This window comes from Vulpes lagopus, chromosome 12, assembly GCF_018345385.1.
Source record: "Vulpes lagopus strain Blue_001 chromosome 12, ASM1834538v1, whole genome shotgun sequence".
In the NCBI taxonomy this organism is placed as follows: Eukaryota; Metazoa; Chordata; class Mammalia; order Carnivora; family Canidae; genus Vulpes; species Vulpes lagopus.
In genome coordinates this window covers 58,759,634-58,874,452 of record NC_054835.1, presented here as the reverse complement: position 1 = coordinate 58,874,452, position 114,819 = coordinate 58,759,634, and the positions used below count along the sequence as shown (strand labels likewise).

The 114,819-nt window shown below is 56.1% G+C and overlaps 2 protein-coding genes across 6 annotated transcripts; both read right to left on the bottom strand.

The window, feature by feature from the left end:
* Positions 1-729: 729 nt before the first annotated feature.
* ENDOV (endonuclease V) lies at positions 730-12,539 on the bottom strand. Its single transcript, XM_041726625.1, has 9 exons — positions 12,459-12,539; positions 11,224-11,395; positions 6,487-6,621; positions 6,194-6,233; positions 5,264-5,376; positions 4,049-4,117; positions 3,665-3,793; positions 1,945-2,018; positions 730-1,237 (listed from the first exon to the last, which is right to left on the bottom strand). The coding sequence occupies exons 1-9, from the start codon at positions 12,512-12,514 to the stop codon at positions 1,147-1,149; spliced, it is 879 nt and encodes a 292-aa protein (XP_041582559.1). The 5' UTR covers positions 12,515-12,539; the 3' UTR covers positions 730-1,146.
* Positions 12,540-14,987: 2,448 nt separating this feature from the next.
* Positions 14,988-114,312, bottom strand: RNF213 (ring finger protein 213). 5 transcript variants are annotated; one of them, XM_041727186.1, is made up of 67 exons: positions 114,067-114,312; positions 113,060-113,178; positions 104,823-105,067; positions 94,924-95,418; positions 93,657-93,785; positions 92,843-93,018; positions 92,125-92,283; positions 91,555-91,757; positions 88,585-88,868; positions 87,521-87,777; positions 86,659-86,856; positions 82,750-82,972; positions 82,170-82,225; positions 80,544-80,697; positions 77,899-78,072; positions 76,783-76,872; positions 75,756-75,878; positions 73,695-73,872; positions 71,659-71,832; positions 71,207-71,356; positions 68,245-68,834; positions 67,207-67,372; positions 65,987-66,204; positions 64,646-64,786; positions 64,362-64,526; positions 62,516-63,671; positions 61,266-61,459; positions 60,915-61,070; positions 56,279-59,890; positions 54,548-54,684; positions 54,075-54,170; positions 52,894-53,012; positions 51,780-51,899; positions 51,257-51,411; positions 50,789-51,120; positions 48,956-49,147; positions 47,763-47,908; positions 46,748-46,905; positions 44,717-44,935; positions 44,205-44,386; positions 43,554-43,674; positions 39,969-40,069; positions 39,666-39,848; positions 38,841-39,010; positions 38,646-38,745; positions 35,638-35,749; positions 34,476-34,686; positions 34,041-34,231; positions 33,232-33,354; positions 32,375-32,485; positions 31,312-31,554; positions 30,956-31,037; positions 29,246-29,280; positions 27,880-27,974; positions 26,612-26,771; positions 25,467-25,647; positions 24,636-24,727; positions 23,770-24,021; positions 22,862-22,994; positions 22,470-22,553; positions 21,958-22,138; positions 21,641-21,842; positions 20,596-20,673; positions 19,853-20,047; positions 19,397-19,486; positions 19,115-19,293; positions 14,988-16,549 (listed from the first exon to the last, which is right to left on the bottom strand). In XM_041727186.1, the coding sequence occupies exons 2-67, from the start codon at positions 113,151-113,153 to the stop codon at positions 16,396-16,398; spliced, it is 15,675 nt and encodes a 5,224-aa protein (XP_041583120.1). In that variant the 5' UTR covers positions 113,154-113,178; positions 114,067-114,312; the 3' UTR covers positions 14,988-16,395. The 5 variants fall into 5 exon arrangements, with proteins under 5 accessions (XP_041583120.1, XP_041583117.1, XP_041583118.1 ...); XM_041727183.1 differs by having other exon boundaries at positions 92,125-92,286; positions 114,067-114,311; XM_041727184.1 differs by having other exon boundaries at positions 46,748-46,902; positions 92,125-92,286; positions 114,067-114,311.
* Positions 114,313-114,819: the final 507 nt, after the last annotated feature.

Below are 114,819 nucleotides of genomic sequence, written 5' to 3'. Positions count from 1 at the left end.
CCACCCCCCCTGCTCCCGGGGGTCTGGGTCCCCAGAGAGGAGCTCACTTCCGAAGGGAGGTGCTGGGGCAGGGAGCGTGGAGACCCAGGCCGTCCCAGCCGGGACCAGCAGCTCTGACAAACAGCATGAGTGGCAAGAAATCATACTTCCCAGCGAATGCCAGCGTGGGGAGGGAGCCTGGGGGCTGCAGCTGAGCCTACCCCCCACCCACAGCCTCTCAACAGTGAGACACGCAACCCGGACTGGGTGGGGGGCTTGTCGCGTCCCCACAGTGGAGGCGGGGCCTGTGCTGAGAAGGGGGGCACAGCGAGGGGACGCTGATGGCAGTTCAGCCCAGGGTGGACGTGCCTCACCGGCTTCCCAGACGGGGCTGCCCACCCTCACAGCCCCTGCTTGGAGCAGAGGGCCCAAGCCCCACCCCTCGGATACCAGCGCGGGTCCTCTGGCACCCAGGCCGCCCCATGTGTCCCTGTGCCCTAGCGAACCAGCAGCAGGAGAGCTGGCAGACGGGCAGGGCAGCTAGGGACCGTGCCCCGCCACCCCAGTGGGTGCTCTCCTGGGTCAGGGCGGAGGGGACTCAGTGTGGCCGACCGGTCAGGGGTGGAGACCAGGGAAAGAGCTGACTTAAAATGAGCCCTGGAAAATAAAAAAGCAAAAGCCAAGGAAGCGGTGGTGTGTGCGCCGAGGGGGAGACGGACGGGCGGCCAGGGACGGACACGCAGTCTGGCAGTCTTAAGCCCACCTGGGCACTTTTAGAAAAAAACAGAAAACACCAAAAAATCCCCCTGAACACTGAACGCCCCTCTCCTGCTCTTGGGAAAGCAACGTGACACTCCCTCCAGGTCTGACGCTCTGTGGCGAGCGGGCAGTCTCCTGCGGGCGGTCTCTGGCCGAGCTCTTGGCCGCCTCGTGACGATACCTCGGAGCAGGACGGGCAGTCCCCGGGCCCACCCAAGCTGGGGCAGGCCTGCTGCCACCCCGTGCGTGGTGCGGCCAGCGTCCGCTGGGGCCTGGGTGCTCCACCCGCCATGGGGGGCCGTCCCCCAGTCACGACTCCGAGCAGGAGCCGGACGTCAGGCAGCTGGGAGTCTCATGTGACCGCTGCACCCCCTACTGCTGCCGGGCTTTCCGGTGTGTCTTCGGGCCTCAGCTGTGGGCCTCGGGGGGGCTGCCCTCACCTGCGGGCTCTTCCGAACCTTCCTTGGGGCACAACTTTGGCTTCTGTAGCTTCTGGCTCCTGGTAACGACATCGAGGAGGGGCAGCATCAAACGCAGAGGCGGCCCGCAGTCCCCCTTGCTCCCCGGGGGGCCTGGAAGCTGCTGCTGATGCAAGAAGGCACAGACCCCGTGTGCGCTCCTGGGGCCAGGCCCTGCGCCTGCGTGAGCTTAGCTGGGCCTAGGACGGCCCCGGACTGTGCGGAGAAAGGAGCTGTAGGTAAAGCTGACGGTGACCATTCTGGGGCTCACTCGTCAATGCCAGGCCTGGTCTGCGTGGAGCGTGGACAGTGGGCCACAGCACCTGTCTCGTGGCAAGCCGTGGCCAGGGACAGATAACCATCCCCACCGGCCATGACCATCCGGGCCAGGCTCTCCCACCAGATCTTGCCAGCCCACGAACGACTACGTCTGGCACACGGATAAGAAAACCAAGGCCCAGAGAGCGTCACCACCGCAGCAGCCAGGACGAGGCCCGGGGCCACCTGACTCCCCCGGCCTCCCCGTGGAGACCACGACCCAGCGGTGCGCAGGCAGTGGACAAGGCCGGTGGGGGCAGCCCTGGTGGGCTTCAGGAATTCCCGCTGGACTGGAGTCTGCCCAGGCGCCACACCTGCTGCCTCAGTTCTGCCAACCCCCAGGGACTCTGCGTCTCCCGATCGGCCCCACGGGTCGGCGGCCCCACCATGATCGCCCCACACCGTGCCACCGAGTGCCCCTAGAACTCACCTCTCTTGCTCTGGTGTGGGGGGCCTGGGGCTTCCCAGGGTCCTGCGGATATAGTCTCGAGAGCGGATGTCAGCCTGGGGAGAGGGTGGCTCTGTGAGAGGTGGTGGGCCCTGGACAGCCTGGCGGAAACGCTCTTGTTCCCCAGAGAGCCCACAGAGGTAACACCAGCCAGCCATTGCGGCCCAGCCTTTGGGACAAGGACCAGAGGCCCGGGGGTGACACAATGGCAGGTCCCTGAAGACCTGAGTGGACAGGCTCAGGAGGAGGCCCCGGGTCACCCCCCAGGATCCAGTGGAGCCGCTGGGCTCTCACTGGGTCTGTGGCCTGCGCTTCCGTGGGCTGTGCTTGTGCCCCAGCCCTGATCTCCCAGGGTCCTCCTAGCCCAGCTGGCCTGTCCCTCTGGCTCTGGTCTGCACCAGTGCCCCCTGCCCCCCAGGGAAGTGTCGATGGAAGGTTCTTCCAAGTCACTGGAATGGACAGCATCGAGGCAGACCTGAGGGAGGGGGGCTCAAGCCTGAGCAGAGACCCCCAGGCACCGCCCCAGAGGCCTGGCCTTCCAGCCCCTGGAGAGCCTCAGGGCCCCAGGGCCCCGAGCCAGAGCCAGAGCCACGCGCGGGCTGCTGCTGCCACCTGCAGGCCACCCTGCACACCAGCAGCGGGGGAAGGTCCCGGCCCCCAGAGGCAGTGGCGGCTGTGAGCAGCAGGGGCAGGGGTGGGGGTGCATCACCCCCGTGCTGAGCCCTGTTGCACCCGCTCTCTCCAGGCAGTGGGCCCCGGGGCCCAGCAACGTCGAGCTGACCCAGCACAGGCTGTGGGGACACGGGGGAGGCAGCAGGTACCGGGGCACCGTAGGGGGAGGATTCCAGGCCCTTGGCCCTCTTGACCTACCGCAGCACCAGCAGGAACCTGGGCTCCAGGCCTGGGCGGCACAAACCAGCACCTCCTCTAGATGGGCTCCCCTGGCTCCTCTGAGCCACCCACAGAACCTCTGCTTGTGACTCACACCCAGGTCCCTGTGGGGAAGCCTTGCTTGTGGGCTTGCACTACCCCGGCCTAGCTCCGGCCACACTTTCCTGAGTTTCCTGCTGAGATTCATTCCCACCCTAGGGCCTTTGCAAATGCAGGTCCTTGGGCCACCTTTGCCCCTCCTCGGACTGGTCTCTTGCTGAGGAGGGCTCCTCACGGGTGCTCATTCCATGGCTTCTCTGGGACACATACCCACCCGTGACTGCTGATGCCCGGTCCCCACCCAGGCCACCGACGCAGGCCCATGGGCAGCTTGTGCTCACCTCTATCTCCTACAGGCTGAGGTTTTTCTCAGCCGAGCCAACCTGTTCCCCAAAGTTCTGCTCCTGCCCACCCCCGCCGCCAATTTAGGTGCTGGGGGCCCGGCACGGCCACCTCCTGCCACTTCCTGAGGACTGTGCCAACACAAGCCTTCCTCAGCACTGCCTGCAGCCCTGCAGGGGGCTCCCTCCCAGGCTGCTGGGCAGGTCGGGCCCTGAAGGGCTAGCTGGGGGCTGGCAGGGATGAGCTGCCACCAGCTGAGGCTCCTGATGACCCCAGAATGGGTGCAGGAGGCTGAAGTGGCATGTAGGAGCACAGTGGACCACGGAGCCCGGGCAGGGCAGGGCCCCAGGATGAACTCTGGTCACCCTCTAGGGCGTCCCACAGGTGCTCATGCTGAGGGGGGAGCAGATGGTGCACGTGGCCCACCCACCTGGCGCACGGGCTCCGGGCTCCGGAACCTGCAGCAGCTTTGGGTCAGGCGTACAGCGGACTCCAGGGTTATCCTGTGGCCCACGGAGACGTAGAGGGGCTTGCTGCTGTGGCTGTGGCTCTTCAGGGCCTAGGACAAGGAAGGCAAAATCAGAGCACAGTAGAGACAAGCCCTGGGAGCTCCAGGACAGATGACACATCGGCAAGTGTAGCCCAGAGGTCCCCTCAGCACAGCTGAGGGTGGTGGCGCGGGGGTTGAAGGCACTGGGCACACCCTGTGTGGGTCGGAGTGGCAGGGGGAGGTGGACAGGGTCTGGTGCACACGAACAAGTGCCTGCATGTTTGTGGGTGCGCCTCCTTGGGGTGCGGGCCGCTGGCCACTCACCATGCCCAGGACAGTCCCAGAGCCTCCTATCAGAGGAAAGGTGTCTCCTTCAGCCTGTAGAAGTCGTATCTAGAAAGCAGGAAGAGAAAGCATGGAAAAAGTCTTTTTTCGGTGAAGGGCAGGCCTGTGTTTTTGGAGTCGGACGCTAGGCAAGGAGGGGAAGAGCTTAGGTCTGCACATGGGCTGCAGCCGCTGCTTGCAAAGCCACGCAGCCTAATGGCTGTCCTGCGAGCGGACTCGGCGTCCAGGAGGCCATCCCGGCGCCACCTGACCCTGACCAGGCCCTCGGAACCCAGTTCTCCCCTCCTTGTTCTGTGGCTGAGGAATCGCAGGGCCTGGAGAAGGGGCGGCAGGCAGCCCACCCAGGCCACAGTGCTAAGGGTGGAGGTGCCAGGCGGGGACGGAGGCCTGGCCAGCGCCCACCCTGCCTGGCTGGTGGACACACAGGTGCTCCCCTCGGGCCAGGACCACTTCCTGCCGCTTTGTCTCCTGCGAGGAATTGGAGTATGTTTGATTCGACCCAACAAGTCTTTTAGGGGCGAGCATTAGTCCACTGAGTGACTCAGAAGCCTCCTAAGTTTGCTCTGGGCTCCCCGTCAACTCCACCAACAACTGTTCTGTGCAGACACAGCATTGCCTGGAGGAATGAGACAGATGTGATCGTTGTTCTCCGAGCCTGCCACCCAGCGGTAGAGCCGGATGTGTCCCCGGGTCTCTCTAGAGTGGGGTGTCCCATTCCCAGTGCCAGTCTTGAGGCCAAACGAGGGAGATGCTGGGAGAAGGTGGGGCAAGGAAGCTCCGAGGCAGGCTGGGCAGCAGCGTCCTGCAGGCCCTGCGCTGGGGGCGGGGAAAAGCACAGAGGGCCACGCGGGCTCCCAGACGCCCTGTGCCTAGTAACTGGAGGCCCTTCCCCTACAGGAGGTGCCACAGCAGCACAAAGGCAGTGGCGATGGGGAGGCGAGCACATGCCCTGGAGGCTGGGGGAGCTCGGCGGCTACTCCTCCACGCTGGCAGTCTGCGGTCGTGCCCCACGACCCACGGGAGACACAGAGCACGCACAGAGAGGTAGGGAGCCAGGATGGTGAGGAGCACGCCAGCAGGCCAGGGCTGGACCAGAGGTGTGTACGGGGCAGGTCACTGGGGCCGTCCGAGCTGCGTGCCCCCCAGGCCCTGTTCTTGCCCTCCCCACGGGCAGGCCGTCGCCCCATCCCTCACCTTCTCCTTGTGCTGGGCGTTGTTCTCCAGCCCGTCCACCTGCAGGAGTTTCTTGGCCACCCCAATGCAGGGCAAGTCCGTGAGGACGCCAAGGTGGCAGGCCACCCCGAAGCCTACAGGGGCAGAGGGTGAGGCTGGGCTGGAGGGGCAGCGAGCATAGCAGGCTAGAGACTGTGGAGACGGAGGGCAAATCAGAACCCGCCGAGTCTCCCCAGGTAAACAGAGGCCTGTGGGCAGACTGAGGGCCGGGACAGGCCTGGGAGAGCGAGCTCGACAGTGGACGCGGCCCCCTGTCCCAACCTCACGATTGTCGGGCTGGGGTGGAAGACGCTCCTTCCTCCTGGCGAGGTCAGGAGCCCGATTAGCTCATGATACTTCACCCCAGTTCTCCTCCCACTTTCTGGCACTTTCTATCCTCCTGTTTCTTTGGCAGCTGCCATCAGGCCTCTGTGTCACCCTCCTGACACACACTTGGGGCTCCCGCCAGGCAGTGCGCATGTGGGCGCCCAGCGGTCCCGGGACCAGCCTGCCCAGCTCCCCCTGTGGCCCCACGCCCAGGCCCGTGACGGAGGGTGAGAGCTCCCCTCTCCCTCGGTCACTCTCCGGAGCCGGCGTCCCAGTGCCCAGCTGGGTGCAAGCTTCTCGGTGTCAGCGGGGAACGGTTTTGGTAGAAGGCCTGTCACCACTCAGTGGGCAGCCCGTCGGACAGGCCAGCGAGGCGGTGGTCAGGGTGCCGGCTGGGCAGGCAGGAAGGAGGCGGGCTGACAGGAAGCGGGACTCTGCTGGCCGGGAGCCCGACAACGAAGTCAAGGCCAGAAAGTGCGGCCGGGGCTCGGCTGGCAGCAGAGGGGCCTGGGCGGGTGCGCACACTCTGGGAGGACGGGTCAGAACCGGCCCCTCCTGGGCCCTGTCTGTTGGGAGCAGGATTACCTCGGTGGTGGAGAACCCCATTTCCATCCACAAAGAGGACCTGGAAGAGCCACAGGGGAAAGTCAGTCAGCCAAATGGCCCTCGCCCGTCAGGCCAGGGAATCCTGCAGCAAACAGTCTGGGATGGCCACTCCCGGGACAGGCGGCTTTTGAGAAATTCTGCTCCCTCCCCTCCAGGTCAAAGTACATCTTCCCAGGGAGGTCAGAGGTCTCCCCGTGCAGTGGGGGATGCAGCCGCGGAGGTCGTCCCTCCTGGGCGGAACCGAGGGCCCTTCTTGCAGTCGGGGTACCTGCCTGGGGCACCATGTGGGGCTCCTTCTCCCGCAGCCGCTGCACCGCGTCCACCAGGAAGGGCACCTCTCGGAAGGCCAGGAAGCCCGACATGTAGGGAGCCGTCAGGTTAACCATGCTGCAGTCCTCATACACCACCTGTGGCCGGGCATCCAGGTCACGGGTGGGCTCAGCCTCGGCCCTTTGTCCCTCAGGCCTGCTGCTGCGGCCATCCCCCTCCCCAGCCCCCAGGCCCACCACCTCCATCCTCGCCTATCTGGTGGCAAGGTGATCCACCGGGGATTCAGCCTGCAGCCTCCCGAGGTGCCCGCACACCCGCTGCACCAGGCCCTCCTCCTGGGGCGCCCTCTGTCCACCGCGTACCTGCCTATCGGGGGGCTCAGGGAAGACAAAGGGCAAGAGGCACGTGTGGGCCACCAGAGCAAGGGCTTGGATGTCACTGTTGCCCATGAGCGGGGACTCGGGGGAGGAGAGGCCGGGTCTTCACAGGGCCTACAACCGCACGAAAGGCAACCCCGGCTCTACGAAGGGAGATTTCAAAGAATCCAGAAAAGGACAAGCGGCTTTCAGAGCTAGACAGTGTGAAAGAGAAAGGGTCCCGAGGGACAGGCGAGTGTCAAAGAGGCAGTGAGGCCGCCGGAGCCAGCCGGGTGCCAAAACCACCACCTGAAGCTCCCTCGTTGCGGCCGAGCACGGGGGCGGGGGCTGGGGCAGCCTGGGCGCCTCGCAGGGCCCCAGAGCGTGTGGGGCCTCGGCCGACCGCGGCCCAGGGAGAAGAGCCCGGCAGCTGGCGGTGGCGCCCACGGCAGGGTAACCCCATGGGGACGCACTCCGGTGTGGCCTCTCACATCGTCGCGGCCGCTCACGTCTGACCTGCCCGCAGAGATTCTAGAAACCCGAGGTGCCAGAGCCCCGCAGACACCCGGCCCGGGGCACACAGAGCTGCGTGGCCTCCCTGCGGGGCACGGGACAGCCAGGGTGCGGCAGCTGCAGGTCCAGGCCGGGCGAGGACAGGCGGGGACCATGGCAGGCAAGGACGGCACCGGCGGGGGTGCCACCCGGGCCGGCCTCCACATGCCTGCGTGAACATGACTCCCTGCGTGTCCTTGGACGGCGGCGGCCCACGCTCACAGCTCCACAAACACATGCTGCCCACGGGCGGCGCGGCGGGGTAGACGGCCCAAGCTAAACGTCGGGGGGAGCGCGGGCAAACCCCAAACACCAGGGACGGACACGAACAAAAACACGGACAGACGGATGGCCGGAGCGCGTGACTGAAGGGGAAACCAGGGCAGCGGGGCCGAGCGCGTGGAGAGTGTGTAGGAGCCTCCATCCGAGCAACGTTCCAGAGAAAAGGAAAGGTGACTCCACATGGTCAGAGGCAGCCGTGAGCTTGGGAGAAAGGGCCCTGGGCCCTCGACCGTCAGCTCAGGGTGAGTGAGAGAAGAGGAGGAAAGGAAGCGGGTGCCACGCTGGGCACCCCCTGCCCCAAGCCCACGTGACCCCACAGCAGCAGGGGACATGCACTGACCCCCTCCCACGACCTTACTCCCCAGAGAGCAGGACCAGCTCGAGGCGACCGGGGAGACGGGACACGGGCAGGGTTCTGGAGGTGCTGCAGGTCGCGAGGTCTGCTGTTATGTAGGTGCCTCAGGACAGGCCTGTCGGGGGGCCCCCAGGTGAGCTGTCAGCACCTGGGGAGACACCTGCGGATCCCTCAGCGTGCACACACAGGCACAAAATACGACATCCATCGGCAACAGCTGGATCTAAGCAGAGTGTACGGTGTTCAACGTGTCATTCTTCCAATGTATCCATATCTTTCAATGTATTTTGAAGTTAAACATCGGGAAAAAGCGAAAAACCTCAATTGCGTGATGGGTGTGTGGGCACGATCCGGATGGTCAGTAATCTCCGAGAAGATCTGCAGGTCTCACCCTAAGTCGGTGACGTGGCCCCGAAATACCCCGTCTCTTCGGTGCACTGCGGCCCAACGAACTCAGGTGCGGCTCAGTTCAATGCCGGCGCCTGCTGCAAAGACGGACCTGCTGACTGCGGGCACGCCAGAGGCCCAGCAGCACATGGGCGAGCCTCTGAGGACACAGCGGACCACACAGACGAAGCACAGAGCGGTGTCCAGATGATGGAAGGGTGGACGTTCAGGAAGGCGGGTCTGCACTCCGCTGCCCGAGGCACAATCGACAGGTCACAAACATTTCAGCTTCCCGCGGAGGACACACCAACCAGGTGTCCGACCATGGGATGGGCTGTTGTGTGGCCCCCATTCATGAGGGGTGCTGAGGACGGGATTCCTGGCCACACAGAAGGCGCACCAGGGCCTCCCACCCCGGCTCTACTCTGATCACAGGGACGCTTGCTGAAGAGATTTCCAGGTTGTACGCTTGGAGATTTTTTTTTTTTTTTTGGAAATGAGTTGGGGCTCTGGAATCTATATATACATACTTTAAACTTTATTGAGGTACAATTTACTGCTATAGAGCTCACCTGAAGTGTATAATTCAACGTTTTTATTTACGGAGCCGTACAACCATCTGATGCCCCACAGCACCAATAAACCTTGCCTCCGCTAGCAGGCACACCCCATCCACCCCTCTCCCCAGCCCTCAGCAACCAGGCATTTACTTTCTGTCTCTGGGTCTACCTATGGGGTTTGCATCTCTAACACAACTCAGGAGACTGATGGGGGCAGACCTGTGATCAGGCTTTTAGGAGCCTCCGCACCACACTCCGTCCAAGCTCCTTGCCCAGTCTAAGCTCCCACAGCACAGGACGACGAACGCTGACCCCATCCCAGGGGCAGGCACTCTGCTCTGTGCCGGGGTCACAAGAGGAATACAGGATCACCCCACCCTTGAGAACCCAGTCAGTGCGGTAACTGTTAATACAACGGAAGAAGCACCGCATGAGACGGAGACCACGGACAGGGAGGAGAGGTGGCTAATCCTGCAGCCAGGACAACAGACGCGGGAGTACGTGAACTGTCTTGAGAAGGGAGAAGGTGTCCTCAGAACAGCTAACATCTATTTTTTGAGGACTTACAATGTGCCAACTGCTTTCCATGGGTGATGCCATTCATCCCTCACAGTGGAGCTATCAACAGTACCACCATCCTCGAGTTAGAAGAGGAAGTGGAAGGCCTGGGAGTGGGGGTGAAGTGGGAGGGGCAGACGGGTGGTAGGGACGCAGGCAGTCTGGCTCCCGAGGCTGTGGCTTATCCCCGAGGCCATCGTACACACTGGGCAGGGACTCTGGATCCACTAAGACCCTATATCCAGCCCTTAGCACGCAGCGGGCGCTCGGTATGTTTTTGCTGAGTTTGACTAATGGGGTCTTCCAAGTAAAGTGGAGAGACACCAGCAGGAACACGCTGCCTTTGGGAGCAAACAGGACAGGGAGGGTGAAACTCTGAGCAGCAGAGCAAAGGTTTCCTCGTCAACTTCTTTAGTCCAGGCTTCCCGGACTGTGGTCCCCCAACGAGTCCCAGGCATACTGCTGACTGGTCTGCGTGTCTGGGTGCCTTCTCTACGGCAGGCGTTGAGCTAGGTGCCCAAGGCTACAGCTGGTGGACATGGCAATACGGTTGCTATCACCGTGGAGCTCACATTCTGGGAGGGGAGACACACCCACCAATTCCATCCAGTGCAATAAAGAGGAAAGAGAGGGTACTGAGTAACTCCTGGTCTTGCGGGGTGAGGGGGGCGCTCACTGGGGGACCTGAGAAGTGAGCAAGGGTTGGCCAGGAGTAGAAACATCAGTGCAAAGGTCAGGCAGGCAGATACAGCATGGCACGTTTGAGGAATCTGAAGAAGTACTCTGGGGTGGGGAATGGGGGTTGGTGAGTCACACCTACAGCTTTACACTCAGTAGGGTCAGATCCCAAAGGGTCCTTACCCTTATTAGCAAGTTCAACCCCACAGAATGGGCACTGAAATGTTTCAAGTGAACTAGGTGGTGACGTGGTCACATTTACTTTCTAGGAGAATCACTTGCGGGCAGCACGGAGAAGGCACCACAGAGGGCGATCCTGAAGGCAGGAAACCCAGTGAAAACTCCACTTGTCCCCTGCAGGATGGGTGACAGGGGCATAGCCAGGGAAGTGGAGGCGAGGATGCAGACAGGGGGCCAGATTCCTGCAATATTTAGGAGGCGCATAAACGGGGCTAGTGTGGGACAGAGCGGGACCCCATGTGTGAACGCATCTCTGGGGATACAGAGGTTTCCAGGCCGGGCAGTTCAGGACGTGTCGCTGTGGGGTCACTGACGTGGGAAGGCCCAAGAGGATAATTAGCCTGAAGCAAAGACGTGAGTCAGGGATCCCTGGGTGGCTCAGCGGTTTGGCGCCTGCCTTTGGCCCAGGGTGCGATCCTGGAGTCCCGGGATCGAGTCCCACATGGGGCTCCGTGCATGGAGCCTGCTTCTCCCTCTGCCTGTGTCTCTGCCTCTCTCTCTCTCTCTTTCTCTCTCTGTGTCTGTCATGAATAAATTAAAAAAAAAAATCTTTAAAAAAAAATAAAAATAAAGACGTGAGTCAATTCAGATTCTAATTCACGGAATCTCTTTTAGTTTCTACTGCCCCCCTTTTTTCTTCAAAGGCTTCCCAACCTAATGAGGAAATCCTACAAAAGGAGAAGCAGAGTTCTATGTGGGCGCTGGTCCCCCAGCCCCGCCTCTCTCACTAATGCAGCCCACGCCAGGGAAGGGTGGCCCCCGCGGGGTTACCTCGAGCTCAGGGTAGCTGAGCACCACCAGGGAGGCACAGGCGCTGGCACTGTCGCCCTTCACAAAGGACAGGTCCACGCCCCCGACCCTCTGCAGGCCTGAGAACGCGGGGTCCTGCTGCCACGCCTCCGTGTCCTGCTCCACGAGGAGGGCCTTCAGCTGAGCTTGCTCCCTGAGGGCAGACACATGTCCAGTGGCCTCCTGGCCCCGAGCGGTCCGCAGGGCTTGCGGATCTTTCCTAGGGCACTCCCAGTTTCGGGGGACGCCCCTGCGTGGCCTCACCCCTACCTTCCCAGGGACACCCCTGTGCGGCCTCACCCCTACCTTCCCGGGGACGCCCCTGTGCGGCCTCACCCCTACTGTCCCGGGGACGCCCCTGTGCGGCCTCACCCCTACCTTCCCGGGGACGCCCCTGTGCGGCCTCACCCCTACCTTCCCGGGGACGCCCTTGTGCGGCCTCACCCCTACCTTCTGGGGGAGCCAGGCCTCGGGGATGCCCCTGCGCGGCCTCACCCCTACCTTCCTAGGGACGCCGCCCCCCCGCGGCCTCACCCCTACCTTCTGGGGAGCCGGCCTCGGGGACGCCCCTGCGCAGCCTCACCCCTACCGTCCCGGGGACGCCACTGCGCGGCCTCACCCCTACCTTCCTGGGGACGCCCCTGTGGCCTCACCCCTACCTTCCTGGGGACGCCCCTCTGTGGCCTCACCCCTACCTTCCTGGGGACGCCCCTCTGTGGCCTCACCCCTACCTTCCTGGGGACGCCCCTCTGCGGCCTCACCCCTACCTTCCCGGGGACGCCCTTGTGCGGCCTCACCCCTACCTTCCCAGGGATGCCGCCCCCCCCCCCGGCCTCACCCCTACGTTCTGGGGAGCCGGCCTCCGGGACGCCCCTGCGCAGCCTCACCCCTACCGTCCCGGGGACACCCCTGCACAGCCTCACCCCTACCTTCCCGGGCACGCCCCTCGGTGGCCTCACCCCTACGTTCTGGGGAGCCGGCCTCGGGGACGCCCCTCCGCGGCCTCAGCCCTCCCTTCCCGGGGACGCCCCTGCGCGGCCTCACCCCTACCTCCCCCAACCCCCGCCCAGACCCGGCGCCGGAAGCGAGCGCCGCCGACCCTGCAGACTACAACTCCCGAAGGCCCTTTCTTCTGCGCGCCGGAAGCGGGTCGGGCCCGCCGCAGCCCCAAAGCCGCTCCAGCCCCCCGCAACTTGGCAGTCAGCCCGCCCCATTACCGTTTCCAGAGCGACAAGATCTCCTCCGGCGGCTTCTCCGCGGCCTCCCGCGCCATGGCGCGGCCCCAAGGGCTCCTTCCGGTTGCGTCGCTTCCATCGGGCGTCACTTCCGGCGGCCCGCGCGCAGGCGCCTGGCGGTCTTCGCGGCCTTGGCGCGGCTGGCGGGGGCGCGGGGTCGGCGAGGCTTCGGGACGCCGCCGCCTGCCGGCGGGAGGCTCGCTGGGCCCCGCTGCCCCCCAGCCTCGCCCCTGCAGCAGGGCCGCGCGGGGGGCGCCCGCCCGCCGGGGGGCCGAGCGCTCCCGGGGTCACGTGGGCAGAGCCCTCGCGGGGACAGACGGGGACTGCGAGCCCTCGCGGCCTGGGCAGGGCCCGCCCCCCCCAGCGCGGTGTGCAGTGCACAACTCGGGCAACGGGACTGACCTTCCGTCCTGCCATTCTCTCTCCGGGCATCGCCCGGCCCACAGCACAGTGACTTTAGGTCCGGGGACCTCGGTGACCTCGGTGACCTCCTGAGAGCAGGACGGAGCCCCCGCGGGCCCAGACTCCGGGGTCGTGGGAACATGGACTGGAAGCCCTAAGCTCCTCAGCTGAGTGAATACTTGGGCCCTGCCGCCTGTGCCAGGGCCTGTGCTGGACGCGGGGTTGCAGCCTCCTGGGGCGCAGCTGCGCGAGGCGGACGCCCTGGGGAGGCCTCTGGGGCATGGCTAAGGGGAGCCGGGCCAAGGGTGCAGCCGTGTCAGGGTCCTGGGGTAGGCAAGGCCGCCCCACCGAAGGCGGCCAGTGAGGCATTTGGCCCACGGTTAATATGCTGGGGGGATTCAGAGAAGGGCAGGGGCAAGAACGGCGGCCCGGGCGCTGGCATTCGGGGGACCCGGGACTGCTGGGCACACTCAGGATCAGGCTGGCCGCGGGGCAGGGCGCAGGCTGGGAGGCGGGGCTGGGGAGGCCGGAGAGCCCTTCCCTCCCCTTCCCTCCCCTTAGGCCTAGATGGCTCCCACCTCACAAGGAAGCGGGGTCTTGCTGTCCCCAGGACCCTGACACCATGAGCTCAGCATTTGCTCTTTTCTGGTTTTGCTGCTTTTCCAGTGTCAACGGGGACTCGCGATGCTGGCGCCCGAGCTTCATTTAGTGACCGACCGAGATGGGCCTGGACGGTGCTGCCTGAATCCGGGAACCCCCGGCGTGTCCCACGCTGGCTCCGTTAACAGATGAGGAAATCCCGCAGCCCCGGGACACGAGGCACAGCGTTCACACACACACACACACACACACACACCAAGGTCTTACACAGGAGACAGTGATCGGCGGTGACTTACGGGGGAGTCACACCCGCCTAGCGACCGTTTCTGCCTGGGCTGAAAGCAGAAGGAGCTGGAACCATCCAGGCGGGTGGACACGATTGGGAGATGGGAACGAGGAGGAGGAGGAGGAGGAGGAGGAGGAGGAGGAGGAGGGAAAGGGGGCAGGGGACCCCCGGGGTGGGCTGGAAACATCCGGCGGGAAGAAGAGCCGTGTGACCTCAGGGGCAAGCCCTCTGGAAGCCCACAGGTCCTCCACGGGGCGAGCCTTTCTGTTCAGAAGAAAACATGCAATTTCCTCCCTAAAGTGGTATTTTAGCACTCCAGCTGGGAGCTTACTGCCTATCCCTTGCCTATATCTTTGTAAATATTTTATTTATTAATGAGAGAGGCAGAGGGAGAAGCAGGCTGCATGCAGGGAGCCCGATGCAGGACTCGATCCCAGGACCCCGGGGTCACGCCCTGAGCCCAAGGCAGACGCTCAACCGCTGAGCGACCCCACTGAGCGACCCGGGTGTCTCTCCCTTCTGCGTCTTTATTTCCTTTTACCGAGGCGGAACCGTTGTTCCCACCCCGGTTAGCACGTGTCAGCGGGCGCACTGCTGTCTTCCAGAAAATGTCTTAGGCAGGGAGGGTGGGTTTACTCTGAGGCCGAGGCCAACGTGTTTGCCCCAGAGCCTGGCGCCTGGGGACCGGGGGCCAACAGTGGACCCCGAGCTCTGCTGCTCTTGTGTCCCGACAAACATTTACCGCCCACGTTCTGCACCATAGTACATTAAAAAAAAAATGTTTTTTTTTTTAAAAAGCCACTGAGCTGTTTTTATTTGAATCTTTTCAGATAAAGTTTTCCAAATATACAACATGCTTTACTAATTTCTCAAACAAAGGATACTTACCACAGTTTAATTTGTTTTGGAGTTCAAGATTATATTAGATGTTCATTATTTTTTTTTATCCACAATAACCTAATTTGACAATTGTTTTATTATTATTATTATTATTTTAATTTTTTTATTTAAATTCAATTTGCCAACATACAGTAAACCCCCTGTATTCATGCCATCAAATGCAGAGTGCATTTTGTTTTTGGAACCTTCCACTCTTATGGATGCGTCTACTAGTTCATTTTCACAAAAAAAAAAAAAAAACCCTCTCAAAACCTTTATTCCCCAAAGCTGAGTTGATGTCTACTTGCCATAAATAGAAGCTCTGCCCTCAAAGAGGAGGATTCTTTAGCAGCAAAACTCAAGTTTATTGAAAACAAGTATGACAAGTATAATAAAATTTACGTTTGCCTGTGCTACACCAGTGTATTCTTGTACAAATGAGATAACGCTAGATAAGACAGTTAAGGCTTTGAAAGCATAGCATACAAAACAAAATAGTTAAAAAACCTTTCATAAAAGTAGGGGGGAAATTCCCAGCCAAAAAAAAAAAAAAAAAAAGCTTCATAGCACAAGATTGTCACCGGACTCCCCTGGTAAGGTGTGGCACGGTGAGGACACAGAGCAGCACCTGATGGCACGCCAGCTCCGTCCCAACTTGGAGGTATCAAAGGAATTCCAAGTGCGAGTCGAGGACCTGAAGAAGTCCCCCCACGCCCTTGGTCCACGAAATGGGCAACCCCGGTGGAAGGTGGGGGGGTACCTGTGCATAGTCTAGAATCCGAGCAATCCTAGTTTACTCGGTGCAAATGGATGTTGTATCAGGTTAATCTCTGAGGGGTCTGGATTCCCGTGCATCCCCTTCATCAGACCCCGAGGAGCGTGGGGGGCAGTTTCTTCGGCCTGAGGCTTCCTCCACTGTGGCTGCAGAGTCCCAGCGGTCCTGGCGGCATTTTCCGCTCCTGCAGCTCTCCCCCCGAGGACCCGGTTTCAAGTTGATGGAGTCATTAACTCATTCAGAATGTAAACCGAAGACATTTGCCTGTGACTTGTCCACAGCAGTCGTCCCAGTGCCGATGGGTGCTGAGCCACCTGGGAGCAGGAGACCGTCCGGAGGCCACAAGTATCCGAGGACCTTGTGCAAGAGAGACCCAACTCTCAGTACGAAAGGCACAGGATCAGAGCTGGTTGGCTAGTCTTTTCCTTTTTCAGAAACTTGGCGGGTTCTGTGTTCTGAGTCTGTTTCTATGCCGTGGCTGAGATTCAGAGGAGGGACCGGAGAGTCCCACGTCAGGGACACTGAGACCATGTCAAGACCACGCGTATATTTAGCAGGAGGCTGGACCGTCCAGAAGTTCCCATGAGAATGCCGGAAGCATGCCTTTGATCCAAGTTTAACTGATAAACTCTCATTTGGAATTTAAAATCTCTAGAGTCAGAAGCAAATCTGGCCGTCACTCCAGGCTCTTCATTGTGCAAACGAGGAATGGAAGGAAGAAGCAAGCGGGACTCTCCCCGTGCGGGTAGGGTGCGTTAGCGAGAGAACGGAAGCAAAACCAAGAACGCTGCTTCCCCGCCCTGGGTCGGCCTGCGGGGGCCCCCAGGCCTCCCCTCCCGGCAGTGCCCCCAGCCCCGGGAGGGAGGTGAGGCAGGCCAGGACCCCGCATCTGTTCTGGGAGCGGCGTGGCGCAGGGCACAGCACGCCGGGGCGGAGGACGGAGGAGCCCGTGTCCCCGGTCGCCAGCAGGGCGGGCTCTACTTCGCCTGCCGAGCCCGCTTCAGCCCGACAGCCAGGCTCCAGGCGGGGACACAGTTGCTCAGCAGGATCTCCTCTGGGAACTGGTACTCTAGCTCAGGAGGAATTTCACCGTCTTTGGTTTCCATGTAACTTACTAGGGTGTCTCTCAGGCTGAAAAGCCAAGGAAAGAGCCAGAAGGTTAGGCGCTGTCCCTTGGAAGGCCAGGGCAGCCTTAGCGCTCGTCCCTGGGTCCAACCAACGACTGAATGCCTGAGCAGGGCCTAGGGCCGGGGCTTGGGGGTCCAGGACACACCTGCTGCTCCCCACCCCGCGCCACACAAACACCCCGGAATGGAGCTGACCCTGGTGGCCGCCGGGTCCCGTCCCCTTAGGCACTCCACGAATGGGACCTGCCTTATGAGCACGCAGCTTCGCCATTCGAAAAAAGCTTGTATTCCATTTCATATTTTCGGTTAGCAAGATGCTAAATTCCCTAGGAAAGGGGTCTTTGTCCTCTACACTAAAAGTCCAGGAGAGTAAAGACTCGTTGAATATGTTCAAAGAATACAAATGTGTGCATATGTGTGCCAGACAGCACGATGGAAGAAACTGCAAATACGAAGCGTGCTGGCGAGGAGCACTGGGATTGGACCATCCATGTAGGAAAACAGGAGTGGTAAGTCCCTACCTCACACCACACATAAAAAATAAACCGGTCAACAGAGCCCGCGTACAGCACGAGACCATAACTGTACAAGACAAAGTATGGCAGGCTACTTCGCACCCGGGGGGTGAGGACGACCCTGGTGGGTGCATTTTCCTAGTCCTTATACAAAGAAGCTACCAGGTCTGGCTTCCTTGAAATTCAAGACTGAGGGAGAGCATTTGTAACATAACAAATACGAGGTCAATCTTAAATCTTTTAAGAGGATGAGGAAGGATAGCCCGAAAGAAACATAATGGATGTCAAGAGATAATTCAGGGGAAGATACAAAACTAGCAGATACATTAGGAAAATATCTAGGAAATAGGAAGATACAAGTGAAAATGAGACCTGTTTTTGGCCAATAGATTGGCCAAAATGGAGAGTATCTAGTGTTGGGTATTCTCATATACTGTATGTTGGTGTGGCTTTCTCTTTTTAGAGATTTTATTTACTTTTTCATGAGACACACAGAGAGAGGCAGAGACACAGGCAGAGGGAGAAGCAGGCTCCATGCGAGGAGCCCGATGTGGGACTCGATCCCAGGTTTCCAGGATGGTGCCCTGGCCTGAAGGCGGCGCTAAACCACTGGGCTGCCCAGGTGTGGCTTTTTCTATCGAGTTTAAAATGCACATCTTTCTCCTCTCTCTCTCTCTCTCTCTCTCTCTCTCGTGTTGGGTTATGTACGCTCTTTATATGTTTTGGGTACTAACTCCCCAATAGATGTGTCACCTGCAAAAACCTCTCGTTCCATAGGTTGCCTTTTGTTCATGATTTTCTTTGCTGTGCCAAAGTTTCTATTTTGGTGTAGTCCAAATAGTTTATTTTTTGCTTCTGTTTCCTTTGCCTGAGCAGACATTTCTAGAAAAATGTTTCTACAGCCAATGTCGAAAAACTACCGCCTATGTTTTCTCCTAGGAATTTTATTTTATTTTTTTATTTTTTTTAGATATATGTCTTTTTTTAAATTTTTTTTATGATAGTCACAGAGAGAGAGAGAGGCAGAGACATAGGCAGAGGGAGAAGCAGGCTCCATGCACCGGGAGCCTGATGTGGGATTCGATCCCAGGTCTCCAGGATCATGCCCTGGGCCAAAGGCAGGCGCCAAACCGCTGCGCCACCCAGGGATCTCTCCTAGGAATTTTATGGTTTCGGGAGAAAACAGAACCCTCATGCACTGTCGGTGGGAATGCAAACTGGTGCAGCCACTGTAGACAACAGTATGGAGGTTCCTCAAAAAGTTGAATATAGAGCCGCCCTATGACCCGGCGATTGCACTACTAAGGATTTACCCCAAAGATCCAAATGTAGTGGTTTGAAGTGGCACCTGCATCTCAATGTTAAGCAGCAATGTCCACAGTGGCCAAACTATGGAGAGAGCCCAGGTGTCCATCAACGGATGGATGGATAAAGAAGACGAGGAATATTACCCAGCCATCAGAAAGAATGAAATCTTGCCATTTGCAACGACGTGAATCAAACTAGAGGATGTTATGCTAAGAGAAGTCAGAAAAAACCAAGTACCGCGTGATATCACTCATTTGTGAAGTTTAAGAGACAAATCAGATAAAGAAAAAAGGAGGAAACCAACAAACAAAAGAACCAGACTCTTAAGTACAGAGAACAAACCAGTGGTCACCAGAGGGGAGGTGGGGGGACGGGTGACACAGGTGAAGGGGATTACGAGTACTCGTAGCCTGAGCAGTACTGAGTAACATACAGAACTGCTGAATCACCACATTCTACACCCGGAACTAACATAACATTACATTAATTACACTTCGATAAAAAAAAAAAGAAAAATAAATAAAATGCACATCTCTGACCTAAGTACACTTGTTATAACAAGAATATAGGATTTCTGTAATTACTTAAAAAAACCCAACAGAGAGCAAACCCCAGAGGCCAGCCCGTGGGGTGCCCGGAGTGGGTAAAACAGCAGGGCGCAGGGCTCCTGAGGTGAGGCGGGTCCCCCTCCCCGTCTGGGAAAGATCACGGGATGGACCGCGGGACACCTGCGCACCCCTACGTACCTCCACTCAGGTCTGAAGTTGCCCTCGGCCTGGGGGCTCTTCAGTTTCAAGATCATCATCTCATGGAGCTCCAGGAGGAAGGCGTCGAGGTCCGTCTGATTCAGGAAAGTGCTGAGACACTTGGCATTTTCTGGGCTGAGACGAACTTTGTACCGGCTGCTAATATCCCTGAAGGGCTCCTAGAACACAGCAGGAGGGAGGCAGCAGGAGCTGGGGGGAGGGGGAGCGCCCTTGCAGGTGCGGGTGCAGGTGCGGGTGCGGTGGGAGTGGAGCTGTGCTCACCTTTTGCAGGCGGAGCAGCTGTTCCGACCTGTGGGCGGACAGGATCTGCCAGAGGGCGATGGCATGCTTCAGCTGGCATCTGTTGAAGGCCTGCAAGAGCAACGGGCTCCTGAACAGGACGTGGGGCTGAGCGCGAACAGGTGGGTGTGGCGGCGCTTCTGCTCCCCCGCTACTCGGCTCCTCGACCCTCAGATGCCTCCCTACCCTACCACCGGCCACGGCCTCACCTCCAGAGTGTCCCCCCCATCCCCACCTCAGGCCGCGTCTCGGGAGAGCCAGGTGGCCGCAGGTGGCTGCAGTGCTGCAGGGGGGCGGAGGGGGTGCCCACCTGCCACGTGCCTTGGTCAGAGTCTCGCGCTGCAGGTGCGTCTCTGCCTCTGGCCCCAGAGTGTGGTCCGTGGCCCCCACCATGGCACCAACCCCACAGGAAGCAGGAGGGCCCCAACCAAGACCCACCTTTAGTACCAGTTCTGCCTGGTCGCCCATGCGCAGCATGTCTTGGACGTACTCATTCAAGGACATGTTGGGGTCGCCGCCGGCCGTGCTCAAGAACCCCAGAGTGACCTCTATGACAGACAGAGCCTTGCAGCCATCGCTGTAGGACGGCAGCTGTCCACGGATGGAGCTGATGGTCGCGTTGGGGAGGGGTTTCTAGGGAGTCAAAGGCAGGACAGGGGTCCACGGTTGGGGCTACCCGCACATCGCTACCTGGCAACGCCGCTTACCTTCTTCGCTGGCAAGGGCACGAGGTGGGACGACCCCGTGAACCATAATGACATTTAACACGTCGGGACTCCTAAGTGGCAGCGGTACTCCGGACTCTTTACAGACACAGACCGAAGTCACAGAGCCCTCAAAACAGTTTTGTGGGGATATTCACGTGGACGCGCACACACACCACACACACACTCCACACATGGGAATCCAAATGCCAGGAATAGGTAAGTTCTCTGGACCTTGTGCGTCAGCCTACCCGGCGTGACGTCATCACTGAGAAGCTAGCCAGGATTTCAGCAGGAACGCTTTGGCTGATTGTCCTGCTTGCGCCCTGGAAAGGGCGGCGGACTCAGGGAGCTCAGGGAGGCCACCCCGTGGTGCTCCCGGCCAAGGCCCGAGCGAGGCCCAGCAGTCCCCCCAGGAGGAAAGCACCACGATTCAGGCGGAAGCATCACGCAAATGATAAGGTGCATTGCGATCACCTGTAGCATTTTGTTCTTGATGTCCATGAAGAGCTGTTCATAGTTCCAGTCACGTCTGTACACCAGAGTGGGTATTCCCTAAATTGAGAAAGAAAACAGTCTCTGGAAATGGAATCCGCCGTGGGGTTTCCTGCACAGTAACTCCACGGCAACGCCGTGCTGTCCTGCGCGTCACCGGGCAGAGAGTGCCGCTTGCTGCCGTGTGCCATCTGCATTTGACCCCAGGTCTGCGCCAACAGAAATGCAGGGCCCGGGCCTCGCCTCGATGGCCACGCAGATGCCAGCACGCAGAGCGCTGCAGGCTTGCGAGGCGCCAGGGAGAGCAGGAATGTGGGGGCCTCTGGTTGCTGCACTCGGTCAACCACTACGGGCCACGGCCTGGGACAGGGCAGCGCGAGCTGACGTGACTCCGTGCCCACGCAGCTCAGGGCCTAACTGTGGGCAGTGAGGGGGCTCACGGATGCACAAGGTCTCCACCGGGCCCAGAAGGAACAACACTGGCCCGGAGAAAACGAAAGGGAGAGACATGATGGGTGCACAGTGTGTGCAGGGGAGGAGGGCAGTCCGGTGCGCAAGGTCACAGGAGTCCACGCAGTCTGCGAGCAGTGGCCGGAGACAGGCCTGACGAGCAGCGTGGGTGTTACCCTGCACCCCCGGGATGCCCGCCGGGGACCGACCGCCAAGGGGAGCAGTGGGGGCTGCGTGGTAGTCACAGTAGGGATGGGTGCAGGGAGCGGGAGCTACATGGGGTGGCCGTGGAGCCGGGTGACAGGCTGCCCGGGGAGAGGAGAGCTCAGGTGCAGCCGCCAGGGGCTGTCGGGGGAGAGATCCAACAACCGGTCTGCTGGGACCTGAAGACGAGGGGGATGGAGGCCCGGGAGCAGCTCGGGAGAGCCGGGGGCACGGCCTCTGGGGGAGTACGGGGCTGCACAGGCATCCCCACCCTGCCTCGCTCAGAAACCACGAGTGGGACGAAAGCCACACCCGGGCCGACTTCCCCAGAACAGACGCACCAACACAGTGACCAGCCCGGGGTCCGCCTCACCATGAGGGTGATCCTGGGCTTGCCCTGGAGGAAGCGGCCGGTGACCTGGCGCTGGATCTTCTCCAGGTCGAACTCCTGCAGCGTCTCCTTGCCCTGCTCCACCTGGTACTGGCAGTTGGACAGGATCAGCGGCATCAGGTCCTGCTCGACCTCGTAGCTGATGATGTGCAGGTCTGTGATCTCAGAGGCGTCCACGGAGTAGCTGGGGGATGACGCGGAGTCTCAGCATCCAGTGTGCCCCGTGCACATGCGGCCCCCCAGAGCCTGACCCAGGGGCTCACGTGTGCCCTGTGCCCTGCGGGCATGCGGGCGCTCACCTGTTGTTTTCGTCGGAGAACTTTCCCACGGCGTAGACCATGTCGTTGTGCAGGCTGATCAGATAGCTGACTAAGGCGGTGGAACAGAGGCCCAGGCCGCGGCGGCGCGGCAGGATGACCTCGAAGTTGGTGTCCATGTCCAGGTCGGCACTGCAGTAGCTGTCTGGCAGCTTGATCTCACCTTCGCGGGACAGGGTGTTCTGAGCAGAGAGGCCCCCCCACCGGCCCCGTCTGGCTGCCACTCGCAGGGCAGCGGACACCTCGCAGCCACAGGGCTGGAGCCGGGGACACCTGATGGCTCCGCCTTCCCCCTGACTGGCGTCCAACGTTCCCAACCCCGTCCTGAGTCCGTATCGACAGACCCAAGGTGACCAGGGATTTATTCCTCCCGGTAGGTCATTTTGTGGGTCCCAGCTGCCTCCACCCAGAGGGTCACAGGTGACACGCATGGGGCATGGCGCCGTGGGATCGCACGGCAGAGCTGGGCGGGAGGCAGGGGGCGTGGGGCCTACCGTTGGTCTGCAGTGATCTCCTCAGCTTATTCCAAGTTGACAGAAAGATCTGGATTCTTCTGTGAAACAACTGCTTCAACCCATCTGTCATACAAAAAAAACACTTCTTGAGATCCCCGTGGAAGACACCTGCCCCGTCAGGTCCAAGTGACTACACCCCAAGCTCTGGAGAGGAGCATCGCATGGCGCTCCCGGGGCTGGAGCCGGGGCAGCGGGTGTGGCCGAAGCACAGCCTCTGGCGGGCTGGCGGGATTCACGCACCGGCCGCTTTGCCCTAAAAGCCCACGGCGTGTAGCACCTGGAGCCCCGACGGCACCCGCCCGACCCAGCTGCGGCAATCGCCAGGTCCGCAAACACTGGGGAGCCGACGTCTCACTAGGGCAGAGCCGTACCTCCCTGGTGGCTGTTAATGAAGGATCGGATGGACTGGTAGTCGGCGTCGGAAGCGTTCTGGAACCGCCTCACTAGGTCCCTCTGCAGGGCCAGGATCTCAGGCAAGAACCTCACGAGTCTCAGCTCTGCTTCCTGGAGAGGGAAGACGGCCCGGCCATGTGTTAGTTCACCTAGAAGGTGTCCCTGGGGAGACTCTGGGGCTGGCTCAGGACCCGTGTTTGTCTGCCCGTGGTCTGGGCAACGTGCTGGGTCACGTGACGCTGCGTCGGGCTGCTCGGACGGGGGGCGAGGCCGTTGTGTCCCTCACAAGAGCCCGCCACCCGCTCGCCGAGCATCCTGCACTCCGAGGATGGAGGCGTGAACAGGACTAAGCCCCTGCCCTCGTGGGGCCGACACCTCACGTGGGTTTGCCAAAAGCTTGTGAAAGAAGTCGGCGTCGTGAGCCCTTGGGAGGGGCTGGGTGCACAGAGAATCTGCCGAGAGCAGAAGGGCCGGGAACGTAGGCCGCTGCGTGTTGTCTGAGGATGGGACCCAAGCATCTGCAGCGGAACGGGACTGGCGCTTCCATGGGAGACCTGGGAAACCCTGTCCACGGGAGCTCCCGCCCTTTCACCGCCGACAGACACTTCTGCTGGACTGGGAACGCACTGCAGAGGGGATCAGCCCGGCAGCCGACTGGGGCAGACCAGCCTGACCCGGGCCGTGTTTGCCGTCCGACGACGGCACCGGCTCACCGCACTGCCCCCGTGCCCCAAGGCCAGGTTGGGAACAGGGGAGGTTTGGGGCCATTTGATCCTGGTCATGCACTCCTGATGAACGCTTCTTCCTTCAACTGACACTCACGGATGGCCGGGGGCTCCTGGCACCGGGGACAGGTGGGCGCGTGGTCACAGCGGGGCAGCCTTACCTTCTGCAGGAACTTCCAGAGGATGGGCACGCTTTCTTTGCCGTTCTTCTGCTCCACAATGTGCTGGAGGTACTCAACGGTGACCTTCCTCCTGCAGGTCCACATCTTAGAGCAGTGGAACACGCTCTTCTGGGGCAGGTGGGGCAGGAAGACTGTTGGGTCCTTGTACACGATTCTGGCCACAGGGTTGGAGCTGATCCGTTCATCTTGGCTGATGCTGGCAGTGACCGTCAGCAGGGCTTTCTCCAGGTGCTGGGCGAGAGAAGGGCCCGGGGGCCCCGAGGTGAGCCACTCACGTGGGCTTGGACACCCCACGGCTTCAGCAGCGGGCCAGTTGGGGAGTCTGCCCTACGCGGCCCAGCGCCCTAGCAGGTGGTCGCACTGGCTGTGTCCATCGTGACCGCTTACAAGCTCCTTGTGTGCAGACTTTGTCTCCCCAAACAGGAGATTCAGAGGCCTGTGATCTAAGCCTGATCTTTTACTGACTTTTACTTCCCGTTGGGCTCATAAACTCTCAGTACTGTTCTTATCTGACAGAGGAGGGACTAATCACACATTTTTGGCGGGTATCTGCATGAGAGTTTGTCTGTCTGTCTGCTGCTCCCACATCCTGCTGTAAAAGGTGGTGGAGCGAGAGCCGCCTGCACCTCCTGGACTCAGAGTAACCCCTCCACCTGCCTGCCCGGCCTCAGGGGCGGAGGACGCAGGGACAGCAGGACAGTGGAGTGTCCGGGGGTTCAGCCCTGGGCTGGGGCACGGCCAGAGCCCTCAACAGCACCTGCGCGAGGGACGCTGGCCCGAGCGCCTGCGACACACCCGGGACACCCGCCTGCAGGCTCCCAGCAGGGCCGCCGGCCGCCGCGTACCTCCAGCTCAGGGAGAAGGAGGGTCTGCATGGCTTTCTCCCAGCTGTTTCTCTGCTCTCGGGTCTCCAGGTTTGCCTTGAAACAGGGAGGCCCTACGAGGGAACATGTGAGTTACCCAAGGAACGGAAACCACGGCAGCTCCGTGAACACGACCTAAAGGTGACACTGAAATCACGCACCCTTTCAGGGCCAGGGGCGGGTGGGGCGCCTCTTCCTAAATTAACCTGAGTATTTAGAAATGGTTCCTGCTGTTCCCACCAACCCCATGATCTTTGAGAAGAAACAGAAAAAAAAAAAAAAAAAAAAGAAAACCAAGTCACTCCTGATGCCGTCACTCAGAACCGTTTTCCTAAGTTACCTTACGGAGCGTCCCTGCCTATGGATTTCGGTTTAGCTCAGTGACCACCAGGGTTTGCAGCCCACGTTTTCACACAGCAAACCGTGGACACGTCAACACGGTCAGGCAGCCCGGGCAGCCACGTCCTCAGGAAAAGCAGAAGGCCCCACAGACAGGCCAGGGGTCCAAGGAGCACACGTCTCAATAAGTTACCAGACACTGGTGTCTGGCCAGTGATGACTCACACATGGCCCGTCCCGGAGATGGTGCACAGCACAGCAGGCGGGCACCCGAAACTGCTAAGCCTCCCCGCGGCGTGTGCCCCTAACACCCCTGTGCACACGACCCCGCTAGCTCAGGTCTTAACCCGCAGGGGAAACGCAAGGGCGAGCCATCCTTCCATCGGCTCTTCCACACCCGTCTCCCAGCTCCCTTTATCTGGCTCAGGCTCTGCGAGCCCTGCCCCTGTCCCCCGCGGCGCCCCATGTGCTCACTCCAGCTGGAGAGGCGGCCCTGCCCGCGGAGGAGGCTGCACAGCATGAGGTGCACGGTGGTGGTGGCCTCGTCGGCGCTCCTCCCCAGCGTCTTTGCCAGCTGCTCCAGGTCCCTGTGGATGTGCCGCTGCAGAAAGCCGCTGGGATCTCGCACCGGAGGCTTGATGATGTTCATCACAGCCTGTGAGACACAAGACCTAGTGTGTCGGGGGCCGGCGCTGAGCCAGAGGCGGCTCCTCGGAGGATGCTCGTGAGGTGGCCGGAGCACGCATCAAACGAGCGGCAGAGCAGACGGGGCGTGGCCTGGGGACCGCTGCCCTCGACATCGTCAGCGCGACACAGACCCTCACGGCTCTGTTCTTAATGCATCGAGACCACACAGCACAAAACCTGTCTTCCTTCCCCGAGATGCATGTTTGTAAGCTTACATGGGAACGGCCTCATCCCAAACTCATTGAACCTACTATACTGTGTACAAACCTAAAAAAAAAAAAAAAGAACTCTCAGAGCCCCAACATTTTGCTCTCACGGTTCATCAGAGGAGGCACAGGACGCTCTTTCTTTCCCGGAAAGGTAAACGTCATGGTTACAGGAGCCTCTCTGCTCCCGGGTGCACCCCGAGACGTGGAGTGCTCATTTAACATGGATTTTAGGGGCGCCTGGGCGGCTCAGTTAGTTGAGCATCTGACACTCGGTTTCAGCTCAGGTCATGAACTCAGGGTCGTGAGATTGAGCCCTGTGTCGGGCTCTGTGCTCAGTGGAGATTCTCTCTCCCTCCACCCCTCTCCCCTGCATGCTCTCTCCCCGAATAAATAAAATCTTAAAAAAAAAAAGACACAATGAGATGAGCACTGGGTGTTGTTATACTATATGTTGGCAAACTGAATGTAAATAAAATAAAAAATAAATAAATGGCTTTTATGTAACCTGATGGGTGGTTCCCCCCCCCCCCCCGCCCCGCCATCGTACGCCGCAGCAGGGAGATGAGGACGTGCAAATGTACGGCTCTGCAGACCAGCACATGGCCCCGATCCACGGGAGGTGGCCGGTACTTTGTAGACAAAAGGACGCACTGTGAGAAACCTACAGTGGTCGTTACAAATGAGCGACGGACCCATGGCTTGGCAACAGTGGGCGTGCTGTACCTCAGGCCTCTGGGTCGCTCCCAGGAGCAGGGCCAGGTGCGTGAGCAACCGGATGAGCAGGAAGACGGCCGGGGCCAGCTCCCGGTCAGACACCAGCACCTCGTCTCTGGACGGCGGGGCTCCCAGCACGTGGCCCTTCTGTGTTCTGTCCATCCTGTCTCTGCAGAGGAGAGAAGACAGGGTGGACACTGAACACGGCCATCTCTCCTCGGCCCTAGGGCCATACCCCCGATTCCTGGGAGATGGAGGCGAGGTTCACCGTTTTGAGGAAAACGGCGTTCCAGGACATATCCTGACGCGCCCACACTTCTCACTTTGGGGTCTTCGTATAGCCTCTCCTTCCTGGATGACCACAGCCCGCCACGTTCTCAGTGGACATGGCTGAGCCAAGTGGCTAACTGTGCAACCCGGGGGCCGTGTGTCGGGACAGAGGTCCGCACCTGCTTCTCCCCCTGAAATCAGCATGGGGAGGGCAGCAGGCAGGCCAAGGACAGTCTGGGTGTGGGACATCGGGATGTGGGCGCACCCATCCCATCTTCCCAAATTGAACACTGAGATCAAAGACCTGGCAAGGAACTTCCTGTCACACCTAGATGGGAGGCACAGTATGATAGATACAGTCTGTGGCAAAAAATATTGGAGATTCTGGAACATTCTGAAGGTTTGTGGAGATAACAGACTAGGGCATTTTAAACAATCATGGCACCAGACTAGCCCATATACGTGATGGCCACAGGGCGGCCCCACCTGCCACCTGGGGGCGGGGAGTGGGGGGTGCACGGGGAACCACACTCCTCTCGATGGAAGGCTGGCATGCGGACCCCAGCCGTGCTGTGGATTCTGGGCTGCGCCTCCTTCACTTCCCGCAAGCAGTGGAGGAAGCTAAGAGTTTACAAGTGAGACGCTGTGGGTTCAGATAGACAAAAGCCCGGTTTGTGGCTTTGCGGCCTTCAATGTCCCTCTGAATTAGGTCACTTGTATGTGTCCGACACATTCCTACAGGGGACACAGCCCAGACCCAAACGGAAGACATCTGGATAACACGTCTTACCGTGTGGTCTGCTTTACATTCAAGAGCCCAGTTAGCCAGTGACAGGTGAGACACCTCACCGTGGCCCAGGGACCTGAGCCTTGAGGTCCGATGTGACATAGGCCCAAATGCGTAATAGTAACTAATACTGTACTTTGCATCAGTTTATCCACTGGAATAGAAACAGCCCCCAAACCCGTGGTTCATTCTTTTAGGAAGGAGATGCCCTCTTACGTACGTGATGGCTTGAAATCCGGCCTCAGGACTGTGGTTAACCCCTCCAACTTGGACACCACAGTCAATGCAGTAGCTCTTCTCCATTGGCTTCCCGCACTAGGACAAAGGACAAAAGCGCCCGAGCTCAGTTTTGGAGGAGGAGTGCTCCATGCACAAACGCACCATGCAGGCCAATCCACGCCTGGCTCGGGGGGCAGCTGAGGGCACTGGGATTGCTCATTTTCCCGCAAGCACGTGCTGGCGGCGGCAGGAGCCACGGGGCACAGGGCAGGTGCTCCATGCAAATATGGTGCATGGGAGGAAATCTGGACTCTTTAAGCAGAAGAGACAATTTGAGTTTTATTCCCAAATAGACACTTTGTAGACAAATATGTGATCTGCCTTCCTTTCTCACACTCACTGGTCTTCCCCGCTCCCCCGACCACCACTCCAGGGCTTCACTACCTAGCGCCAGAACACTACTGCAGCCTCCAAACTGAATTCCTGAACTCAGTTTGGACTTTGTTTAAAATAATATATATATATAACCATATGATCTGCTCCTTCGCAAGCCTCATTTTGCCAAATCTGGCTGTGGGCTACTGCAGACTGTGAATCACAGCGTGTCCCAGGGCCAAACCAGCCCCAGACCTCAGACGGTCAGAGCCGAGAGGAGTCCCGGGAAGAATGTGCCTCGAACTACCTGCTTCGCAGACAAGGAAGTGAGTAAACCCCAGAAACGCACAGCGTATATATTGGGTTTTCTCCTTGAGGTCTCTTATTTACTCTGTTCAGTTCAACAGCCTGTTGCTGGGCAAGCAGAGGAGACACCTCGAAGGGCCCTGGCCGATGCTGCGGGATGCAGAGGTGAGGAACCCACAGCTCTCTCCACCAGGGTTTATGCTCCAGCGTCTCTTTTATCCCGTCCTTTGGTGTCTAGACCACATCTCCTGTCTGGGCCAATGACCCAGCCTACGGACCGACCAGTCAACACCTTGCCGTCACAGGAAGACACGCATCGCTGACCCCATGCAGTGGGGACTGGGCACGATGGCTAGCAGCAGTTTTGACTCCCAGAGGGACTTTGGCAATGTCCGGAGACATTTCTGGTTGCCACATGCGGTGTGGCTGGCTTCTGGTGAGTTGAGGCCAGGAATGCCGCTCGGCGCCCCACCACAGCTCATGACAGCCCACAATACAGAGGTAGGTCTGGAGGTTCCCTGCACCATTTAGATGTTTAGCTGGAGCACCGATAAAGAGCCCTGGAAAGAGTCTATGCTCTCTAGAGGTCACGACCCTCACCAAGCTCTTCCCCCACGTGCTCCTGCTCAGATCTAGAGGAACAACATTAGAGCCCTGCAAACACCACCCCAAATACCAAGACTCACCTCTCCCACAGAGCACGGGTGACCGTTGGGACACACTGTTAAGAGAACAACAAGACTCACGTTGGCTGGTGAGGTTTTACCTAACGGCCCGAGGCAAAGAAAGCCAACGCTCTCCTCTCAGGCCAAATCAGAGCAGGATGTACAGTTAACATGTCCTGAGCACGTTTGCAAAAAATATGCATGAGCTTCATTTGATGGAGCAGAGGGAAAGTCCGTTACAGTCTCCTATGGGGCTGCTCTGGGAGGCAGGGGCAGCCCATTTTACACTCTCCCTTTCTTTTTGATTTTTTTCTTTTTAAAGAGTAGGACCTTTTAAAAAGATTTTATTTATTTATTTATTTATTTATTTATTTATTTATTTATTTAATTGAGAGAGAGAGAGAGAGAGAGAGAGAGAGAATGTGGGGGGGGAGGGGCAGAGGGAGAGAAAGAATCTCAAGCAGGTGCCCTGAGTATGGAGCCTGACCTGGGACTCGATCCCACAACCCTGAGATCATGACCTGAGCCCAAGCCAAGAGTTGGATGCTTAACCGACTGAGCCACCCAGGCATCCCAAGAGCATGCTTTATGACAACTTTTATAGCTGGTTTATAAGGATCATTTACTCGGGGGCACCTGACTGGCTCAGTTGGAGGAGCATGAGTCTCTTGATCTTGGAGTTGTGGGTTCCAGGCCCATGTTAGATGTAGAGATTACTAATAAATAAATAAAGTTTTTTTTAAAAAAAAGAGGGAGCCAGGGATCCCTGGGTGGCGCAGCGGTTTGGCGCCTGCCTTTGGCCCAGGGCGCGATCCTGGAGACCCGGGATCGAATCCCACATCAGGCTCCCAGTGCATGGAGCCTGCTTCTCCCTCTGCCTGTGTCTCAGCCTCTCTCTCTCTCTCTCTCTGTGACTATCATGAATAAATAAAATCTTTAAAAAAAAAAAAAAAAAAAAAAGAGGGAGCCAGGAAAGGCCTGGCTTTATCTGTTTAAAAAAATAAACCCTGGGTGGCACAGTGGTTTAGCGCCTGCCTTTGGCCCAGGGTGCGATCCTGGAGACCTGGGATCAAATCCCATGTCGGGCTCCCAGTGCATGGAGCCTGCTTCTCCCTCTGCCTATGTCTCTGCCTCTCTCTCTCTCTCTCTCTCTGTGTGACTATCATAAATAAATAAAAATTAAAAAAAATAAAAATAAAAAATAAAAGCTTGCACTTAAATAAATAAATAAATAAATAAATAAATAAATAAAAACTTAAGGAAAAAAAAAAAAGGATGTTTTTCTCAGGCAACAATTTGAGCTCCCAGTTCTGTGTCTTGAGAACTGTCCTTGGGTCAAAAACTCGGTTGTCGGGACGCCCAGGTGGCTCCCTACAGGGAGCCTGCTTCTCCCTCTGCCTGTGTCTCTGTGTCTCTCATGAATAAATAAATAAAATCTTTTAAAAAACAAAAAACAAACACAATAAACTCCGCTCCGCTGTAGCCGGAGCCTGCCCCTGCCCGAGCCTCTGGCGTGGCTCACACTCCAGGCAAGGGAAGCGCATGCCATGCGGATCCCGCCCCGGACCCAGGAAGGGCCTGGTGTGCGTCCTCCGCAGTCAGCCGTGCGCCCTGTGTCTGCAAAAGCCCCGACAGCAGAACAAGGCAAACATCTGGGACCTTCGGGCACAAACCACAGGGACGTCGTCAATGCGCAGAGGATGCGACACCGTCTCAGACCCCGACACTCACTGTACCAGGAGAGGGTCTCCAGACCCTTCCAATTCCGAGCCTGAACCAGCAAGTCTTCGGGCATCGTCGGAAGATAAGAGTTCTGAAAAGCCGAGAAAGAGAGAAGGCTGCAGGAAGGCGAGAGATTGGGCCAACGGCCACTGCCCTGGGCGACAGGGGGAGTCTGGACTCTCCCCCTCGTCCACCTCCAAGGTCTCCAAGGGGCAAACAGAACAAGGCTCTCCATGACCGTGGACTTGGGTGTCAAGTGGGACAGGCCAAGAGAGGAGCCGTGACACGGACACTTTCAAAAGGGCCCCAGGGACAGGCCGCCGGAGATGCCATCCCCCCAACGGCCGCCCACCTGCCGGTCTTACCACCATGTGAGCCGGGGAGAAGGCCAGACTCTTCAGGGGTTCCAGGATGTCACCCTGTCCACACAGGAGGACAGCTGCGGTGTGAACAGCCAGTTCTGCCACTGTGCCCTGGAGGCTGCTGTCCCCGGGACCTGTCCTCAGCAGGGGCAGCGTGTTGTTCACCAGGGATGCTGCAAAATGCCTCATGTGCGGAGAAGAAAGGATCTTGCCTTCCTCGATGAACGCGTTCAGAGCCTTACATTGCTGGCAGGAGAAAAGAGATAGAAAAATATATCAAAGAAGAAGATGAATGTGAAGCCAAACGTTTGTTCTCAAGTCAGGCGTTCATGTGGATGCAACTACGCCTCAGTATGGAGGAAAACACGGCTCGAGGGGCAGTAATCAGGCAGGAGCGTTTCCATCTGCAAACAGCGCCACCCGGCCGAGCGCTAACTGCGACACTCTACTTTGTGAACAACCTCATCTCATCTTCTTGACTTTGCTTTTTATCATCATCCTGAAAGTTCTGGGTCAGACAGAAAGTTGCTCCTCCACGTATGACAGCTGAGGGGCGCCCGGGGTGGGGGCAGTCAGCTCAGCATCTGACTCTTGATTTCAGCTCAGGTCGTGACCTTGGGGTCATGAGATCGAGCCCCGCGTCGGGCTCCCCGCTCAGCGCACAGTCTGCTTGGGATGCTCTCTCTCTCCCTGCCCCTCCCCCGACCCTCTAAAATAAATTAGTAAATCTTTAAAAAAAAGAAAAAGTTGAAAACCCCATCCTAGATTAAAAAAAAATTGGGGCAGGGATCCCTGGGTGGCGCAGCGGTTTGGCGCCTGCCTTTGGCCCAGGGCGCGATCCTGGAGACCCGGGATCGAGTCCCACGTCGGGCTCCCGGTGCATGGAGTCTGCTTCTCCCTCTGCCTGTGTTTCTGCCTCTCTCTCTCTCTCTCTCTGTATGACTATCATAAATAAATAAAAAAAAATAAAAAAAAATTGGGGCATAATTTATGGCTTTTACTTCTATTCAGAAAAGTCCCTCTGGATATGGAGACGACGTGCACCTCCTCGAATGCAGACACTCACCTCTGGCTTAGGGTGGAGGCTAGTGTTGCAGGATTGGTACAGCACGGCAACCTCTCTGAAGAGCGCTAACAGTAAGTGGGCCGCCAACTTGGGATCGTGGTTCCTGCCCCCCTGAAGCAAGAAGTGAGGACGCCAGTGAGGCTCCAGCTGTTACACAGGCCCGTCTGCGGCCAGAGTCCTGCTGATGCAGCCTGACACCCTGCACCTCGAGGGCCGCCGCTGGCAAGCGACTCTGAGACCACGAGGCTCATGGATATTCCGTTGTGACGCAACAGACATTTATCAGAGTTGATCAGAGTGCTTAGGACCCGAGGAACAGAAATCACCGTCTGTTCTTTTTCTGACCACTTCGCTGCCCCTTGAAACTTCAGAGCAGAATGAGGCTATTTATTAACTCACTGGCTTCCCAGCCCAGGGCCAGGGTAAACAGGGACTCTAAGAGGAAGCAGGACCAGCACTGCATAAAGATTAGATGCTAAAGACCCTGCCTCTTTATGAAAATAAACACCCTCGACATGCCGCCAGGAATCCTGGATGTGCATGGGAAGGAGTTTCCCCAGTGCTGCCCGCACCTGCCATCAGGGTGACCTCGGAGGAAGCAATGCACGTGAGCAGTCAGGAGGGCACTGCGGCAGCCTTGGCCTGGCAGGTCAGCAAGGTCCAGCAAATCTGTCCCCTAACTCAGTAGCTAAAGGGCTCCTGTCTGGGCCAGGCACGCCGCGGTTGTGGACACGCGACGCCCAATATGGCGAGTGGCTCTGGGTGCCTCTTCCACAGCGTCATTTGACGCCAATGAGGCAGATGCAGATTCCAAGGGGCGCCGTGTGGTGCAGAGGGAGGTCCGGGGCTGGTCCTACCTTCAGAACAGCCACAGTAGTCAGGGGCTCGTTCTGGAGGATGGCTTTGCCCACTGTGTCACGAAGAGCCTTATATTTGTCACCATGCACCAGGTATCGATCCATCTGGCTTAGCATATTCTCCTGCAAGCCCAGGAACACAGGGGTTAGTCACAGGGGAAGGGGGTGAGGGCACAGTTGGCAAAGAATCATCTGGATAGGTAAATGATCCGGGCATGACAGCCAGAGGTCCAGCCCTGGGCATGACCGTCCCCTGCTGTGTGGGGAGGCGCCGCCTCCTCCTCCTCATTGTCCAGTGCAGAGGTGAGAGTGGGAGAGAAATGGGGGGGAAGGGGTAGCGGAGGAGGCGGCGGCGCGGACTCCATCGCTGCGTCTTGCCTGTACCGAGGGTGGAGACCAGGGGCAAGTGAGTGCTAGTAGGTCGACTGCTCCCACCGGCAGCAAAAATGCAAGCTGGGGTTTTGTGCTGTTATATTGTTGTATCATCCTCAAAATCATGCTTTCTGTCTCTGCCCGCCGAGGAGAGCAAGGACTTCTTCTGCAAGCTGAATTACTTTCCACTGGTGGAAAGTAAAAGCCACAGAACCGTTCTTTGGCTTTCCACATGTCACACTGGACCAGAAGCGATGCCTTAGGTAAGCTTCCCTGCAGAGAGGCCCCACACCAGCAGCAACGCACGCACCTGTCCCCCCACGGCAGGCCACCTCAGCGTCGTCTCGAGCTGGGTCAAGTTAAGCGAAGCGAGACACAAGGGACCAGAGCAGTCACGGGGCAGGATGGGGGCGGGGGCACAGGCCAGGTGTCCTCACCTCCCGCAGCAAGGCCCCCTCCGGGAAGATCCAGCGTGCCGGATGGCCCTGTGCACAGAACTGCTGCACGTACTCTATCCCTCGCTGGCTGGAGAGCTTCCGCACCAGGTACACCCGGTACCAGTCATTCTTGGCTTGTCTGCAGAAGCGCTCGACCTGCTGCAGGTAGCACTGCTTCTCCCTGGCCATCTCTGCAGGGCCCAAGAGAGGGGTGAGTGACGGCGGCCAAGAAGACCTGTGGTCGCCTGTCTCGGACACCGAGCCAGGCAAAAAGCGGGCACCCTGGTCTCTAGGAACTCACAGTGAAAAACACCGGAGAAAGGGGACACAATGCAGACGGGGATGGTTCTGAGAACCAGTTGCCCCTGCTCCCCCAGTCTCTGAATAATGGAGTCTCGAAGCCTGGGGTAGAGAAAGGTGCAGAAGGGGACCTGCCTGAGCCGTCCTGAAGCTCGCTGAGGAAGTGGGAAGCCTTGTCGAGACACAGGCGGATGCGGGCCATCTCCTGCAGGTGTTCCACGGAGACCTCGCTGGCAGGCTCCGGGCTGCGCGACATCGAGTAGGTCTTCAGAAAGGCTCCTTCCTCTCTCAGGTACCTCAGCTCCTCGCTGGTAGACAGCGCGCTGGTCTTCTTGTACAGTGAATCCTAGGGAGGAAGGCACCAGGGGAAAGAAAGGGCTTTTTTTTTTTTTTTAAAGATTTTATTTATTCATGAGAGACACAGAGAGAGAGGCAGAGACCCAGGCAGAGGGAGAAGCAGGCTCCCTGCAGGGAGCCCGACGCAGGACTCGATCCCAGGACCCCGGGGTCACGCCCTGGGCCGAAGGCAGGCGCTCAACCAGAGCCACCCGGGTGCCCCAGGATGTTGTTCTTTTTCATATGCACATTCTCCAACCTTCCAAAATCTCCAAAGCATGACGGTGGAGAACAGGAAGGAAATACCCTAAGTTTGAGGGTAACTGTATCGAATCACTGCGAATGAACATCCCTTTTATTTCAGGGACAGGAAGGAGGGGAAGAGAAAATCTGGGGGTAAAAATATGCCGTATGATCTCCTTTTCTCACGCCGTGTGAAATCTGGGCAAGCAACAAACATACAGAGAATAAAAAGAAAAGCGGCCGTAGGCTGGCCAGTGGGAGACGGGCACGGTTACCTGGGGGTGGGCGGGGGGGATGTTTCCATTCTCTCACCCAGGCCCGTGCGTCGCAGTACACACAGCCACGGGGGACAGAAGCAAGGTTGCTGAAACAGCCCCCACCCCCGTTTTTAAAGATTTTATTTATTTGACAGAGAGAGAGAGAGAGAGAGAGAGAGCAAGCAGGAGTCGGGGGAGGGGCAGAGGGAGAAGCAGGGAGCCTGAAGCAGGACTCGACCCCAGGACCCTGACGTCATGACCTGAGCGGAAGGCAGACGCTTCTCTGACTGAGCCCCCGAGGCGCCCCGCTGAAACCCTATTTACGTGTGTGCCTGCAACTGTGTCACTTCACCGACAAAAGTTATATTCTGTAAATTTTCAGACACACTTTCCACTGCATCAACCACATGGTGCAGCCGGTTGGCAGGAGGCGAGCAGGGCAGGTCCGGGGTCGTGCTTACCTCCAGGCAGTTGCTAAACAGGATGTACAGCTCGGTTTTATCTTCAGTTACCAGGGCCTTCTGCTGCAGCAGGGACAAGTAAGCCCGGATATAATCTTTTACTTCTTGGAAGCTATGGGAGGGAAAATATGGTATCTGGTGATCTCAGGTCTTATCATGTCAAAAAAAAAAAAGAAGAGAGACACACACAAAGTATCGGCCAACCTACCTACCTATCCATCTCTCTCTCTCCCTGTATAAATATAGACATATAGTTTGTAATATTTTATTTGAAATACTTTAGTGCAATATCGGAGGAATATAAAATTCCATCTTTATTTTTTTATTTTTATTTATTTTTAATTTTTTATTTATTTATGATAGTCACAGAGAGAGAGAGAGAGGCAGAGACACAGGCAGAGGGAGAAGCAGGCTCCATGCACCGGGAGCCTGATGTGGGATTCGATCCCGGGTCTCCAGGATCGCGCCCTGGGCCAAAGGCAGGCGCCAAACCGCTGCGCCACCCAGGGATCCCAAAATTCCATCTTTATACCGGCTCTTCCCAGACTTTCGGGTTTTAGAACTCCTTGACAGTCTTAAAAATCATTGAGAACCCCAGGAGGCTTTTGTTTATGTGGGTTGTATTCATTGATATTTACAATAGTAGAAATTAAAATTGAAAAAAAAAAGAGGAAACTATTAACTCATTTTAAAAAAATAACAAAAATAAATAAATAAATAAATAAATAAATAAATAAATAAATAAAAATAACATTTTTTTAAAAACAAACTATTTTCCAGAACAAAAATTAATTAGTAAGAAGAGGGCCCTTTTGTTCTCTATCCCTGCAAATCTCTTTAATGCCTGGTTTAGTAGAATTTAGCTGGGCCCTCCAATCTTGCTCCTGGAAAAAAGTCTGATCTCACGCATTATGTCACTGGAAAGGAAAGGAATATTTTCCCAGTATTTCCTGGTGATGGTAAATCTCTTTCTTTGACACAATGCCAAAACTTGATAAACAACAATTTTTAAAGTTTAGTTGCAATGTGCAATCTGAGACCATGTCAAGGCACTTTTCATACTGAATTACATTAAAGGTTAAATGACCTATCTTGCACTTGAATGGATTTTTTTTTTTTTAACCAATGCATGACTCTGTGATATCATGCATTGGCCATTTGGAAAACAGTGGTTCACTGAGGTATGCGGATCTTGCAAAGGTTGACATTTCTGTACCATGAGGTATTTAAAAAAAAAAAAAATCTCACATTCATTAACCCGGACCATCAAATAGCCCCTATGCATGAGGAAGCTGATAGGCTCATGGGGTACGGTATGAGTTTTCCAGAATTCCAATATTTGCTTAAAAGTTTGAATTTTGGGGATCCTTGGGTGGCTCAGCAGTTTAGTGCCTGCCTTCGGCCCAGGATGTGATCCTGAGGTCTCAGGATCAAATCCCACATCAGGCTCCCTGCATGGAGCCTGCTTCTCCCTCTGCCTGTGTCTCTGCCTCTCTCTTTCTCTCTGTGTGTCTCTAATGAATAAATAAATAAAATGTTAAAAAAAAAAGTTTGAATTTTATCCTTAGCCATGAACACGATCAGTTGCTTTCCCTGACAGGCTCCCTTTGCTTGTGTTCGAGGAAATGCCTGCCAAGCACCCAGCTCTGAGTAACCATAGCATGCCAGCCATTCCTGCAAGCATAACTGGTATCCCACAAAACAACTGGCCGGCTCAGCACGTAACTCAAAAATTGCCTGAGAGCTCTCCCTTGATGTAACTGTTCGCTTCGGCAGGCAGCCGAGGCACGTTGTGTGTGCTTCTCATTTTCACAAGCTACAGTCTATTAAAAAATAAAAAGCAAAATGAAATGTCCATAGACCAGGTTGCAGAAGATATGCATTTTAAATGTGTATCTAATCTCTATTCTGAGTCTGCCTTTGGGGCATTTAAGTTAGAAATAGTTGTTCCCATCGGAACTTTTTAAAAAAATTTGAGAAAGAGCATATGCACACGAGTAGGGGGGAGGGGCAGAGGGAGAAGCACCCTCCCCCCAAGCAGGGAGCCCCACGTGCGACTGGATCCCTGGACCCTGGGATCATGACCTGAGCCGAGGGCAGACACTTTGCCGATTGAACCACCCAGGTGCCCCATCGGAATGTTTCTTGGAGCCTCTTGATTTTGCCATCACCTCAAAGAATGCTGTGTCAAGTAACTCAGTGCCCAGGTCGAGTGTACAAAGTGTCCTCTGAAAGAAGCCTCTGAATACAGATCAGCTTCCTTCTTTTTTTAAAAAAACATTTTATTTATTTATTCATGAGAGACACAGAGAGAGAGAGAGAGAGAGAGAGGCAGAGACACAGGCAGAGGGAGAAGCAGGCTCCATGCAGGGAGCCCGACGTGGGACTCAATCTGGGTCCCCAGGACCAGGCCCCGGGCCGAAGACGGCGCTAAACTGCTGAGCCACCCCAGGCTGCCCTAGACCAGCTTCCTTAAAATTTTCTAAAATGGCATCATTTGTCGAAACCACTGAGCAGCGGCACCCTAGGGGCTTCTCTGTCCCTTCACAGAATCAGAGCAATGGAACCGCTGCAATGAGACGTAGGCGGTGCGCCTGCAGGACCACGAGGGCGAGGGGACGTGGTGGGGTTCCAGCCCCCAGATCCCAGCACAAGGAGGCTCAGCACGGCCGGTTCCCGCCTCGCGGGTTCCCACGCGCGCCACGGCACCGCGCTCCTCTCCCTGAAATCTGCCCACCAGGCGCTCGTGGCGACGCTGAGCTCATGTGCCTGCAGGTGAAGACGCCGAGCACACAACCAGTCCAGAGAAAGAAACCAGGTGGTGGCTCGTGGCAACGCTCCCCCAAATCGGGAACCACCTCCCAGTTGAGCCCAGAGCGCTGGGCGGCAAAGCGGCGACCCTGACGACGGAAGCCGGGGGCAGATGGCTTCTCGGCCTTTTGGCTGAGATCAAGTGGAAGCAGGGCGCAGGGCTCTCCAGAAGCAAACTCCACGCTCGCTGTGCCCACCTGTACTTCAAAAGCAGTTTCAGGACCACGGAGCGGATGACGGGGGTCTTATCCACGATGTCGTCGAACGGAGAGAGAGATTTTGTGTGTTCACAGTGTCCTTAAACCAGAGGGAGACAGGTCATGTTCACACCCGGCACAAAGAAGCGAGGCGGGGAACGGCGGTTTTAAGTCTACAGGGAGAAAGCGACTTACTTTGGGGGGCGTCTCTTAGGAACTCCTTTTGTACAAAGAGCAAACTTAGCAGGACGTCGATCACGTCCTTCTCTGGTGGCGTGTTATCCTTGAAGCACACGGTGGAGACCAGGTCTAAGAAGAAACTGTTGCACATCTGCCGGAGGCTGGCGTGCTTCCTGATGGCGTCCCTGGGGAACGAACGGTTGGGCGGCACAGTCAGCGGGCACGGAGCGCGTGCTCCAGAAGGCCCCCCCCCTTCGGGATGTGGACGGCATCCCGTGTTATACAGGAGAAAGATGCGACTCTCTCCTTACCCTGATGGCACCTGGGTGCGTGCCGCCAGACGCTACGCAGACGCGTCTCTTTCGAGGAGCACTTTGGTCCTCAGGACCAGCGAGCAACCCCCTTTCACCCTGAAGTCTGCAAAGACCCTACGTGTGTGCAGCGCTGACCTCGAGCTCCGCTTTCACGAGGCATCCAGAGGCGGGGGGCCCTGACAGGGCGGAGCTGAAGGCCGCCAGCCCACGGAGAGGCCAGACAGGAGCTAGCTTTGCCCTCAGGTCATAGGGGCTGCGACCTAAGCCCTCCTCGGGTGTCCTGTGATGGTTTTATCTAATGTAGGACTTTCTGCTTCATTTCCTCTAATGGTGTTGTCTCCCCAGTCTCCACAGGTGTGTGTCTCGGGGAGGGAACAAGACCCTAGGTGTTAATGAAGGTAGACAGGGGGCCGGTCTCCCTTAGGATGGTTCTCTGAGTCAGGTTCTCTAAGGTTAACACACTTGATATTTCTCAATGCTATACTTGCCGAAAAAGGAAGAGAAAGAAGCGGAAAGGGTGATTTACCTGTGCTCCTGGTTCACCGTGAGAGAGAAGTCTTTTGGTAAGTCTGTTAAACAGTAGGGGCACGCCATCTGCCCCAGGGTGACGCAGGTGTTGATGCATCTCAGGCAGAACACATGGCCACAGGGCAGGGAGACCGGCTCCTGGGCATCTCCCAGGCACACGGGGCACGGCTGGATCTCAAACCTAGAATCCGAGCAAGGGCATCGGGTCAGAAGCAGGGAAGCTGGCTGTGAGCAGCTACGGATCCCGCACGTGCAGCGCTCCCCGCGACCCCCTGCAGGGGCCTCCGACCGAAGATCTCACCTGGACAGGGTCTTGCTGGCCTGTTCCTTGCATTTACAGAGAGTATGCATCACTGTGACAAAGGGCCTGTATGTCTTGATGTCAGAGTCGTCCTGCAGATACTGACGGGGAGACAGGGGCAGCGATGAGGAGGCTGACGAGCCGCGAGGGAGGGCAGAGACCAGCTGGGCACGACGACTTTCCCCGGGGCCCCACGGGGCATGCATTCCACACACGCCTTCTCCCTGCCACCCCCCTAACTGCTGGCCCTGGGACCATCAGGTCAGTCCTCTTTCTAGCAGTTTCTTTAGTTTCGAATGCCCTTTATCATTATGCTGCTGCTGGGGGGAGGCTGAGATTCCCAACTTCTAATTTTCCTCCCCTCCTCCCTTTTTCACAGGGTCACACTTTTCCCATGACGAGGTATTTCAAACTTTATTTCTTTTGTATTTATTATTTATTCAAGAGCAAGAGGGAGAACTCGTGCACCTGAGTAAAGGGAGGGGCAGAGGGAGAAGGACAAGCAGATTCCCCGCTGAGCAGAGAGACCGGATGACCTGGGACTCAGTCCCAGGACCCTGGGATCACAACCTGAGCCGAAGGCAGATGCTCAGTCGCTGAGCCACCCACGCATCCCTAAATTTGATTTCTTAGTCAATAGCATGATTCACAAGAAAGCAAAGAATCCGAACAGACGTCTCTCCCAAGATGTACAAATGGGCCACAGGCACATAGGAAGATGCTTGGCATCATTAGTCGTCAGGGAAACGCAAGTCAAAGCCACGATGCGATACCACCTCACACCCATTAGGACGGCATCGCAAACCGAACCACCTGAGGACCAAGTGTCGGCAAGGATGTGGAGACACCGGGACCTCGGGGCGTCGCTGGCAGGCGAGCAGTGCTGCCGCCGCTGTGGGAAACACTTTGGTGGCTCCTCAAAAAGTTAAACACAGAATTTCCCTACGGACCCAGCAATTCCTCCGCTGGGCGTATCTGCGAATGAATCGAAAGCAGGGACTCTGATGCTTGCACATGCCCACTCACAGCAGCGCTGCTCCCTGTCGCCAAGAGGTGGCAACAACCAGAATGTCTCCTGGTGGATGGATGAGTGAACTAAATGTGTCCGTCCACACAGTGGGCATTATTCAGCCGTAGACAGGAAGGACATCCTGACACCTGCCACGACAGGGATGGGTCTCAAGGACACCGTGCTCAGCGAGCCAGCCAGTCACAAAGAGACAAATCCTCAGGGATTCCACTGCTGTGGGTCCCTAAGAGTCATCAAATCACAGACACAGAACGTAGGGCGGAGGGCACCATGGCTAGTGGGGAGGGCTGGGGAGTCAGTGTTGCATGGGGATGGTTTCGGTTTTGCAAGACCAAAGGGTTCTGGAGATGACGGTGGTGATAAGCGTACAGTGGTGTGAATGTGCTTGATGTCACTAAACCGTGCACCTAAAGATGATCAAAATGACAAGTTCTACGTGACGTGTGTTTTACCACAATGAGAAAATGGCAGTGGTCTAGCGGTTGGATGGTGGATGGTCAGGCTGGAGAGCCGATGGCCTTACGAGCCGCACACAACATCTGGTAAGACTGGCCTGTGTGACCCCATGGAAGGCCGATCACGGGGCAAGACAATCGGCCTACCTACCTCCACCCATCCACCCACCCATCCACCCACCCATCTACCTGTCTACCTGTCCTTCCTATCACAACTGAGAACACAGAATATCCATCTTTTTGCAGCTTTTGCCGAAGTCCTGTGGGAGGCTCTGCTGACAACTAGCGCAGGCGAACTCTACGTGGTGGCTCTCAACAGGCAGCTCCAGTCGAAGATAAGAGTTGAGGCCCTAGGCCTCGCCAGGTTACGACTTCCTTCCCAGCCAGACAGGAGCCAGCGCTACGGGCAAAGCTTCCCCTCTGGCCTCCTGTGCACGTGGCCTCACAGCTGGCCTTGGAGACGATGGGCAGGGCACGAGGCCACAAACACCAGAGCCTTCGGGTGTGAAAACGTATTAGAGGAGACCCCTGGCTCTGGTCAGTCACACACAGATCTGACTGGGAAGAAACAAGCCAGAAAACCAGTGGGTTCCTGGGGTGACTTTATCGCCCCGGACACGTCCCCACACACCTCGCCTGCAAAACACCGTGCGTGTGCACGCACACACCGGCCTGCAGGGACCTGAAAACTTATCTTTCGACTCGCCGGTCACCTGGCCATTAGGAGCCACACTGGGCTGGTTGGAAGGACAGAGCAGCCCCTAGGGCCTCTGGCCAGGGATAGGGCAGGCCTTGGAGAGAGGCTGCAGGTGGCTTCCATGCAGGAAGAAGGGTGTCACAGGTCCTTGTGCTGACCCCAGGGTGACAGAGCTCTAGTTTTTTTGTAGAGGTCTTTCTCCACTTTTCTATCAAAAGAACTTCCAAGTTCTACCTGGGCACATGACGACGCGCCCGAGGTGTCCCCACCTCCTCTGCAGCCCGTTGAGGCTGCGACTGCATTCAGGACGGCGATCTATGACCTGCAGGGGCGTGGACAGACTCTAGGCTGTGCTCTCAAAACGGGCCCTGCTTCCCACCCCGCGGCGCACGACGGCCAGCAGGGCCTTCTTAGACCACGAGGTGGAAGTCGTGCAGTGAGGACGACAAAGGGACAACTCAGAGGAGCTGGGGCACCTGACATGGGGGAAGCGCGCGCTGCCCTGCTTAGGCTCACACTGCCACACGAGCGAAGGAGGCTTACATGTTGTCTCTGCCACTGATATTCTGGGCACTGAGGAAGGAGACTGGCCCCTGGTATCCAGGGCAGCCTCCTCGGAGCGTGCCCCCTGCACACCTGTCAGAGCCTGGACAGCTAAAGCTGTTAGATGGGTTCATGCAAAGCTCCAGGGGTAATTGAGGCAGAGGCCACCTTTCGCTGAGTGGCCATCGGGACTGAGCGCACGGGCACAGAGATGGTGGCCTTTCCTGCAGAGTCACCGTCCTGTGCATCGCTGACTTTATAAAGGGTGTCAAGCGGCGGAGGCACTGGGGCTCCCCATTTCCTTCTGGTCCACCCACAGCACCCTCTTAGAAGCCCACAGCCCAGGGATACCAGGTGGCCCACCTGTTTAGCACCTGCCTTGGGCCCAGGGCGTGACCCCGGGGTCCCAGGATCGAGTCCAGCATCGGGCTCCCCTCAGGGAGCCTGCTTCTCCCTCTGCCTGTGTCTCTGCCTCTCTCCGTGACTCTCATGAATAAATAAATAAAATCTTTAAAAAAATAAAAAAGCAGCAGAGCCCACAGCCCAGTGGCACCCTTTGCAAACCTGACCTCCCCGGGGGGCCAGGCTGGTCTGAGGCCACCGGAGGCCTGGGTGGAGCCCACCCCTCAGCCCTCCCCGATCCCAGAGCATCTTCCCTGCCTGAGCCTCAGCCTCTTCTATTCCCCGCGGGGATCCCTAACTGGTGCTCACGAGAGGCAGACTAAGCAGCGGGCACAGTGAACGCCCAGGGCCAGACAGTGGGAGGGGCGTGCGCTGCCCCACAGATGTGCGTCAGGTCATAGCTGCGTCCTGCAAGGAGGCACATGAGCACGCTGCTTGCTGAGCTGCCCAGCACTCACCTTGTTCAGCAGGAAGACGTGGTCAGTCACCAGTGCCTGCAGCTCAGGAATCTTGCTCCTGACCCCCAGGACCACGTGTTCCACGAAGAGGGCAACGGGGAAGATGCGGTTCCAGTGGATTCTGTAAGAGAGGGCTGTCGCTCAGGGAGCTGACAAAAATGTCCGAGACGCCAGGAGGAGGACTCGGGGAGGGACCGAGGAAGGGTGGGGCAAAGGCAGACGGAAGACCCATGGACGAGCCCTTTGGCCCCTACCCCCAGCCACGTCCGTGTCCCCCACGCAGCTCAGAGGGAGCTGGGGTGGCGCTCCTCCCCCCGCCCCGACCACAGCTTGTACCTCCTGAGTCCCCTGCTCTGCTGGTCCCCGCTGGCCCACCTGGGGTCCCTTCCCACGGCTCCCTCCTGCCGGCATCACTCCCGCAGGACCGTGAGCATCTGCTCCCCCTTCTGTCCCGCCTGCACCCCTGGCACTCCCTGAATGCGGGTCTGCCCCCCTGTGTCTCCAGCGTCGGTGTGATACCCAGTGCTGGGCAGGTGTGAAGTGAGCGTCTGAGGACGCTTTCCCACGGCAAGAGAAGCACACGTCCTGGGGACCCGTGGGCCGGGCGAGCAGGTCGGGTAGGGGTGGGCAGGGCCGGGCTGCTCATCTCACCTGACTTCTCGGATGGCATCTCTGGCCATCCTCCCGCAGCTCTGCAGGTACCCTTTCGAGCCCAGGAGCTCCAGCGGCATGGACAGGTTCTTCACCATCTGCAGCCACGCCTGGGGGCTGGGCTTCAGGATGTCCCTCGTGAGCACCTCCGTGCAGACCACTGCTGCCAGTGCATCCAGAGTCTGGGGACACACAGAACAGGCCCCTGATGAAGCAGCACCCCTCCCCCTGCGGCAGTCCTCAGTCCAGAGGTCCCGGCTGTGAGCCGGCATGTGCTGGCATTCCGCGCTCGGAGCCTCATCTTCCCTCGTCCTGGGACACGGGAAGCTTTAGCAGGGGGTGTTCCTGACGTCTGTGTTCCCCGGGCGCACCTGCCCTGGGAAGAGACCTCGTGGGCGGAACATGGTTCCTGGGCTTTCCCGCCCTGGGAGCACTCTTGCCCCTGCCCCGACCTGCTCCAGGAAGGCCAAGCCCCGACTCTGAGCACATGCTGTCCCCAGGAGAGGCCGTACCAGCTCATTTCTGTCCAATCTGTCACTCCTTGTGCTCTCGGTCATGTTGCACAAGAGCACTTGCAGAATCTGGGGATAGATAGTCAAGATTCTGGACAGGTTTTGTAGTCGGCTCCTGAAGTGCTGGTAAGCCAGGTGCACCCACACCAGGGAAAGCTGTTCGTCGGGCCTCTGCGTGTGCAGTTGACTGATGCAGGACGACAGTGCCATCTGCAAAACCTGGCATCAGGAACAGGCTTTTAGCGTATGTGCTGTAAACCACCGACACAGAACAGACACGTTTTCACGGTGGAAAATTTGAACCGATCAAACGTGAAGAAAGGGAATGTTACAAACCACGCACCTGTTACCACCCTTGGGTGTCTGTGGTGTCACCCCACCACACCTGCCCCCGTTCTGTCCTCAAATTACAACCACACCGTATGCCTGATTTTTCTCCACTTAATATCACGTCGTGAACATCTCCGTCGTGAAATACACGCGAGGAACACCCTCGCTGGTGTGCGCCAATAAAAATAACCCGTTACCCATCAAACGGCTGTAGTTTAGTTGGTCTGACCTTTTACAGTGGACAATTAAGTAGTGTCTATTTTTCCATTTTAAGAAACCGAAACCGGAAAGAACATTCCTGTGGATAAAATGTTTGCCGGAGAACACTCGGGATAACGCTCCCGGGACAACAACGCTGGCTCCGATTTCGTAAGGTTCCCCCCAGGCCGTGCCTCTGGGCTTTTCCAGAGCATAGTGCTGGTTCCCGTGGGCCACGGAGGAGCCGCTGGCCTTTGCACACACCAGGCCTGCCGTGTGGGCAGGTGAAGGTAGAAGCTAAAAACTGTGCGTGTGTTGTCGACTTACTAGTGAGGCTGCCTAGTTTTTCTAATGTTTTTTGATCTCTGCATCATTAGTTCTGTTGATTCTTAGTTTACAACAATCACCTATTTTTTTAAAATTAGGAGATTTTCTGGAGTGCCTGGGTGGCTCAGCCGGTCAGGCATCCGACTCTTGATTTTGGCTCAGGTTGTGATCTCAGGATCCTAATATCGAGCCCTATGTCGGGCTCTGCACTCAGCGGTGAGTCTGCTCAGTATTCTCTCCCCTTCCCCCTTTCTGCACCACCTCCCCCCAGGCTCTCTCATAAATAAAAATAAATAAATAAATAAATAAATAAATAAATAAATAAATAAAATAAAGAGACTTTCTTATTGATTCCTGAGAAATTTTATTTATTTTATTTTATTTTATTTTATTTTATTTTATTATTATTATTTTTTAAAGTAGGCTGCATGCCCAGTGTGGAGCCCAATGTGAGGCCAGAACTCACCACCCTGAGATCAAGACCTGAGCTGACATCAAGAGTCCGACGCTTCTCTCACTGAGCCACCCAGGTGCTCGTATTTTATTTTATATTTTTATATTTTTAAGTCATCTCCACCCTCGATGGGCGGGGGGGGGCTCGAACTCATGACCCTGAGATCAAGAATCACACGCTCCACCAATGGAGCCAGTTGGGCGCTCCAAGATTCCTAAGAACATTTTATTAAAACCCTTAATCAGGGATCCCTGGGTGGTGCAGCGGTTTGGCGCCTGCTTTTGGCCCAGGGCGCGATCCTGGAGACCCGGGATCGAATCCCACGTCGGGCTCCCGGTGCATGGAGCCTGCTTCTCCCTCTGCTTAATCATACTGGTTGTAAGTATGTTCTCCTCAAATTTGTGTGTTCTTTTTTTTTTTTTTTAACATACTGAAGTTTGAAATCCTTCGGTAATCACAAGTATCATAACGTCCACTAAAATTTCAGTTACTGTTATTGCCTGTAGTGTCCGTTAAATAGTCACATGATTTTCTTCAAGAGAAACTCCACACTTAAAAAGAAGGTGTTACAGGGAAGGTGGAGGTCTGCCTCGTATTAATGGAAAGCCCGTGGTTTTGGAGCCCCGGGTGGGGGCTGGGGGTTGGGCACGCTTGGCAGTGGAGGAGTGGCGGTCCCCGTCCATGTGACGCCGGCGTCACCCTGCCCCAGACCCCACACTTACTTTCAGTTGATCCCACGTGGACGGTCTCATGGTCAAGAGCAGGAAGTCCTTCATGTAGCTCACAAACAGTTCTTGCTGCTGCTTGACACTGAGCTGAGCGAGGAACCTGCCCAGGGGGGTCTGCTGAAAGATCTCCACTAACTTCTTGGACAGCCCTGCTGAGAGGAGAGGGCGCAGAGGGACGGCGTGAGGCGTGACTCTTTCCCAACACCCAGCGTCTCCGGGGAAGGGCAGCTCTGCAAACAGCAGCAGTGGGGGAGGCTCCACCGAACGGCCGCTCTCGGCAAAGGAGAGCAAGCTGCAGGACGTGTTGGTCCTTTCTAGACGCCTTAGGTGTTTTCCCAGCAGAACATTACAGAAACAAGGTCAGGACAGGTGCTAGATTTTTCACCAAGAGCCTATCTGGCCCCAAAGGGAAAAAACAATCTGAGACACACCAGGCTCTGTGGCGAGGGGGTCCTAATGGGCCTCGGGAACCCCAGGACCCAAGGCGGTCAGAATGGGTGGGCTGCTCTTCAGGGGATGGGGTCGCATGCTGCTCAAACCAGAAAGACCTGCGTCTAGAGGTCGGGTGCTGGCCCCCCGAGTCACAAGCTCTCGCGGGAAAGCACGGTCAGTTAGGGTAAGGCTTCAAAGAAGGGAAATACTCTTTCCTCGGGACACAGACGGCTTCGATTTGTTCAGAGAAGTGAGATCACCCACGGTGTTGACCCGTCTTTTTACAAGGCAATGCTATAAATAGGCTTTGAAAAGACTATGTCTCGTAGGGAAGATGACCCTTCCAAAAGCGTGCATGATCCTGGGATTTCCCGGGACGTCTATGATCAAGCTGCCGGGCCTGCGACGGCCAAGCAAGGAGCCTCGTGGCTCAGAAAGGTGTCGCTGGCACTGTCGGGAAAGGCTCCCCCAGGGCCACCTCTTGAATGCGGGTGCCCTAGCCGTCCGGAAGCCTCGGAACGGGAATGACGGGGAGCATGACCATACACATCCCGCGTGACCGCATCCCCCAGCTCACCTTCAGCCCCAGTGATATACTGAGCCTGGACCCACAGCTCCTCCAGATAGTCTTTGATCCTCCAGCTAAACGGGACGTCACCGGACACGCCCTCGGGAGGGCTCATGTCGTTGTGCACCATGATGTAGGGCATCTCACTTTTGGATCTGCGGTCAGGCAAAGGAGAGAGGCCGGGATCAGCGAGATGTTGCTCGAGGCAGCAGACGCACCACGGATGCCAGTTGCCCTCCATGCTCAGCAGCAGGGGTGCCTGAGAGGCTTCGGAGGCCGCCCGCGGGCCCGTTTAACGGCTCTGGGCCTCTATCACAAAGGAACCCAGGACGTCCGTGGGTCATCTCTGTCCCACAGACAAACAGAAACGAACCAACACTGGAAGGAGTCGAGCAGGCTGCCCAGCATCTGGGCCAGAACTGGGTCTCGCGGTACCTGGACCTACGCCCTGCACCACCACCCCCACCTGCCACGCATACGAAACATGGCTTGTCCGAAGCCTCACGGTCAACAGAGCCTTGTCTTCTAAATCAGTGTTTCCACTGGAGACCCAGGGTCCCAGTTACTTAGGTACCCTCTGCACTCCTCCCCCCCCACTCCAGAATCGACGGCCCTGAGATCCGAAGAGGAAGCTTTCGGGAGGGAGCTGCATGCACAGGAGCAGGCCCAGACGGGCTGTGTGGGCCGTGCGGTGGCACCAGGGACAAGCAGAGCCACACGGGCTCTTGGAGGCACAGCCTCGCCAGTGCAGATGAAGCTGAAGCTGGCAGTTCGACCCGTGATGGGTGCTCTGGAAGCAGGGAAACGGGGAAGGGGCATGAAACCAGGATTTCTCAGAACTTTCAAGAATTCCTGTAACAAAACAGAGATGCCATCGCCCTCAGGCTGCAAAAGCATTTAAAAAATAAACATAAAAAAAAAGTAAAAATAAATAAATAAATAGAAATAAAAAATAAACGTGATTCAGGGGCGCCCGGCCGGCTTGGCCGGTGGAGCATGAGACTCTTGATCTCGGGGGTCGTGAGTTTGAGCCCCACGCTGCACATAGAGATTCCTAAAAGACAAAATCTTAAAAAAAATAAAATAAAACAGATGTGATTCCGAAACTGAAACCTATGCTTCATCAATTGCTTGGAAGAGCATTCGTCTGTTATGTCACGATTTTTTTTCCCCTTCCCACAAAAAGAAACTCCTCCATTTACCTCATATCATACGTCACAAGAGGAATGTTCAAAAGCTTTGTGTCCTGGAAAATAAACATCCAAAGATCTCTTGTCCAGGATGGAGCATCTTGTCTGATCAGTAGCTCGAGGTTGCTGTCTCTGTCCAGGACAGACACCATGCTCGCCAGGAGAGGGGTCACCATGCCCTGGACCCGCTTCCAGAGGGTCTGCCTGCAGCGTGGGAGAGAGGAGACCTCATTCTAGCTCGGCGAGCACACGCCACCTCGGGGCTCCTGCCTCCGTTAGACATTTGGCTCCTTCTGGGCAGTGACAACACATCTGCTCCACCCACTCCATGCTACGGCTATGGCTGCAAATGCAAACTGCCATAGTTTTTAAGTACTCGGGCGCAAATTCACAAGTAGAGACGTCTAGGATTGGAGACAGGACCGGAACAGACCTTAATTCTACTCATAATACATGGCCACCGGCTCCCCGAAAGGGCCAAGTAGCATTTGTTGCATTCTATTATATCGCTATTTCCCTATTTCCTCAAGCAAGTCTTCCAGGCTCTATAAAGAAAAGAAGGACCACGTGCATTTGGGGGGAAAAAGAAAAGCAAAAAAAAGAAACAAACAAACAAAAAAACCAAAAAGCGCAAGTGTTATTTTAAGGAAAAAGAAACCCAGTTGTGGAGAGAATATCACAAAGCACGAGACAAATGTGTTCCAGGTCAAGTGCAACAGGAAAGTGCTTATTGCTCCAGAAGGTGGTTCTCGTCATGGTTTACGTCTGCTGGATCTGAACGTTCATCTATCCACAGGGACACTCCACTGCGTCTACAAACTCGCTTCCTTCGTTGTTCCCACGATGTTTATACGTAATCCCAAACTCCGTAATACGGGGTAAGACATTCACCGCCAGGTAGTTAATGCTGGGGAGGCCCACTCAGCTCCCATTTTGAGAAAAAGGAAGACAGATGACTTCCTTCTTCAAGCACGGGCCGCAGGGGACCTGGCGAGAGCGCACAGGCGTCCAACCGAGGAAACAAAGCTCACTAACGGCCAAGCGGGCGCTTGCGTGAAGGAAATGTGGCCAAGCGGGGGCAGCGTCCAGGACCCCGGGGTGGCAGGTAGAAGAGGCTGGCTGCGGGGGCGACCCTGGACAGGCACGCAGACGTCGGGCGTCGGGAAAAACCAGGACTAATCACGCCTCGGAATTTAATCCCAAAAGGGCAAACGACCTAGGCCCCAGGTACTAGGGGGTACTAGATGGTAAACAGAGATGGGCCCCACAACAGGGACACGCCCCCCGGGGGAGTCACAGGTGTGGTCCGGCCGCTCCTTGCAGGTGCGGTCACACAGCACAGGAGAGCGCGGAGCGGTGGGGTGGGCCACTCTCGACACCTGGCGAGCGTGGGAGTTCGGAGGCTGGAGAGGGGCCCCAAGTGCAGCTTTGAAGGGGTGGTGATGGGAAATGAAGGATTTGGTGGAATCCGTGAGGAGTGACGGGGGGAAACGATCTAGATTCCAATCTGATCCTCCACGACGTCTTACTCAGGAGGTGTAAGTAGGGGGGACAGTGGGGGGTGACGAGAGAGGAAACCCCACTGCCCAGCCGCGGACCCCGCGTCGACAGGCTCCCGGCGTGCACTCAGCTCTGGGGGCTCCACGTTTGCCCCGTGCCCGTCACACAGAGGCGGCGTCCCCAAAGCCACACGGACCGCGGCTGAGGAAGGCCGGACGGGCTGAACGTTCTCCCCGAAGTGGGGGCAGCACGGGCAGACCGGCCGTCACAAGCCTACGAGGACCCTGCGGCCGGGGGCCGGGGGGCTGGCAGTGGTGTCCCGCCGAGGCGCCCCGCGGGCCGTACCTGAACGTGCCTGCCTCCTGGAGCGCGTCCTGATTCGAGGCTTCCCGGGACACCCAGTCCTTCCTGCTGAACGCGCTGCTCTCCTCCTGCTGCTTGAGGAGGCCGTGGAGCCGCGCCTTGCACACCCGCAGGAAGGCGGCTGCAGGGGAGCCGAGGGGCCGCGCGCTGGGCACGGCCCGGGCCCCCGCACCTCTGTCGGCGTGGTCCTCGCTCAGCAGGCCCAGAAGGATCTCCACGCGCTGCATGCCGCGCGGGCGGGCGTCCTCCCGGTCCCGGAGCATGCCCACGGCGCCCTGCACGCAGCTGCGCAGCAGGCTGCTGGTGTCCAGGACCTGTGTGGGCGGCACGGTGAGGCCTCCCGGGCCGGGGCCCCCAGCGCCCTCCCCCCCAGGGCCGTGACCCGGGGCACGAGCAGGAGGAAGTGGCTCGCGGGGTAAGGCCCAAGATAGAGAAGGAACCAGAACTCACATCGCTCCTGCCCCGCTCCGCATGCCAGCTGCCTTCCGGTGCCGAGCTCCCCTCTGCCGCCTCCCCTGACGCAGAAGCCTCGATCTCCATCGCCTCCCCCAGGCCGATCTCCATTGCCTCCCCCAGGCCGTCTCCGGCCTCCTGTCCCGTTTCCACTGCAACAGAGGCACGGGCCAGGCGCTGGGGACAGGAGCGGCACGAGGACGCCCTCCCCGAGCCTCCCGGTCACGCGAGTGGGCCTCCCTCCGGCCCGGTGTGTGCGCTGCACCCAGCAACCCGCCCTCCCGTCCCGGGCACCCGGGGACCAGACTGACACACGGCAGAGGCTGCACTCTACAGCCGCCCCATCCACGAAGACTGGCTTTCCCCGTGGGAATCCTGGTGGCTCCAGGTACAGGGATTCGATGGGAAGAAGGTGTGGCCTGGCCCTGGTGGCACCGCAGTGCACCTCCTGCACATCTATACCCCGGAACGCCACTCCTACCGTCCCCGCTATGTCCCCAAAGGCTTCCTCTCGACTCACGTTCAGGCTTCTCTTCTGGCTCAAAGAGCTGGCTGATGGCCACATCCTGCAACTTAGTCACGTCTGCAATCATGACCGTGGACTTCTGGAGGTCATCAATGTGCACGGACTGCCACAGGCCTGTGGGGAACACGAGCCACCAGTCTTCCCGTGCCTGTCCTGGCTTCCCCCTGCCGGCCACGAGCAGGGCCACGCCATGTGTCCCGATGTTTAAACACACTGTGCTGAATGATCTGTGCCCCGAAGCCCAAAGCCAGAACACACGCAGAAACCCCCTGGCCCTGTCATCTATGCCAACGACCGTGACGTCAACGTCGGTCGTAAGAATGAAAGGAGCTGCCTTTCTGTAAAGGAGATCTGAAGGTTTTTGAGTCTTTTGTACATTTGGGGTTATACTTGCTGCATCACAGTTAGTAAAGAGCGTGGGAAACTGGCAAGGCTTGCCTCCTGTTCCCTGTGAAGTTACTGAAATAAACGGTGATGTGCCGATTTCTAGAATACCCATTGTCTCAATGTATTAAGTCGCTGGTTTAATTCCTCAGGAGAAAAAGAGAGAGAGGTTTAAAATAGCATCCCCCCTTCCTCCAGAAACAGGCATCAAGGGGCGCCTGGGTGGCTCAGGGGTTAAGTGTCTGCCTTCGGCCCAGGGCGTGACCCCAGGGTCCCAGGATCGAGTCCCACATTGGGCTCCCTGCAGGGAGCCTGCTTCTCCCTCTGCCTGTGTCTCTGCCTCTCTCTCTCTCAGGAATAAATAAATAAAATCTTAAAAAAAAAAAAAAAAAAGAAACAACAGGCATCAAGCATCAGCGCTTCCATTGCAGTGCCAGCCAGGAGGATCTGCCCTGTGTTGTCCTCGTAATAAAAGGCTCATCAGAGGGGCTAATCAAGTGTTTATCTAACAGTCTCTAAAGGGGATGCCGTACGGTGGAACAGCGTGGGTCCAGACATGGGCGTTTCCTGCAGTGGCCACTGATACGAAATCTAATCGCATCCGAAAGCAGTATCGTTGAGATGGACGCCAGTGTTCTCATTCCAGACCCGCACACCCCGGGACCAGCTGAGGAGGACTCAGGCACGATCTCAGTAAGCGTCAGCACTAACATTTCCGTCCTACCTCCATGGAATCCCACGTAGGCTGCTCCACTTTCCATCCGGGACAGTTTTGTGATGAAATAGACCAAGATGCGGTCCTCATTGCCTTGTATCTTGTTGATTTCATTTATGGCCGAATACCTATTTTGGAGACGAATAAGCAAAGACAAAACAACTCAAAAAAACAAAACAAAACAAAAAACCAAGCAAATAAAAAAAACCCAAAGCCGTGAGGGGGCAGAAGGGTGTCCCACCAGTAGTCATGTTTGATCTCGTGTGCTTTTAGCTTTAGATAGATTTCTTTCTTTCTTTTCTTTTCTTTTTTTTTTTTTTAAGATTTTATTTATCTATTCAGGAGAGATGCATAGAGAAAGAGAGACACAAGCAGAGAGAAGCAGGCTCCCTGTGGGGAGCCCAATGCAGGACTCCATTCTGGGACTCCAGGATCACAACCCGAGCCAAAGGCAGATGCTCAACCTCTGAGTCTAAAGGGTGCCCCTTTAGATAGATTTCATACCCTTGTGCTCATTATCACCTCTCACGAGAGAAGGAGGGCAAGCTCTGCCCCAGCAGGACCCTCTTCGTCCCTACTCCTGTGTCCTTCTGCTTTGAAGTGTCATCTCCTTATTGACCAGGAGCCCTGCCTTGCAACCCTCATCGATGGGCCTGCTCTGAGGCTGCTGGGGGTGAGGCTGGCTGAGCTTTCCATCTTGAGAACCAGGGTTCTGTGAACCCACAATCCTGCTATGAAATACGGCTTCCAATGCTTTCACAGGCCCAGAAGCTACCTTTCCCCTAACTTAAGTAACAAGGGAACACAGTTAATTCTATAAGTACCAGATTTCTGCTATACTAATACTATAAAAACGTTCGATAAATACAAAATGAAAGCTTTTACCTACTGATTGCCCTTGAACTTGCAAGATATTCAAATTGTGTAATTTAACATTAGTAATTACCAAGACATGTCTGCACACACGTGTCCCTAGGATAGTCTTTTATATCCTACTTAATAATCTATTTATGCCTCTTGGCATTTTACCATTTTTGCCTTTTCTGTAGTCCATATCTGTGAGAGATGAAGAGCAAGAACCCTTTTATTTTTATTTCTTTATTCTGATACTATCCTGTTTTCATGGACAAAACTCTTTAGGAAGTCCTGGATAAAATCTGGGCTTTCTGAGAAAAATAACAAAAACGTACTTAGCTGAAGCGATGAGCTGAGCACTACGGACTCCATCTTCAAAATCCGTTTGAATAATGAGGATTTTACATTTGGCTACATTAGTTAAGCAGTTTCTGAAAGAAAAAGGAAATTGTCCTAAAAAATGGGTGGTAGGACTCCCCAGAGTGATGGGAAATATGAAGACCATCAAGAAGGAATCAATCAGGTGGGGTTTTCCTCTATGTGAGCAGACAAGCCAGCAGAGAGCACATAAACCCCAGTGAATGCTTCTCCAATAAGACAAAAGATGCTGATTTCTGAGAAATGCAAAAGGCAGCTGAGACGAGGGGGCGGCAGGGAGAATGGGACACTGTCCTTCTCTGTCACGTGTCCTCGTGTTCACTAACCAGTGCTGGGGACAGCACCAGTGATCCCCGCAACCACGCAAGGGAAGCACAAAGCAGTCTGAGCTGGGAGTCGAGGGGACAGGGAGAGAAGGTGGGACCCTCACTGGACTCTTCTGAGGAATGAGCTCTCGGTGTCAAACTGCTGCAGAGACAGGATTGTAGGCCTCACGTCTCCATCCATTACTTCTGATTCCAAAATTTTACAGTCATGGCTGGTCAGCAGTCTGGAGAAAGTGGTGATCTGCAGAGTCAGGAAATGCCAATGATTTGCTAGAATTCAAGGGAGGTTACAGGTCTGCTGGGTTTAGGGCCTAGAAACATGAGGATGTTCAACAAATATCCTCTCTGGGCTCAGCATGCATTGTGCAGTTGGCACACAATAGAAAAGAATCCAAACCCAGAGGAGTGTTAAAAAGGGGTGGGGGCAGTGTTGGGGCAAACAGAACCTATGTGATCAAAGGTATCAGAGAGAAGACTCATCCTGTCGTTACGTGCCTTCACATCTCCTTGGACTCCAGCCTCTCTTCCTGCTTGACTCCTCCCAGAAATTCTGATGATCCCTTAGGGCTCAACACAAATGCCATTGCTCTCTCACAGTCTTCTGCACACTTCCAGACGGACTTCAGATGGATGGTGCCCCTTTCACCCCATAAGTGTTACCAATTCTCCTGTAACACCTGATCATAAGCCCTCCCCACCACCCCGAGCAAACCAAAACACTCCTTATGGGCATGCTGATACCATAGCTCCTGAACCCCAAACTCCAGGCTGGCCTGGCCACAGAGCTTCTGAGCCCTATATCCAACTGAATGATAGATGTGCCTGCCTGGATGCCCCAGGGCATCAAAGTCTGTCCCGAATGGAATTTACCACCAATTACTTGTTGTTCATTCCCGGACTGTAATTAACCAAACCTCTGGTCATCCAAGGAAGAATCCAGGAAACCATGCCTAGAGCCCTCCGTCTTCCATAGCCCCCGAATGGTATCAGCCACTAGCTCTGCCAATTCACATCTTAACTATTTCTCAGGTCCATCTACCCGCTCCTCTACTTCGACTAAGTTGGTACAGCAGCCTCCCTACCCGCGTATCTCTCCTGTGATAGTCATTTATCGGGCTTTCTCCTCCACTTCTCCCAGGCAATGGGACACATCTCAACACATGTTCCTCTATCCCTCCACTCTCGAAGGCAGACTCAACTCTTCAGCACTGCTCATAAGACCCTCCATGAAGTCTCCCCAACGAGACTCTCATCTCCATCTCTTGGCCTTTGCACCCTCAAACTTCACGCTGTGTAGTGACCAGTCCCTAGTTTCCAACACAGACAGTACTGTTTCACACCTCAACACCTTTGCTCAGGTACGGGACCTCTACCTGTGATACTTTCCCAGCTGCATTTCACAATCAGCTTGAGGGTCCTCTGACCTCCTACCCTGGTCTACCTTCCTCCTTGCTGTCCGTATGGGTAGCACTGTTGTATGGTGCCAGCAGCACCCGTTCACAGATTTCACGCTGTATGCTGACCAAGGCCAAGAACTGTGCCAATGCATTTTTATATCCTTGGTGCCCTCAGCACGGTACTCAAACGTGTCACTTTGTTTGTTGAAGCAAACTATCAGCACAGAACTCTGCACAGAAACAGGCACTTAAAACTTGCTTTGATTCAATTTACACGAATACTTGGGTTTTCTCACACCTGATGAAGAGAAACTAAAGTCTCACCATATCCATATGTGACTCCTGTTCACTGACTTGAAAAGAATCCCGAATTCTTGAAATGGGATTCAAGGCTTCTGAGATGAAAGAGGACAAGGGTAAAATTATAGAGATAATCACCTCTGTGAAGATGACACGGCGTTCCACATCCACTGCGTGAAGCTGAGCCTGAAGGAAGTCTGCAAAGGAGTTATGTTGCTGCTTGTGGTAGTATTCTCGAGACAGGAATTGTGCGGTGAACAGGCCCAGGGAGGAGGTACCCAGCCGAACCACCGCATCTGGCGTGGCACAACCCAGCAGTACCAGCTTGGCCTCCTGAGACACCTTCTGGTAAAGTTCATCAGTCGGGAAGTTGGGACCTAGCCTCTGCGTGACCTGGAGCACCACTGAGGCACAAGCGTCAGGGTGGTAGCCAATGAAGACCTCAGAAGGGCTGTATTTGTGTATGGCTATAAAGTGTTCTGTTTTCACCTCTACAAAGTTCTCCACCCAGGTCTTGAGCTCTTCCACAATACTTTTCTGCCATTTCTCCAAAACGGTGTTGATATCCAGATAGTGTTTCTCCAGCCGGTTAATGAGGGGGATGGGAAAGTGTTTGTAGACAACATCTTTCTCTTCAATGACTATCAAGCGGAAGTCTGGGTGAACCCGACATTTGACCCGATGGGTCCCCAGACCAAGGTCCACGTACTTCTGGCCTCCGAGGTAGACGTAGTACTGATTCAGTGCATCGTAGAGGCTCTCGTAGAGGCTCTGCAGGTTGAGCAGCACCACCATCTTGCCAGTTTCCATGCAGATCTTCACTCGGTTGATGTTCCTGCAGACCTGGGTGTACTCTTGGTCCCTAGGAAAGCTGGAACCAAAAATGATCTCTGGCTGCTGGTTCTCACTGAAGAACATCTGCTGCTGCAGGACCTGCAGGGCCGCGTAGTTTCTGGTCAGCACGAGTAGGTAGCGGGATTCAGAGTCATCCAGCTCCCTGCCTGGCACTGTCTGAAGGTCACCGTACATGTTCTGCTGGATCAGCTGCATGGTGCTGACTTCTTCCGAGCACTTTGCCTCAGGTAAATTGGCTGTAAAAATGTCCAGAGCATGGATGTCATCTTTGCCACTGAAGTTCCGAAGGATAGCCTGTGCAATATCTTGCGGGGAGGGCTCTTTGTTAGAAGCCTTTGCCTTGGCGAAGACCATCTTGATGAGGCTATAGTAGTCACGAAGGCCAAAGAATTCCTTGTCTTGCTTCTCACACACTGTTTCATAGGCTTTGGCAAAGGGTGCAAAGAACCCTTGGACTCTTTTCTGAACTAAGGGCTCTGAAGAGCAAATCCCCTTCGCGCTCTCTATGAGCTCTTTCTTGTTGGGACTGCCGCGTGACACAAAAATACCTCGGTTCATCTTGGCAGGGTCAAGGGCCCAGTTGGAAATGCCTATGAAGCCAACCTTTTTGTGGGGGGCGGGATTGTCTTCGACGCACCCGTATTCCAACAGTGGGTGCAGAGCCTTCAGGGGCATTTTAGGTGAGTCTTCGGCCAGCCCAACCTCATCCAGCACCACCACGGAGACGTACTGGTGTAGGTCCTTCTCCTGCTGGAAGCGGGCACACTGCTTGAACGTGCTTATGATGCCTTGTGGGGTAGAATGTGGGCTGCACTGGAATGACACCAGATGGACCTGCTTTAGGCTCCGGAAGAGGTCCGAGTGAGCCGCCGGGCCTTGCATGGCATCTGCCACGACGGTCTTAGCAAGAGATTTGGAGCTGCCGGGCTTCCCCACTAGGAAGAGGGGAATCTTCAGCTCAATGCAGATAACCATCATGAAGACATTCTCCTTCAAAGCCGCGTTCCTAGCAATGGTTTTCCTTAAGGACACACCATCTAGAAAAAGATCCTGAGTTTGAGTTATCTCCTCCAGGATCACCTTGCTATCGTTATATGGTTCTGGAAAGAACATGCAGATGTCTTTCCAATATGGTTCCTTCTGTTCTAAAGAGGCGTGATAGCACACCCCAAGGGCCAGCACCAGGGACCAGAGGACAGGATCTCTCTTAAAGTTGTTTTTGCTGACATGGGACTGTTGGAGAAAGGAATCCAGCTTTGCCAGGAGCATCTCACTGCGGTTGTAAAACCATCTGAACACTCTGACACAGCGCTCTACGTCCCTGAGGCTGACAAAGCTGCACTCATTTACTCTCGTCCTCATGAAACCCTGAGAGGTGGAAAGCACTTCTGTGATCACATGAGTCTTATCTTTATCTATCCTGATGGAGCCCACCAGCCTCTGCATGATCTGCTGGATGTAGAGCTTCTCGGCATTGTTATTCAGCTGTCCGAAGTCCCACACCAGCGGGATCAGGCTGGGCGGCAGAGCGTGCACTCGGTACACCAGCTGCCTCAGGGGGATGGAGCCAAGCCTCTCTGCCGTGTCCTCTGCCCTGACCCTGTATCCCAAACCAGCTGACTCCAAACGGCAGATCATCTCCTGCGAGTGCTTCCGGTAAGGGTTGCAGGCCGCTATGATTTGAAGGCCCGAGTCCTTGACCAGGGGCTGGCCGTCCACTGTACGATCACACAGGACTTCCTTGATACAGCTTATGGCTTCCGTTGTGTTGGCCTCATCGAAGAACAAGATGGTGTCCAGTCGATATTGTTCCTTATTGAGGAGAGCTAGTTTCTCTGCCTCCCGGACTTTGGCATAGATCATCTCCGCAGTGGTTCCACCGTGGACCTTGACCAGCTTCATGGTTTTAGCTTTGGTTCTCCCGCATCGCAGGTCACTGAGGAATTTAACGAGCCTGGTTTTCCCACAGCCAGTCTCTCCCATGATGATGACGGGGATCCCACACCGGAACCGCATCTCGATGGCCAGGATCTTTAGCATATTGTCCGTTGTGATCTCATAGGTGTCATCAGGGTCTATGGGGCACTGGATGCCCAATGCCAGGCAGAGCTTTGCAAGTTTCTCTTGCCTGGGCAGCTGATCAAAGTCAACATTGAAAGGTACCCTCTGCAGCAACAGCCCCTGGTATAGTTTCTGCCCCATGATGTCTTTCTTGATCACCCTTCCACTGGAGGGATGGATGGCATCAAGGCTGGCATTCCTGTTGGATTGGATGTGGAAGCCTATGAAGGTCATGGACGTGTGGTCACCATTGAAGAACACGTACGGGTGAGGCTCTGATTCCCACCTCTTCCGGAGAGAGAAAGGGGCTAGGTCTTCTTCCCTGACCCCGTCCATGATGACTGCGTGCCTCCCTGGGCTTTGGTCATTCGTGTGAAGTGTTGGTGTGGCAAAATCTCTTGCCATGAAGATCATGAAGGTGACCACAAAGTTCTTGAAACCTTGCAGTGTGTCTCCAACCACGTGTGACTTGCAGAAGACAGAGGCCTCACAGTCTCTGAGCTGATAATTCAGGAACCCGGCAAAGTTCTGTAGCTCTGACCAGGATGGATCAATCACCCCACAGTAAATCAGGAAATACTGAAGGCATTCCTCAGGGGTGCCTTCCACAGAGCCTTCCTGGTACTGAAAGTTGTCGAGGTTTCTTTTCTCGTGGAACCGTTTCAAATACTGGTAAGGCCTCTGGAAAGTCTCACTGCGGAACACTGTCAGATCCATCCCTGGATCATTGTAGTTCTCTTCAGGATTCAGCTCCATGTTTATCACTTCTTTGGGAGGCCGGCAGGTGACTTTTGGGAAGACGTCCAGAAAATTGAACTGGGGTGTGTGTGTGCTCTAGAAAGGGGAGACAGGAATAAAATGGTTATGACTACATTGGTTATTTCCTTTTTTTTTTTTAAGATTTATTTATTTATTTATTCATGATAGACAGAGAGAGGCAGAGACACAGGAGGAGGGAGAAGCAGGCTCCATGCACCGGGAGCCCGACATGGGACTAGATCCTGCGACTCCAGGATTGCGCCCTGGGCCAAAGGCAGGCGCCAAACTGCTGAGCCACCCAGGGATCCCCCATTGGTTATTTCCTAAAAAAAAGCTTCTGCATTTTAACCCTCCACGTGATCTACACTGGATAGACCCTTTTGAGAACCCACTTTCTGTAAACTCATTCCTGTAGACTCCTTTGTGGATGGGCTGCTCTCTTTTGTACGTTGATGCATCACAGGAGCTACCTGCACAACCGTTAGGTCTTTGCCACCCAACTTCCTGAAACAAAATCTCTACTAAGCACAGGTATGTGCATGCGTGTGTGTGTAAGACTCCCTTTTGTTAAGAAGTGTCTATGGCAAAAGCCTCCTTCCCATCTCAGCTGGCATTAAGAAGGACAGAGTGTGCCCAGCAGATGGATTTACTGTGCTTTGAGCACCACTGGCGTTTCACTCAAATGGCATCCACCCCAAAATGAATGCAACAAACTTGAGATACTCCTACCCAAGAAAAGTATTTTATTTTTATTCAAGACGTTATTTTTTTTAACAAAGATTTTATTTACTTTTTTTTTTAATTTTATGATAGTCACACACAGAGAGAGAGGGGGGGGGGCAGAGACACAGGCAGAGGGAGAAGCAGGCTCCATGCACCAGGAGCCCGATGTGGGATTCGATCCCGGGTCTCCAGGATCACGCCCTGGGCCAAAGGCAGGTGCCAAACCACTGCGCCACCCAGGGATCCCTATTCAAGACGTTATTAAAGAGTAATTGTAAAGGCTGATTCATCTATACAAACACAGTACCCACCGGCTTCGCTGAGGCAGAAACAGGGAGCACGGGCACAGAAACGTGACAGGGCCCTGGGTACACACCTGTCTTGAAGGTGCCTTGGGTAGCGCTGGAGTCGTTTCCAGGATTTCAATGATGTATAAGTGGCACGGGTTCCGAAGCCATATTTTCCCATTTATATCCATTAAGTACCGCAGGATGAGGAGCTTGAAAATGAACACCCAAAGTCCAGTCTGCACCTAGAGACAGAATCACATGGGTCTGTAAGCACTTGCACAGACGCTGACACAATCCAACCCCGAGGGTCTTGGACGGAGTGATACTGAGGCGCATGCAGAAAGAGGAAATTCTGTTTATAGGGAGGGGCCAGGGCGGGATGTGGGGACTGCGTCCTCCCTGGCTCGGCCATTCAACTGACAACGTGGGGCACTCACGGAAGAGGTCACATCAAAGTGGAAGATCACAGGCATCGTCTGGTAGCAGGACTTCAGGAAAGGCAGGAGGGAGCTCAGCACTTTTTTCTCGTCCACCTGAGGGTCGATGAGTCGGATAACTTTCAGGGGCACTTCTTTGTCTCTAAGCTTCCTTTCCAGTTTGCTATGTAACCTCTCCACATAGAGAGACTTTCCTGTAACACGAGAACACGGAAATTAGGGGGCACGGTGGGGGGCTCAGTCAGTAAAGCATCCAGCTCTTGATTTCGGCTCAGGTCGTGATCTCGGGGTTCTGGGATGGAGCCCCGCATCCAGCCCTGCGCTTAGTGCCGAGTCTCCTTCTCTCTCTCTCTCACTGCTGCTCCCTCCTCTCTCTCTCTCAAATAAATAAACAAAATCTTAAAAATAAAATATGGAAATTAGGTGCCAGGGTTGTGGACTTGGAATAAGAGAATCCAGAAAGATTTATTATTATTTTTATTATTTTTTAAAGATTTTATTTATTTATTCATGAGAGACACAGAGAGAGGCAGAGACACAGGCAGAGGGAGAAGCAGGCTCCCTATGGGGAGCCCGATGCGGGACTCGATCCCAAGATCTCGGGATCATGCCCTGAGCCGAAGGCAGACGCTCAACCAGTGAGCCACCCGGGCGTCCCCAGAAACATTTAGAACAGGTCACTTCTCTGTGCAAAATTCAGAACTGACGCAATATAACATCATGGTTAAAAAATGTACTCTTGAACCCTCAACTGTCCTTGCTGGGATGGATGGTGGGATCTGAATGGGAGGGCAGGGGCCGCGCCACCCATGTCTGGGGGAGGAGAGCAGGTGCAGGTGCAGCTTTTGCACACGGAGAGAGTAGTGCTGTTAACGCGAGAAAGTGAACCGAAGGGAAGTCAAGGGACATTTGTTTCTTCCTAAGACAAAGCAGTCACACCTCTCTCGGCTCTCAAGACCCGTATCAACCTGAAAGTGGCCAAAAGAGTTTAAGAGAGAAGGAGCTTTTGAGAAGCTTGCTGAGAGGAAGGTGGCTTGGCTCCCTGGAGTCGCCAGAGCGTGAAACCCAGGGAGAAAGGGCATCCCGTCCCAGCACGGGCCCCGATTTACAGCTTTGCAGGATCAAAACCTCCGAGACTCAGTTCCCCCTCCTACAGAAAGCTCCGTCTGAGTTGCCCCTGCTGGATGGGGAAGGGCCGTCAGAGGGTCCCTGGGTCCCGGGGGGCCCACCCACCCCGGAGCTGTCATTACCAACACCAGCTCTCTTGGAGGTCACGACCCCCACGCACATCCGGTCCCGGAACACATCGGCGGCCGACGGTATGTTCTCGGGCACCTGGAAATGCTTAGCCAGGTAGGCCTGGATGTCTTGGAGGGACGCCTGGGGGGTGATAAGGACTTTGTGCTGGCTGAAGGCCGAGGGCAGGTGGCAGTGCTCCCGCTCGGAGTCGCAGATCATCACCAGCTGGAAGTCACCCTGATGCGCCTGCAAGCACAGGTGCAGGAAGAGCGTCTCCGCCTGGCAGGCCACCTCGTAGCTCAGCAGGTCCGCGTACAGCAGGCTGTAGATCCCGCGCCCCCTGGAGCCTGGGGTCAGGCAGCGGCGCAGGAGCAGTGCCACCTCCTCAAACGTGGTTCCCGGGGTGCAGAGCAGCATCTCGTCGAAGGTGGGCAGGGGCTCGTTCTCCATGTGCCTGTAGATGGCCAGGGCCGCCGGCAGCACCTCCGAGTGGCCACAGACGATGAGGTTGGGCTGGCCGACGTGCAGGCCTTTGGGGAGGTCCCGCTCCACCGGGTGTCTGTTCATGCGGGCCAGGGAGGCCAGATAGAGGCCGAGGGCCTCCAGGTCCAGGCAGTGGGGCAGGAAGGCACTCATGCACGCCATCGACTGCTCCAGGATGGCCCGCAGCTTGTCCACCAGGCTGAACTCATGCGGGAGCGCCTGCCTCAATCCCTCGGCCGCTGTCCTCTCGTGGTGCCTGGCGGCCTTGCCACTGGACTCCCGGAGGGCCTCTTTGACGTCCCTCAGGGTGCAGTTGCCTTTGATGAAGGACAGCATGGTGAGGGCAGCGGTGCTGGGCTTCGGTTCCTTGAGCTGTGTGCTCAGGTACACCAGCTGCTCGGCGGTGTAGTAGTTGAGATAAAAGTGCTTAGCCCGCTTCTCTGCCACGAAGCTTATCCAGTGGTCCAGGAAGTCCTCCATCTGCCTGCTGACGGCCTCCAACAGCTCGACCACCGGCCCAGTGCCCTTGAGCTGGTTTATGAGCGTCAAGCAGAAGTCCATCCGAAGGGAGACGCCGTGCCGGGGGGAGCAGAACACCTCGGCTTTCCAGGCCCTGAACAGCATGTTTCCGGCACAGTAAAGGTTTATGAAGGATTGGACGAGCCTCTGCACATTGGAGAACACCTGTAGGAAACGGAACCAGGCAGGAGATATCACAGGGCTGCGTCAGAGGGGACACAACCATCTAGAATGACGCGAACTGATCTCTAATTTGAAGAACTTGGGTTCACGTCTTTCGACTGGTTCCCTGTGTGGCCTCGAGGCCTCGAGGGCCCTGGGGTAATCCCAGACACCTTATTTCCCCATTTACATAATCAGCTTCCAGGAGGGACTCTCTGATAAGGGTAAAGGCTGTCGTCATAAGGTACAAACGCCCTTGAAAGACAAGAACACAGCACAACGTCTGGAGTCTCTTACGTACGATAGTATTCCTTTGTCTACGTGGTTCACTTTTGATTCCGATGAAGAATGACTGTCTACATCTTCTAGTCTTTGTGGGTTCTCACTGACTTACAGGGTGAGTGAAGCAAGAGAAGTGCCTTCCTGGGGGCTGAGGACAATTCTGTCTGTGCACCTTAACAAAGGACCACCGACCACAGGGCTTGTCGGAGCTCGGCCGTCTCTTGGGGTCAAGAATGGGGGTTCCTGCATTCTGCGGACCTGCTAGCTCTCCGTTCCATGCACTTAAAGCAGAGCGCTTCCTATCAATTAACCCAAACTCAAGTCCTTCTGACTTTCTCCAGCCACTGGGCCGCGAGAGCCCTCGGCCCAAACACAAGCTCCAGACACCTGCTCCGCCCGACGAATCCTCACCTTGGAGAACACCTCTACTTGCACGTTGCCGTGATCCTTCTTGCCAGACATCAGCATTAATTTGTTCAGAAGCTCCTTGAGCTGTTCCAAAGAGTAGACTCGCACCTCCTCATGGTCTCCGTGGCTTTCGGGCAGGAGCAACTGCAGAACCGTGTCCGGGGAGATCTGTGGAGCCGCACATGCTTAGAGGGTGTTTCTCTGGAGGCAGGGTCCTCCCCCCCGCGCCCCATTTCCAGCAGCCTGCACAACCACTGCCAGCTGTGCCAGGAGGCCGGGCGGCTCACCTTTTGGCCATCTGTGGGGGCCCCGATCATATAGATGCCTTTGGTGTTGATGGCTGTCGCCAGTGACAGGGAAGAGAGTTCTACTGACCCGTGGCTTTCCCTCACGGTTTTCAGCCACTCCAAGTTCCTGGCGGAGTCACGCTGTTGGGATGGGAGGGGAACAGGCCAAGGTGTGAGCAACCTTCCTTCTCTTCTTCCTGTGGTGCCTCCTTTCTGCTCCATGGGGCGAGCCCCTCCTCCCCAGCTGCCCCTCGTGGTCCCTGTCCCACAGTGTTCCTCTTATGTGATGGGCTGTGGGTCCGCGTTCCCCACCAGTGGCCACTGGCCTGGCTGGCACCTGGGGGCACGTGGACAGGACGGTGGGAGAGCTTCATTCTGCTGGGCCCCCAGACCGGGGGGATACTAGGTAGAGCTGGGCAATGCAGCCTTACGTTCTAAGTGCGCTTCTGGGGACCCCACGTCCAACCAGAAACACTCGGGAGAAACTACAGCAAAGGCCTTTTGTGCAGACCTAAGCTCCAGCAGCAGAAATGGAGACGCCTCTATCTGGTCCTTCCATCCACTCTCCTTCCCTCCCTCACCTCCAGGTGGCTCTGGCCAGACATCGCCTCTGCACGCTAGCCACATGACGCGGTACGGGTCTGCGCCGACCCTGGTGCACAGTTTACTTAAACTGGCATGTTCATTCATTTTTCTGATAAAAAATTAATTTATAGGGGTGGCTGGCTGGCTCAGTCAGTGGAGTGTGTGACTCTGGATCTCAGGGGCCTCAATTCAAAAGCCCCATGTTGGGTGTAGAGATTATTTTAAGACATTATACTAATTGTGGGAAATACGGAAGGTACAGAGCCATACACAGAATGAAATAACAGTTATCACCAGCACAGAACACTGGTCCTGCGTCAGTCTTCTTTCCATGTGCATTTTGCACGATGGAAGTTGCTCTCATTTACATGAAATTCTCAATCCTCTTTCTAATGTCACAAGGGAGAGGAAGCATCTACACATATGAAGGGAAACTGGTGGTTTTTTTTTTTTTAGACTTTTTAAAAATTTTATTCATGAGAGAGAGAGAGAGAGAGAAAGACAGGCAGAGGGAGAAGCAGGCTCCATGCTGGGAGCCCGACGTGGGACTCCATCCCGGGTCTCCAGGATCATGCCCTGGGCCAAAGGCAGGCGCTAAACCACTGAGCCACCCAGGGATCTCCCGGAAAACCGGTTTCAAACCTCATTTGAACACCTGCTGTACAGGTGGGGTAACATGCAGTCCTGCCCCTCGTGGTGCCGAGCGACCCCATACACAGCCTTGTCTGCTCGGGTGACGCCAGAAGTAAGACATACCAGTTTATGGGGCAGGTGCGGATCTTTCTCCAGAGCCTTCCACACTTCTTTGAGGTGCATCATGAACTCGTTGAATCCTGCACTCGTGTCCAGCTTATACAGCAGCGACGCGGAGCCCTGCACGGCATCGTGGAAGCAGGCCACCCGGTCCACGTCGATGTCATTCTCCCCCGCCGAGATAGAGGCCAGGTCCACAAACACCTTCAGCTCGTTGATGCCTTGGGGGCAAGGACACGCAGGTGAGCCCCGGGCGGCCCCGGCACGACCCCCTGCTCCCCGTCAGACCTCCAACCACATTTAGCGAGGCTAGAAATGGACGGGGTGGGTTTTTAGGGTCTGATCCACTTTCAGCTTTTAGTATGAATCTGGGGCTGCTTTTTCTTCTGCTGTCGATGTTGACACCAGCGGCCACTGTCTGGCCTTATGAAGCAACAGGGACATCCAGACACGGCAGGAGGCCTCCGTGCACTTGTTTCATGTAATCCACGCAATGTCACCATTTAATACCAAAAGAAACCGGCTCAGCTGGTAAGTACTATGTTGACAGTGAACTATAAAGAAATGGAGATAATTCTCCTTGGGCTGCTTAACTAGTCCAAGGATATATGTCAAAGTGGGCGTTTGGGAGCACCAAGGCTCCAGATGAGAGCCGCCCCCTCCGCCCTGCCCTGCACACCAATGCTGCCACCGCCACTGCCCCCTTTCCTGCTTCGTCCACCTTACCCCTCCTGCTCCCCTCCATGCAACCCCTCTGCCAGAGGCGCCTAGGCCACAGGGCAGAAAAGCCTTCCAAGCTCTTGCCCTCCCCCCCAAAAAAGAAATGCACATAACACTAATGGAGCTGATGTAATCAGAACTCTTCTGTGCATAAGAGCTTATACGTTTTCCAGTTAGAATCAACCAGAGGAAAAAGCTGAAGGGGGCAAGATTTGTAAGAATGTGATCCCCAACTGTACCCAGCAAGCCTCCAGAGTGGGGGAAGAAAAGTAACCAAGGAAATCGATTTTATGCCAGAACCTAAGACATACTACGGCCCGCATCATGCACGTTCTGCTGACAGTCGATGAGGCACGCACTGAACACCCACGTACGGGATGTAGACATGCCTGTTCTTCACACAGCGCGTGACCTGTCTGCAAGCGTAGGAACCCCTCCACCCACCCCGTGAGCCATCTGAGCACCCTCTCCAGACCCCCAGCAACCTCAAAGACCGGCTGTACCTCCGAGAGCCTCCCGGACCCAGCTAATGAACTCCTTCCTCAGGGCCAGCTCCTTCAGACACTGGGACCGCGTCTCACTGATGTCATCCAGCAGCTTTTTGGCACGGATAAGCTCCTTGCTGATCTGCTCCAGCTTCTCGTGGCGGTACTTGTCAAAGTTGTCAGTCTGCAAGACAGAGCTCTACTGTGGGCTGGACCCGGTTACCCGGAACCCTGGGGTGGGAGCAAAGGCACTGACCATCCCAAAGGCCCCGTCCCCGCCCCTCCTGGACTTGCAGCAGCTAAAGGCAGGTGCATGAAGCTCCTGTCCAGGAGCTGGGATGCTAGAGGCCCCCACTGCCGTCTCCCCATCGATCCACGGTAACTACTCTGCCTTGGTACCTGGCATTCCGAGAAGAGACTTAGGTAAGACCTTTGCCAGGTGCGTATTGTTACTTTTCCTATTTTACAAGTAAAGAAACAAAGCGGTCACAGAGCGGTGACCTACTTGAGAACGCGCTGCTGGGATGCAACCTTATGTGTGCGCGATTCCAAATTTCGTGCTACCTTTGCATCGTCTTCGTAAGTGATTCTCTTGTATTGTAACAGAGGTCACGGGACGCCTTGCAAAGGCTCGCCTGAAGGAACCAAAGCAAAGGACTCGCCCCTCCGCTGTAGCCGAGAGGCTTGCGGTGGGCCGCTCCTTGCCGGCACCAGCCGATGTGAACAGAGGGGCCTCTCCCGCCTGTCTCTAACCTGCTGAGACCGGATTACTCTTTCCAAATCCCTGGCTACTGAAAGAGGGTCACTGTCCGTTCCCAAATTCTCAACCCTCGTGCCAACCTGCGAAAACGCTCACTTGCCAGGAGCACTCACGCTACTGATAAACAGGTAAAAATGAAGACTTTGGCATGGTCAGACCGTCAGGTGAGACACAAATGACAACTCCTGGGGGAGGCTGTGAACCTATCCTATCCGGCTCCCGGAATCTGGAGAGCCTATGGGAACCCCCACCCCCACCCCCACCCCCACCCCGAGGGTCCCTGGCAAATAACTTACAAAGTGTAACAAAGTGTGCAGAACATTGAAGTTGCCAATCAGGCCCAAATTCTCCTTGACCTCCAAGATGACCTTGGCTGAGCTGACAGCCTGGTCCAGGTGATGATACTCCTGGATCTGCGCAACACGATCCTCGATCCAGTCCTGCTGGTCGCTGGGGTCCAGGGCACACATGGTCCGGAGGTCGGAAGTGAGGTTGCTGTATTTATTCACAAAGTCCTTGAAGACAGTGTTGACCTCCTGAAAGGTGATCTTGCCTGACCTCAGATCCTCATACAGTTTCATAAACTTCTCGAAACACGGGACATACAGGTATGTATACACCTCCTCAAGCTGAAGAATCTGCCGTTCCAGCTCCTCCTCGGGCTTTCTCAGCCCCTCCGCGGTGTTTTCCCAGAAGACCTGGAAGATGTGGCTGTCCTTCAGCTGGTCCACCTTCTCGGCCATCTCCTGGATGTGGGGACTCAGGTTGTAATGCACTGTCCTCTTCATGTCCGGGAAGCTGGACGACAGCCTCACTGTCACAACGTCACACAGTCTTTTACTGCCCAGATCTTCCAAGTTTTTCTCCACCATCTTTTCCAGATCCACTTTGAAACCACAAAGGAAATCAGAAGTCAAACCTCTGCTTGAGACACCATTTCACTTTACTTTCCCCGTATGTACTGTCCTTGCTGCTCATCAGGAAACTCATATAAGCACCCGTGCTGGCCGTTTCCCTCACTAAGAACCCATCTGTCTCCCCGCCCCGAGCTGGTTCATGAACTCTCACAACAAAGCAGGCACAGTCGCTTCTGGGCGCGGATGGCAGGGTGGACACTGCCTGCTTCACTCCCTCCCCACATCCCGCACTCCAGTGCTAGCACAGACGTGGTCTTGGAAAAGTCATAAACCGGCCGGGCTAGGAGGAGCAGAAAAGATGCCCACAGCCAGAGCAGGGGGGAGTAAAAACCCAGATGTGCAGCGGTGGCCAAGGCTGAGCTGGGCCCCGGGGTGTGGACCCCCAGCCCACAGTGGGGAGGTGGGAAGCAGGAAGGCTCTGGGTTCCCTGATGGCATATGCAGTGGTCGCTCGGCCGCTGGAGCTGGGAGCTGCTGAGGAAGTGGGGAGGGTCTGGCTGGAAAGGCTGGAGAAGAGGTCGGACTTTCATGCCCACCCCATTCTAGGTAGTGGGCCGGCCGCCCATTCCACTCCAGCCAGCGACAGCTGCTAGCGTGGGGGCCGCAGGGCTGGCCACCCCTTGGGAGAGGACCTCACGTGTCCACTGCAGGCCCCGCTGCACCACCCTCAGGGTCTTCCCTAGGGTTGCCGGCCCCTCTCTTCATCCAAACAGAAAAAGGATGCCCAGACACACATGGACAATCTTTACTGTGAGAGGCAGACATGGCAACATAAAGATAACTTGGAGGAAAGAGGAAAGTCTGGGAACAAAAGACAAGGAAAACCTCTAGGGGCGCCTGGGGGGTGCGGTCAGTCAGTTGAGCATCCCCCTCTGGGTTTCAGCTCAAGTTGTGATCTCAGGGTCGTGCGATCGAGCCCTGCGTCAGGCTCCCTGCTCAGCGGGGAGTCCGCTGGAGATTCCCTCTCCCTCTGCTCCTCCCCCTGCGCGCTTGCTCTCTCTCTCAAATAAATAAATCTTAAAAAAAAAAAAAAAAAAGAAGGAACACCTCTAAACCAAAAACGCAAATACTCTCAGAAAAGACAACTGCAGCTGTGAGCAAGAACAGGATAACATAGAAAAGGTCATTCAGAGAACAAGAGAAGTTCCTCTTCTAAACCAGACCCACGTGTGAAGTGAAACGAAAACCAGCGGAAAGGCTGAAAGTCATGTTGCAGAAATTTCTCCAACAGCAGAGCGAAAACCAAAGAGACGGGCAGCAGAAGAGGACGTTTAGGAAAGTTCCAGCGACCGCACCCCGGGAGGCCCAGCACCCAACGGCGCGGTCCCATGTGAGAAAGGCGAACCACTCAACTAATTCTCGAGAATTGCCCAGGAGTCAAGGACGTGGATTCCGGGACCAGGACCCTCCCCATCATGCCCCATATGGTGGATGGAAAGGACCCCCGCCGAGGATACATCCCCTGAAGCTTCAGAAGCGGGAGACCCGAAAGATCTGAGAGCTTCCGGAGAGGGAACGCAGGCCACACACACAGGCCGGTGGGGAGAATCGCATCTGGATCCTCAGCAGTGCAGGGCGATGCAGCAACGCACTCGAGAACCTGCAGGATTTCTGCTGTAATTCCGCCCCTGGCCCGGGGGTCACCCTGGTCGAGGGCAGACATCCTTGGGGGTGCAAAGGTTCAAGATCTGTTCCCTCTCTCGGGGGGAGGGGAGGGACGGAGAACTCATTGCACTAAAACGCAGGAGTGAGAGAGCTGGGCCGGGGGACGGGGGGGCGTCCCAGGGTCCGAGAAATAGATCTAGTCGGGAAGGGATGTGAAGGAAACCCCTAGGATGGCGAAGGAAGGTTCTAGAACCACAGCCCTCCAGTCGAGGGAGGATCCTTCTGGAAGATCTAACTGATTGTTTGGCAAGGAAATCCAGACAGTCCATAAAGAGCCAGGGGGTTGCACTGAGAGCAGAGCGTTTGAGAAGGCGAGAATTTTAACTCCAGAGACACCCCAGCTGGCGCGAGAAACAGAAGAAGAATATGGTTGTGGACGGTGCATGTACGCAGCCGGGATCGCGGAGCCCTGAACGCCGATCTGCTGGGGACGCTCCTGGCAGGAGCGGGCATGGGGGCGGCTGGGGGGCCCGTGTGCGCAGGGGACACAGAGAGCCCAGCCCTCGTGTCCCACGGGGGCCGATGCCCCAGCCCGAGCGGGGAAGGGGTGTCGGAGCGCCATGGGGGGTGGGGGGCGGCAGGAGAAACAGCAAAGGGGACTCTGCTGCCCCGAGGCTGCCGTGTGGCGCGAGGCCCCGGGGCCCCTCGGTGTCGTTCGTGTTAACTCCGAGCATCACCTTGGACCAGCTGTTTCACCTTCTCGCACATGCTCAGGAGGCTGCTCACACATTTCTTCTCCCTCTTCAGAGAGCTCAGCTCATCCATTCTCCAGACCAGCACCTCCTCCACGTTGTGTTCGTTCTCCAGGGATGAAAGACTATTTCTCTCTGGAAGGAAAGAGTGACCCAGTGGAAGTGGGAGCGGGGCCTTCCCATGGGTGGCCACCATCCCCTCCACGGCCCTTTGGAGCCGCTCACGGCCACGGGGAGGGACACGGTGACGCTGCCTGGGTCACCCTTTGACCACTTTCTCACCGGTTTCCATGGGATTAGAAACTGTCCTGTCTCCACTTAACTGACGGGAAGGGCCGCTCACCGTGAAGATGACAGAGGTCACCCCCCCACGAAGCCCCCGGGCCAGCGCAGTCATCGCACGCGGACCTGCGGCCGGAGCCCACTCGGAAACGTACTGGACTCCCAGATGCCCAGGAACTGATCCGTGTGCTTCTCGATGAGCTCCAGGTGTCTGACCAAAATGGTGCCGTGCACGAGGTCCTCGCCGACCTCCCTGAACACAGAGTTGCCGGTAGCCCACAGCTCCTTGCTGTCCTCGGTGATGTTGGCTAATATCTTCTGGTTGGTTCCTGATCAGATGGAGGACAGAGTGAGAGCAGCGGGGGCCCGCCCCTCGCCCCGACTCTGGAAAGCACGGAGGTCCCCAACAGCCTCCCCGTTGGGCCCCCACTTCCACACAGGCCAACTCAAGGTCACCGGGCGTCTCTGGACATGCTCCGCCCTTCACTAGGCTCTACGTGTGCCTGGCGGGCTTCCCAGATGACCTTGTTCATGAAGACGACTCCTCCCAGGGCAGAAATCAGCCAAGAGAGCCGCGTTGCTTAGGGTTTTAAAACCTGCGCCCCACTCAGCAGGCTGGATATTATTTTTCTTTTAAAGATTTATTTATTTGTTTATTCATGAGAGACACACAGAGAGAGGCAGAGACGCAGGCAGAGGGAGAAGCAGGCTCCTGGCAGGGAACTCGATGCGGGACTCAGTCCCAGGACCCCGGGGTCACGACCTGGGCCAGAGGCAGAGGCTCAACCGCCGCACCACGCAGGCGCCCCGAGATGTGGAAGCGACTTAAATGCACATCACTAAGTGAAACAAGCCCATCTGGAGAGGCCACAGACTGGACGACTCCCACCGTACGACATTCTGCGAAAGGCAGAGCTTCAGGGAGGTGGGGGGACGGACGAACAGGACACTGCGGGACATTCTGTAGCATATCACAAAGGTGGACACACGTCATACGTTTGTCCAGACTCACAGAGCGTGGAGCCCTAATGCAAGAGGGAACCCTAACGCAAACTGTGGAGTTCAGTTAATAATCATGTACCAATACTGGCTCATTGGTTGTCACCACTATCCCCCAACACAGCAAGACATGAAGAGCAGGAGAAACTATGTGTGTCGGGGGGCAGGCAGGTAAAAATACGGGAACTCTGTACACTCTGCTCAATTTTCCTGTAAATCTGAAACTGCCCTAAAAGTGTCTATTAATTTTAAAAAAACCAAAACGCAGGGGCGCCTGGATGGCTCAGCAGTCGAGTTTCTGCTCAAGGGTGTGATCCCAGGGTCCTGGGATCGAGTCCTGCATCGGGCCCCCCGCAGGAAGCCTGCTTCTCCCTCTGCCTGTGTCTCTGCCTCTCTCTCTGTGTCTGTGATGAATAAATAGATAAAATCTTTTTTAAAACATTAAAATTTAAAGATTAAAAAAAAACCCCACGAACGTAACCTTTTCAAGCAAGTAGCTTTCAATAATGTACATAAAAATCCCACATCCACGATCTTATTTTGTCGCCACCACAACACTTGCACGCAACGAGCTCAGCTTTTGTCCCCATCATCCGATGGAACAGAGACCGCGAATCATCTCACTGGGATTTTTCGTTCCGAATCCAGTGCTTTTCCACTACATCTGAATCTGACGACTTACACACACACTTGGATATAATGTTTTTGGGGCGATATCTGTCTCCCCCACCGAAACACTCGGGCACGGAGGGTGGGGGAGGAAGAAGCAGACGGTACTTGGTCTTCTGTTCAAAGGTCAACATTGGATCGGACGTTGACGCTGACCTCAGAATAACAGAGCCGTTTCGACAGCCAGACAGGCTTGGGTTTGAATTTTAGTCCTTAACACGCATCCCCGAGACCTTGAGTAAGTCGCACAGCACAGCCCCATCTGGAGGACGGGGATCTTTCAGGGCCATCTCAGGGTCGCCACGGTGGCTGGGGCATGGCTGGCATTCAGGGGATGGTGGCTTTTGGGGCTGGCTCTCGTTCACCAGATGGCACATCCTGAGTCCCCTGGGTTCCTCCCTCGGGTCTGCTTCCTTTGTCGAACACCAACCTGTCCTATCAGGTGGAACCATCTGCCACCCCCCCACCCCGGGGGTCGGGCAAGCAGGCAGAGCCGGCGTTCCCAGCAGCCCCACGGACGTACTGCACAATTTGAAGAGATGCTTGATGTCCGGACATGTGAGCAGATGCTTCAAGACCTCATCCAGGTAGCGTGGGGCGTCCTCGTTCCTCGGCCAGGACTTTGTGATCACAGCCGACACCAGGGTGCCGAAATTCTGCAGGTTGTGGTAAGAGATCCTCTCTAGAATACTGGTCTGATTCTGTAAGACAAGGAACAGAGACAAGGAGAAATGCAGGAGGGGTTTTTTTTTTTTTAAATTGGTTTGCTTTTGAATAATGGAAGTAAATCACTCGTCCGATAGCACCCCAGGAATCCTCTGTGGCTCGTTCTACAGGGCCTCAAGCAACCTGAGGACAAAATACCTCGTTTTCCCCAAGACCTTCCTGTTTCCCCGTGTGCTGACTCCTCACGTGACCAACAGCAGAGACGTGGAGATAGGCGGGCACACATAGGCACACACGCAGAAAGAGGCGTGCACGGGCCATGCGGACACGCGCACACGCCATGCCCCCTCTCCTTCTGGCTCGCCGTCACTTCCCATGTTTTTTCCCTGGACTTACCATAAAAAGCACCAAAAGTAATGTGCATAAAACGATTCATATGGGGCAGCCCTGGTGGCGCAGCGGTTTGGCACCACCTGCAGCCTGGGGTGTGATCCTGGAGACCGGGGATCGAGTCCCGTATCGGGCTCCCTGCATGGAGCCTGCTTCTCCCTCTGCCTGTGTCTCTGCCTCTCTCTCTCTGTATCTATGAATAAATAAATAAAATCTTTAAAAAAAAATTCATATGCATAGACTCTGTCGTAAACCCTAATTCTGACCTATGACAGGCTTTTTGAAAGCCTGCCTACACACAGCACACGTATTTTAACTCTCCTTTCTGGGTCCCCCGGCCAAGTGACAAAGTGTCCTCCCCTTCTTTGGGTTCAAAGCTTTTACAGAAATTTTCAGGAATTTGTTAGAAAAAAATAATAATAAATAAAAATAAAATAGAATAAAAATGAAAGGTAGTTAGGGTTAGTTTATAAGAGATACTTTTCGATACCGAGAAAGAAAAAAAACAACAAAGTTTTATCCAGCAACATATAAAAAGGATTATACTAAGACCAACTGGGATTTTTCCCAGGGAGGCAAGGATGGTTTAAGATGAGAAATTTGTAACTGTGATACATCGTATCCAGGGAAGAGAGGGAAAAAAAGAAAAAAAGAAAAAGACAACATAGGATCGTCTCCGGAGATGCAGAAAACTTTCAGACAACATCCGATGCCACCTCATGGTAACAACCCTCAACAAAGCACAGATAAAAGGAACATGCTCCACCTGAGGAAAGGCTCCCGTGAGAAGCCCACAGCTGCTGCCACCCTCACCGCCGCCGGACCAAGGACATCACCCCCCTGAGGTGGGGAGCAAGGCAAGGATGTCTGCCCCGGAGGCTCTCGAGAACAAGACACAGAGGCATCCGGATTGGAAAAGAAGAAGTAAGACTATTTCTACCTGCCTATAACGTCATTTCATGTATTAAAAACCCCTAATAACAAAATAGAACAATTATAATAATATATTGTAATAAAAGGTAAATGAATGTGGAAAAAAAACCCCCACAAAACTCTAAAGCACACACACGGTCCCAGGAGGTGTCCCTGAGAGGCAGCCTGGGGCAGAAGGCTTCCCACCCGGCAGAGAAAACCCTAAGTGATTTCCCAGAACCTTTTCAACTTCACACGTTTCTCTTCCGCTCGGTCAGCCCGTGGAGTGTTCCGCCCACACCCGCCCAGCCAGCGCCCAGACGCGGAACCACAGGCCCGCAGGACCTGCGCACTGGTGACCCCAGCCGAGGTCACCCGGATTCGGGATTTGTGGCGCGTTACCTGTAGCAGCGGGAAGCTGAGCGGCATCTCGGGGAGGCGGTCAAGGGCACCGAACTTCAGAACCCTTCCTCCAGGGCCGGGAGGGGGACGCCCGGTGGCCACGCCAGCGCTGCCAGCGGGGCTCAGGACCAGCGGGCACATGCCCCCCCAGGTCCCAATGTCAGAAGACCCCTGCCGCGAACCCCGCGTCTCCCGGGTGGGAGGGGCCACTCACCTGGCTGGCTGCGCTCACTGCTTCAATGACACACTTCTCGAAGCATTTTGACACACTATCCTCCTGCCCCCTGGCATCCCACTGGGGGCCGCAGAAGATACAGATCTGGTCGAAAGGCTTCTCCTGCAAGAGCAGGGAGCGCATTGGCGGCTGCACCCCAACACTCCGGGCGATGAGGATACCCACCTTATTTCCACCTCCCCCACATGGCGGTGGGTCCCCCGGATTCCACTTCCCACCCCGCACTGACCGTGTCCCCCAGCCCCTCTCCACTCATGCCCATCACACAGACGAGGCCCCAATTCAGAGCCTCCCTTCCTGCTCTGCAGGATAAGCAGCTGGCCCCGCCGCTCGCAAAAACAGGTAAACTTTGAAAAATAAGTGATTTTCCCTTGTTCCTACTTTCCTACAAAGCATTACTTAACAGTTACACATTAATGCCTCATATCCTATAAAAACAAACCCTAATCTTCTTACGGTCATAAGCTTTAATTAAAAACGAACATTTTGGGCAGCCCGGGTGGCTCAGCGGTTCAGTGTTGCCTTCAGCCCAGGGTGTGATCCTGGGATCCCGGGATCGAGTCCCATGTTGGCCTCCCTGCCTGGAGCCTGCTTCTCCCTCTGCCTGGGTCTCTGCCTCTCTCTCTCTCCCTCTGTGTCTCTCATGAATAAATAAATAAAATCTTAAAAAAAAAACGAACATTTTTGTTTCCCCATGTGTCACTGGGTTTAGTGAGGCTTGTGTCATCAACAGGCCACTTGGAGCTACTGCAGATGAGGGCGCTTCACCCCCCTCACCCCATGCCTAGGGTTCACCTGGTGGCAAGGCCCCGTTCCCTTCTTCTTTGCTGGAATGCCACCTTTGGTCAAACCAGTAAGGCTAGATCAAAAATGCAAGGTCACATTGACCGCGCGCTCTGCTCACACTAGCGCTGTCCATCCAAACGCACCGTTCCCATCTAGGTGGGTACAAACAGTCTGGCTTCCTCAAAGCGCTCCCCAAAAGGAACACCCCGATTTCTGGTACCTGTTTGATTCTCCCTTCCAAGTCCTCCAGCAAGGACTCCTTCCAGCCATACTCCACGGGGAAGTTTATCTTCATCAGCTGCCTCCAGACCTGCAAAGCCCACATGTCAGTGACAGCCACAGTGACAACTAAGTGCCACAGTGAATTCTATTTAAAAAAAAAAAAGAAGGAAAGACTGTAACAGTAGTTCCAGGAGGGATGGGTACCTGGGTTCTGACCTCATCTTTGTCCACGGTGAGGTGTGTCGGTGGCAAGTCGGAGCCCCCCACCCCAGCCTTCGAAAAGGAAGGGCCCCGACAGGACCAGGCAGCCAGGATGGCCCTTCCACCATGTAGCTGGTTTTTATTCTGAAAACATGTCTCCCCCTTGCTTTATCTCCAAAACCTTTGAACATACCCATAAAGTTGCAAGAACAGCCCAATGACACCCACGATCCTTCAACTGGACTCCCCCGTTGTTGAGGCTCAACGGCTGCACTATCTCTTTCCTGCTCTCTCTATAAGAAGCGCTTTCTCTGCAGAACCCCCACAAGAGAAGCTGCAGGTACCCCACCACGTGGCCCCAAAACACTTGGGGCAGGCATCTGGAATACCGCGGCCGTTCTGCTGCGTGATCCCGGTGCACGCAGAAAGAAAACAGCAGTGGACGTAAAGCACCCCCGGCCTACAGCACACCCCCTTCCCAACCCTCCGGCCTGAGAAGCTCATCCGCTCCCGCCCAGGTGACCCCTGGGGGCCAGACCCCACAGCCTCCCCGGGCCTACTCATCCAGCTTCCTTCTGGAAACTTCCCAGCCTTTCTGAGGACTGTTTCTCTTCTTTGACTTCAGATGCCTTGTGCTCGGTCTCCCCTTCAAGTACCTCTCACCTCCACGGTTTCCTGACCTTTCCAGCCATCACTACCGGCCAATCTCCTTGCTGACACAGCCCAGAGGCGCCTCGCCACAGGGCCTGCATGCCCACCCTTCCTACGGGGCCTGTCTCGGGGAGGGGGCCTGTGGGCAGCGTGACCAGCACCGGATCTCCGACCCTGCAGGTGGACCATGGGCCCCGGGGCCAGCACGTCGCATCCCTGCTCAGACCCCTCCGGGCCGCGTCTCAGCCCAGCAGAGCTTTACCTGGATTTCATCTCTGTATCTGAAGGTGAGAACCGTCTCGGCACTGATGATATAGAAGATACGCTCCCGAAAAACGCTCTGCAGCCAAGCTCTGGTGCTGGTGATGGTCCCCTGGAACACCGCGTGCACAGAATTCCTCCTGGCTTCCTTTCCCAGGCCCTCGGCCGAATCCTGCTGTGGCAGGAGAGGGGTGTGTGTGTTAAGGTCCCCAAGCCGCGACTCAGGCCATTCTGGAGACACCGCTCTCCCTTCCGGATCCTTGGCAGGAGCCCAAGAAGTAGCAACCTCTGAGTCACACGAATGCGTTCAGGACCCGGCCTCGCCTGCATCTCAAGGTGCCTGATTTCCCTGGACTCTGTGGGTTCGCTCTGAGAGCAGACAGGTCGGGCAAAGTGGGGGGCAGATGGGGGGAGGGTAAGGACTCCACCCCTATGAACTGCCCTAGCACAGGGACAGCAGGGGGGAGGGGGCACCCTGCCTTACCAGTGAGCAGATCACGCCCGCCACGCAGGGCACGCCGGCCCACCTTCTCCAAATGGCTGGGAAAGGAGACCCCAACAGCAGAGCCTCCAGCAGCTCAGAGAAGCCCCACCGGTGCGCCATGCAAACCCCTGCTCCTTGGCTGCGGGGACGGCCCACGGTGGGCCAGAGGTAAACCCAAGGCCCATGCTTTCTTCCATGAGGCTTCCTCTACTCCCTCTTTGCCTCTGAAAAATCCGTTTTCTCTGGGGTCACGGAGAGGGTCCTCCCAGTTCTGCTAGTGTGCGTCCTTCTTCAACAAAGGCCGGCAAGTCAGGCGTGCGTCAGGACCCACAGGTGGCTCTGCAGCCACTCCTCCTTCTAGGGACGCTCCCTGAGGACCACCCTGTGCCCTTCATCCTGCCTGGTGGCCAAGCAGATGCCCTTCCTGCCGTGGGAGCTGATGCTTCGAGGGGGAGGGCCACAGTCCACAGACAGGCAAGCAGCTAGTCCTTAACCACAGTAGGTGCCAAGCGGGGAAAGCACAAGGTGTTCTCAAGCACACGAAGGGGACGGAACCCAGCCTGGAACAGGAAGGCGCCAGATGCGTGGGGAGGGGTGGACACAGGTGTGCCCAGCCAGCACGCCGGGTCAGCGGACAGCGAGAGGTGGCGGCAGTTCTCGGCTGACTACTGGACATCCTAGCACTTGCCTAACATCTCCGAATGGCACGGATCCCTCTAGAACGATCCCGAAGCTTCAGCATGGTGTGCTTTCCCTGCGACCTGGCCTGCTCTAGACCTTGGCCCCTTCCCAGCCACACTCCGTCCCTTACTGGCCCTTGGGAACAGTAGTGCTCCTCCTCCCTGACCCGGGGAGGGCAGTTCCCACTCCGTAGGCACGCCAGCCCTGCCATCGGTTCCCAGGGCACCACGGCGACTCTCCAGCCTACCACCTGTGCCCTGCGCTGCAGGTGCGTGTCCCCTGGGCAGCCCCCCAGAAACCCTGCTGCGAGGAGGGCCCTTGCCTTTCCCATCCCGGCACCTCCTGCACTCGGCACAGGGAAGGCAGAGACGGGCAGGCCGTGAGCAGCTCCATCTAGGCGGGAAGCCTCACGTGTGTGCTCCCTGCTTCTCTCCATCAGGTGTCATCAGGTGTCCCGTCAATCCAGCTAACGCTCAACATCAGGACCCAACCAGAAGCTGTATGAACACTCATCATGCACTTTTGTTGAATTTTAGATCAGCAAACCTTTTTTGTTTTCATGACACAGGCAGAGTATTTTTACCATGATGTAGGTTACACTGCTCTGGGGTTCCAACCCACACTGAAGACTCTTTTCTACAGGAAAATATGCCCTAGAAAACCGACAAATTCCCTAAAATACAGTTTATATGAAAGTGGGCATGTGCCTGCAATGGTTTAGATGACACCTGCTTCAGGAAAAAGCAATCGCCTCACCAATAAGACTTATTTTAAAATGTGTCTTTGGTATTTTAAAAAGAAAAAGTGAAAGGAATAAAATTAAAATATATACTGAATTCTTTCCTATCATGAACGTCCCGATTCTTAATCGTAATACGTGTAACCAAAAACTGGCCAGTCTAAATATAAAATCTTGAGGCATCTGGGTGGCGGTTCCCCCTGGGAGGCGTGTGGAGGGGGTTGAGGGGGCGGGCATAGGGCACTGGGGCCTCCCTACGGCTTGCTTCGAGAGGGCGTGCACCTGCGTGGAAGGTACAGAGGCGTGGACTTGGAAGGTGCGGACTTTGCTGCCGTATCTAAGGAATGGCACGCAGGAAATGAGGTCAAGTGGGAACGACCGCATATGGACATGCACTTGGGGCACACATTTTGGGATACCTTGCCTGACTTCCCAGCCACCCGCACTGCTCTTTGGTTAACCCATTCAGTGGATGTTCTGTACCCTGACCCCCGCACTGCCCCTCTGCCTCAAACGGAAGCCCTAGGATGGCAAAGGTGCAGGCTCCGGCCCCAAACCATCCTCAACGCACAGAACAGAACAGAACCTAGCAAGGGGGCAGGTGCCCCAAAATTTCCGAGGACAGAATCAGCCACTCCGTGTCCCTCTAACCATCCTAGAACTGGCTGATCTCTGTTGTGAATCACTTGAAATTCCATAGGTATCGTGGGTGTGACGTGGTGTGCGTGTGTGTTCCACTTACCACTAGAGGCTGAAGTGTAATAATTCTGCAAACAATCTCAGCAGATAAGGCAAGCAGCTCATAAAGTGCTTCGCGTTTTGTGATGCTGCAGATAGTTTCGTGAAGTTTCTGGCCCACAGTCAAGTAGGACTGTATCAAGGGCTCCTCAAGAATCCTACCCCGCAAAGAGATAAGAGAAATCATTGAGGTAATTTAGGAGAAATGAGAGAACAGTACCCATTGTCCACGACACGTTCCTTCCATTCAAAATACCTGCCAGGAAGGCATGTTTTGACCCCCGATAGGTTAACTTCGGGAACTTACAACCGACATAAAATGCAAACAAAGTCCTTTTGGTTTGCCTCCATGGTCTGAACTGTTTTAACAAAATCAAGCGAAACTAATCCCTAGTCAAAAAAAAGGAATCCCTGGGTGGCTCAGCAGTTTAGCGCCGCCTTCAGCCCAGAGCCTGATCCTGGAGACCCGGGATCGAGTCCCACATCAGGCTCCCTGCATGGAGCCTGCTTCTCCCTCTGCCTGGGTCTCTGCCTCTCTCTCTCCTTCGTGTCTTTCATTAATAAATAAATAAAATATTTATTTTAAAAAAGGCTAGGGGTGTTTATTACTGAAGATTAAGACACTGCATAAATTTGAAAAAAATTCAGAAAGATTAGGGGCGGGGAGACAGGGAGGGAAGGAGAGAGGGATGGGGAAAAGTGGTAGAATGGGCACTGTGTGTGGAGTCTCTCCCAGCCCCGTGGGGACCAGGTCTCATGTTCCCTGGCTGGCACGAGGCCAGAAGTGATGGGCGCTGACCGGCGGGAGGTGCGGCAGGTGACGTGGGAAAGGCACCGTGGGGTGCTTCTGTGACGCACGGGGGCTTGACATTAACAGAGATCTAACACCCCACCTCCATCCTGAACACCTTAAGAATTCAGGTAAGGGGATAGCAGCAGTGCTCTGAGAATCTCAGAAAACACCTATCGGGCACCTGCGCGTTTCTGTTCTGCATTCTATACCATGTCCCTTCGGGCTGTCAGAGGTCATACAAGTCTGTAGGAGCAAACGCTTTCAGATAACTATGTAAAGTCAGGGCAGCCTGGGTGGCTCAGCGGTTTAGCGCCGCCTTCAGCCCAGGGCGTGATCCTGGAGACCCAGGATCGAGTCCCACGTGGGGCTCCCTGCATGGAGCCTGCTCCTCCCTCTGCCTGTGTCTCTGCCTCTCTCTCTCTGTGTCTCTCAAGAATAAATAAATAAAACATTAAAAAAAGAAAAAGCTATGTGAAGTCACGTTTGATTTTTTACTTCCAACCAGCCTGGCTTGCAAAAAACATACAAAGACCAACATCAGAGGAATGCAGAACACAAGCATGAAGAGGCGATATGGTGATCGTTTAAAATATATATATATATAAAGAAAATGCATACAGGAAAAAACGCCTAGTGGAAATAACCCAAATCTCAGCAGCTGATACCTATTATTTTCCTCTTAAGACCAAACCCAACCAAACCAGGATGTTAATAGCTCAAAAAGGAGGTGGGATATATATCGAGGACCTTCTGATTTCGATAGCAAACACGGGACACTGTCACTCAGTCGGAGAGTAATCGTGTAACACCGAGACTCTGTTTCACTTTTCTACTTACTTGTCCTGACAAATATTCAGGAGGCCCAACAGCTTCGTTAATATCTTCCCAATGTTCTGGGGCAGTGAAGAAAAAAAATAGGAAAGAGTTAATCACAGCGCCAGCATCTTTGTGAAAACAGAATTGAAAAGAAAAAAAAAGAAAACAATCTAAATAAGGCAAAACGAAGGATTCTCTTCTCCCTACAAATGAGTTTGATGTGCTCAAGAACCAAGCTTACATCTTTCACAAATAAAACTCAGGAATAAACATTATACCTGTTTCCTGCACCTCCATGCAATGAGAGAGAGTGCAGCTGGGTGGGCCCCCCCTCCCCACTAGACGCGCACACGCGTGCACCCACACTCGCGCACACACATGGCCTGACCGTCCAGAGGCCAGAACTCTACTGCCCAGCGTAATGACAAACAGAGCAACCCCGTAGCCATAAGAAACAGCAGTCCTGCCCTCTTTTCTGGCTTCTAAGTGCTTCCCTCTGCCAAGATCTCAGAAAAAAAGGAATCCCAGGCCCTGAAAGTCTAGTTTCTGATCTGCATTTGCTGAAGCAAGGACAGCCTGTTCTGAACATCAGACAACAGACCTCCTGATGTCTCTTGAAGAGTTGTGTATAGTGTTGAAGCCGGTACCAAGTCCCTTGAAGGCAGTCCAGGATGCAAGCAGGGACGTCACTCTGATACTCCACGAAGTTCTCCATATAGTCAAGCAAGTTGCTCAGAGGCACCAGACTGAACCAGGACCGGAACAGGTACGCGTCTACGTTCAGCAGATGGTTATACTTGCTCATGAGCTTAAACAGATGTGTCCTATGTAAGCAAAAACAGGGACAGAAGAGCAGCGCTGGGATCAGCAAACACAGATGGAGTCAGGGTAAGTACAGTCATGTTCCAAGAGACCTGTCAAGTTCAAACTTTAAAGATAATTGCAATGCCAGGCAGTGAATCAAACGCAAAGCAAACAATAACATAGTAAGAATTCACCAAAACGGATGAAACTTGAGGTCGCGATGCGGAGTGAAACCAGCGGTTGCAAGGGGACACTCCCCTGTCTCCACTTACATGAGGTCCTTAGCGTGCACAGATTCTTGGGACAGAAAGTAGGATGGTGCTTACCAGGGGGTGGGGGGACGGGGAGACAGAAATGTGACTTCGTAGGAATAGAGTTTCCGTCTGGGAACATGGGAACGCCTCTGGGGAGGGAAGGTGGCGGCACAACAACATGAGTGTGCCGGGTGCCACTGAACTCTATCTACGCCAGAAAGGATAAAAAGGGCAAATTACATGATGTGGATATTTGCCCACAGCAAAAACCTGCACTAAGAATTAAGCACTTTTTCTGGCTTCATGGAGGTGTAACGGACGCCTAACGTTGTGGACGCTTAACACGGACGAGGATGTGCTGACTTGATACACTTCACCGAAGCATCAGCTAGCACCTGCACCGTGTCACGTAACCAGAATTCCTCTTCCGTGCTGACAACACTGAAGATCTCCTCTCTCCGCTACTTGGAAGCACGTCATCCAGGATAACTATGTCACCATGCTGCGCATTAGGCCTCAAAACTTACTCCTCTTCCAGCTGGAAATCTGTACTCTGACCAACATCTCCCGATGTCCCCCCATCCCCTCGCTGCCAGCAGCCTCCATGCTACTCTGTTTCTATGAGTTTGACTTTTTTAGATTCCACACAAGTGAAATCACACATATCATGTTCCCCTGTGTGGGTGTGTGTGTGTGCACGCCTGTGTGTACCTCACATCTTTGCAATCCATTCACCGGTCAATAGGCACTTGGGTTGTTTCCGTGTCTTGGCTATTGTGAATAATGCTGCAGTGAACAGGTGACTGCCATATGGCTCCAAGATACTGATTTCATTTCCTTGGGATACACACCCACAAGAGTGATCGCTGCCTTACACGGTGGTTCCATCATTAATTTTCCATCATGGCCTCAATGATTTATGAATTAAGCATTTTGATGAGTGAATTAAGTGAATGCTCCAGATCAAATGGTCCACGTGAGCCCAGCAAAGGTATTTAGATTATGCTGATTCTGTGACATCGTACTGGAGACCCCAGAAGAAATAGAAAATAAATAAACCAAGGTGCCACAGAAGTCACAGGGGTGGGTGCCTATGTGGTTCAGTGGGTTAAGTGCCTGCCTTAGGCTCAAATCATGATCTCAGGGGTCCTGGGATCGAGTTCCCAAGTCTAGCTCCCGGCTCAGTGAAAAGTCTGCTTCTCCCTCTCCCTCTGCCCCTCCTCCTCACTCATCCTCTCTGTCTTTCTCTCAAATAAATAAATAAAGAAAGAAACTTAAAAAAAAAAAAAAAGAAGAAGTCACAAGGGCTAAGAAGGCCGTGTGGATAAAGGCTCACAACACAGTAAAGGCCACTTTTGCCTGAAAGACAGGATTTTAAAGGTCAAGGCTGGTGTTTTCCATCTTACACTATTAACAACTAAATTTCTACTAGAAAGTTTGGACACCTACAGATGGGAGAAGATATTTGAAAATGACCTATCAGATCAAGGGCTAGTATCCAGGATCTATAAAGAACTTATTAAACTCAACGGCAAAGAAACAAACAGTCCAATCATGAAATGGGCAAAAGACATGAACAGACATTTCACAGAGGAAGACCTAGACATGGCCAACAAGCACATGAGAAAATGCTCCATGTCACTGGCCATCAGGGAAATACAAATCAAAACCACAATGAGATCCCACCTCACACCAGGGAGAATGGGGAAAATTAACAAGGCAGGAAATAGCAAATGTTGGAGAGGATGCGGAGAAAGGGGAACCCTCTTGCACTGTTGGTGGGAATGTGACCTGGTGCAGCCACTCTGGAAAACTGTGTGGAGGTTCCTCAAAGAGTTAAAAATAGACCTGCCCTACGACCCAGCAATTGCACTGTTGGGGATTTACCCCAAAGATTCAGATGCAGTGAAATGGCAGGACACCTGCACCCCGATGTTTCTATCAGCAATGGCCACAATAGCCAAACTGTGGAAGGAGCCTCGGTGTCCATCGACAGGTGATGGATGAAGAAGATGTGGTTTATGTATACAATGGAATATTCCTCAGCCATTAGAAAGGACAAATACCCACCATGTGCTTCGACGTGGATGGAACTGGAGGGTATTATGCTGAGTGAAGTAAGTCAGTCAGAGAAGGACAAACATTATATGGTCTCATTCATTTGGGGAATATAAACAATAGTGAAAGGGAATAAAGGGGAAAGGAGAAAAAATGAGTGAAAATATCAGTGAGGGAGACAGAACATGAGAGACTCCTAACTCTGGGAAACCAAGAGGTAGTGGAAGGGGAGGTGGGCAGGGGGTTGGGGTGACTGGGCACTGAGGGGGGCACTTGACGGGATGAGCACTGGGTGTTATGCTATATGTTGGCAAACTGAACTCCAATTAAAAAGAAAAAAGAAAAAAGAAAGATGTTAGCCAAGGGCTATTATTCAAAAAAAAAAAAAAAAAAGAGAGAGTTTGGACACCACTTAAAATACATGCAATTATATCATCTTAACTGGGCTTTAACATCAAAAGGTTCCAATAATAGTGAAGAAGCAATAACTTAATCTAGCCATCTTAATCCCTAAATACCCACAGGCAGGAGCGTCCTGGGTTGGTGGACGGGTGGGAGCAGGTGAGACTTGGAATCCTTTCTTTCTCTGACATAAGACAAGGTGGGCGGGCGGGCGGGCGGGCGGGCGGGGGGGGGGTTTGCTTGCAAAGGAGCACAAGTGTTCATCTTTCTGTATTTTTTAGTTTTGATTTTTTTGTACTTCAGTTCAATTTACCACTTTTCGTTGGTAGACTGTGCTCTCTGTCTTCTGTAAGAAAGCTTTGCTCACCTCGAGACTGGTATTTCACCACCTCGAGATTTGCACGTACAATGCGCTGAGCCTTGGACCAGCAGCCCCGCTTTCAGGGATTTATCTTGAGGAAAAGATTGGGCAGGGAGAGAATAAGGATGCTCGTCAAAGCACGCATGCTTACCAAGTCGGACTGAAAAAATAAGAACTAATCCACATGCCCAGTCCCTGCTTACGTAAAAATTAATTCTAATGGGTGAGCGGTCATTATAACAACGTAGCTGGGCGTTTACCAAGGAGGAGGTGCTCACAGAATACTATGAAGTGGAAAAAAAAAGCCTGTTGGAGAACAGAATAAATAGCCAATCGTTTGTCACTATTGTTGAGCACCTAACGTGCTCACCAACATGCGTTTGGACAAAAACCCCGGAAATGTGCCCACCAAAGTGTGAACAATAGTGATTATCTCTGGGAATGCAAGCCATTTTTTTTTTTTAATATTCTTCTTTACATTTCCTGTATGTTTAAAATTTATTAAAGGAGTAGTTTTAAAAGAAGCGTCGCGAGAAGTGGGGGCATGTGCACCCAGGGAGCCCCATGGAGGTCCTAGAAGCACAGTTGTTATTCTAAGATGTACAGATGGAAGTGCAGCTCTGCAACTTACTGATCTGGCCTTTTTTCCCGAAACTCTGAGAAAGAGATTCCTTCCAGGGCCGCCCAGGTGTCCTCAGGCTGCATCCTGCAGTCCTTTCCTTGCAGGAACAGCTCCATGCAGTAGTGCAGGAGGGGCAGGGTGAGCACCCAGTGGTCAACTGTTTGCTCCATGCATTTTTGGCACAGGTTAACCAAGGCCTCTCGCCAGCTGTGGGGGGAACGGAGAGCGGCGGTGAGCTGGGGCGGCCAGCATCTTGCCCAGGGGCTGAGGGCTCCTCACACTCAGGAGCACTCGAAAATAGCAACCAGCCCCAGGAGAAATATGGTCGCACCGGGGCGATGGACCTCGGGGCGCCCTCAGCACCCCGCGAAGCGCCGGGCCTTGGCCAGTCCCTCCCTGAAGCCCCACGGCAAATATCCCTCCTCGACAGCTGAGGTTCAGGGGGCCTGTGTGATCCATGAGCCCAGACCGTCTGGCAACAATAAACCCGGATAGAAAGCCACTTTGCCAGTGCAGGGAGAAGCCTGCAGACAACATCCGGCATTCTCCCTACAATCGCAAGGTGCTACCGCTTCCAGCTCTCAGGACGCTCGAAACAGCAACCTTTGTACATCTGCCACCCTTCGTTCTGTCTTAAAAATGTAGTGTGGGGACGCCTGGGTGGTTCAGTGGTTGAGCATCTGTCTGCCTTTGGCTCAGGGCATGACCCCGGGGTCCTGAGATCGAGGCCCACAGCGACCTCCCCCCAGGAAGCCTGCTTCTCCCTCTGCCCGGGTCTCTGCCCCTCTCTCTCTCTGTGCCTCTCATGATAAATAAATAAAATCTTTTTAAAAATCATTATAAAATCATTTGACACACACACAATACATACCTCTGATATGTTTCAAAGATGTCACTTAGGTCACTGTGAAGATCACCTGGTGACCTGATGTTCGAGCAGAGAAGGGTACAGAGCATGCTCAGGTCACTGTCTGATAAGGGAATGTTAAATTTTTCCACAGCAAAAAGGACAATCAGGCCCATTCTCAACGGACTCTTCACCGGGTGGTCCTCAGGCAGAGGGTCCACACTACTTTCCAGAAGTGGCGCTGCTTGCTTTTTCAAATACTCCCACAGGTGTTTCTTCACCTGATCCCAGAAGAGAAGACAGAACCATGGAGCTGAAGCCATCAGAGGTGCCCGCACGGCCGGCCCGTCTTTGTCCTCAGGGTCACAACAGCCTGAGGGGGCCCAAGGCCCCAAGGGGCAGAGCCAGCTCCATGGAGGCGCCACCCCACTGCCCTGCCTCCCAGGTGCCCCGGGGCCTTTGTTGGGGGCCACCACCAATGGTGCAGTCCAGAAGCCCTGCACGGTGGAGGGGCTCTCGACGCCTGCAAGGGTCCAACTGCCAACTCAGAAATGGCCCCAGGTTCTTCTCAAAACTGCCAGAGCCATCCCACCATGTGGGAGAGGGGCGATAAAGGAGGGTCCCATTCTCCCTATATTACCAGAGGCTTGGTGGGGGAGGGGGTCTGTGTGGGGGGGGCCAGGGGGGGGCCAGGTGAGGTGAGACTGGGGGTGGGACCAGGGGAGGAGGTGGGAGCAGGGGATGGGGGCGGGGCCAGGGGAGGAGGGGGAACAGGGGAGGGGGCGGCAGCAGGGGGGAGCAGGGGGTGCCAGGGGAGGGGCAGGAGCAGGAGGGAGCAGGGGCAGCCAGGAGAGGTGAGACTAGGGGTGGGGTCAGGGGAGGGGGCGGGGCCAGGGGAGGTGATACTAAGGGTGGGACGGGGTGAAGGGGGAGCAGGGGAGGGGGAGGAGGAGGGCCCAGAAGGAAGAAACCCAGGAGGAGGAGGATCCCAGGCAGTCCCGCCACTGCCACTGGCTCCCGGGGTGTGTCCAGTAGGAAGTGGGGTGGTGTCCAGCTTGGGGGAGCTGCCGCGCCCCTGAAGCCAGTACCTCCTTCTCCTCGTACTTCAGGGAGAGCCAGGGCTGCGCTTGGCCCTCGTAGATCATGGGCACCCTGACCACAGAGAAGAACTGCTGGAACTGCATGAAGAAGCTCCTGAGGTTGATGGTGCCCCAGGCCTTCAGGAGGCTGAAGATGTTGTCCAGCATGAGGGTGGCGGCCACCTGCTTCCCCCTCACCAAGTCCTTCCTTATGCCGTCGGTGACGGAGCTCATGAGCTTCTGCAGCTTCCCCGGGGACTCCATGCGTACCATGTCGTCATACTGGTGCCAGTCTAGGAGCGAAGACAGGACAGCACCACACTGTGGGCCGCCCGAGCGCGCCCCCCGGGACCCCACCCGGGAGGTGACCCACACGCTGGCGCCGGCAGAAGAGTGGAAGGAACGGTCCCCGCGGCGGAGGAGCCACCCGAGCCGCCCCGTGTGGGAGCACAGCTGTGTTTAGGACACGGACCCTTGTCGCCCCGCGGTGATAGAGGGGGACCCAAGGTCACATGATTCAGCTGCCCTGGAAAGACTCCAAACGTGTCTTGATTGAACCGATGGCTCAGTGCGGTTGGTACACGGGTTCCTTAGAGAACGATGGCGCCGAGGTTAAGGATTCTCTCCCCAAACTGCCCTGGCTAGCGCCCGAGCACCATGCTGTAGGTCACTGGGTGCCAGTGCTTGGTGTCCTCTGTACTGGGAACCGTGACGCCCCCTCCATTAAGGACAGTGTGGGCCCCACGACACACAAGACAGAGCCCTGGATGCAGAGCAAGGGCTGAGAACGTGACTGCTCCTAGACTGGAGCTAGGAGACCCAGCAAAGCCGGCTGCACAGAATGACAAGACCAAGCGGTCACTAAGATGCCAGAGGCGACACGAACACACAGAATCAGCCGCAAAGTTCAGAACGCGCAGGTGTCCGGAAGAGCAGGTGCTCTGCGCATCTCGCTGCAGGCACGGAGGTGCCCGCTCACCCCAGCCCTGCAGGCCCCGCGAGGACCCGAAATTACTGTTTGGAGTCACTGCTTCTCCTGCCCCCTGTGACCTGCCTCCAGAGGCCCCGGTAAGCTGCTGGCCTGGCCGGGCCCACATCACAGAGGAGGAGGGAGTGTCCCCGGGCTCGGAGCAGGGGACACCACTGACCCCGGGATTGCGGGGGTCGGGGAGGGGGGGTTGTTGCATCAGAGGTCTTGGGTCTCTCAGAATCTACCAGAAGAAAGGAGATGAAACGTTGACATTTCCAACCCACTAGAGAAAAGAGAAAGACAATCTTGAAGGTTAGGAAAAAATACCCCCAAACGGGCATGAAAACGTGAATAGAGAAGACAGGTCAAGGTGACAAAAGTCAGTCTCCCAGCAGCAACCGGGATGAGTGCTGGCGGTGAAGGGCCTCCGCTTGGACGGCCGGGCAGCGTGGGAAACCACCAAACAAAACCAAGCAACGAAAGCCCAGGGAACAGGGAGGGCGGAGGCGGGGGAGCAGAGGCGGGGGCGCGACGGCAGGCCCCCCTCCGCCCGGCACCAGCAAGCCCTCCGCTGTCGGGGTCTCTGGGGGCGCGGGGCTGCACCGGGGGCCCCACCCTGGCGGGGACGCTCACAGAGAGGAAGGGCACAGCCACCTCTCCCCTCACCTGCGCTGGGAATAAGGAAACCTGCATTTGTTCAAGTCCCTCTATGATGAGCCACTGCTGCGCGATAGGGAGCAGAACACGAACCTCTCCCGGGTTCTGGCACCTTCCAGATGCCTTCCCAAGCCGTCCACCGGGATGTCAGCCACCGGGGCACCCCACACCTGTGCTCCAGCCATGACCCCCCGGCCCGCAGGAAGCCAGCGAAGGGCCTCCCATGGTCACCAGGCCTCAGCCCCATCCCGCCCGCCTGGCTCGGGCATCGGCCCCCCGAGGCCCTGACGGTCACCCCGCCCGGGCGGCATCTGAAGCCCCAGGGTGCTCACGGCTGCGCTACAGGGAGGAGCACCCGGTTACGGAGGGACGGAGGCTCTCCTCTCCGGAGCTGACGCTCCAACCCTTCCAGAAAGGCCTTTTGATCAAATAGGCTTCACGTACAGGACGTGCAGAGATCCGAGTGGCCCCGCACGCTGCTGGCCTTGCTCGGCACATGGGGACACCTACCACCGACCGGGCGCCAGGCCACAGACAAGGTCCGCGTGAGTTCCCAAAGCAGGAGCCGCGGCGATCGTGGCTACATAGGACACACACGCCACACTCACACGCACCGTACATTCATACAGGCCACGCACATCACCCGCACGCCATACACATACCACACGCACCACACACGTCAGCCCCACCGCTCCTACATGCCCACACTCACCACACGCACACCCCCACACTCCCATGTCCCACGTACGCCTACACACCGCACAACGCCACACCCGCCACACATGCTACACACACCCCACAGCCACACGACACGGTCCCACAGCCCGCACACCACACACGCACCCCCCCACACATACGCTGCATGTAACAAGTGGAAAATAGAGCAAAGAGACAACAGAGAAGACAAGATAAGGAAGCAATTAGACATAAACAGGAGAAAGGAGAAGAGCGTGGAGGGCGGCGGGGACGCCAAGCAGCAGGGGTGCGGGTGTGGGTGCGGGTCTGACTCGTGGTCTCCGGGGCAGGGGGTGGGTGCCCGCGGCTCTGGCCTCATCCTCCTGCCAGCCCCCTGCAGCCCCCTCCCCTGCTCAGCTCCTCACCCCCAGCGGCTTCACCGTCTCCCCCTTTAGCAAAAATCCTTTTCCTGGATTCCCCTTGGAAATGAGTGGTTCTGTTACACTGATCAACTTTCCGGCTTCCAAACTCGGGTTTCCTCAACGCAGAGCCGAGGGCGGGGGGCCGGGGCCGGCGAGGAGGACCCGCCGAGGGGCCCTGCTCTGCAGAGGAAGGCCGCTCCGGGAGGCCTGGCGCCCGCAGTCCTGAGCTCGGCCCAGAGGCCCCGCCCGACTCACCTCCCAAGGCCAGAAGCTGGGACCTCACGTGCAGGCAACGGTTGACGTGGTCGCCGTGTTTCTGCTTTTGTTTGTAGATAAACTCGTACTCGCAGCAGTCGTTGCTGCCCACGATGACGTACTTGTAGGGGATGGGTTTATCCACGTGCTGCCTGGAAAGGACGGTACAGCCTTCCACGAGGTACCCGTGCTCATGCAGGTCTCTGAATAAACGGGACACCAGTCACATCAAAAAAAAAAAAAAAGAAAGAAAAGAAAAGAAAAAAAATTCTATTTTGAACATTTTAGCTCTCCTCAAACTGCATGGAGCACAGACTTGAAGCTACACCTCACTCCTGAGCAGGAGGATGCTTCATGGACCAGACAGTCTGCACGTAGAACCAACATCCCATGGGCCATGGCGACAGAGGACAAAGTATGTTATGGGGAGCTCTTGTTTGAAACGGTCATTTTCCAAGAGTGTAAAGAATGTCATCAGCTTGAAAAGAATTATCGCCTCCGTATATCTCGAAGACTGGGTGTTCTGGATGTTTCCCCGAGGGACTCCCCGCAAGCCCTCCGCACACTCACTTGGTGTAATGCATCTCACAGACGTTCCTCTGCCATCTGAGCTTCCCAAATTCCTCTCCGCCCCTGACATACACATGCTGTGAGCTGAGGTTCACGTTGCAGTCCTTAGGAATGATGGCGTGGAAGTACACGGTGACTCCTTCCTGGACACTCAGGGGGCTGCTGGAGGAAAGCCAGAAAAGAAAGCGCTCATGAGCTTCAGGTCTTCCCCCGCACCCCCTGCACCCCTGCACCTGCACACACAAGCACACGCACATGCACAACAGGATCCTCGCTTCTCGACCTGGCCCAGTGCGAGAGCGTCCACGCTCCAAACAAACACCATACCACGGGGTCCTACTGTGCCTCCCTCCACAGTGGGGTGGCGAGGAAGGGGGGCATCCCCCTGCAAGGCCGGGGGCTCTCCCTGCCCAGCTCTGAAGGGCTGGGGGCAGTGGTGGGAGGGGGCTGATGAGCACTCGGGGACATGCCAGCCTCTCCTCCCCCACCCCAACCGGGCCCTCCGAGGTCCTGGTAGGCCCCGAGGCCCCAGGAGCACTGAACCAGGCGAGGAATGGGGACGCAGGATGCTCCCCAGTCTGCGCCCTGAGCAGGTGCCCCGTTTCCCCAAGAAGGGTCACCAAGAAGGGCAGTAGCCTGGGACTCTCCATCTCCCGCCCAGGGTGGGGGTGGTCTGGGAGGCGGTGCCTGTGCCCCGGGGCCCAGTGCTCACACCTACCTCCCCATAACCTCACTCCCTCTGGCTTTGAGGTCCCGTTGCTCCTTCTCATTTTTCGTGGTGGCCACGCAACTCTTGTTATTCCCTTCTGGTTTCTTTGGACCCCCTGGCTTGGCCTTCTCACTTCCACCTGCTTCGTCCGCAGGGCTGGCCATCTTCTTCTTGGGTTCAGCTGTCTGGAACAAGTAACCGAGCCCCAATCTTTACAACCAGCTTCCACACTTGCCCTGCTCCAGCCAACAGCTGTCACGACGGCTAGAACAGTTGTGTCCCTTCCCTCCTCAGAACCTTCTGAAGCCCTCTGACCCACGGACCACAGCCTCCAAGAGCCCCGCTGTGACCCTCTTCCCCTCACTTGCTCCTGGGGGCACTGGCTTTCTTATTGTTCCCTGAATGGGCCCACCACACTCTGCCGCAGGGCCTTTGCATCTGCTGCTATTGCCTGGGACATGTTCTCAGAGAGTGGCATGGCTTGGCCCTCACTCTTTCAGATCTCTGCTCCACCTGAACCTCCTTGGGGGGGCCTTGCCTGGCGACGTGCTCCCAGCACCCATTTTCAGCACCCTCCACCCTCCCCCTGCTCTTCTCCGTGGCTCTCCCCATGCCTGACTTTGCTTTTTGTCTTTCCCTCTGTAGTAGAATGTGAGCCATGATGGCAGGAGCCAGGTCTCCTTTGTGGCTGTATCCATGGCCCCCAAAAGAGAATCACTGAATGAGTGAATGAAGGATGAACTTTGGAGAGAACGGGGTTTGAAAGAGCAGGTGGTGGGACAAAGGGCAGGACCGGGAGGCTTCCAAGAACCAGGCACCCTACCTGGTGGTGTTCTGGGGGAGCAGGGGTGCCTGCTGGCGGCTGGTTCAGTTTCTGAGTCTTGGCCTTGGCTTTATCTTTCTCGCCAGCCCCTCCCACTGGCTGAGCCGGCTGGGCCGCAGCGGCAATTTCCTGGAGGAGACAGAAACCCCAAACGTCAGGGCCTGGGTGACGCCCTGATGGCGGGAGGGTCAGCATCTGCCAACAGGGAAGGGTCGGCATCTAAGACCAGGGAAGGGTCAGCATCTGCCAGCAGGGAAGAGTCAGCATCTGCCACCAGGGAAGGGTCAGCATCTGCCACCAGGGAAGAGTCAGCGTCTGCCACCAGGGAAGGGTCAGCATCTGCCACCAGGGAAGGGTCGGCGTCTACGACCAGGGAAGGGTCAGCGTCTACGACCAGGGAAGGGTCAGCATCTGCCACCAGGGAAGGATCGGTGTCTGCCACCAGGGAAGGGTCAGCGTCTACACCAGAGAAGGGTCAGCATCTGCCACCAGGGAAGGGTCGGCATCTGCCACAAGGGAAGGGTCGGCGTCTGCCACCAGGGAAGGGTCAGCGTCTACACCAGAGAAGGGTCAGCATCTGCCACCAGGGAAGGGTCGGTGTCTGCCACCAGGGAAGGGTCAGCATCTGCCACCAGGGAAGGGTTGGCGTCTACACCAGAGAAGGGTCAGCGTCTGCCACCAGGGAAGGGTTGGCGTCTACACCAGAGAAGGGTCAGCGTCTGCCACCAGGGAAGGGTCAGCGTCTACGACCAGGGAAGGGTCAGCATCTGCCACCAGGGAAGGGTCAGCGTCTGCCACCAGGGAAGGTCAGCGTCTACACCAGAGAAGGGACAGTGTCTGCCACCAGGGAAGGGTCGGCGTCTACGACCAGGGAAGAGTCAGGATCTGCCACCAGGGAAGGGTCGGTGTCTGCCACCAGGGAAGGGTCAGTGTCTGCCACCAGGGAAGGTCGGCGTCTACACCAGAGAAGGGTCAGTGTCTGCCACCAGGGAAGGTCGGCGTCTACACCAGAGAAGTGTCAGCGTCTGCCACCAGGGAAGGGTCGGCGTCTGCCACCAGGGAAGGGTCAGCGTCTGCCACCAGGGAAGGTCGGCGTCTGCCACCAGGGAAGGGTCAGTGTCTGCCACCAGGGAAGGTCGGCGTCTACACCAGAGAAGGGTCAGCATCTGCCACCAGGGAAGGGTCAGTTGTGCCACCAGCCAGGCGAGAGGGATCAGCAGCTCAGGGGGAGGTGACACGGACCTGCTCATCACCCCCAACAACTCACCCCGGAGGCGCAGGCCCCAGCCTCCTGCCTGGGGGTCTGTGGTTCTTTCCTGGGCTCAGGGCCCCGTTTGGACTCAGGCAGCAGGAGTTCCCGGGAGGCATCTTCCTTCCCAGGACAGTCTTTACTGGCAGAGGCGGTGGCCCCCACCCCTTTGGAGGGGCTGGGGGTGTCACGGCCCTTCCCATTCTGGGGGGCACTCCCTGCAGTCTGGTCCGGCAGAGGGCTCCCTCCAACCTCGGCGTGCCCTGGGGGCCCTGGGGGCCCTGGGGGCCCAGCACCCTCCAGTGGGCTCGGGACGGTGCCCGGGGGCTGGCTCGGCTGGCTGGAAGGAGCACCTTGTGGAGCCTGGCCTTGGGGTGGGGCTGTGTCCCAGGCCCCAGGGTCTGCAAGCAAGGAGACGCTACAGGGGACAGAGGGGGCCTCGGACAAGGAGCCCGGCTCTGCGGAAGTGAAGGCATTCTGCTTCTTCCTCTTCCTTCCTCCTCTCCTTCTTTTCTAAACAGAAAAAGAGACACTAATTTTATTTCTAGGGTCACTACAGGCTCCCAACATCTTCCTCCGGTTTCCTTCCAATGTCTCAAGTGCGTCGAGCGTTGCCTGACCGAACCCCCTCCTGTCACACCTGCCCACGTCTTCATCTTGGGAAGACTGAAGCAGAGACACACGTGGCCGCGGGTGGTGGACGGCGCTGCAGGCCCCACAGCCGAGCCCTGCAGGCCACGCGCTTCCTTCTGCCAGATCGAAGCTGAGAGCCTCCCCCGAGTTCCTCCCGATGGCGCATCCCTAGAAGCACGCTGCCTGCGTGTGACAGAGCGCACGCGGCCTCCCGGATCACACGGGGCCTCCACGGATCACATGGGGCCTCCCGGATCACACGCAGCCTCCACGGATCACACAGGGCCTCCACGGATCACACGGGGCCTCCCGGATCACACAGGGCCTCCCGGATCACACGGGGCCTCCACGGATCACATGGGGCCTCCCGGATCACACGCAGCCTCCACGGATCACACAGGGCCTCCACGGATCACACGGGGCCTCCCGGATCACACAGGGCCTCCCGGATCACACGCGGCTCCCGGATCACACACGGCCTCCACAGATCACACGGGGCCTCCCGGATCACACGGGGCCTCCACGGATCACACGGGGCCTCCCGGATCACACAGGGCCTCCCGGATCACACGCGGCCTCCCGGATCACACGGGGCCTCCCGGATCACACGGGGCCTCCACGGATCACACACGGCCTCCACGGATCACACGCGGCCTCCACAGATCACACGGGGCCTCCCGGATCACACGGGGCCTCCCGGATCACACGGGGCCTCCATGGATCACACACGGCCTCCACGGATCACACGGGGCCTCCCGGATCACACGGGGCCTCCACGGATCACACACGGCCTCCACGGATCACACGCGGCCTCCACGGATCACACGGGGCCTCCACGGATCACACGCGGCCTCCCGGATCACACGGGGCCTCCACGGATCACACACGGCCTCCCGGATCACACGGGGCCTCCACGGATCACACACGGCCTCCACGGATCACACGGGGCCTCCCGGATCACACGGGGCCTCCCGGATCACACGGGGCCTCCACGGATCACACACGGCCTCCACGGATCACACGCGGCCTCCACGGATCACACGGGGCCTCCATGGATCACACGGGGCCTCCACGGATCACACACGGCCTCCCGGATCACACGGGGCCTCCCGGATCACACGGGGCCTCCACGGATCACACGGGGCCTCCACGGATCACACGCGGCCTCCCGGATCACACGCGGCCTCCCGGATCACACGCGGCCTCCCGGATCACACGGGGCCTCCCGGATCACACGCGGCCTCCCGGATCACACGCGGCCTCCCGGATCACACACGGCCTCCCGGATCACACGGGGCCTCCCGGATCACAGCCTACATCGCAGGTGTTCCATTCAGGGCCTTTCAGGCCTGGAGGTCCCTGTTCGGAGGCCCGTGCTCGCTGGTCAGTCCCATCGAGTGCTGGTGGCCCGTAAATCCCCTGAAATGCAGTGTGGACGCGGGACCCACCACCCACTCCAGGCCCGGGTAGACTCGCCGGGGACAGTGAGGGAGGAACGCGGCAGTTGCTTACGCATGGGGTGCGGCGGCCTCGTCCTGGGTCAGGTCCTGGCCCGACAACCCTGCAGGATACACGGAGCCGCGCCAGCGCTGCGTCCTGCAGGGGGATTTCCTGGCCTGAATGACAACTGACACCTGCTGCCCTCCTGGTGGCAGGAAGGAGGCTTTCAGGGTCCTCTAAGCGGGAGGTCAAGGGCACTTGGGCAGTTCTCTTGATTTTGGCTCAGGTCAGGATCCCGGGGTCCTGGGATGCAGCCTGCTGTCCCTCTGCCCCTCCCCTTGCTCGCTCACTCTCAAATGAATAAATAAATACATAAATAAATAAAATCTTTAATAGGGGCACCTGGGTGGCTCAGGGGTGGAGCGTCTGACTTTGGCTCAGGGCGTGACCCCAGGGTTCTGGGACAGAGTCCCGTAATGGGCTCCCCAGAGGGAGCCTGCTTCTCCCTCTGCCTGCATCTCTGCCTCTCGCTCTGTGTCTCTCATGAATAAATAAATAAAATCTTTTTAAAAAATTAAAAATAAAAAAAAATATTTAAAAAGGTCAACTGACTGGCTAGCTCAGTCAGAAGAGCATGCAATCCTCGACCTCAGGGTTGTGAGTTCGAGCCCCACATGGGGTGTGGAGATAACTTAAATAAAACTTAAAAAAAAAAAAAACAGTCCACAGTCCTCCAAGGTCTGTGGGTGTACAGAGCACTAAAATATTTGCTAACGTGCGGATGGTAATTCGGCAGGTGTGGGGGGCCCAGGGCCACTGGAGAGCGGGGAGGGGGGCAGGTTCCAGGTCAGGGCCCAGAGCCGCCCCTGGGAGCCCCGCCCACGTCTGGGCCGAGGGTCCAGCACCCGCATGTCACTGGGTCTCCTGATGGCTCTCAGCCCGCCGCAGGCTGGCTTCGGTCAAGCTGCCCACCAACTTATGGGGGCACCTAGGGGACCTCAGCGCAGGGACAAGGAGCAAGAGAGCGAGACCTGTTCCTCCCACAGCAGCCAAAGGTTTGGGTTTCGTAAGAGGGGGAGACCACGACGGGTTTTTAGCCTGTGGGAAGCGCCAGTGACAAAGGCGCTGGGATCTCAGAGGTGGCCCCGAGCCTGGAAGGCTTCCTGGAGGAGAAGCCTGAAAGACACTAAACCCCTAATAAGATGGCTTCGTCCATTCCACAGGATTCCCTGGGCCTGCACTGGCTGCAAGTGGCCGGAGAGTTGCTCGCCCAGGACAAAAGCCCAAGCCTGGCCGCCAACCTCAGCCTGCAACGGCCTCTGGGATGACTCCTGTTTTTTATTTTCTGCTGCTTATGATGCTTTGAGAGTTTAGGGTCCTTGCTAAACTTGGAGCTGCCCCTCCCAGGGCTGGCTCCCTCCCTCCCTCCCTCTCATTTGCAAATCAACCAACCCAGAGCCCACACCCACACCCACCTCCCTCATTGCCCCAGGGCCAGGCACTAAATGACTAGTGACACCCCAATAGCCCAGAGACCACCAAGGTCGTGCAAACCAGCCAATCCTAAACTTGCTCAGACTTGCCTTGCCCCCTTTGCCCCTGGGCCTTCCGAACACCCAGACCCCAAACCCATCCTCCCTGCCACCGCATGGTAAGACGCCTCCTCTTGTCACTCAGCCACAGCAGCCACAGCCAGGACGCCTCCTTGCTGTCCTCTCCTGCTCTGATTTCCCCCTTTCGCTGACCCCTCCTTCCTCCTGCCCGCCGCCCCACACCCCTGCCCGTCCCTCCCGGACACTCTCTGTAGGAGATAGAGCCCACCCAGGCCTCCTGCCCAGTCCGGTAGGGGCACAACCCTGCCTGAAAACAATGCATTCATTCTTCACTAATAATTTCCTTTTCCACCCCCTTCCTGCCTTTAGAAAACCTTCCACTCAGCCTTCTGGAGTCTTTCTGTGGTTGGATGGGATGCTCCCCGATTCAGGACTCCTCGAATAAAGCCAACTCGATCTTTAAATCGACTTGGTTGAGTCTCACAGTCTAACAGACCACACAGGGAAGCAAGGGCCACAGCGGGAACCAGGAAGGCTTGGAGGCTCAGCCTGCAGGGAGTGCAGGAGGCAGGCACCCTCGCGGGGCCTGTGACCCGGTCCCGGGTGACAGCGCGGAGGGGTGACCCCAGGACTACAGCCCACTGCGTGGACGCGGCCAGCTGGATTTCACGACCCTGGGGCAGCAGCCAGCACCCCCTCCTAGGGCAGATGGCCCAGGCTGACCCCCAGCCCCCGGGGTGCTGCATCCCCTCTCCCTTCCCCCCCCTTCCCCCAGGCTGAGCAAGGTCCGTGGTGCTCTAACCATTTGTTCCTCTTCTATAAACTGCCTTTTACATCCTTCACCTGCGGTCTGTCCGCTACTGTCCCTGTCCCGATCATCTTATTTCTTGGAAGGAACTGAGTATCCCAGTTGCTGACCCAGCATCACAGGCCAACAAAGTTTTCTGGCTGTTTGCTTTCACATTTTAATAGCCAGATGGTCTCCCCTGACTCAGAATCTATGATTATTTTGATGGCCATATTAGCATTTACAGGTTTTTTTTTTTTTAAATGAGGCTAAAAAATACGGAAACAATTTTACAAATAAGTCACCTCTATTTTCTACAACTTTTAGGGTGTTGTTTTACGTTAAAACATGGAATCGCTCTGGTATGTATTTTATTTTAAGATTTTTATTTATTCGGGATCCCTGGGTGGCGCAGCGGTTTGGCGCCTGCCTTTGGCCCAGGGCGCGATCCTGGAGACCCGGGATCGAATCCCACGTCAGGCTCCCGGTGCATGGAGCCTGCTTCTCCCTCCGCCTGTGTCTCTGCCTCTCTCTCTCTCTGTGACTATCATAAATAAATAAAAAAATTTAAAAAATAAAAAAAAAAAAAAAAATTAAAAAAAAAAAAGATTTTTATTTATTCATTCATGAGAGACACAGAGAGGCAGAGACACAGGCAGAGGGAGAAGAAGGCTCCTGCGGGGAGCCCGATGGGGGACTATATCCCTGGACCCTGGGGTCACGCCCTGGGCTGAAGGGAGATGCCCAACCGCTGAGCCACCCAGGTGCCCAATGTCACCGTATTTAAGGGACTTATTTTTAAGTAATCTCCACACCCAGCGTGGGGTTCGAACTCACAACCTCGAGACCAAGAATTGGGTGCTCTTCCGACTGAGCCAGCCAGGTGCCCCTCAATGTCATCATATTCAGAAAGTGCTTCAGGAGTTAACCAAGGAACAGATCCACACCCTGCAGGCAAAGACCACAGCTGCTTCGGGCGCCTTGGTGGCTCAGTCGGCTGAGCGTGTGACTCATGGTTTCAGCTTGGGTCATGATCTTGGCGTTATGGGATGGAGCCCCCCATGGGGTTCTGTGCTCAGTGGGGAGCCTGCTGGAGATTCTCTCTCTCTCTGCCCCTCCCCCTCTTCCCTGTCTTTCAAAGAAATCTTAAAAAAAAAAAAAAAGACCACAGCTGCTTTGCAAGCTTTCCACCAACACCTAGACCTAGTGCCTCGTGCCTCGTGCTCGCTAAAGCTTTGTCAAGGGCATCAATGGTGCAGGGGAGCAAATTTTGCCACCCGCAAATATGCCTCTTTGGCATATAGATTATTTTAAGCTGGTTATTTTTAAGAAGCTGCAGGTAGGAGAAGCTCTGAAAACCCAGAAGTTTTCCTTTTATGAGATATTTCCACATAAAAGGGTAATCTCCATGAGTAAAGGTGTCTCCCTCACCACCAGGAAGATGGGGGTGACTCTTAACTGTCTAGAAACTCGTCTGTGGAGAAGGCTGGACTTCAATCTACACAACACTCTCGCCTTGTTTACAGTGTTTTTCCCGATCACCCCCCACACCCACCCCCCACATCTCCTATGTCTTTAGCTGGAGGTGGTATTTAAGATGATGGCTTTGGCCATTTCGGGGAGCTACTTCATTTTCCCAGGTCTCTCCTATGTATGCAGGAGGTATTTATGTCGTTCAACGACTGTCTGATTTCCTCCTGTTAATCTGTCTTGTGTCACTTTTAGACCAGCCAAAGAACCTAGAAAGGCAGAGGAAAACTCTTCCTCTCCAACAATGGTCATCTCACTCAGGAAAAAAGTTTTCACTCTGCAGAAACCCAATATAAAAGATAAACTCCACAAATATCTATCTCCGATGCAGGAAACCTCATTGCTTTTCCTCATAAGCGAAGAAACTTTCACTGCGCACACCAGCTCGTTTCACTTTTTACATGAGTGACCCCTGCAAAACTCCTAAATGCTCCAGAAAATTCACAAAGTCAGGATTTTAACTCCCAGGAACCAGAAATGAACTTGGCAGGGCATCCACTGGACCCTGGGGGTTCAGAGCATAGGCCCTACAACCTCAGACACGAGCAGCAGCTGTGACAGTCACCAGTCAACCTTCTCTGTCAGCAGAACAGCCTCAGTCACAAGAGCCCAAACCAGAAGGCACCGTTGTGGCCAAGACCAGCCCTGGGCAGAAGCCGGGCAGGGCCTCACCACCTTCGTCCTTCTCAGGGCTGGGGGCACTCAGTCCACATGCAGAGCATGCAGGAGGCACCTTTTTATGCAAGGTCCCACTATTTATGCAAACCACAGACATACCTCAGAGACACCTGGAGTTTGGTTCCAGGTTCTCCAAATAAAGCAACTATTGCAATAAAGCAAGTCAAACAAATTTTTCGGTTTCCCAGCACATAAAACAATTATATTCACACTACACGTATTCTAAGTGTGCAACAGCATTATGTCCAAAAAGTCCATGTGCACACATTAATTTTAAAATACTTCATTAAAAAAATACTTCATTTTGGGGGCACCTGGGTGGCTCAGTGGGTGAAGTGTCTGCCTTCAACTCAGGTCATAATCCCGGGGTGCTGGCATGGGGACCCACATCAGGCTCCCTGCTCAGCAGAGTCTGCTTCTCCCTCTCCCTCTCCCCGCCCCACTCATGTTCTCTCTCTGTCTCTCTAATAAATAAAATCTTTTTTTTTAAATTTTTTTTTTATTTTTTTATTTATGATAGTCACACACACAGAGAGAGAGAGAGAGAGAGAGAGAGAGGCAGAGACACAGGCAGAGGGAGAAGCAGGCTCCATGCACCTGGAGCCCGACGCGGGATTCGATCCTGGGTCTCCAGGATCGCGCCCTGGGCCAAAGGCAGGCGCTAAACCGCTGCACCACCCAGGGATCCCTAATAAATAAAATCTTAAGAAATAATAACAACAAAATAAAATGCTTCATTGGTAAAAAGTGCTAACCATCATCTGAGTTTCAGCGAGTCATGATCACTGATCCTAGATCACTGTAACAATGATAATAGTGATAAAGTTTGAAACAGTTCGAGAATCACCAAAACGCGACACAGAGCAAATGCTGTTGGGAAAATGGCACCAACAGACCTGCTGGGTGCAAGGTTGCCGCAAACCGACAATTTGTACAAAATACCAAGTCTGCGAAGAGCAATAAAAGGAGGCGTGCCTGGAGGGCTCAGCGGGTGAAGCATCTGTCTTCAGCTCAGGTCATGATCCCAGGGTCCTGGGATGGGGTCCCGCATGGGGCTGCATCTTCTTTTCTTCCTTTGCTGGGAGGGCAATTAGTCTCCAGCCCCCAGAATGTGCTCTGCCCCGAGGGCTAAGTCACCTGTTACTGAGATTTTGCGAAGGTCCAATCAAGCTTATTCTGGTTGTTTTGCTCCATTTTGTTGGTGCTTCTCTGGAGGGACAGACCCCTGGAGGCCCCTTCTCTGCCGTTTTTTGCTGGTATCCCTTCCCTATACTTGGGGTTTGTTTTTTTCTCTTTTTATTTAGTTAGCTGATCTGATTGCAAGAATTTCCCCACATCTTTGAGAAAATAACAGTTGGAGGCCACAGTCCACTCTGCCCTAAGGACGATATGAATGGGCCTGTCCCTGGTGGGGGATTCAGGAGGATTCCAGAATTTGGCCATAGAAGCTGAAGCAGTGATTAAATCTTATCTGGAATCTTCAGACGCCTTTCTGGAGTCCTTTTTCATAATGAAATCAAAGAAGAGCAGGTCAAAGGACACTTGTCATGCTGGGTGGTCCCACCATGTTACCTGTGGGTGCAGGGAGAACTCTGCCCCAAATGCTGACTTTAAACCAATTCTTTAGGGGCACCTCGGTGGCTCAGTGGTTGAGCATCTGCCTTCAGCTCAGGATGTGATCCCAGGGTCCCGGGATCGAGTCCCACATCAGGCTCCTGCATGGAGCCTGCTTCTCCCTCTGCCTGTGCCTCTACCTCTCTCTCTGTGTCTCTCATGAATGAATAAATAAAATCTTTTTAAAAAAATCAATTCTTTAATTTGATAGATTTCATATAAAAGCTTGCAGTTCTTTTTCTTTTCAATGTTTGGGTTCAGAAGTGGGACATTTATACACTTACAGGCCATCTATTTATATATTTCCAGTTGTGGACTACAACCCATCACTGACCCATTCTTTCAGGGTTGTTGACTGTTTTCTTCTTGATTTCTATGAGCTTTTGACATATTGAGGCAACTCGTTCTCTGCTTTAAAAATACTTTTATGAAAATAAATAAATAAAATAAAAATACTTTTATGTAAATACAAATATTCTCTATTTTTCCCAGGTTGTTTGCCCTTCTTTTGTTCTTATCATATTCTATACAGAATATATTTTTAGTTCTTTTAAGTCAAAGACACCAATCTTTTGTTTGTAGTCTTTCCCCTGCATTAATTACTAGAAAGTCTTTCTCCATCCAGAGACCAGATAAATATTTATGTATATTTTCCCCCACTGTCCTTGTACGTACCAGGTTCTGACTCAGGGCTGTCTCTGCCGCTGCAGCCATCGCCCCCAGAAATCACCGTCTTACTGACTATGGCTTTGTGCCACGTTTTTGTTTGATTTAGTGCAATAAATCCCACTCAAGACTTTTCTTTTTCATAGTATTTTTGGTTATTCTTGCCCATTTTTGTTTCCAAAAGAGCCTTAAACTCACTCCGTTTACTTCAAGGTTAAAAAAGAAAACCCAGTCCTGCTGGGCTCAGTACCAGGTTCACTCACGGTGCTGCGCACCCAACATGGGCAGGGCACCCCTCAGCACCCGTTTTCAGAGTCCACCTAAACCCTCACTGTCCCACATCCTGCCCTAGACTGTGACTCGCCAACAGGAAGGACACCCACGCACACACTCACATGCACAGAACACGCACCACAGCGCACACACCCCTACTCACTCACACAGCCCGCTCGCGCCCACACCCACGCACATACTGCACCGTATTACCCCCACACTTACACCCACCGCACGTGCACACCCGGCACACAGCCCACGCCCGCACACACGCAGCCCCGCGGGCGGCAGCTCCTCCCCCGGGGGCCCAGAGGCAGGAAGGCAGCGCCCTCCGTGGGAGCCCCGCAGAGACCGCGGCCCCGGGCCCCACAGGCCGAGCTTCAACCGGGATCTGTCCAGCGAGCCCCGCAGGCGGCGGCCGGGCGCTGGCGCTCCCAGGGGGCCCAGGACGGCTCGTCGGGGGGTGGCCCGCACCCACCTGGGGTCTGGGCCTCGGGACAAGGACGTCCGGGGGCCAGGTGGACGTGCCCAGCCACCAGTCCGCGCCGGGAGCCACGGGGACCCGGAGCCACGGCCACCCGGGACCGGGGGGGGGGGGCAGGGAGGGCGTCGGGCCGGAGGGATGGGCTGCCCGGCAGAGGCGGCCTCAGGCCACGCGGGTGCGCGGACAGCTGCTGCCCCGTGGGGGCCCCGCCGCCTGCCACCAACCACCCATGCCCGCCCCCCGCGCCCGCCGTACTCACCCTCCGGCTGCTCAAGGACGCACTGGAAGGGGGCTCGTCCAGACCTCGCGGCGGGAGAGGACCTCTTGAGCCCGAGGACAGGAAAGGGCCGCCGTCCTCCCTCAGCTCCTGCCCGGGCTCCACCTCTCCGTCCTCCCTCAGCTCCTGCCCGGGCTCCACCTCTCCGTCCTCCCTCAGCTCCTGCCCGGGCTCCACCTCTCCGTCCGGGGCTGCCGCGGCCTCGCCGCCACGGTTGTTCTCAGAATCTGTAAAGGTACAAGCACGTGGTCAAATCTCAGGAAAAGGCGAGGGACGTCACGCAGGAAGATCCTCCCAGGACGCTGTGGCCAGGTCAGCCCTCTCTCGCGTTACGCACTCTCCCGGGGCCCAGTCTCTGCTCGAGGGTGGGTGTGAGGGACCCAGGACCCTGGCCCCAGCCCCAAGGAAGGGGCCACACCCCAGAAACAGCACGTGGGTCTGAGCATCCAACTCCTCGCAATGTCAGCATCGGAGGGGCCTGGCCCCGAGGCCTCCAGCACTGTGTGCCGCTCCCCTCGCTGCCCCAAGCACTTCTTCCTCTCTTCACAGGGACAGGCACCCCATTCTCAGCCCCTCACTGGGGCTCCTGGCCACCCAGAGTCTCCCAACGCCTCCTTGGTCCCTGGCCTCATTCATCCTTGCGGGCGGCTGCTTTGCTTTCAGAGTCACACCTGCTTAGAGCTGTCATCCACATAGCTACCAGCACCTGAGCAGGGGCCCCTCCCAAACAGTCCTTCGGGGACGCTATTTTCAAACCTGGGGCTCCATGCCACCCCCCACACTCCAGATGGCTTTCTGCTCGGAACCCTCCCTCAGCCTGGCCTCCAAAGCCCCAGACCCACTGGGCTCCCCTCCTGAAGCCCCTTCCTCTGCCCCCTTCATCCCTGTCCTTCCCTCTGTAAATTCTGGAGGGCAGGGACCAGAGCTTTGTTCCCCTTGGAGTCCCTGGCACCTGAAACATATAAGGCCATCAAGAGCCATCCACTGGATCGATAACAAATACATTAAATGTCTAAATACGCATATTCAGAAATTCAAGTTGCCCCAAGACGGGCCGCTTTGGCAGGCAGATTATTCCCATCTGAAAAGACTCAAGAAGAAACTCTGCCCTTCCCCCCAGCAGCCTATAGGAGAGTTGAGATGGAGGCCCTGGGAGCCACCACAGATAGCCACATGACACGATGAACTAGGGATGGCAGACGGGGGGAAGGGGGGGACCCTGGCAAGGCCTGCTGGATCAGTCCTCTCTTGCACGTCCCACGGTTTCCGGATGTTCACCTCCGACTCCTTTCCATCTTCCCGAGAGCTATTTCCTTCCCTTCACTGTCCCAGACGCCTACCGCCCTCTCCTGAGTTCGGGATGACATACACACCTCCCTTCACTTGTCTGCAATCTCTCACTGTGTAGAAATTAAATTTGATTTTCTCCTGTTAATCCGTCTCCCGTTGATTTAATTCTTAGACCAGCCAGAGGCATTTTGAAAGGTAGAGAAAAATTCCTCCTCCCCGATGACCTGAGGTCGAAAGAACCGAAGCAGCAAGGATACCGTGACACACAACAGCCCAGGGCCACTTGCCCTTGGCAATAAACTGTGAGCATTTTGGCCTTCTTTCTTCTACCAGCCTCCGCTGTGGGGCGGGCCCTGGGTAGCCTGATCCAATCAGAACCTGTCATTTCTCCTGGCCCCAGTGATTGGCAGGAAGTGCAGATGGCCTCCAGGGCTGGTTGCTGGGGTTTCAGACACATGGATTCCCTCCCCCTGGTCAGACAAACAGATGCCATGCACTGGAACTGGTGGACAGTCTGCCTCTGCGAACACAGCCAGCCTGAGGACAAAGCAGGGGGGCAGAGAAAGATGCAGAGACAGAGGAATTCGGGACAGAGAGGGAGCCCCGCAGAAACCCCAACCCCTGGATCTGGGGCTGAGCGTGTGCAGCTAGTGCATTCCTCCAGCTGATGAAGCAGGGAGCTGGGTGCCTGGGCACCTCCAATACAAACAGCCCCAGCGACTATGAGAATCAGTAAGGATTTTTCTAAAAAATGAGCTTCCCAAAAGGAAAACAAGAGGCGGTTCAAAGAAACAGAAATACAACTGACCTTTTAGCCCTCAAAAACATTGCTGGCTCCCTACTGATCAAGGAAATGAGAAAGGAATCCATGAGATACCATGTCTACCCATCTACTTGGCGTTGATTAGCAAGATCGATAGAGCCCAGCGCTGGAGAGGCCTCGACCCGGGGAGACAAGAGACCTCGAAGCCCACAGGCCAGCAGGGCCAGAAGCCTTATGTCCTCACACAGCCTGGTTCGGGGGGCAAGATCCGGCCGCCAAGGGCCATACCGCAAAATAGTGGAATGAGGTGAGTGTCCAGTGATGCGGGAAACAAAGGCAGAGGAAAAATTATTAAACTTCCTTACTACCTACAGCCCACGGACATGTCCTTGAAACAGGCACGAGTGACCTTCCTCTAGGAACTCAGCTGCCTCGATGTTCATACTTCGCTGAGGGCAACAGGCAACCTTAGCCTGACGCCCAGGACCCGTGAGTCTACTCTAACATATAAAAATTCCAGGGACGCTTGGGTGGCTCAGCGGCTGAGTGTTTGCCTTGGGCTCAGGGCGTGATCCCAGGGTCCTGGGATCCAGTCCTGCATCGGGCTTCCTGCAGGGAGCCTGCTTCTCCCTCCACCTGTGTCTGTGCCTCCCTCTCTGTGTCCTATGAATAAATAAATAAAATCTTAAACAAAAAAAACATATAAAAATGCTTTTGGAAACTTTCATTATCTCTAAACTCCCAAGGTATGTGTTGGTGATCATCCCCCAAGCACACGATCCCCCAATATACATCTGAAGGGTCTCATGACTGGTTTTACTAGATGGTAATAAATGACGTTCTCCCCACAATAGCTAGCCCCCCCTCCCCGGGGTCTGGAAACTTGCTTCCAAAATCCCTTAGGGACTTACGCTGTCCCTCAGCCCCTCCCAATTTGACATTATATAATTGGCCACCCCTCACGACCCCAGTGCAGCTCTCTCTGCCCGCGGGTCCTGTCCTTGTGCTTTTAAAAAAGCCACCTTTTTGCACCAAAGATGTCTCAAGAATTCTTTCTTGGTTGCCGGCTTCAGACCCTCATGTCTCTCCTACATCACCCAGGACTGGGCTGGCAGCTGAGCCAGGCCCTACCCCGTGGCAAAGCAAACAGTGCTGCAGCCAGTCCTGAACCAGAGGCTTGGGGAAGTAAGTGATGCATGTGGCACGACCCCCCCAGCTTACAGAAACACGAGTGTGTGCGCATATTCCCACACAGAGGAAACATCCAGAAGGGGACACATCAAATAGTTAACGGTGTTGTGTTAATTGGAGATGTGAAAGGCTGGGGGGTTCAGTGGTTTTTCCACCCTCCTACAATAAGAGGGCCATTTGTGATGTGAGGAACAGAGACAAAAGAAATGTAGATAAAATTAAATGTCCTTTCACTTGTGACAAATACTTGAGACAGAGGAGGACGTTCCTCCAGGAATTCCCAATCTGCATGCTAATGCCTTACTAGAGCCCAAACCCACTTTAGCTTGACACTAGCCAGGCCTCCTGGTTCCCAGAAGTTCCCAGAAGTCTTCTTTAAGATACGAAAATCCTTTTGGAAACGTTGCATTGTCTTTACCTCCCTCAAAGCACTTAGCTGTGCTTTTAATAAAGCCACCTTTTTGCACCAAAGATGTCTCAAGAATTCTTTCTTGGCTGCCGGCTTCAGACCCTCATGCCTCTCCTACATCACCCAGGATGGGGCTGGCAGCTGAGTCAGGCCCTGCCCCGCTATACTCCAAAGTGTATACAATAGCTCCTCATGATCCGGGGGCAGCTCTTTCTGCCCACGGGTCCCGTCCCTGTGTTATAATAAAACCACTCTTGTCGCACCAAAAACATTTCAAGAACTCTTTTTTGACCATTCTCTCCGGAACCCGACTTCAAATTATCAATTCGCAGCATGTGTGTTATCTCTATGATCCCCAAAATAAAAAGGGAAGTAGCTGGATTCAGCGAGAGCGAATCTTCCCTGGCCCTTAGTAGGCACGGTGCTCGTTACCCCAGTAAGTACCCCAGTAAGTACCCCCAGCCACCCGACGGGGTAGGTGCTTCTCCCAGCACCTATCTGCTAGATTAAAAAAAAAAAAAGGGAAGAACAAATGGGGAGAAGGGTTTGAACCCAGGCATGGGGCTGCTTCCCGTGGCTTTACAGAGACCAGGCCAGGCCCTGGGGACAGGTGCTGGGGCCATGGTCCTTGCCTGCAGGACATTTTTGGCTGAATCAGAGCACATTCCTGTCCCTCATCCCTAAAGCAGGCACGCACGCTGGGCAGCACGATCTCCCCTGGAGCTCCTGCTGACAGACTTGCGTGCACGTCCACAGACCTAAGGGTATCCAGGGAGCTAAGTGGGTCTGAGCTCCCCTGCAGATCCCCAAATCAGGTCAATGGCTAATTAGCGCATGAACGAGGGAAGAAGGCAGGGGCTCGCGCTGGCAACCCCAAATCACTGCTACAACAAAATGTCACGCAAAATTAACTCAACCTAAATCAGTCAGCAAGGCCGACTCTGACACCCAGGCTCCCAACGAGAGCCCCTGCAGCAGGCCCGGGCCGCAGCACATGCGCCCCTGGGGTGGCCCCCAGCCGTCCCCACTCATCCCTCAGCTGCAAAACAGGGGTGCGCCTTCCCTGCCCGGGAGGCTAGAGCTAGTAGTAGTAGGCACACATCCCCGCTCCCGCTCCTGCGAGGCCCCGGGGGAGTCACATTCCCAGAGACAGAACGAGGACAGCCGTGGGAGCGTGGGAGCGTGGGAGCGGCTGCGGGAGGCAGGAGGCGGCAGGGGTTACTCAGGAGGATCCGTTTGGGAAGATGAGAAAGTTCTGGAGGGGGATGGTGGTGATTGATTAGGGAGCAGAAGGCCAGCGGAGGACAGAGCACAGGCCCACACCCTGCAAGCCCCGCCCCTCCGTGGGACCCGGTGATGCTCATCCAGGAAGCTCCCCACTGGCTTCGTGGTAACCCCACCCTAGAGGGAAACCGCCTCAGCTAGACGAGGCCGGGCCTCCGCACCGCACCCTGGGAGCCCTCTGCTGCAGGTGCCAGTCCTTTTGGACCCTTTCCTTTTCCTGACCTCCCGCAACGCCCTAGGATATAATCAGCTGCCCCCCACGGCTCTCTGTGCCCACGGGTCTGTCCCTGTGCTTTAATAAAACTACCATTTTGCACCAAAGATGGCTCAAGAATTCTTGGGGTGCCCGGGGGGCTCAGTGGTTGAGCGTCTGCCTTTGGCTCAGGGCGTGATCCCAGGGTCCTGGGATCAAGTCCCCCATTGGGCTCCCCGCAGCAAGGAGGCTGCTTCTCCCTCGGCCTGTGTCTCTGCCTCTCTCTGTCTCTCAGGAATGAATAAATAAAAGCTTTTTAAAAAAGAAAACCTTTGGGGAAAGTTCCTTTGTCTCTCCCCCTCCCAACTTAAAAGTATATCATCAATCCCTCCTGGCGACCCTCATGCAGCTCTTTCTGCCCAGATCTCCTGTCCCTGTGATTTAAAAAAACCACCTTTTTTGTACCGAAAACGCCTCAAACATTCCTTCTTGACCATTCACCCCTGAACCCCACACCAAATCACATCGTCCAGCTCCTCCAAACAGTGGCTCCAGCCTCTCTGGGCCCCCAGATCCCAGCCCTGCCCGCCGCCCCGTAGTGCCAGGTCCAGGGTGCCTGCTTCCCCACCCCATCCATCCCATCTTCCTCACCCCACCCATCCTCCATCCCCCCACCTCACCCCACCCATCCCCCATCACCCCATCCCCCACCCTCCACACCCCACCCATCCCCCACCCTCCCCACCCCACCCGTCTCCATCCCCCACTGGCCCCCTAAGCCCCAGGTGGGGCAGCCTGCGGAGAAGATGCTGTATCGGGCCAGCCCAGGCGGCAGGCAGCGTGGTTTCAGTTTCTATTCCCGGTAAGCAGGAGGGGAGGAAGGAAACTGCGGAGAAGTGGGAGGACTAAAGCACGGTTCCCGGGCAGGGCTACTGGGGGGGACGGTCCAGGGGATCGGGTGGCCCCAGCTCCCGCCAGTGGCACGGGAGGGCCCCCCAGGTGACCCCAAGAAGCCAGCACCCCCCCAAGCAGCATGCCAGCATCTCAGAGGCGGGCAGGTGCAGGGCTGGGAACCCGACCCACCCTTCCAGCCCTGGGCAGCCCCCAGATGGGGCCCCCCACCAAAGCTTCAGGGCATCCTGTGAAAGTGCCAGGCGCCCAGGCCCTCACGGAGCACCCTTTCCCCCCATTCTCTGGTGAATATCTGCGCTGCCCTCAGCAGCGCCCGAGGGTCCCTCGCCCAAAACCAAAGGAGGCCAGAGGTAGAGTGGGCTCCCCCGGAGACCCTGAGAAGAGGGAGGCCAGGCGGCCCCTCGGGGTTCTCTGCCTACCATTCCACCCCCGCCCCCCCCTTTGTCTGGCTAATTCGTTTCCACCCCACACCCCACCCCTGCCTCGCCCTGATCCCAGACCCCATGACCTCCATGACCTCCACTACTGGCCAGTGCCAGCAGGGGCTGGAGCTGCTCACCCACCCAGCCCAGGTGGTGGTCCTTCAGAGCAGATAGAGGGGTGGGAGGGGTCCCCCACCCCGGACCCCACCTTCCCGCCCATCACTTGGAGGCAGCCAGACCACAGCCACAGCTTCCTCCCGGCACACGAGAGACTTCACTTCCCTGTGCCTCACTCCGGGCATCCCTGAAATGGGAATTCATGACAGCTCCTCCCTCCATACTTGGCACAGCACCGGCTCAGGGCAATTGCACCAACTGGTCTGATTTGGGTTTTTCTTGTTCGTTTTTTCACCCTCTGGGGTCCCAAAGAGCCCCTGACAAGGTCTCCCACTCAGGCGGATGTTCTAGGGACCAGGGGAGATTCCAGCTGGACAGCAGGAGCTCGGCGGCGCCACGCCGGGCTGCAGAATCCAGACAGCAAGGAATCAACGAGGAGAGCCGACACTGAGCCGATCGGAGCTCGACTTGTGCAAGTCAAGTCCCCCGCGTTCCAAAGGAAGACAGACTCCCCAGGTCTGACCCCAGCCGGGGCTCCCCGCTAAAGGGGCCGCAGCAGAAGGAAAGCAAACACAAACCAACAACCAGAGCAGCCTCCTACAGCCCAATAAAAGCATCCGTGACGTGAGCACTGTGCACACGGGCAACAGAAACAGGAGTAAAGAGCCAGTGACTCCCCCCACCCTTGACACCCAGTGCCCCCTCCCAGATTACCCAGAGGTCGGCGAGCAAGAGGGGCTGGTACCGACAGCATCTACTGACTCGCGTGCAAACACGCACGCACACACCTCACGTGACCTTCTAGAGAACTTTCTTTGGTCCAGAAATTATTTGAGCACCTACTATGTGCCAGGCACTGTGCCAGGGACTTGGGAGTAAAGCAGCTAACAAGAGTGAAGGGCTCATCTGAAGACACACGCTGCCGTGGTGCAAATGCTAGGAGGGCAAACAGCGTTGGCGAAGTGGCGGGAGAGTGGGGGGAGGCAGGTGCAGTCCTCAATGGGGCGGTCAGAGTGGGCCTCCAGGTGGGAGGGCCGAGGAGCAAAGGCCGAAAGTAGGTGAGGGGGTAATGGTGCTGCCCTGAGGAAAGGGATAGTCCCAGCTGAGGGAACAGGCAGTGCAAAGGTCCCGTGGTCCAAGAACACCAGGGAAAGGAACGAAGGCAGCCTGCGGTCCTGGACACCAGGAGAGTTGAGGACCGACCTGAGCCAGCAGGTGAAGGCCACCTGACACGGTTCCCCTTTCAGGCACCGACCTGCCCCCCCTCACCAGTAAGGGTCCTGTCCAGGCTCTGGGGACCCCGTGCCCCTCACAGCACCTGGGACACCACTTGCACACGGCATCCTCTGAAATCCACTGAGACCCCCCAGCTCGGCCCGAGACCCCTGGTCCGGAGGAGGAGGAGAACCCTGGAGTCCTCTCCAAGAAATGAAACCAAAAGTTTTTAAAAAGTGACAAAAGCCCTGGGCAACAGGACCAGATGAAACTGTTTTTCTGGCACAAGCGCGTCTTCTAGGAAGTTCCTCAGCCACACGCCCAGGCCCCCTCGCCCAGGCCCCCTCGGAACACCCGCTGCTGCCGCCCGCTGAGCTGCCTCCGGCGACCTTCCCTCCAGCGCCCGGCCCCCGCGGCCCTCACCTGGCTCGGCTGCCTGACGCAGCCTCTGTCCACACTGGCTGCAGAACTTGGGGGCCTTGTCCTTGGAGACGTACCCACACGACACACACTCCATTCCTCCGGGATGGGCTCCTGCAGGTCTGCAAGAAAAGGGAAGGGTCCCGGGCGGGGGCGCGGGCTATATACTGAGCCTCCCGTCATGTGACCACAGCCCGGCTTCAGTTTCATTTTCTGGGAAAGTGAAATTACGGCACCAGAAGATCCTCCGCACAATCGAAACCCAGCGCTAGCACCTCCCCGCCTGCCGCGCTCAGAGCCCCGACCCCCCCACCCCTGTCACCCAGCGCCAGCGCCTCCCCGCCTGCAGCGCTCAGAGCCCCGACCCCCCCACCCCTGTCACCCAGCGCCAGCGCCTCCCTGCCTGCAGCGCTCAGAGCCCCGACCGCCTCCAAGTCTTCCAAGTCCTGTCCCCGCTACTGGCTCCCGCCCCGGGCATCTCCCGCCCCCACCCCAAGGCCCCAGCACCCTGTTCCCTCTCTGCCCCCCCAGCCAGGGGCGCCCTCCTGGGCTCTCCATCACTCCGCGAGTCCAAGACCTGCCCCCCTGGCCGAGGCTGGGGGTGGGACACCCTGAGAGCTAGGGGTGGGCGGAGGGGGGCTTGTTCCAGGCACAGGTGCAGCGCTTGCAAGACCCCGGGACAAGACACGGGGTGAGGGTGGACGGGGGCGCAGGGACAGAAACACCGGGCGCACAGGTGAAGGGGGCTAGGTGCGGCACACAGCCCTGCAGGGATGCCACAGCCCGCCCGAGGGACAGCCCGCGTGGGAGCCCCGGGCTGACGGGGCCAGGGGTCAGGACCCCTGCTCCCTGCCGGCCCTGCTCCCACCCCAGTGCCACCCCGCCCCCCGACTGGGCTTGCTCCCCCCGGTGCCTGGGGGGCAGAGCAGAGCCACACTGGTGTGTGCGCGCGTCCTGGCTCAACCGGGGGAGCCCTGGCCCCACCTCCCCCTCCCGCTCCGGGCTCTCACCCACACTTTCCGGGCCTCCCGGGGGCCCAGGCCGCCGCCCCTACGCTGTCCTCCTCTGCGGGGCTCTGCTTGGCCCTCGGCGGGAAGCCCCAGCGGGCTCGGAGGCCTCCCCAAGCTCCGATTGCTTCCCCCCGCGCCAGGAGCCCGAGCGAGGACCCGAGGCCGGCCCCAGCCGACTCCACCCCATCAGCTGCCACTTTGTCCTGCCCCTTTTGCCAATTGGGGAACTGCCCCAAACTCAAAGCCCGTTCCCCGACCGCCGCCCCGCCTGGTGTGGAGGGTGGGGTCAGGGTGCAGGGGCGGGGCGGGGCAGCAGGGGGTCAGGGTGCAGGGGCGGGGCGGGGCAGCAGGGGGTCAGGGGGCAGGGGCGGGGCAGGGGGCGGCAGGGGTGGGGCGAGGGCAGCCGGGGATGGGAGTCGGGGGCCAGGGGCGGGGCAGCAGGGGGCGACAGGGGGCAGGGGCGGGGCGGGGCAGCAGGGCAGGGGCGGGGCAGCAGGAGGGTCAGGTGCCAGGGGCGGGGCGGGGCAGCCGGGGATGGGAGGCGGGGCCAGGGGCGGGGCAGGGGGCGGCAGGGGTGGGGCGGGGGCAGCCGGGGATGGGAGTGGGGGGGGGGCCGGGGGCAGCTGGGGATAGGAGTCGGGGCCAGGGGCGGGGCAGGGGGCGGCAGGGGTCGGGCGGGGGCAACAGGGGCGTTAGGGGGCAGGGGCGGGGCGGGGCAGCAGGGGAGTCAGGTGCCAGGGGCGGGGCGGGGCA

Coding starts and splice junctions, on each gene's coding strand:
- ENDOV (XM_041726625.1), bottom strand. CDS start 12,514: ATGGCGCGGGAGGCCGCGGAGAAGCCGCCGGAGGAGATCTTGTCGCTC. Junction 6,234..6,486: donor AGCCCCACATGGTGCCCCAG/GCAGGTACCCCG, acceptor TGGCTCTTCCAG/GTCCTCTTTGTGGATGGAAA. Junction 5,377..6,193: donor TGGGGTTCTCCACCACCGAG/GTAATCCTGCTC, acceptor CTGCCCCTGTAG/GCTTCGGGGTGGCCTGCCAC.
- RNF213 (XM_041727183.1), bottom strand. CDS start 113,153: ATGGAGTGTGTGTCGTGTGGGTACGTCTCCAAGGACAAGGCCCCCAAG. Junction 31,555..32,374: donor GCCTCCACCCTAAGCCAGAG/GTGAGTGTCTGC, acceptor TTCTCCTGCCAG/CAATGTAAGGCTCTGAACGC. Junction 21,843..21,957: donor TTCTCCGACGAAAACAACAG/GTGAGCGCCCGC, acceptor GTCATCCCCCAG/CTACTCCGTGGACGCCTCTG.